The sequence below is a fragment of the Garra rufa genome, chromosome 19 (genome assembly GCF_049309525.1).
Source record: "Garra rufa chromosome 19, GarRuf1.0, whole genome shotgun sequence".
NCBI lineage: Eukaryota > Metazoa > Chordata > Actinopteri > Cypriniformes > Cyprinidae > Garra > Garra rufa.
This window is the reverse complement of record NC_133379.1, coordinates 24,332,085-24,453,108: the sequence shown is the minus strand read 5'-3', so window position 1 is coordinate 24,453,108 and position 121,024 is coordinate 24,332,085. Positions and strand designations below refer to the sequence as shown.

At 37.2% G+C, this 121,024-nt stretch overlaps 8 protein-coding genes across 9 annotated transcripts; 4 read left to right on the top strand and 4 right to left on the bottom strand.

Annotated features, from left to right (window-relative positions):
- Positions 1-12,780: 12,780 nt before the first annotated feature.
- Positions 12,781-21,755, bottom strand: chrdl2 (chordin-like 2). Its single transcript, XM_073824778.1, has 11 exons — positions 21,604-21,755; positions 20,824-20,930; positions 20,544-20,637; positions 20,298-20,443; positions 19,688-19,781; positions 19,468-19,532; positions 16,178-16,346; positions 15,899-16,087; positions 15,639-15,815; positions 14,958-15,050; positions 12,781-13,655 (listed from the first exon to the last, which is right to left on the bottom strand). The coding sequence occupies exons 1-11, from the start codon at positions 21,719-21,721 to the stop codon at positions 13,522-13,524; spliced, it is 1,386 nt and encodes a 461-aa protein (XP_073680879.1). The 5' UTR covers positions 21,722-21,755; the 3' UTR covers positions 12,781-13,521.
- A 1,549-nt stretch (positions 21,756-23,304) lies between these two features.
- On the bottom strand, positions 23,305-31,576 carry xrra1 (X-ray radiation resistance associated 1). The gene is made up of 17 exons (XM_073824262.1): positions 31,442-31,576; positions 31,110-31,264; positions 30,913-30,984; positions 29,596-29,668; positions 29,368-29,465; positions 29,121-29,269; positions 28,182-28,286; positions 27,136-27,281; positions 27,002-27,048; positions 26,171-26,302; positions 25,970-26,063; positions 25,758-25,876; positions 25,410-25,667; positions 24,398-24,551; positions 24,198-24,313; positions 24,024-24,129; positions 23,305-23,570 (listed from the first exon to the last, which is right to left on the bottom strand). Exons 1-17 carry the CDS (start codon positions 31,533-31,535, stop codon positions 23,413-23,415), a joined length of 2,076 nt encoding a protein of 691 aa, XP_073680363.1. The 5' UTR covers positions 31,536-31,576; the 3' UTR covers positions 23,305-23,412.
- Positions 31,577-31,966: 390 nt separating this feature from the next.
- Positions 31,967-36,849, top strand: neu3.1 (sialidase 3 (membrane sialidase), tandem duplicate 1). Of its 2 annotated transcripts, none has more exons than XM_073824263.1 (3): positions 31,967-32,062; positions 32,378-32,610; positions 34,819-36,849. In XM_073824263.1, the coding sequence occupies exons 2-3, from the start codon at positions 32,380-32,382 to the stop codon at positions 35,782-35,784; spliced, it is 1,197 nt and encodes a 398-aa protein (XP_073680364.1). In that variant the 5' UTR covers positions 31,967-32,062; positions 32,378-32,379; the 3' UTR covers positions 35,785-36,849. The 2 variants fall into 2 exon arrangements, with proteins under 2 accessions (XP_073680364.1, XP_073680365.1); XM_073824264.1 differs by lacking the exon at positions 31,967-32,062 and adding an exon at positions 32,074-32,282.
- Positions 36,850-37,279: 430 nt separating this feature from the next.
- Positions 37,280-42,393, top strand: LOC141292252 (sialidase-3-like). Its single transcript, XM_073824253.1, has 3 exons — positions 37,280-37,394; positions 37,914-38,159; positions 39,932-42,393. Exons 2-3 carry the CDS (start codon positions 37,929-37,931, stop codon positions 40,838-40,840), a joined length of 1,140 nt encoding a protein of 379 aa, XP_073680354.1. The 5' UTR covers positions 37,280-37,394; positions 37,914-37,928; the 3' UTR covers positions 40,841-42,393.
- Positions 42,394-44,886: 2,493 nt separating this feature from the next.
- neu3.3 (sialidase 3 (membrane sialidase), tandem duplicate 3) lies at positions 44,887-49,693 on the top strand. Its single transcript, XM_073824486.1, has 3 exons — positions 44,887-45,004; positions 48,032-48,313; positions 48,415-49,693. The coding sequence occupies exons 2-3, from the start codon at positions 48,047-48,049 to the stop codon at positions 49,354-49,356; spliced, it is 1,209 nt and encodes a 402-aa protein (XP_073680587.1). The 5' UTR covers positions 44,887-45,004; positions 48,032-48,046; the 3' UTR covers positions 49,357-49,693.
- A 5,234-nt stretch (positions 49,694-54,927) lies between these two features.
- On the top strand, positions 54,928-59,733 carry LOC141292404 (sialidase-2-like). Its single transcript, XM_073824419.1, has 3 exons — positions 54,928-54,972; positions 56,290-56,634; positions 56,744-59,733. The coding sequence occupies exons 2-3, from the start codon at positions 56,305-56,307 to the stop codon at positions 57,650-57,652; spliced, it is 1,239 nt and encodes a 412-aa protein (XP_073680520.1). The 5' UTR covers positions 54,928-54,972; positions 56,290-56,304; the 3' UTR covers positions 57,653-59,733.
- Positions 59,734-64,576: 4,843 nt separating this feature from the next.
- Positions 64,577-66,800, bottom strand: wdr73 (WD repeat domain 73). The gene is made up of 8 exons (XM_073825082.1): positions 66,656-66,800; positions 66,437-66,504; positions 66,263-66,348; positions 66,102-66,190; positions 65,869-65,936; positions 65,616-65,777; positions 65,157-65,525; positions 64,577-65,060 (listed from the first exon to the last, which is right to left on the bottom strand). The coding sequence occupies exons 1-8, from the start codon at positions 66,706-66,708 to the stop codon at positions 64,822-64,824; spliced, it is 1,134 nt and encodes a 377-aa protein (XP_073681183.1). The 5' UTR covers positions 66,709-66,800; the 3' UTR covers positions 64,577-64,821.
- A 3,099-nt stretch (positions 66,801-69,899) lies between these two features.
- defbl2 (defensin, beta-like 2) lies at positions 69,900-73,720 on the bottom strand. Its single transcript, XM_073823993.1, has 2 exons — positions 73,672-73,720; positions 69,900-70,060 (listed from the first exon to the last, which is right to left on the bottom strand). Exons 1-2 carry the CDS (start codon positions 73,718-73,720, stop codon positions 69,900-69,902), a joined length of 210 nt encoding a protein of 69 aa, XP_073680094.1.
- Positions 73,721-121,024: the final 47,304 nt, after the last annotated feature.

Below are 121,024 nucleotides of genomic sequence, written 5' to 3'. Positions count from 1 at the left end.
TGCATATTACTAATCAAAAATTACGTTTCAATGTATTTACAGTAGGAAATTTACATAATATCTCCATGGGACATGATCTTTACTTAATATCCTAATGATTTTTGGCATAAAAGAAAAATCGATAATTTTGACCCATACAATTGTATTTTTGGCTATTGCTACAAATATACCCCGTACTACTTAAGACTGATTTTGTGGTCCAGGGTCACATTTATGTTGTGATTTACTTATCCTTATGTCATTCCAAACTATTTACTTAAATATTACATTTTTTAAGTAGTGTAGATAATATTTTGAAGAACTTTTTGTCCAGTCAATGCATATCAACACTGGCTCCCATTGACTATATTTGATTTGTCAAATGATCTGTTATGCTCCACAGAAGAAAGAAAGTCGTACAGCTTTGGAACATCCGGAGGGCGAGTAAATGATGACAGGCATTTTGGTGCCCTTTCCCCTTAAGAGTGCCATCGTCTGGTGAGATAAGATATTATACAATGAAAATAATGTGAGGGAAAAAACGTAACTGGGACTCTTTATCTCACAGTTTTGACTCCTTTCCTGCAATTCTGGGAATCAAATTCTTTCAGACTGAAAAGTCTCGCAATTGCAAGAAAGAATGTCAGAAGTTTATGGGCCATTCTACAGAATTGGTTTAAAGTCAGAGTTTGAAACATCTTTAAAACAGTCAACTTTTTTCCACATATTTTGTATGTATGCAAATTGTATAATAGTCAATGTACACATTTCTAGAAATTGTGCACTTAATTCTTATATTGTATTTTCAGAAAGTTTTGGAATATTTGTGCTCTCCCCAAAATCTGTCAGTACAGAAACACCGCAATATTTAATTTAATAAGAAGATTTTGCTTACTTCTTAACTGTAAATATATATTTTTTTCTATTTTATTAAAAAGTTTTCTGAGGTAAATGAATAACAATTACAATTTAACAATATTTCAAGTGTGAATTATTATATATTGTTTTTTAAATACAACTTTTCTTTGTAAAAGGCAAAAAGTTGATCATACTGATTTCATACTGATTTATTAGTTTGAGTATATATTGAACCAAACACTATCATAACATCTTAGTTGATAATTCAGTATACTTTATTTTTGACAAAACATCCCAGATTTCAGTTGTGATAGCACATTTTTGGTAGTGACACAATTTTAACCCACATACTAAAATACAAATAATTTGCATAACTGGAGTAAAATTTGTGTTTATTTCCCCCCAAATGAAGGATAATGTGTTCTCTTTTGTCAGTACCGAAACAAGAAAGACATTTCGGTTGTGACTGTTAAAGTAGTGACAATTTTATGGGATAACACCCCCCCCCCAAAAAACAAAGACGTCTCTAAATGTTTTGGTCGTGACTGTTTCGTTAGATACAATTTTAGATACTTTTGAACCTAGCTCAAAGATGCTAATCAGCATATGGTTAGCTAGCACAGTTCTGAACAGTTGTACACATATAATAACTACATTTTGTGGAATAACTCCCACATAAGTGTTTAATCATAGAAAAATGGTGTTCAGTAGTGACAAATTACAGATTTTACATACTTTTAAACACGTTTACCTCAAAATGATGGGGCCTATGTACTCACCATGTAGCTATGAGAGAGAGTGACACGCAAACATTTCCTGATCATAAACATAGGGGTGTAGTTCCAATCAGTTTTAGCCAAAGTTTCATAATTTACAAAGAAAATATATATATTTTTTTTCAATCCAAAAGATATTTTTAAAAACAGCAATGGAATAAAATGCAAAAATGTTTCAATATAATTTTTGAATACCTAAATGCTTTTTAAATGTGTTTTTTGTTTGTAGGACAGCAGTTTGGACCAATTCTGTAAAATGGCCCTCAAAATTCAGATTTTTTTCTTAGAATTCTGACTTTTTCTCTCAGAATCCTGAGTGTATCGCAATTCTTTGTTTATATCTCTCAATCCTAAGAAAAAAAAGTCAAAATTGTGGCAAGATCCACCATTTTTTTAAGATTTACCACATTCATTTGTGTAACACTTCAGCTTTTCACTTCTCCCTATCTTGTTCTGTCCATCCTTGTGATTTAACGCTTTTGGCTACCGTACGATTTCAATTAGATTGCTCTTGCATGGCCGCTCAGAGGTGGAATGCATTTTTCAGCCCAGGTGGAATAAATCAATAGGCATTTTCAAAATATATCAAGTGAACCCACATTATTAAATTCAAACTTGCCTCGGGCACTCAGCAAAGCCATTAAATATTGTTTGAGTGCTTTATATTTTGCTCCACTGTCTTTTCTGCTGTAAAAATACACATCTGACAAAATCAGAAGGGCCTATCCTGTTATTCCTAACGCACACGTGTGACGAACACCATCCGCTCATTACTGAATATTCACATTTTAATTAGTTACACATTGAACCATGTGATTCCTCCCGCTTCCTTTTTGCACATCGACCGTTTGTGGTTAAAACAATCCATTAAGCAAGTACTCCCACTCAAGATGTTTGTAAGTTCCTTTTGAAATTTTTTACAGACCCTCATAAAAGTTCATTAAGTGTAAAACAATTAATACAGAGAATCTGCATCTCCGAAGATGCCTTTTAAGTCTGGGCAGCGCTTGCGGGCATGAGAGAGTCTCGCTTTGTAGATCGACGCCAACAAAATACATCAAACAGCAATAACTCAAACTTTGAGCAGTGATTTATTTTTCTAATCCCCCTCGCTGTTCTCATGCAGAGCTCTTAAAGAATAAATCATTGTGTATTAATTGAAAGCAGATTTTTACACACGCTCGTCTGACGGGATGATATAACCGCGTTTGGCTGAAGGACCACTGTTCTTTGTCAAAACAGGAAAATATGCAGAACATGATTGGAAAAGGCAGAGCACACATCACCTTTCTGGGATTTGATGTCTTTGGGGTTGTTTTTAAGGTGTGGGGTGCCTCACATCTGGATTTGTCTTGTTGAAATCAAGCTAAAATTTGTATTTTTCTGACTCTGATTACCAAATCGAGCCTGGGATCTCTTTACAAATGTCACTGGATAAGGTGAAACACTACACGTGTGCGAAACCTGGCATGAATGCAAGTCCTGATTATCTCTAAAACACTTCACATCATCATTCATCATTCTGTCATATTAGTTAACTGGCCATATGACACCCATCCATCATGGCATAATTACTGTTTTCCTATGCAAAGGCTATGTAGTCTGTTCTCACTTAAATTACTGTCGTTTAGAAGTACATTTTTGTTATTCATAACACTTTAATTTTAGCATTTACTGTGCAGTATTTAGTATTTTGTTGTGTTTCAGCCTTTTGTTAAACTGCTTTAAACATAATGACAAATGCGAATGTCATTTTTTTAAAAATAAAACACTGAAATAAGTACATTGCATAAGTATTCATACCCTTAATTCAGTACTTAGCTGAAGCACCTTTACAGCTTCAAATCTTTTTGTGTATGACGCGAAAAGCTTTGCACATCTGCATTTGGCAATTATCTGCCATTCTTCGCCTCACCTCTTCACCTCTCAAGCTCTGTCAGCTTGGATGGGGTCTGGCAGACATTTTGATTGCGTTCAAGCCAAGGTCCTGGCTGGGCTACTCAAGGACATTCACAGAGTTGTCTATAAACCACTCTTGCTGTGTGCTTAGAGTAATTGTCCTGTTGGAAGGTAAACCTTCTGCCCAGTCTGAGTTTCTGAATGCTCTCAACTGGGTTTTCATTAAGGCTATCTCAATATTTTGGTGCACTGAGCTTTTCTTCTACTCTGGCGAGTCCCTCAGTCCCTGCCACTGAAAAATAGCCCCACAGCATGAGGCTGCTACCAGCACACTTTACTTTTAAGATGGTACTCTACAGGTGATGAGCAGTGCTTGGTTTCCTTTAAACATGATGCTTGGAATTGAGTATCATCAGATCAGAGAATCTTATTTCTCACAGTCTGAGAGTCCTTTAGGTTTTCTAGTTTTCATGTGACTTCAATGAGGAGAGGATTGAGTTTGGCCACACCGCCATAAAGACCGGATTGCTGGAGTGTTGCAGTGATGTTTGTCCCTCTGTAAGTTTCTTCCATCTGCATATATGATCATGGAGCTCAACTAGAGTGACCATCAGCTTCTTGTTCACCAGTATAACCAAGCCCCTTCTCCATCACTTGCTCAGTTTGGCCAGGAGGCCAGTTCTAGGAAGAGTCCTACTTGTTACAAACTTCTTCCATTATGGATAATGGAGGCTACATGCTTCTGTGAACCTTCAATGCAGTAGATTTTTTTTCTGAACTTCTCCAGATCTGTGCCTTGACGCAAGCCTGTTTCTGAGCTCTACAGACAGTCATGTTGACCTCAGGGCTTGGTTTGGTTTGCTCTGATATGCATTTTCAGCTGTTAGACCTTTTCAGGGAGGTGTGTGCCTTTCCAAATCATACTCATTCAAATATATTTGCCACAGTTTAACTTCACTCAAAATGTAGTAACATCTACAAGCGATATGAATGCTCCTGAGCTAAATTTCAAGGGTATGAATACTTATGCAGTGGAATCCTTTCAGTTTTTTCTTTCTAATAAATTTGTTACAAACCTGTTTTGTGCTTTGTCATTATGGTGTATGAAGTGTAGATTGATGTAGGGAAAAAAGTCATATAAAGCAGTTTAACATAAGGCAGAAACATAAACTTTTTTTTTTTTTTTAATTAAGGGGTATGAATACTTTCGCAAGGTACTGTATAATCCTTACAGAGTTTCAATAAAGCGATAATCGTAATGGGATAGTTCACCCAAAATTCTGTCATCACGTACTCACTCATGTTTTTTTAAAACAAATATGACTTCCTTTCTTCTGTCAAGCATGAAAGGAGTTATTTACAGTATAGCAGGATCCCAGATGCTCTTTTCCATACGATGAAAGTGAATTGTGACCACGAGCAAGCAAGATTTACAAGGCCAAAACCCTTTTAGTGATTACAATCTGCTCCTCACACAAAATATTATGGTTAATTATGGTTGACTTTTTAGAGCTGGAGTCCCCATCCGCTTACATTATATGGAGCAGAGCAGTACATTCTTCAAAAGATTTCCTTTCCTATTCTATGAAAGAAAGTAAACATACATGGAATGACACAAAGGTGAGTAAATTATTACGATCACAGTCATAAATAATGGTGTCCTTATGATTCCTAGTAGGGACCAGGGAAGGCAGATTCATGATTGGATTGTTCATGACAGGCTGTTCAGTGCTTGCTTAGTGTGATTCAAATCACTGGCTGAAATGATCAGGACCAACTCAAGTAAGCTGAGAGAGAAAGTGGGTACAAAAAAAAACTGCAGATTTCAGAAGTATTTGGATGGCACATTAATTCACAGGTTACATGAACACCTTAATCACCTACAAAAGCTAACCAATCCATCAGAGTTAATTAGCTTAACCCAGTTTAGCTCCCTTTGAATCTTGTTTCAGTTGCTTAGAGACTGTGACTCTGCAGGCGCCACGCAGAGCAGCAGTCCGGAGGCAGAAACATTATATATTCGCAGTGGTGGACAGTATTTTTACATTAGTACTTAAGAACTATTCACTTCATCAGAGTATTTTTATTTTGGGAAATTTTTATTTCACTACATTATACTTTCTACCATTCCTCATTATTTTGAACAGCGGAAATCACCACACATTCTAAAACAAGATAGCAATGTCTAATTAATGAACAAATTGATTCCTTTTAATTAACCTGTTGAATTAGCACTGAACAATTCATTTAGACAGATCCGATCACAGCTGTGCTCCAGTCAACAACTCTAAGATTTCATGATCCGGTCAGAGTAAGTATCCAGTAATAATTTATTTCTTTATGACTGAGTCAAAATGTGTAAGCACAGGTAAAAACTATAAATAACTTTAAAATAACACAAATTAAGTTTCAATTTAACATCTTCATCCACTAATCTTCCTCTTTGTAGGATGGAGTGTATAAATATGCGCAACGCAACTGACACATTCAAGGCCCAGAAAGGTAGCAAGGATATCATTAAAATAGTCAATGTGACATCAATGGGTCAACCTTAATTTTATGAAGCTACAAGAATACTTTTTGTGCACAAAGCAGGATTGTAACGATATTATCAATATTGCAACATCGTGATAGAAAAAATGTCTTGATATTATTGTGGTGACATGACGATATGAAATGACAGATCTTATGTTTGCCTTGTGCTTTTGTGTGATGGAACTGAATTAAAAAAGAAAGAAACTATAGTTTTTTCGGGGCAAAAAGTGTAGTTTTTTAAATATTCTAACATAAAAGGTCTGCTTTGACACAGTATCTGTCAAACAAACTAAAACTGAAAGCACAATATGGTATAAACCTTTCATCAAGCCTGTTTTCGCTGCACACTTCGTCCAGACGATCAGCTCGTGATCCAGTGTTTTTCGTGCCTCAGAACGGCTCAGTTCACTGTGAATAAATGCAGTGAACTAGTTTATTGCACATGCTGTAAGTTTAGCCCGCATTAGGGAAAGCAGTGGCCACCAGTTAAGCTTTATTTTCACGGCAGATGATTACAGCATTTCGCTAGATTTGTAGCGAGATACGTTTTTGTAAAGCCTGTTTTCACTGAAGCTGGAGTTTTCCTTCAAAATAAAAGCTTAAAAGTGCAGTATGAATTGTTGAAAGCAAGCGGTTTAAATAGGTAATATAACTGCAGTCCAAATTTAAAATATCTCTTTAAAGGTTGTATCAGCGATTTCTAGCCTAAAACATAAAGTGTCGATTTCAGCTTACCTTTCATCACGATCCGCTCGCTGCCTGCCCCATAAATTGTCTGTGAAAAAACCGCGTCTCTCTGGTCAGCCTAGGGTCCGAGATATGCCAAAAAAAACAATCGGCGCTATCAACACACCACAAATAACCAAACAGTGTTCCAACCAATCAGCGTCAGGGGTTTGGTGTTGTGGACTTTCCTACTGGTGCAGGGATGTGAGGGAGGCGGAGCGAAATCCCTGACGCTGATTGGTTGGAACACTGTTTGTTTTTGTGTGGAAAGGTTGGTAGTGCCGATTGTTTTTTTGGCATATCTCGGACCCTAGGCTGACCAGAGAGACGCGGTTTTTTCACAGACAATTTATGGGGCAGGCAGCGAGCGGATCCTGAAGAAAGGTAAGCTGAAATTGACACTTATGTTTTAGGCTAGAAATCGCTGATACAACCTTTAAATTAGGAAAGAAGTATTGTAATTTCCCTACTGTAGTGTAAAGCAAAAATAATATAGCCTACTTATTAAATATTAATTTTCATTTATGTTACAGTACAGTTGTTTTACAATATATGGCTATTACTATCATAGTTGTTATTATTATTCTAATTAGTTTGGCTTCCTAAAACACCAGTGTGAATGTAATTTAGACTGAGACAGTATCACTAAAAACTAAACTAAAATTAAAAAGAAGGTTAAGTCAAGCCAATTCACTGACTTTTTTTTCTGACTTAAGTTTTCGTAGTTAAGAACATGGGTTGGAGCGCTGAATTCTGAACTCTCAAAATGCAGTAGATAGAATAATTTATCTTTGAAATGTATTTTTTTTTACTTTTTTAATATATTGCATTACTTATACAATAATATCAAAATCTCTTAATATCACAATCTCACGATACGATAATATTGTGATATGGTTACTTTCGAAGCGCAAAGAAAACAAAAATAATGACTTTATTCAACAACTTCTTATTTTCTGTGTCAGTCTTCGATGCACATTCACAGCAGTACCAGTGTTTTCTTTTTTGCACAAAAAGCGTTCTCGTAGCTTCACAGAATTAAGGTGGAACCACTGATGTTACATGGACTATTTTAATGATATCCTTACTACCTTTCTGGGCCTTGAACATGTCAGTTGCATTGCTGTCTGCAGCACTAGAGGGCTATTGGATTTCATAAAAAATATAATTTGTTACAGTTTTGGAACAACATGAGGGTGAGTAATTAATTACAGATTTTTTTTGGGGGGGGGGTGAACTATCCTTTTAAAACTTGAGTATTATTTTTCTTGAGCAATGTTTTATTAGGGTATCTACTTTTAGTCAAGTTTAGTTTATCACCTGCCTTCACATAGGATGTTCTAAGAGTAATAAATCCAAGAAAAATAAGGCAAATAGCACTAGCTGGCTCTCAAATAGCTGCTGAACATCACAGTGGTATAAACGTAAGTCCATTTACACTTTTACATGCAACAAAGGGGAGAAAAGCTGAGCAGGAAAACTCACACAGAGAACTGACCCATTCACCTGATTTATACCCAGTGACTGCCCCCAGCTGTTCACACTGCCAAAGCCAAGACTAAGCATGCATAGTTGAATCCTATTTATTGGGAATTCAAAACCTTAAGCCAAAAGCGAAGGTGCCAATAGAGCTATGTTTAAAATCAAATTCACAAGTGTCGAACCCCACCGAGCTGAAACCATTTCAGACTCCATCAAATCAACACGGACATAATAAATCGAAAGGTACTCAATATTACAAAGGGCTCTTTTTGTGAAACGATGGCCTGCGTACGGATCAAACGGGATGTCCGACCATCCTCTTAAACTAACATACACAAAGAGAGAAAATGAAATAGGAGCGCACAGTAAAATCCCTTTTGTCTCCCTCCAAAGCCGTTCAAAGAGAACAAATTGCCAGAAACTGTTAGATCCAACAGCCAGCGGAAATAATTCACAGCTTCATTGTGTGACTATTAAGGTCTGCAACTGAGGGGCTTCTGTTTCAAAATATTTTGTCAGGCCTTCAGTGAGAGATGAACAGCACCGTCTGGCACTTTGTGTGCGGCCAGCACAATGACTCATTGTGATAGAAGAGGAAAGTGGGCTTTTGGGATCTGGAGAGAGGAGATATTAGTCACAACTCCCTGAACTGCCCCAATCTGGGTTCGGCGGCCCGTCTCGGTTCATTGTGATTAACACGACTGAAGAACAAACAATGTCACGATGACGGGCCGCAACAGGTTTCTTCTAATTTATGCCGCAACGGATTGCTCCTTTCAGCTCAAAGTAAACATCCCATCATGTCTGCTTCTCATTTACAACATTATGAAAAGTTTCTCATCGGTATCGATGATCATGTTAAACGAATGACCTGCCTTAGTATATGGATGTTTGATACCTACACTGTAAAAAGTGTTCACCAGATTCAACTTAAGTTTTTAAGTTAAATCAGCTTAAAACTACAAGTCATTTTAACTTATTATAATAAAAATGCGTTGATATAACTTGTGAGTTTAAATGACTTAAGTTGATATAACTTACAATCTTAAGGCAGCTGCTAAACTTAAGTTTTTAAGTTGAAACTGGTGAAAACTTTTTACAGTGTAAAAACCTGAAAAAAAACAAAAACTAAATTATATAAATTTATGGCAAAAAAAAAATCTAATATATGGAAGCCTATTTCTGCCAAGGAATAAAAAAATTCAAAAAGTAATAGCAACTTTATATTTTACAATTCAGACTTTTTGTTTTCTCAGAAACGCAGAGATATACGCAGTTGCGTAGCTTTTAAATTACAAACACTAAATAAAAGTTAGAACTGTGAGATAAAAAGTCACAATCAGCATTTTATTTTTTAATCTGTGGTGGAAAAAAACTGATTTGCGAGACGTAATCTCAGAATTCAGACAAAATCAAGTTTTTGTACCATATAGCAGTGGCGAGCGGTGACTTTTTTATGCTGAGTGCTATAATATCTTTAGAATATTGCCAAGTAACATTGCAAACAACAATAAAATCAAAGAAGAAATCAGATTTTATACCCGTTTAAAAAAATTATAAACGTTTTTATATACTATTTTATTTTAATTTACCACTTAGGCATGTTGACAATAACATCTTCAACACTGTCTATGATATGTTTTCAGTGGACTTTCCAATTTGAATTGCTTGAGAAATTATGAAAATATTCAATTGGGATGTTTTTTTTTCCATATGATTTAGTCGAGTTAGTTGTGCATCAAACACAATGTGATTTTCGGCAATTGAGATCTGGCAGCAACAGCGTATTTTTCCACTTGGGCGAGAGCTTAGCGAACAGCTTACCTCACGAATACCTTGGTGACATAGATTTTCAGAAAATTATTGTTGTTTGGCAAATAAATAATTTGACGTACTTATTCCCAACTCTTTATTAATCTCAAATGACAAGGGATCAATTTATAATCGTTTATATTGTTTAACCTGTTAACGCATTCTCTCAGACGGCCTGGGTATGCGGAGCATTAGAAGCTTATATTGGAACATCACTGGGTAACGATTCCTCAATTCTATTTGAGTATTCGATTTAAAAAAAATCAAGTTTTCGAGTTATCAGCAAAATACCAGAAATGGTGCATTCCACATATTAAACCCATTTAAAAATCATAAGAAAACATAACGCTATTGAGAATTCACAAACGCTATGATTAAATTAAATATGTATATTATATATACGATGCAGGTTTAATATATGCGCTACAATAATTTACAAGTGTGTAGGTTATGTACGTGCATCTCAGATAAGCTCTGTTCACTGTAAATGCTGCTACACAAGAACTGTTATCACTTACATGTGTGGAGCGTCTCAAACTCTATCTCTGTTGTTGTTGTGAGTTTGGATTTATAATAACGTTCATCTGGGAACCCAAATGTGTGCTGTTTCATCAGATTTGTACGGTAAATCATTTATAAACCTACGCAAACACAGAAGATTACATCACTATGTTTCTCAGTATGCTTACTGTTCATCGCGATTTCAAAATTAAAAGTTTAAACCCTAACTCTGAGTTTACATGTTTTGATGTCCACATTTTCCACAAATAGGTTGTTTGCGCATGACGTCATTGCTCAAATCGGTCAAACCGAGAAACCACAAGGAGCATTTATCATGTATGAAAAATCTGCTGTTCATAAGGGGGAATGGCAAGAAATTGACTGAAAAGCGCAGGAAAAAGTGGTCAGGAGGAGAGCTGGATAATGCTTGTGTGTGCAAATGGTTAAGAAAAGATAATATGTTAAGATATTAATGAGAGTGAGAATTCACTCAATGCTAAACGCAAACATAGACAATGTAAGATATTATATTGGTAGTTTCGAAATTGAAGTGAGTGACAGCTTTTTAGTGACTATATGGAAGAGCTATTTGCTTACTTTCTACACTATAATCAGTTCGGAAATTGAATAAAAGTTGCGCTTTATGTGCGTGACTAAAAAAAGCAGAATGGATGAGATGGAAGAAAGTCTGTACTGTACTGGTTTAGACACTATTACAAGAGATAAACAGAAAATCACAACATATGTTGGATGTGATCCTTATGTTATGAAGAGGATTTTTCAACCAAATTGAAATAGTTGCCATTGAGGCTGTGAAATATAAGATAAGTAACTAATAATCTCACGTAGCCAGACCTTCAGACCGACGGCTGAAGGTCTGGAATCCATGGCAGCTTTCATTGGCCAAGGTCCGCCCATAAGGCCGTTTGACCGACATGTCAAACAACCAATCACAGTTCGTTTCGTTCAGCATCACGTTTCGGGGCTTAGAAATGTCCCCAAAACAACAGACTAGCGTGCAACAAGTCAGTCATTGAAATAACCAGCATTGAAAGTTAACGAAGAAGAGGGAGAACAAGCAGTAAGTCAGTAATTTGTTTGCGAATGTTGCAAAAGTGTATAACAACAATGGCTTCTGCATAAGCACCTTTTAGCAAAACACAGAGTAAATCAGTCTGCGCTTTGTTTCCCAGCGGACCGAAAATGAACGCGGCACTCGCGTCTCCCAGAAATCCAATCAAATTCAACTAATCAGATGACGACTTCGAAATTCCTGAAGTGTTTTCAGTTAAGTGTACCATATGCATCAGACGTTTAGCCAACGTTTCGTGGGCGTGAGGTCTGAGGCTGAGACTAAGCAACTAAGCCTGATTGCAAACAAACTATTTCGAAAGTGATTCCCACATTTATATAAAGGATGCAGGATATATGATATATGATTTATATCACAAGCACTATCCGACTCCCCTCCTGACCGCAGATGCAGGTTTAAAAGCCACTTTTCCCTGCATTTTTCAATAGATTTTTGCGTTTTCCTTCTTATGAACAACAAATTTTCATACACGATACAAACTGACATTTCTAGGTTTGACCAATTTTCATAAACAACTCAAAACATAGGCATTTTGAGTTTCTGCTAGTAATTCCTATTGAGAAAAATCACTTCCTGCCCTCCAGCTGCATTTTGCACATCGTCTGAACCACGTGACTGCAAACAACCTATTACAGTGGCTGCAGCATTTCTGTTGTAAAGAAAAGGCCAGATATTAAAGATTAAGTGGACATTTGAATGAAATGTTGTCGAGTCAATTTTAAACAAGGATTAAACAAAGATTAAAGTGTAAAAACAATCGCCAGGCTGTTGGCGCCCTTTGCAGGCGTTTGTTATAATGCATAATGTACATTAGCTCTACTGTTTATAATACATTACGTATTTTAACAGTTCTGTTCAATAAAACTGTATGACGACATACTTTTGATACTTTATTTGAACTAATTACGATTGACTCATTGCTATATATGTGTTTTAAGTAATTTCAAAGCCTATTGTTAACTTAGTTCAATTTTATTATTATAAAAAATATAATTATAATTATCCGATTACTCGATTAATCGTCAGAATAATCGTCAGATTACTCGATTACCAAATAATTGTTAGTGACAGTCCTAGTACCATAGTAACTTTTGAAAACAAGAACATAAAAACAGTAAGTAAGATTTCATATTGGTTAGGACATCAGCCCAATATATTTTTCATCATTTTAAGTGCATACGAGTTATACATAACCAGATCAATACACACGCTACATACATTACAATGCATACAAATATTCTCTGCATAGAAGATGTGCAGAAAAATATTCTATTGAAGTAAAGATGTTGGCTGCTTTGACTTAAATAAATAGTGTATTTTTAGTTTATTCATATTACATATATGAGTAGCGTACTGTATAACTAAAAACAGTGAAAGAAAAATGTGGCCTACGTCAACTTTATAAAAGCATCCCGGCCAATAACCTGTCTACATCATCCTTTGTTTTTCCTCTTATGTACATACAGTGGATGCTTGCTAAAATTACATACATCATTTCATTTAATGATGATGATGATTGCTTTAAACTCTTTCTTCCTTATAATTCCAGCTGAATAGCATATATTCACTCACTCTTCTCATCAAATGTGCATTTTTTAACAATGCAAGAAAAATGACTGACCTCAAGGCCTCTGGAAAAAAAAATAACAAGGTCTCAGAAAGAATTCTGGGATGTCAAACTCATAAAGACTTGCGCTAAACTGACTCAGAGTAATAAACGAGATCTTTAGACTACCTGCTGCCAGCATCTGGTTTTGTACTATATGCACATTGTGTGAGTGTGGGTGTGGGTGTGGGTGTTCTTCTGCTAATAAAATGAGTGTCAGACTGGGATGGCACAGTGTTAGAGTGGGGAGGAGACTAAGAAGTGCAAAGACTGTCCAGCTGTTCAGGGTTTAAGTACTTCACCACTTCCTTGATCCCGTCTTCACAGCTCCTAATCTTACTCAAGTCTTTCTGCTTGTCCTCTTCTTCTTTGAACTTTCTCCAAGTGTCTGTGCAAACAGAAAAAGGAAAGGACAATTCAAACTGGGAAACATTAAGTTGCGTACAGATGTTTCACAGCAAAGGCCTGTTTCATAGCGAAGCAATGGTGTAAATGCATTATGTTTTCTGAGTTCACACTAAAAGTTGTATCTGAATTGCATGGAAGCTTGTTTCAAATTTTTTCATAATTCTGAGCTTTTATCTCACAATTCTGAGAAAATTGTGAGACACAAATTCGTAATTGTGAGAAAATAGTTGGAATAGTTGAGTCACAATAACACTTTTAGCTTTTTTATATCTCACAATTCAGATTTTTTGTTGCATGATCTCAGAAAATGACAGAACTTAGAGATATAACACAGTTTTATTTATCTTTATAATTTTTTTATCTTGGGTTGGTAACGTGCTTTCATAGCATTGCATCTCTATACCTAAAAAAGTCATTTCTTTGAATACTGTAATAATTCATATGACAAAAACCATACGGATTGCTTTAGCGCGCAGTGTTAAAGTCGGTGTGGCAGTTCAGCATTTAAGCTGAAAGACAGCCAATGCACACAAAATGCATTAGGAGTGTCTTGCTGAAATAGTTAGAAAATTTGTAAAAAGGAAATCAAAAACCTTTCTTTAATTTTCATGTTAGACATCTTCAATTTCCTTTGGTCTCCTTCACCTTCTCATATTTCCTGGCAGCTGTAAATACTCAAATATTTAGTGTCGTTCCTAGACTCTCTGTTTTCAGGGCTGTTTAAAACAGTCTCTTTTGCTCACCAAGCCTGCATTTATTTGATCCAAAGTACAGCAAAAACAGTAAGATTTTTACTATTTAAAAAAACAGTTTTCTATTTAAATATATATTAAAATGTAATTTATTCTTGTGATTTTAAAGCTGAATTTTTAGCATAATTTCTTCAGTCACATGGTCCTTTAGAAATCATTCTAATATTCTGATTTGCTGCTCAAAAACATTAATTATTATTATTATTATGTTGAAAACAGCTGAGTAGAATTTTTTCAGGTTTCTTTGATGAATAAAAAGTTCAGCAAAACAGCATTTATCTATTTAAAAAAACATTAAAAATCTTAGTTCAAAAACTTTTGACTGGTAGTGTATAAGGAGAGGAAAACTTTTACCTTTTACTCACAAAAAATGTATTAAAAACTCAGTTTTAACTATCAAATACACAGTTGAATGTTTGAATGTGCAATACTGTGTATTGTATGACTTTCAGTTTCATAAAGCAATAATTTCAAAATAATGCGAAACTAATTAAAAAATTAAAAGGTGAAATTAAAAGAATTAAACATACCCTCATCTAATGTGGTCAGCAAAATATAATTTTCCGGATGCTCTATGAGGTCTTTCTTCTGAACGTCACCTGTCTCCATCAGATGCAAAACACCTGTAAAAATTACAGTTTTGAGGTAAAAAAAAAAAAAGGGTAATACTACAATAAGGTCACATTAGTTCATGTTACTTGACTAGCATTAACACGAGCATTACAGTATTTGTTAATCTTTGTTCATATCAGTTAATAAAAATGCAGCTGTTTATTCATTGTTAGTTCATGTTAGCTCAGGTCCGTTCAGTAATATAAACAGATGCAACTTTTGATTTTAATAATCGATTAAGAAATTCTGACGATTAATAAACACTTTAGAAGTATTTTTCATTGTTATATGTTAATTTACGTAGTTAACTAATGACAAAGACAATCGTATTGTTACCTTAGTGTTGCAAAAAAACATTCCAGTGCCATACAGCAAAAAATACACAACCTTATCTTGCAGCTGAGAACCTGGCAAAGATTTATTAAATTGCCTATCTAGGTCAGTGACTAAGAATTTGGAAGAAATCTGGTACGAAAGAATCTTTTCCTCTGATTTCAGCCTAAACAATAGGTTGTCCCAGGACTGATAGAAATGATGTGTTTAACACTAGGACTCCACAAAAGTAACATTTGTTTATACTTCTAACTTGTTTAAATCACCTTCAACAGTTTTCCAGACTTGCACCTCCACTTCCGTGGCTCCTTGTCTCTCGATGGCAATCATACGTACTTTATCTTCTGTCTGAGCAGCTGAAGGGGGTTCAACTTTATACACCAGGAGACTGTTATTGTCTTGAGCAAGGTAGCACTCCGTCCTGTTGTTCTCTGCTTTGAGCTCTGCAAACCAAGTTAAAAAAAATACATACTGATAAACCATGAAATTTAAATCATTGCAAATATAATATCACTCATATGCCTACCTGGACAAATCTTACAGCATTTCCCCTCTATCTTTATGGGATGTTGGCACTGATACTGGTTGGGACACGTGATGCGCCTGCATTCTTGAAAGCCGTCCCTGCAGGTGCACAGGATGCACTCCAAGACCTTCCCCAGCACCGGGTGCCACACGTCGCCATGAGAATAGGTCTTGCCACTGTACACACAAGCTTAGACAAAGTCAGAAACCCTACATTACTTTGTCAGGATTTTGACAAGCAGTTCTTGATATTTGGAAAGAGTGGTGCATTACAGTTTACCTTTCTGATGCTGGCGCTGTAGAAGAATTTTAACAGTTGTTTCTGCAGCTCCTTTGAGGTGTAGGGTCTGTAGGTTGAGGCCTCTAGGAGACCCCCGCAGTGTCGACGGTGTGGCCCTAACTGAGCGACCCCTGACCTGCTCCGCAGCACACTGATCCACAGAATGCCTCTTGTGTTTCGGGACACATAAAAACAAATGTTGTGACTCTGGACTAACATACAGTAGCATGAATAAAACAATAAAACACATTTTAAAGGATTGTTCACCCAAAAATGAAAATTCTGTCTTTAATTACTCACCCTCATGCCGATCCAAACCTGTAAGATCTTTGTTCATCTTCAGAACACAAATGAAGATATTTTTGATGAAATCTGAGCGCTTTCTGACCCTTCATAGACAGCAATGCAACTACCACGTTGAAGACCCAGAAAGGTAGTAAGGACATTGTTCAAAATCAGTGGTTATGAAGCTACATTTTTGCGCCGTTCTAACGTTTAATTAAGAAAGGCTGGGCAAAAAATTGCAAGTCATCCTCTTTGTCAAATCTAAAGACATTTTTACAGAGACGTTAGTCTCAGCCTCAGACGTCACGCCCACGGAACGTTGGCTAAACGTCTGATGCATATGGTTCACTTAACTGGAAACACTTCAGGAATGTCGAAGTCGTCATCTGATTAGTTGAATTTGATCGGATTTCCGGAACAAGCGAGAGTCGCGTTATTTTCGGTCCGCAGGGAAACAAAGCGCAGACTGATTTACTCGCGTTTTGCTAAAAGCTGCTTATGCATACGCTGTTGTTTATTTTACACATTTGCGACATTCGCAAACAAATTACTGACTCACTGCTTGTTCTCCCTCTTCTTCGTTAACTTTCAATGCTGGTTATATCAATGTCTGACTTGTTGCATGCCAGTCTGTTGTTGTGGGGGCATTTCTACGCCCCGAAACGTGACGCTGAACGAAATGAACTGTGATTGGTTGTTTGACATGTCTGTCAAACGGCCTTTTGGGCGGGCCTTGACCAATCAAAGCTGCCATGAATACCAGACCTTCAGCCGTCAGACTGAAGGTCTGGCTACGCGAGACTACAGAGACGTGGTACTCTTGTGAAAGCACATCGAAGACTGACACAGAAGAGAAGAGGTTATACAGGGTTTGCACTTGTGTCATGATTTGGTCAGGCTATATTGGCGATACCTGGATGTAAACAACAGCATGGATTACATGGTTAATGTACTGAAAAAATCCACTGAAAATATGTGTGGAAGCTGTTAAAGGAACACTCCACTTTTTTTGGAAATAGGCTCATTCTCCAACTCCCCCCGAGTTAATAAGTTGAGTTTTACCGTTTTGAAATCCATTCAGCCGTTCTCCTGTTCTGGCGATATCACTTTTAGCATAGCTTAGCATAGATCATTGAATCCTATTAGACCAATAGCATCACGTTCAAAAATGACCAACGAGTTTCCATATTTGTTGTATTTAAAACTTGACTCTTCTGTAGATATATCGTGTACTAAGACCAGCGGAAATGCAAAGCTTCAATTTTCTAGGCTGATAAGATTAGGAACTACACTCCCATTCCGGCGTAATAGTCAAGGAAGTTTGCTGCCGTAATAAGGCTGAAGCAGGAGCAGTAATACCACGCAGCACATGTGCAAATGCTAAACTAGCTGGGAACTCATTTCTGATAATACTCCGCCTGCTTCGGCCATATTACGGCAGCAAACTTCCTTGACTATTACGCCGGAATGGAAGTGCAGTTCCTAATCTTATCAGCCTAGAAACTCGCAGCTTTGCATTTCCACCGGTCTTAGTACACGATATAACTACAGAAGAGTCAAGTTTTAAATACAACAAATATGGAAACTTGTTGGTCATTTTTGAACGCAATGCTATTGGTCTAATAGGATTCAATGATCTATGCTAAGCTATGCTAAAAGTGATATCGCCAGAGCAGGAGAACGGCTGAATGGATTTCAAAACGGTAAAAAATAAACGTATTAACTCGAGAGGTGTTGGAGAATGAGCCTATTTCCAAAAAAAGTGGAGTGTTCCTTTAAATCATAAAGAGAAGGACTTAGTACTAAAGTTAGAACTAAAGTTAATAGGTGGTAAAGATACGTACAAGCAGTATTAATTAGGATATTAGCCTAATATTTCACCTACCTGTTTGAAAATGATAAGAACAAACACAAATGTTGTCAAGATTCTTGCTCTGGAAACCCTGGTTCAGTTTGGCCTACCACAAATGCCTGTTCCTCAGACAGTTTTTTGCACTCTTCTCCTTGATTTGTTATAACTTTTGGAAGTCTATAGTACTCTAAATGTTTTTCCTGGTCCAACCAAATAGTACAGCCCAAAACATGACAATAAAACATGCATTTTCAGCATATAATAATCAGCAAATATGTGAGTTTTGTTCGGTTCAGTGGCATTGTTTACGTTCAGTGCCGCCAATACGGCCGATTGATGATGCATCGTGTAAACAGTCTTTAAAATACATTATTTTTTTTTTATTTTTTTTTTTGCACACAAAAAGCATTCTCGTAGTGCTCAAAATTTCATCAAAAATATCTTAATTTGTGTTCCAAAAATGAACGAAGGTCTTACATGTTTGGAATGACATGCATAATTAATGACTGAATTTTCATTTTTTTGTGAATTTACCCTTTGACCCCATTAAACCTGACATACTAAACAGCAGTCAGACAATAAAAAAATGATATACTTACATTCAAAAAGTAATTAAAAATACCTAAATTTTATTCAGACGCCTAAATAATAATAAAAAAACTGCAATTTGTTGCAGCTGATGATATTTACATGGTAAATGGTCAAAAAGTAAGAATGATAAAAATCTACATTTCCCAATTATGTCTTATTAGGGTGCTATTTGAATGCATAGTTTTATGAACAAAGCTCTGTAGCTGTTATTGTGGGGGGCAAAACATAATGCAATGCGATACAAAAATGACTGAGTGATTGTACAAATAAACGTTCCTCAAAAGCCTGATGTATTATATTTGATATTCACCATATGATTTATGGTTAATAAGTAAAGCTGCTACAGTCTAGTAAGTGTTCCTCTTTATATATTACAAACAATATAACTACATTTACGTAATAAAAATCTTTTAAAAACCTTTTCATTCTTAAAAAAAAAAAATAACTAAAAACTATCAGTCAGATCACAGAAGTATGTAGTAGTTTTAATCATATTGATAGTTTTTTTTATATTTGATAAAGTAGGTTCTATAGGGTTAAAGAGTACAAAGAAAATACATACAACTCCTCTGTTCAGTTGTTGTCCTCCGTCTTCAAATGACGCAGAATTGATATCAGTTGCACTTTCTGTTTATTCAAAGGAAACAATTGTTATTTAATCACCATAAGAAGGGGTAGAATTAAAACGTTAATACAGCTTCCAACATCCAGTTTCAGCCTAAAATCAATATATCTCAGAAGTATTACACCTACAATACTCTAAATAACACATATATTCTCACCTTTGCAAACTAAGCAGCAAGTATCTGGAACTGACACCGGTGAGGAGCATGTAATGGGCTGACAGGTTTTCAATGCACAGAATATATTTCCATTCTTTAATGGAATAAGAAATATTAAAATTCAGAAATTGACAAAATGATAAAAATCAGTATCTCAACATTAGTGCCTGAAATCTTGGGTGAAAGCAAGGATAATTTACTCTTTTATATTGATATCAAATCTCAATAACAAATTTGATCCTGGGCCACAACCTGTCAATTTCTTACTTTCTAAAGCTGAATAAATAGATGTATAGCTTTCTATAGATGTATGTATAGATTCAGTTGTTCAAATCAAGTTCTTAGCAATGCATATTATTAATCAAAAATTAAGTTTTGATATATTTACAGTAAGAAATTTACAAAATATCTTCATGGAACATGATCTTTACTTAATAACCTAATGATTTTTGGCATAAAAGAAAAATCAATCATTTTGAACCATACAATTTATTGTTGGCTATTGTTACAAATATACCCATGCTACTTAAGACTGGTTTTGTGGTCTAAGGTCACATATGACGCTGTCTATACTATGACTATTACAGTGATTACAAACAAAAATACTTACAGAGCAAGTGCACATGACGCACTGGTTCGACTGACGGGACGGGAAGAGCTCATGATTAGCAAATGTTTCTCCTGTTTGATAAGTGCTTCCATTATACCTACAGGTTTTAATGGGTGCCCGCAGACCAGCAGGAGTTCTGTGCTCATCTGCGATTATAAGAATAGAAGAGACACGGTTCAAATAAAAATGTATTAGAATCATGCATATCAATTCATAAACAATGGGATCAGGAAAAGCATGTTTTACCTGCACAACGAGGGCAACACTGCTGTGAGTTAGTCACTGGATTTTCACATCGCAGAACAGGGCATTTGATGCTGTTGCATTTCACATGACCAGACTATGTACACCCACATGAAAGTAGACAGGAACATTGACATATTACTCATAGTATGTGGATCTGACATGTACATGCACATACATGCATGCATGGGAAAACTGCAACATCAAAACTTGAGAATTCATGTATACTGTAAGTAAAAAAACAATGCATATGAAAACTTAGACTTGGAAGTTGGATACGTACTTCTGTGCAAGTACAGCGCATGCAGAACATGAATCCAAAGGGCTCCAAATAGGGATGCCAGCTATCTCCTGGCCTGTACATCTTCTCTTTAAAAGTGCAGAAAACACCTGACCATGCATGCAACACAAACATATGATTTGATTTTCAAGAAAAGCATTCAATTGTATGTATAAAGCAGGGTTAACATGCTATGACACTAAACTGTTGTTTATTACAATAAACAGGGTCTCTTATTAACAAACCTGACAAATTATAAGTTATAAGGCGTTAAAAATACTCATAGAATGACAGGTTATATACATATTAAATTGCATATAATTTGAAGGGGCAGTTATAATTGTAACAGATTTGACGAATAACCTAAAGAGACATTTTAAAGAATTTTTAATAAATGTTATGTTCACTAAAACCAACAAATATAGTGAGGGAGACTAATTACAACATTATTAGCAAATATAGTTGGGAAGACCAAAACTCATTCTTATTGAGAAAAAGGACGAAATAAATATATAAAATACAGTTACTGGATTTTGTTGTTGTCACAGTTAAATAATAATAATAATATCGTTGTTTACATATAAAAGAAGGACAGAAAAGTCCTTTACACGAAATGACACTCAATATAATGACTTTGAAACACTAAAAGCTTTGTTATTAATGAACTTCTATTATATAACTTCATCACACAGCATTTTCAATACAGTCGTATCGCTGGCAGAATGATGCATCGAAGATTGATGCCCATTTCCCAATAAAAATTTCTTTGATGGAGTCACTTACTTTTTCCTGGTCGTATAGCCTCGGTTTCACCCTGAACGAAGCATCGCATTGTGACCAAAATGAAAAGATGTTTCAAGTAGGTCATTCTTTTCTTCATATTCCAGGAAAGTGTGGACATGCAGGATTTTGTCTTCTCAAACTTCTCCGCACTTTATAACTACGACGGTCTGTGGGAGTTTCTGTAGCGCTTCTAGGTTTTTTATCTAAAGCGCCTCCTACAGGAAAACCAACTTGAGAGTTGTGTTGTACAAACATTATTTTAGAAACATTACACGAAAAAAAAAAAAGAATAATCAGTTAAGAAAAAATGTGAACTGCTTTAAGCGCATATTAAATCTGATATGTGACCCTGGACCACAAAACCAGTCTTAAGTAGCACGGGTAGCCTATATTTGTAGCAAAAGCCATAAATGTATGGGTCAAAATTATCAATTTTTCTTTTATGCGAAAAATCAATAGGATATTAAGTAACGATCGTGTTCCATGAGGATATTTTGTAAATTTCTTACCGTAAATATATCAAAACTTAATTTTTGATTAATAATATGAATTGCTAAGAACTTCATTTGGACAACTTTAAAGGCGATTTTCTCAGTATTTAGATTTTTTTGCACCCTCAGATTCCAGATTTTCAAATAGTTGTATCTCGGCCAAACATTGTCCTATCCTAACAAACCATACATCACTGAAAAGCTTATTTATTGGTGTATAAATCTTTTTTTGAATTGACCCTTATGACTGGTTTTGAGGTCCAGGGTCATATATATGTTTATTTAGTAAAATATGTTATATAATAAATAATAAAATATCTTTAATATTGACAGTAGTCAATATTCATTGAGTTCTTGCTCAGTTTTTAATAAAATGGGAACTGCTACACAGTATCAGCATATGGATATGGATTTAAAAAGAGCTATTTTATGTAATTCATAACATCTTTATGTAATAAAATTGATAATGTAAAGATTATGTAATCAATTCTCACACATTGTTATAGTCTTGTTGTAAATATATTAAAATGTAAATTAACATTGGAGTTTAAATACCTTTTTTGTAAACTTTAAATGAAAACTTTAACTTTAATTTCAAATGTTTTTTTAAAGAACTTTTTTTCTAGAATGCAATATATATATATATATATATATATATATATATATATATATATATATATATATATATATATATGTATATACAATTTTTAATTATACGTTTTATCTCAAGCTGACCAAAAACATCATATATTTAATTGTCAAATCACTCAAAAGTTGACCTAAGAGCCTGTTGTCATATAAAAAAAAATATATATAAAATGATTTGTTAAATAAATAATGACCAAATTTGGATGTGAAAGAACTTTGAGGCAATCCCTTGAAGAATATACTGTTGATTTCAAAGAAGAATGGGAGGTAAACATTTGTCAATTTTATGGGTCTGGCTGTCCGTCTTAGCTGTACAAAACAGCTAATTACGCAGCTTGATATTGCAAATTAGTGTGTCTTACCATATAATTTTAATGTATTAATCTTAATTATGAACACACTGGTTTGTAGTGCAAACAGTTTAAGTCTCGCCTATAGGCCTACATCTGCGTTGATGAATAAGGTGGATAGAAATGTAAGAAATGTAATGTTCTCAGCACATGATGAGAATACATTTATTGCAAACTAAATATATCTGACAGCAATGACATATACTGTTTATTTGCAATCAATACAAAGATCACACAATTTGTTGCCATCTCTCTAATATCTGAATAGTGTTTTATTGAAAACTAAAACTCATTCATGAAAAAAGAGAAATTAAAGCACCTTAGTTAAAATTACATGCCATCTCAGTCTCAATCTGTGCTGCCTCTTCCACTCTTTTCAGATGGGCCGTCCTGTATTTTCTTTTCATGTCCTTCAGTAGCATCAGTGCTTCCTCGTATTCTCTGTTATAAATTCCATTCCCTCCTTCAAGTACATCACCTGGATAGAGAACATATAATGTTGCACTGAATACAATTCTATGAGCATTCATGTGTTTAATATCTAGCTTGGAGATTTTCCTAGATGGCATTTCCACAATCAGTCCATTGAAGTTCATGCATGCAGTGCAGTTCAACACACTAGCAATCTGTTAAGTGATGAAATAATAGAGGAACAGCTGCAGAGCCAAATAGAGCATTTCAAAGTAAACAGTGCTGAACAATCGCTATAACATCTCTGCAGTGTGCTTGTTAGTTGACCTGTAAAACATGCTAGTTTGTGATGAAATTTATTTGCTGCTCATTTGGAAAACATTTCCTGCTGGAATAGCATCACTAGGCTCGACTTGCTTAATTACACTGGATTCCATCTCAGTTTTCAATCATTTTAATAAATAAGCGAATATGGATATTTCAAAGCCTGCTGTAAAATGACAAAAGAAGTATCTGTTACCTAAGGGAACTTTGCTTATTGTTTTCGCCTTCTTTATTTGGATGAGAAGTTCCTCAAGTTTTTCTCCCTTTGATTTCTTTGGTCCCAGAGGTGGCAGATTTTTAATCTGTGAAAAGAATGTTTCTGTCAGGTGTTGGGTTTACATGCTGAATGCACTGATGAAAGACCTCTGACCTTTTTCTCTCTTTCGGTGTACGGCTTCTGTGGATGGTCCAGATTTGCTTTAGAATCTCTATACACAAGCAGGTTCTTGAGCATGTGCTCCAAAACACTAACGGCTTGTTGAATTCCTGCGTTGAGAGAAATCAATGACAACACGAACAAACAAACGGCACTGATTTAAACAAAGCAGCAGAGTTCAGGAAAATTCCTACCAGAAAACTCAGGCATTTCTGGCTCAGATGTGTCGTCAAGTAAGATTTCATAACCAATCAGTTTATCTGGACATGTTTTGCTGGCTTTTTTCAGTTTGGTTTCATTTGCATCATCTGGATCTTCTTGGTATTCAGAATCATTTAAGCCACTAACCTGGAAAATTAAATAAAACAAAGTTTTTTGACATACACTACCAGTCAAAAGTTTTTGAACAGTAAGATTTTTAATGTTTTATAAAGAAGTGTCTTCTGCTTAACAAACCTGCAAAGTGCAGCAAAAGCAGTACAATTTTGAAATATTTTTACTATTTAAAATAACTGTTTTCTAGTTGAATATATTTTAAATTGTAATTTATTCCTGTGATCAAAGCTAAATTTTCAGCATCATTACTCTAGTCTTCAGTGTCACATGATCCTTCATAAATTATTCTAATATGCTGATTTGCTGTTCAAGAAACATTTATAATATTTTTTTTCAGGATTTGATGGATAGAAACATCCAAAGATCAGCATTTATCTGAAATCTTTTGTAACATTATACACTATACCATTTCTTTTAACTAATCAAATGAGATAATAAAGACATTTATAATGTTAAAAAAGATTTCTATTTCAGATAAATGCTGTTTTTCTGAACTTTCTATTCATCAAAGAAACCTGAAAAAATTCTACCCAGCTATTTTCAACATAATAATATTAATAATAATAATAAATGTTTCTGAGCAGCAAATCAGAATATTAGAATGATTTCTGAAGGAAATTATGACGCTAAAATTCAGTTTTGAAATCACTGAATAAATTACATTTTAAAATAGATTCAAATAGAAAACAGTTATTTTAAATAGTAAAAATATTTCCAAATTTTACTGCTTTTGCTGTACTTTAGATGAAATAAATGCAGCTTCTTGGTGAGCAGAAGAGACTTCTTTAAAAAACATTAAAAATCTGGTAGCGTACATAGTATACAAGTCTTGATATGTAGACTTCTAAGTTCTGCGTGCAATAAACGTACCTCTGTCACAAAGAATGGCTCTGAATTTTGATTTGTCTCAAAGAATATGTCTGCACTTGTCAAGTCAAAATGCTCCTGGCCTATGGCAATGTCTTCCTCGTCGTCAATGCTTGTTTGAGACGAAAAGCCAAATGCATGCGTTAACCCATGCTCGAAGGATAGAGGATTATCTTGTCCAGTACATTCCTTGGAGCAGAGCGTTTCTGTAGCATTTGCCTTGATCGTAGGAAATTTGGGTATGTTTGGAAGCGTTTTCACCTGAAAGTTAAAGTAGAAGGTAAATTGTTTCTGAAAGGCTTTGCTTTTAAAATATGAAGTGTTAAATCCAAACTTGTGCATTTGTGACACCTTTCTTTTAGGACTGACAGGGAGTGTAATATGTCGCTTAATGAGGTTTGTTGTTTTTTTGCGTGTTATCTTAATACCCAGCTTGTCTTGCAGAAAACCGGTCAGCATTGGTGGATCGCCTGTATTGAAAAACACACAAAAAAGCATTTTTTGTCAGATTTAGTTGATTTGATCCACTAACAATAAGCCTGCCTGAGGATGTGTGAGCTTACCACTTCTTTGTGTTGTCAAGGGGTTTGAGTGAATAACAAGCTCATTGAGCTTTGGAAACAATGCCACAGGCAACAATGCCTCTTCCTCAGCTATCTAGAGGAAAAAAGTGGCAAATAGCTCTGCTGTCAATGACTTCATTCGGCTGTCTATGTTTGTAGCAAATCAAATGCTTTTTAACTGCCAGCAGGCAATAAACAGACCTCATTGTTGGACAAATTCAGATGACGAAGTTCTGGAAAAGGTAGACAGAGACCCGAAGAGCATCCATCCTCATTTCTCTGATGACAGTATTCTGAGGCACCAGAATGCATTTCGAGACATGCTTTGTCCTCCTGTTTGAAAGGCAAGTTAGATTGTAAAATGCTGCTTGATCTCTGATATGGAAAAGAAAAAGGATATGACTTACACTGCCGCTCAAAAGTTTAGGAGTAAGATTTTAAATGGTTTTTAAAGACGTTTGTTTTGCTCATCAAGGCTGCATTTATTTGATTAAAAATACAGAAAAAACTGTAATATTGTGAAATATTATTTCAGTTTAAAATAACTGTTTTCTATGTGAATATATTTTAAAATTTAATTTATTCCTGTGATACAAAGCTAAATTTTCTGCATCATTACTCCAGTCTTCAGTGTCACATGATCATTCAGATATCATTCTAATATGCTGATTTATTATCAGTATGGAAAACAGTTGTGCTGCTAAATATTTTTTGGAACCTGTGATACTTTTTCAGGGTTCTTTGATGAATCAAAGGTTAAAAAGAACAGCATCGATTTACATTGTTTGAAAAGATTTATATTTTGAATAAATTACATTCGTTTTAACCAGAAGAATCCAGAAAAAAAAGAATCACAGGTTCCAAAAAATATTTGGCAGCACAACTGTTTCTAACATTAATAATTCTAATAATAAATCAGCATATTAGAATGATTTCTGAAGGATCATGTGAGATTTAAGACTGGAGTAACATCCTTGATGAGCATACTGTAAGAGCAAACAAGAGAATAACAAATAAGAGAGCAGATCCTACTTTCAACGTTTTCTCTGATTTTTGCTGGCTCATCGTGTTTTCAGAGTCTATCTGGCAGAGAAAGTAAATAAATTAACACATAAACCATTTGTTTTCTATCTAAAACTGTTCTTTTTTTTATTAAACATACTAACACTTTATCTTCTGGTCATCCACTGTGTCCACATTCTGTCCAATGCTCTGTGGTATAATGTCTGTCTGGTCATCTGGTAATGTTGCCATCTGTTCTAAGAAAGGGACTCCTGAGATGTAATTTCCTTGTAAATTTAGATGACGAAGTCTAAATCCACAATAAAGTGAGGGAAAAAAAGACAAAATAAATAACAAATCACACAGTTTCTTAAAAATTAAATTTCAAATGTGAGCTTACATTGCCCATTTGGCTTTCTAATCTTTACACATTAGTGTTTACAAAACTGCAAATTCTCTTATGCTACAGTAGGGTTGCCAGGTTTTCACGACAAACCCCCCAATCCCTACTCACAACTAGCTCAAAACTAACCATGTTAAAAATCACATTCGGGGGTCAAAAATAAATGTTTTTCCGCAGGGTTCCTCTGGTAAAATCTGTATTCCAGTGGCTAAATATCATGTAATTGGGGACATAAAAAACAACCAGCGGCAACAGTGTTAAAGTAGCCCGATTATGTGTGGGGGGGAAACAGACTTGGCAACACTGGGCTACAGCATTGTGTTGTTTAAAATTCTAAAAGAACATTTTGTGTCTGTGCCACAAGAGGGCAGTCTATACCAAGAAGAATAAAGAAAGAAAAGACTTGATAGACTACATTTTGTGCAGAAATTTTGGATTATTAAAACATTTTCTATTCTTGTATTTTTAAGACCTTTGTGATTGGTTAAGAATGAAATATGCAGCACCTCTCTTGGATTAAAAAGGTATCAAATGTTGTGCTATGGCTTGAACCCCAGAGTTGATTTTGTGTTAAATAATATTATTATTATAATACAGAAATATAACTTATTAAAAAAAATTACATACATACACACATAAGATGTTTATGATAAAGATTCCCTTTAAGCATCTGTAAGCCACATGTAATGCAGGACTAATGAGATCATCTATCTTGTTAAATGTGACTTTTATGTTATATGACGGTAATTCATTTAAACATTCCACAAACGCCCGAGAGAACTGTTCCTCTATAAAAAGCTTACTAACCTCTGCAAGTTAGCGAGGCTCATAAACACTCCCGGAGAAGATAATTTGTTGTCATCAAGCATCAACACCTCCAGACTTTGAAATAGCAAGACATCTTGTTCTGAGCTGTTGAAAAAGAGATATTTATATATATAGTATATATGATAGAGACACTGAAAACGACAGAGAACTACACTGAAAACTATGGATATCTTGGATATAAATTTATCTTGTGACTTAATAGTCAATGCTTTTAAATAAAAACTAATCACTGCATTTCTAAAAAAAAAAAAAAAAACATACTACCAGTCAAGATTTTTAAAGTTTTTAAAGAAATCTTATATATTTAAAGAAATATCTTATGTAATTTATTCCTGTGATCAAAGCAAAATTTTCAGCATCATTACTCCAGTTAGAAATCATTCTAATATGCTGATTTGCTGTTCAAGAAACATTTTTAATGTTATTTTTATTATTATTATCAATTATTAAAACAGTTGACTACATTTTTTCAGATTCTTTGATTAATAGAAAGATCCAAAGATCAGTATTTATTTGAAATAAAAAGCTTTTGTAACATTATACACTATAGCATGATTTAAATTGGTCAAAAGTGATGATAAAGATGTATAATGTTAAAAAAAAGAGTTAAATTTCAGATAAATGCTGTTCTTCTGAACATTCTATTCATCAAAGAAACCCTGAAAAAAATTTAGCTTTAAAATCACAGGAATAAATTACATTTTAAAATATATTCAAATAAAAAACATTCACTTTAAATAATAAAAATATTTTTTTAAATAATGTTTTTATGTACTTTGGATCAAATAAATGCATGCTTGGTAAGCAGAAGAGACTTCTTTAAAAACATTAAAAAATCTTACTGTTCAAAAACATTTGACTGGTAGTGTATTCTACCTAGATAAAGTCTTTAAAGGAACTATAGTAGCAAACATTTACTTTTCTCCAGGGCAGGTACAAAGCCCAGCCATATTGAGTGGAAGCATCTGCAGCTGGTTTCCAGTCAGATGGAGCACCTTCAGATGCGGTAACAGGCCTAGATTTAATATGCTTTCTCCTGTTAAGTTATTGAAGGATAAATCCAACACCTGAAACAAATTAATAATGTCAAGCTTCTATGACCATCACAATATTCTCAGTGACATCTGCGAAATATGATCACAGATCAGTATTCAAGAAAACTCACCTCCAGTTTCTGGAAGTCTTCAGCATGAATCTCCAAATTATGGAGACTGTTTAGTGACAGCTCCAACTCCCTCAGTGCAGGAAACCTGGCGAAGGGTTCTATAAACAAAATGTATATATGAATATCTTTTGTATGCAAACAATTTCAATCAGACTAGAAATGTCAAAAATATATATCCATATATATAAAATGTAAACAATTTAAAACATACAAAATACTTTTTTTTACCTAAAGTTAAATGGTTATCAGAAGCATTTATGTATGCAACGTTATCAAACTGCTCCAAACCTTCAAGTGTGACCTGTTTAAAAAAAAAGAAAATCCTTTTGTGATTTAACGGCAGATGTGTTTTAAACCAGTGCTTCTCAACGTTTAGATTCCAAAGCCCTTTTCCTTTTTTTTTTAATTACAGAAATAGATAAAAATAAGGAATTACATTTTAGAAATCCATAAGTTTGGGTGTTGAAATCAAGTCAAATATAGTTACATTGAAAATACAGTTGAGGTCAAAAGTTTACATACACCTTGCAGAATCTGAAAAACATTAATTATTTTGGCAAAATAAGAGGGATCATACAAAATGCATGTTATTTTTATTTAGTACTGACCTGAATAAGATATTTCACTTAAAAGACTCAACTGGCAGTTGAACAGTTCAACTGCCCGCTGCTCTTAAGAAAAATCCTTCAGGTCCCACAAATTGTTTGGTTTTTCCATATTTTTGTGTATTTGAACCCTTTCCAACAATGACTGTTTGATTTTGAGATTTATCTTTTCACACTTTGGACAACTATTACAGAAGGTTCAAACGTTCAATTCAATTCAATTCAATTCAAGTTTATTTGTATAGCGCTTTTCACGATACAAATCGTTGCAATGCAGCTGTACAAAAATGTAGGCTACTACAATATATTTAGTAGCTTGTTAGTGGTGACTACTGTATGTCAAGTCGATGTACATATGGTATAAATGTTAAAATCAGTAATGGTGTAATCAAACAGATGATGAACACTAATAGTAATGATTATGTGTTGCAATCAAACTTGTAGAAAAAAAAACGTTCACTGATGCTTTAGAATAAAAAAACTATACATTAAGGGGTGGAAACTTTTTGAAATTGCAGATCAGGATAAATTTAACTTATTTTGTCGTCTGGGGAACATGTAAGTATCTTCTGTAGCTTCTGAAGGGTAGCACTAAATGAAAAAAAAAAAGATATTTAGGCAAAGTAAGAAAAATTTACATATCTTTATAATGTCCAAAAGTTTACACCCCTGGCTCTTAATTTTTCTGAAGAACAGTGGGCAGTTTAACTGTTCAGGACAAACAAGAGACTCATGAACAACTACCACTGAACAAACAAACATGCATTTTGTATGATCCCTCTTATTTTGGTAAAAATTGCAGTTTGCAGATTATGTAAGGTGTATGTAAACTTTTGACCTTAACTGTATAGTTACACTGAGCTTGCTGAAGCCCTCTGCTTGAGAACCATTGGCCTAATCTAACAAAGTAAATTTAAACAATGTTTTATACAGGGCTTACCGTCCACAAACGCTGGCCACTAATGTTAACAGAGCAAAGGTCGGAGGGCTTATCCACACAATGCAGTGTAAGCTGAAGTATTGAAGTGTTTGTGTGTATTTTTCATAGAGAAAATTAAAAGAGAATTTCAAAAATATCAATGTCAATGAATGAATTAATAGCAGATAAATTTATTAATAATGTGAAAACATTCTTACAAAAAGTTGTGCATCTAAAGTGTTGCTAGCACTCTCTGGTCGTCTTTTTTCATGTTTCCCAGAGTGCAGTTCAAAACTTGATCCTGAAGTGTTTTTTCTTTTCGACGTCCTCTCTTCCAAAGTATTTCTGTTTGCTACAAGCCAGTGCCCAGCCCCTTTAAAAAGAATAATATCACACTTAACTGTTAAATAATTACATATTTCATTTACATATCCAGAGTTCCAAGCATGCTTTTACTCAGCAAGGATGCATTAAATACTGAAAAACATTTTGAGCACCAAATTAACATTAGAAGGATTTTTAAGGATCATGTGACTGGAGTAATAATCACCTTCATTTCTTGGATGAAAAGGTGATCTTATTGGGAAACAGTTTGAAGGGTAACTTTGTCCATTGTCCAATTTGTAAATACCCAGTCCTGTCATTTCTTTCAGGGAGCCGTTACCTCCTAAACAACATGAAGCTGCATGTACTACAACACACAGAAACAAACAGTTAACCACAAACGTTAAGATTAAGTACTTTAGAAACACTATAAAAGTGACTTACATTAACTTGGAACCACTGAGCCTCTTTTACTATGTGCGCTGTCTCGAATATTTTTACAAACAAGACATCAATGTCTTTCCTGGTATCCTAGCAACCGTAGTTAAGCGATATGGGAAATATAGTTTTACCACCTTTACTGACTCTGTTGAGATTTCAACTCTGCAAGCGCAATTTGAAAATGATAAATTAATTTTAAAAAGTTAGAGCTCAATTGATACAAGTGAATTAAATAAGTTTACACCGTCCTTGTTAGTTCTGAACTACATTTCCCACAATGCACTGAATTGGTTTCCGCTTTCGTCTTTCTCAGCTGTCTACTCTGCAGTGGAGGAAGCTCGAGACGGAGAGCTGCATCACACAATGCTGTACATTTAAACGGGTTGTTACTGACATGTAATATATGGTAGGTGAACAGATGTATCGTCAGTTTTCGCCTTTATATCTGTAATTAAAAAGGATATTATTAAGGTCGTATCATTTGTTTATGCATGTCAAAGTCTCTGTGTATGTCTATACCGTGTGGGATGTTTAAGTCTTTTTAATAAGTTGTATGATTTATATTGATTATTCATATTAATAATTAAATAACAGCAGGACCATTATTTTCTGAGGACGCCTCAAAGGTAATAAGTGACTAGATACATGGCATTAAAACGCCTCAAGTTCAAAGTCTACTGCATTCCATGTCATATACCTACATACCTACTTGTTTATCTAGGAATGGTTGACAGCATGGCCTCCAAAAGCCACCCAGAAGCCCAGCACGCCCTTCCTGCACGAACAGCATTATTCCAACAGACGGATAGTAAAACATACAGGATTCCTGCTCTAATCTACATAAGTGATGGTCAGACTTATCTTGCCTTTGCTGAAGAGCGCAGCACTCCACGTGACAGTGATGCAAAAGTGTTGGTCATGAGGAGAGGGTCACTGCAAAATGGATCCCTTCAAGTAATTTCCTTTTTGTCCACATATATATACATGTTTCTTTTTTTTAAGAAATGAATTCAGCAAGAATGCATTAAATTGATCCAAATTGACAGTAAAGACTTTTTTTTTTTTCAAATAATTGTTATTTTTATTCATTCTGAAAACAAATATATTTCCATACAACCATTGTTTCCATAAAAAAAAAAAATTAAAGAACTAGTTCACTTATATATATATATATATATATATATATATATATATATATATATATATATATATATGTATATATATATATATATATATATATGTATATATATATATATATGTGTGTGTGTGTGTGTGTGTGTGTGTGTGTATATGTATATATATATATATATATATATATATATATATATATATATATGTCATCCAAAATTGTATGTCTTTCTTTTTTCAGTCGAAAAGAAATTAAGGTTTTTAAGGAAAACATTTCAGGATTTTTCTTCATATAGTGGACTTCAATGGGAGCCAATGGGTTGAAGGTTCAAATTTCAAATAGAAGTTTCAATGTTCAACGTTCAATATGAGTCTTATCTAGCAAAACAATCTTTAATTTTTTTACCAAAAATTTTTATATTTATATACTTTTTAACCACAAATGACCTCACGCATTATGTAGTCAGGTTAGAAAAGTCACGCATGTTTAGTTCTTCATCTGTGTACTTTGGTTCAAAAAGGTAGGGTAGGGCAAAAATCTAATTTTCTCCAACTTTAAAATCATCCAGCCTCATTGGTTTACCTTTTTGTGTAAAGGCTGTTTGACTTTCTTTGCACATTCGCTTTAGAAACACTGGGTTGGTACTCCTGCCTATGTCACGCATGGCCTTTCCAATGTGATTACAAAATGTGTGAGGTTGAGCTAGTGCAAGACCAGCATTTGTCGTTAAAAACTATAGAAATTAGTATTTTTTAGAAAATGACCGATAGTTTAACTGGATAGATGCTTATTCCTCAGCGTGGGATTGTGTAGAGCCCTTTTGAAGCTGCATTGAAGCTGCAATTTGGACCTTCAACCCATTGTATACCGTTGAAGTTCACTATATGAAGAAAAATCCTGCAATGTTTTCCTTCAAAACCTTAATTCCTTTTCGACTGAAGAAACAAAGACATGAACATCTTGGATGACATAGGGTCCTAATCCTTTAAAGGAGAAGTTCACAAAAATGTACAGATAATTTACTCACCCCCTTGTCATCCAAGATGTTGATGCCTTTTTTTTCAGTCGTAAAGAAATTATGTTTCTTGAGGAAAACATTTCAGGAATGTTCTCCTTATAGTGGACTTCTATGGTGCCCATGAGTTTTAACTTCCAAAATGCAGTTTAAATGCAGCTTCAAAGGGCTCTAAACGATCTCTGGAAGAAGGGTCTTCTAGTGAAACGAACGGCTATTTTCTTAAAAAAAAAAAAAATTACAATTTATATAATTTTTAACATCAAAATCATACTACATTGCTGTTTTACCTTTTTTGTAAATGTTGACATTTTTTTGACAATTTTGAAGTTAGAGGAGAAAATGAGATAGGAGTTTTTTGACATATCCTTACTGTATTGAACCTGAGTACATAGAGTACGCATGCACATCACAGAGCTAGACAAGACGAGCATTTGAGGTTAAAAAGTATATAAATTGCAAATTTCTTAAAAAATAACCAATCGTTTCTCTAGACAAGACCCTTTTTTCTCGGCTGGAATCGTTTAGAGCCCTTTGAAGCTGCATTTAAACTGCATTTTGGAAGTTCAAACTTGCGGGCACCATAGAAGTCCACTATATAGAGAACATTCCTGAAATGTTTTCCTCAAGAAACATATTTTTTTTACGACTGAAGAAAGAAAGATATGAACAGCTTAGATGACAAGGGGGTGGGTAAATTGTCAGGAAACTTTTATTCTGGAAGTGAACTAATCCTTTAACAGCACAACTGTTTTCAACATAATAAAATGATTTTTGAATGATCATGTGACACTAAAGACTGAAGTAATGGCTGCTGAAAATTCAGCTTTGCATCACAGGAATGACCAGCATTTTAAAATCTATTAAAATTAATTAACTGTATTTTTAAGGAAAAAATGCAGTCTTGGTGAGCATAGAAACTTTAAAAACATTTGTAAAAATCGTATTGATTGATGATGATGATTGATTTTATAATTCAACATTTATAAACAATTGAATTAATTGTCTTTTTTCACAGTGGTCTCCTGCTCAAACACTCTCTTCTGCATGTTTGCCGGATCATCGCACCATGAATCCTTGTCCAGTCTATGAGAGGAAATCCAAAACCATCTATCTGTTCTTTGTCTGCATATTGGGCAATACCACAGAGTATCACCAGATCTGTACAGGTAAAAACCAAGCACGGCTGTGTTACGTCACTAGTACAGACTATGGCCAGAACTGGAGCAAGTTAACAGATTTAACAAATAGTGTCATTGGAGATGAGATTTGCAACTGGGCTACTTTTGCAGTTGGACCAGGACATGGGATTCAGATGAAAAGTGGAAGACTAATCATTCCAGCTTATGTTTATTACATACATTATAGGTGTTTCCCCTTTAATTTTCCACTCATAGTCAGGCCTCATGCTTTATCATTCTATAGTGATGACTGTGGTGTCACCTGGCAGATGGGAGGAAAAATCCCAATGACATCCTGCGAATGTGAGATGGCTGAAATCATAGACCACACTGATCAGAGTCATTTGTACTGCAACGCCCGTAGTGCATGTGGCCACAGAGTGGAGGCTTTAAGTGAGAGCAGTGGGGCAGCTTTTGATAAGCCTTATGTTGCTCAGAAACTCGTGGAGCCCCATCATGGCTGCCAGGGTAGCGTGTTGAGCTTTTCTGTGCCTGAGCCATCGGATGAAGAGGCGAAGAGCCCAAATGATTGCTTGACACAGTCAGAAACAAAAACATGGTTGCTCTATTCCCATCCAACTAATAAAAAGAAAAGGAAGGATCTTGGGGTTTACTTGAATAAATCACCCTTGAAAACGTCTGGTTGGGGACGACCGTGGATCATCCATCAGGGTCCCAGTGGATATTCAGATTTGACACAGTGTGGGGAAGGATTTGCCTGCCTCGTGGAGTGTGGAGAAAAAAGTGAGCTTGAGGAAATAGCCTTTGTGGAATTTAAACTCAGTGATTTAATGTGTACTTGAAATGATGAAAGAATATTTACTGTGGGACCTTTTAAAGAAATAGTTTACCTCAAAATGAAAATTTGAAAATTACTACTATTATCAACATTTAAAAATCAACAGTACATCAGCTGATAAAAACATCACAGTAATCCAAAAGTATTCCACACAATTTAACGACTTAACTCTAAAGTCTTGTTGACTGAATCAGAAGAGAAATGTGCAAAAATTAAGCACAATTTACAAACAAGAACAGTTCTAAATAAAAAAATATATATATGTTTTAACAGCTGTTTGGACTCTCATTCTGACGGCACCCATTCACTGCAGAGGATGCGTTGGTGAAAAATTAATGTAATGTTAAAATTCTCCAAATCTGTTGCAGTGAAGAAACATCCTGTGGGCGAGGGTGAGTATATTTTCTGCAAATTTATATTTTGGGGTAAACTATTCCTTTAACATTTGCTTCTGGGTTAGATGTGCATCTTTCTACTGGATTAAAAAAAAAACAGGTGAGAAAATATCTGCATTTTGAATTCAGATACATTTATCTGAGGTGAACCCCCAGTATCGCTTGAAATCATGAAACTGTTATGACATAAAAATGAAGCAGTTACTGTGATATTAAAATTATGACTGTATTGGTAATTGCTTGATACATGTAAGGTATGCTTTACCATGTATTTATGTATTTATTGTAAGAAAATGCCTATTATATGCTTGTTGACCTTAATTGTATATACTGTATGATGGTCACTACATTTTTTTTTTTCACTGTAAAAATGTTGCACATTATTAAATATTTTAAGATTTTAAGATATTTCTCTATATTGCCTTCTGGTTCCGGGTGCAAAAGTTACTTTAGCACGACATTTGTGCATGTACTATTTTCAGTATAGTGTTTCACACTATTTATGTCATTTTATTATGAATAGCTGTGTTGCATCTGTAATTACCACAGATTCTTTTGGACAGTCTAGTTTAGTTCTAAAATTTTTTTTAATGTTTTCATTTAAAGTAGTTCAAGAGAGCACTAACAATATTGCACTGTTACAGACTGGTCATTAAAATTTATGGTATGATTAAGTTTAGTCTGGTCATGCTTTGAATCGAAATTGACTGATTGTGTTACATTGATATAATTGGTAGCCAATAATACTATTGTCATATTATTCTCCATAAGTGTGCCTTTTGGTGACAAACTCATAGTAGACAGAATTAATGAAGACTTTTCATTGATAAACAAAGAGTAGGCCTAGTATTTTTATATAATCTTTGCATTTTAATTGCATATATCTATAAGGTCGTAGTAGATATAATATTGTACTAATATAGGCTATAATATTAAAACTATTTTAAGTTATTTCTGAGCTTGTGCATAATTGATCATAATTTCAGGATGTGAATACTAAAAGGAATTGTTCCATTTGTATAATTGTATCTTATTTTGTTAAGTGTGTCAGTAGGGGGCGATCTTAAATTGTCAGTCCTGTAACCATGACTTTGAAAAAGTGATCATTCAAAAAACCCAAGAACCGGATTTTTTCTGGTTAAGAGTCCGTTGTGAAGTAACCTTAGTCTATAGCGCACTTTAACTTTTGAAGCAGAGAAAAAGAACAGTGTGTGAGTATGTTGTACATTCTCTTGGTGTCATATTAACTTGCGTTGGACTTGGCTAAGGTATTTAGGACAGGCTGCTAAGGCACATAATACAACTTTTAATGCAACGTAAATAACGCTTTTAAGATGCAGCTATAGCTAGTCTCTTTAGTTTAAAACAACGCGAACAGCTTATGTTTTGCTAAAAGTTAACAAGGCGGCAGACATAGAACCGTCACTTTAGCTTTCATGTTGTTATCTTGTATCTGCTGAGCATGTGCTTCGTGTTATGGTTTGCATTACGCTTGTAATTTGGTAAAAGTAAGGGAAATACACACTCTTCAACGCCAACAAACGCACACATTGTACAATTCAATCTACCTGTTGTTGATACGGAGAGAATAGCCAAAAGAAGGAACTACGGTACAACAAAAATACTCGTTCAAGTGTTCCTTCATAAGTAACCTATAACCAATTCCTATGTAAGACTTCACCACTTGATTTAACTTATATTGCTTAATCTTGCTAATATAAATCTGCTATGTTTTTAGGATTTAACTTTAACAATGGACAAAACACAAGGAGGCAAATCAAGACCCTTTCCTGTAACAACATTATTTAAACAGGAGTCTCCGAAATCTGAAAGAATGCAGGTGACATACAGAATTCCAGCTCTCCTCTATATCAGTGACAATCAAACATTTCTGGCCTTTGCTGAAAAGCGGAAAACCGCCGATGACACTGATGCAGATGTCCTTGTGATGCGAAAAGGAATATGGAAGGATGGAGGAGTTAAGGTGAGTCTTGAGACATTAGCATTTTAGTCATTATTGTACATTGTTAGACAGTTGTCTGGAACTTACGTTTTAAAGGAATAGTTCACCCAAAAACGAAATTTCACTCAGGCCCGGCTATGAACATCTACAGTGCTTTGCAAAAGTATTCATACCCCTTCATTTTTTTCACATTTTGTTTTGTTGCAGCATTATGTTAAACTGCTTTAAATTCGTTTTTCCCCACATAAATTTACACTCCATACACCATAATAATGACAAAGCAAAAACCAGATTTGCAAATTTTACTAATTTATTAAAATTAAACACTGAAATATGTACATTGCATAAGTATTCAGAAGCAATATGAATGCTCCTGAGCTAAATTTCGAGTGTCCCAGAAACCGGATCTTTTCAGTTTTTTTATTTCTAATAAATTTGCAAAGTTGTTACAAACCTGTTTTGTGCTTTGTCGTTATGGTGTATGAGATGTGAATTGATGTGGGGAAAAAGTAATTTAAAGCAGTTTAACATAATGCTGCAACAAAACAAAATGTGAAAAAAAAAAAACTGTTAGACGTAGATGAGTTTGTTTCTTCATCAAAGATTCACTTGCTGATCAATGCATGGATCCTTTGCAGTAAATGGGTGCCGTCAGATTGAGAGTCCAAAAAGCTGTGTGTTTGTAATGGTGCGTTCACACCAGACGCGAATAAAGCGTTCAATACAGAGACACGATAGACCTCCCTGCGGTGTGTTTCAGGCGCTTTAAGCACATGGTGCGTTCACACCAGATGTGACTTGCGCGAATAAATCGCACTTTACTCAATTTGAGATATATATACATATCGAGACTACAAGCTAGCTAAAGCCAGCAAATTGAGCTTATTCGCCATATTTTACAATTACTTTCCTGCTGACAAGTGGCAGAAGCCCCTTCCATGGCGTGAATTTCACTCGCAAATGAAGCGAGTAAACTCAAAATTTTCAAGCGTCCAACTACACGTGAATAGTATGATTTATTTGCGAAAATCGCATCTGGTGTGAACGCACCATTAGAAACATCCATCTCACATACATATTTGTTTAAAAAAGGATTTGAACTCTTTTTGCTTGTAACTTGTTACTACACAAGACATTAATTGATAGACAGGAGTTGTGTTGATTACTTGTGGTTTACTGTGTTGTATTTATCAGCTGTTTGAGCTGTCATTCTGACGGCACCCATTCACTGCAAGTCCTTTTCTGATGAGAAACAAACTCATCTACATCTTGGATGGCCTGAGGGTGAGCACATTTGTGACCCTAGACCACAAAACCAGTCTTAAGTAGGCTAGCACAGGTATATTTGTAGCTATAGACAAAAATGCATTGTATGGGTCAAAATTATCGATTTTTCTTTTATGCCAAAAATCATTAGGATATTAAGAAAAGATCATGTTCCATGAAGATATTTTGTAAATTTTCTACCATAAACATATAAAAACTTTATTTTTGATTAGTAATATGCATTGCCAAGAACTTCATTTGGACAACTTTAAAGGTGATTTTCTCAATATTTAGATTTTTTTCCACTCTCAGATTCCAGGTTTTCAAATAGTTGTATTTCAGACAAACATTGTCCTATTTTAACAAACAATATATCAATGGAGAGCTTATTTACTCAGCTTTCAGATGACGTAAGAATCTCAATTTCGACAAATTTACACTTATGACTGGTTTTGTGGTCCAGGGTCACATTTCAGCAAATTTTCATTGTAAATATTAATATTCATATTTTTCTTTTTTTTTATTAGTGGGATAGTAGTCATGAGAGGATCACTACAGCATGTCAACCAAACCGTCGCAGCATGAATCCATGTCCGGTCTTTGAGAGAGAATCCAAGACCCTCTTTCTGTTTTTCATCACTGTTCCTGTTGGTGTCTCTGAACACAAACAAATACATAAGAATAAGAATCAGGCACGACTTTGTTACATAACCAGTAAGGACATTGGCAAAACCTGGAGTGATATTACAGACCTGACAGTGGATGTAATCGGTGAGCAGGAGAAGGACTGGGCCACCTTTGCTGTTGGACCAGGACATGGTGTTCAATTGAAGAGCGGAAGACTGATTATCCCAGCGTATGTGTATCCTTGCAACTCACTCAACTGTAAACCCACATCACGTGCATTCACATTGTACAGTGATGATAAAGGAAGTACTTGGCGTTTAGGAAAACGTGTGGATGGTGAGTCTAACGAGTGTCAGATGGCTGAGATCATTGATGACAAAGGTAACAGTAAGCTTTACTGCAATGCTCGAAGTATTTCAGGCCACAGAGTCGAGGCTCTAAGTGAGTGTAATGGAGATGCTTTTGCCAAGCCTTCATCTGCACATAAGCTGACAGAAACCGGACATGGCTGTCAAGGAAGTGTGTTGAGTTTTACCCCTGAGCGAGCAACTGAAAAAACATGGTTGCTCTATTGCCATCCAACCAATCCAAGCAAGAGAGCAAGCCTTGGCGTCTACCTGAATAAATCTCCGTGGGATTTCTCTAAATGGGAAGATCGTAAATTGATCATCTACGATGGTCCAAGTGGATACTCAGATCTGGCTCACTGTGGAGATGGAAAACACTTTGCCTGTCTAATGGAATGTGGAGAGATAAATGAGGTCGAAGGAATAGCTTTTGTCCTTTTTAAACTCAGTGACGTCATTTAGGCTAAGAGTGATAAGTGAGACAGCAAAAATCAGCACTTTATTGTAGTGTGCAAATTGTTAAAATTGATGCTAATAGATAAGTACTCACCAAATTGTCCTTAATTATCATTAACTGTCATTAATTACTCACCCTCTTGTCATGTCAAACCTGTAAGACCTTCGTTCATCATCAGAACACAAATTAAGATATTTTTGATGAAATCCGAGAGCTTTCTGATCCTGCATAGACAGCAACGCAACTGACACATTCAAGACTAGAAAGGTAGTAAGGACATTGTTAAAATAGTCCATGTGACATCAGTGGTTCAACCGTAACTTTATGAAGCTACGAGAATACTTTTTTTGCACAAGGAAAACAAAAAAAGACTTTATTCAACAATCTTTATTCAACTCTTGTGAATGCACAGCGAAGAGTCACAGAAGAAAATAAATTGTTGAATAAAGTAGTTATTTTCGTTTTCTTTGTGCACTAAGTACGTCAGTCACAGGCTGAAGTGTCTTATGTAATTGGAATCCTTGGCTCACGTCGGACCTCAGATTTGATTGTGAGCCTTTTCTAAATTGTTGGGTATTTTGGATTTTTTGCAAAGTAGTCTTAGGTTTTTTATGGACGCCTGTTTCTGACACTGAATAAATAATTTTAAAAATATTATTGCGACTTATCTCACAATTCTGACTTTTTCCTCAGAAGTGCTTGATTCAAACTTGCAATTCTTTTTTTTTTTTCAGCTTGTGGGTGAGATATAAACCCACAATGGCAAGTTATAAAGTCAGATTTGTGTGATTAAAAAACTCAAAATTGTGAGAAAAAAGTCAGAATTGTGAGATAAAAAGTCAGAATTGCGAGTTATAAAGTCAGAATTGCATGATATGAACTCGCAATTCTGAGAAATGAAGTCAGAATTGTGATACATAAACTCGCAATTCGTTAAACATATCAGTCTTTTTTTTTCTCCTCAGAAATGGACTATAACTCCCAATTGCAGGTTTATATCCCACAATGTTGAGCAAAAAAACTCTGAGATACAAACTCGCAATTGCAAGAAAAAAGGCAGAATTAGGAGAAAAAGGCAGAATTGCAAGATACAAATTCGCAATTGCGAGAAAAAAAGTATATATCTCGCAATTCTGGAGAGAATTGTCAAAAAAAGTCAAACTTTCTTCTCACCATTGCAAAGGGACGCCAAAACATTTGAAATGGTCAGGGCCACTTTCGGTAAAATGCCTATAACTCCTGAACAGAATGAGATATCTTCGCCAAACTCAGAACACATACGTAAGACAAAAATCGCGGTGCTTGGCCACCTGTAAGAGTGGAAAAAAACATAAAAAGGGCTATTCCTACGCAAGCATTTGTCCTATCAATATAAAAATCGATGTGCATGGTCTTGGTACAAAGTGCCACAATTGTCTATAAGGAAATTTGCGTATATCCAAAAAACATGTCCGCAGTTGCCGATAAATTTTGAGCACCTATTAGACGTAGTTAACGGAGGCCGATCGGAACGAAACTCTGCAGTACAATTCTCTGGACTCTCTAGGTCAATAATTATATTTTTAAAAAAAAATTATTAAATGTACCCTTTGGAAGGTTATAATGGGGTTGTTTAGAAAAGGGGCCTGTCTGAATTTACCCAAGATTTTATAAAGCCTAAAGGAAAACTTAAACCTCACGAAACTCAGTGAGCACATGCGACAGGTGATACTTAGTTATAAGGAGATCGGACCACAGCTGGCACTTTAACAGTCATAAACATTACAAAACATAATATTTCTATGGTAAATTACCTTTATTTGCAAAAAAAAAAAAAAAGTCTTGCTACATAATGTATTTTTTCATTTGTGCCTAAAAGCGCTTGAACCCCGGTAATCGCTGCTTGCAGCTATATTATTAATTTGTGTTCCAATGATGAACAAAGTTCTTTGAAACAACATGAGGTTGAGTAACTAATGACATAATTTTTTTTGTTTGTTTTTTTTTTATTTTTGGGTGAACTATCCCTTTAAATCATTAAAATATGAAGATCATAAACACTGCCATTCAGAGATTCTGACATTTTTTAAGAAATGAATGCCTTTATTCAGCAAGCATTCATTAAATTAAAGAAACTCAAGTTTTACTTTGCAAATAAATGCTGTTCTTAAGAACTTTTCTGTTAATAAAATAATGCTGAAAATTAAGCTTTGCCTCACAGATAAATCACATTTAAAAAAAATATAAACTATAAAACACTATTCTAATTTTTTTAATGTTTAATGCCATAACATTACTGTTTTTACTGCATTATTGATCAAATAAAAACAGCCTTGGCAAGCATAAGACACTTTTTTCAAAAACATAAATTTTACCAACTCAACTTCTGAACAGCAGGTTATCAAAATATATAAAAATATACTTTGAAAAAATTGTTTTTTGCTGTTATTTCTGTTACACATGCTTTGTTTTATGTCTTTGTTTTGTTTTTTTGTGACCTAGTTTCTTAGTACTGACCTAGTTGTCTGATAAGTTATCAAGTTCACTTGGCATCTTGTTATTTTACTCTTTAGTTCCTGTTGTTTGCCCTATAAACACCTCTAAAAATCATATTTCCACTGTTTGTCCTTGTTAGTAGTAGATTTTGGTTGAATAGATGTTTGTTCTGCTGTGAGTTTACCATTTTTTGTTCTAGAATTCCCTTTCATCGTCCACTTTGTTTGACTGCCATATCTGTAACGACTTCCATTTTTATTGTTCATTTCAGTTTTTCTTTTGCAAAAGTATATAGCAGCTGCCTTACCTTGACAGTTCTTTCTCCAACCCTCTGTCGCCTCATCATATGCTTTATTTCTTAACATTTGTTACAAACTTATTTTAAGTACTCCTTTAGCCCTTGAGTTGCCAAATGTGTTTGATCAATGTGCAAACTTGTGAAATAAAAAATGAAGGCAACTATGCCATGTCTCTGGTTGGTATCTGTCATAGTTGAGCATCCATAAGGTTTCCAAAGAACACTCACAACTGATACTGTGTTGGGTTTTTGGTTCTTTTTGGCAGCAGTAAAATGTGCAAACTGTAGTTTTATTATTTTAGATGTGTTTCACTGATGTTACAAATCATTAAGCACTTTTAGAAAAAAAATAACCATAAAAAATGATCTGTATCACACATTTTCACATCTTTTCAGTATTTGAGTGTTGAGTAAAGATAAGATGTGTGTCTTTAAACATTTGTGGAGGGCTGTGCAAGATTAGGGGTGGAGACCATAATTCATTTTTGACATTAGAGATAAAGTTATCCCAGTTTATAATTCATGCACGTCATTCGGCTCATAAATCTATTTATGAGATTAAATAGAAATTACATTTAATAATCATTCTCTAATTGTCCCAGATACTCCAATGTCACCACCATTTGCTCATTGCACAGTCCTCAACACCTTTTGTACTTGGTGATAAAAAAATAGTGAATACATCATTAATGGTTTCCCAACCCAGTCCAGTAAATATGATGGATCTGTCTGCATCTACAGTGAAAATCAGCGGTAACTTGGAAAAAAGTTCCCCGGACTTTTGCCAGACAATAGCCATGTGGCGTGCCAGATAAAACAAACGAATTGGAATGTAATAAATAACAGTTAGATGAACACAAAAAAGCAAGTTAACCATTTGTAATCCAACACATCCCTTCAAAATTGTGTCAAACAAAAGAAAGAATGACTGTCCCTTTTAAAATTGTAGTTAATTGGAGTGGCAAACAAGAATTAAAAAAGAAAATTTTTATTCACCCTACAGAATACAAATATGCAAACATTATTTATTGGTATTTAACATTTAATTCACACACATACACACACATATATAAAGAAAAACTCTATGCTATCTTTTGATTTACGTACTTTTAATTATGGACCACAGTAAATAGAACAGATAAACGATGTTTTTCACCCTGCAGGCAGTTTAAAATTTTTTATTTTTTTTTACGACCGCATATTAACTCTTGCTTATCATCCTGCTCTTTGACTTGGTAAATGTTTAACTTAGTCTTAGAAATGTCCTGTATTCATATAGGATATTATAAATAAGGGTTGCTCAGTATGTTTTGGTTACACCTGATGAAAGGCTTGAGAAGTGGTGACGAACCTGCTGTAAGAATCATTTGTTGCTGCTGCAAGAAAGATAATTGCTGTGAGTATTGCTTCTAATGGGGATAATTGTTGACAAGGACAAAACAATTTAAAATGTAATTCATTGAATTTTAAGAATAAATTAGGTAGGCTGAGTGTTCTTGTGATGTCAGTGTCACCTTAAAAATGACTAAAAATATATCAAGCAGCAATTAAGGGGCCAGGCACAACAGAAGCAAAATGAAGAGCCGAGGAGCTGTCGACCAGGGTTTTCCAATCCTGCTCCTGGAGAGCTACCTTCCTGTAGACTTAAGTTCCAACCCTGCTTCAACATGCCTGTCTGTAATTAAGTAGCCCTCAACACCTTAATTAGCTGGTCTGGGTGTGTTTGACTAGTGTTTAAGCTGAATTCTGCAGTATGGTAGCTCTCAAGGAGCAGGGTTGCAGATCCCTGTTAAAGACATTGTTGATGCAGAATTTTACTACAAAGCTCAAAATGGCTGATGCCCAAAAAGGCAGACATAGGAAAATTAGGTATTGTTTAGTTCAGTGTGCTGTTCCGAATCTAACAAGACCAATCTTATGATATTTGGACTAACTGGTTAGAAGTTATAAGCTTGATTTTTCATATCTTTTGACCAGTAGGTGGCGCTGTGCCGAAACTATGAAAGTTCCGTCTGGTCATGCTTGTTACAACACATACCAAGTTTAGTCAGAAACTGCTAAAACTAAACGCAGTGGAGACTATAGCTTCATGTACATTTTTGCGCAAACTTCAAATTCGTTAATGTGCTTTCTGAAAACACTTTGGTATATCAAAAAGCTTTTAATCATTTTTTGCCAGAATGCTCTGAAAATGATCCGAGCTTTTTTTTTTTACAACTTTTTTAAAGTTTTAAAGTTAAAAAATCTTGGCAGTAGAAATATAATTTTATTTTTGGTATGCATTCGAGGGAAAAAGAATTTTGCTTGTAGACTTCAAAAGTTATTAGCAGAAACATGAGTGCAAATTTGACCTATTGGTGGCCTTAGAGAGCTTGAGATAGAGACTCCAAATTTGCAGTGGTTAATATTGAGACTGTCCTCTATCCATGTGCCAAATTTCATAACTATATACTTAAGAAGAAGAAAATAAGAGATATGAGTGCAAATTTGGCCTATTAGTGGTGTTAGAGAGTTTAAAATAGAGACTTTAAATTTGTAGTGGTTAATATTTAGACTGTCCTCTATCCATGTGCCAAATTTCATAACTTTCCCGCAAGCAGTTCTATTGGCTGCAATGGACTTAAGAAGACGGAAAATAACAGATATGAATGCAAATTTGGCCTATTGGTGGTGGTAGAGAGCTTGAGATAGAGACTTCAAAATTGCAGTGGTCAAAACTGAGACTCTCCTCTATCCATACGCCAAATTTTATAATTTTCCCGCAAGCAGTTCTATGGGCTACCATAGACCTTAAAAGAAGAAAATAACAGATATGAGTGCAAATTTGGCCTATTGGTAGCGTTACAGAGTCAGAGATAGAGACTTCAAATTTGCAGTGGTCAATATTGAAACTGTCCTCTATCAATGTGCCAAATTTCATAACTTTCCCGCAAGCAGTTATATGGGCTGCCATGGACTTAAGAAGAAAATAACAGATATAATTGCAAATTTGGCCTATTGGTGGCGTTACAGAGTTCGAGATAGAGACTTCAAATTTGCAATGGTCAATCTTGAGACTGTCCTCAATCAATGTGCCTAATTTCCTAACTTTCCTGCAAGCAGTTCTATGGGCTGCCATGGACTTAAGAAGAAAATAACAGATATAATTGCAAATTTGGCCTATTGGTGGCATCAAAGAGTTTAAGATAGAAACTTCAAATTTGCAGTTGTCAGTATTGAGACTGTCTACTATCCATGTGCCAAATTTCATAACTTTCCCGCAAGGAGTTCTATGGGCTGCCATAGACCTAAGAAGAAGAAAATAACGGTTATGAGCACAAATTTGGCTTATTAGTGGCATTGCGGTGTTTGAGATAGTCTTCAAATCTGAAGTGGTTAATATTCAGGCTGTCCTCTATCTATGTGCCAAATTTCATAACTTTCCCATAACTTAAGAACAAAAGAACTAACAGATACAATATGTGCCTAAATGTATAACCTAGTCTGTCAGAACTTACAAAAAATGACTTTATGGATGCTTATTTGTAGCACAACCTCTGAATGAAGGGGGTTGCCCAGCTATGGCTTCTGAGGCTGCACAAAATTATGTACTTAATTCTGTGCCGCTCACAGTTTTTCCAATAAAGTACAATGTATAACACTGATGTACTGTTTTTTTGTTTTTTTCACCCAGCAAGCATACTAAATTGGAGGCAATAAATTTGCAGGTTGAAGTGCAAAAACCTTCTTGTATAACTTATGTCTGTACAGTGATTATATTTATGGTTCTGTTTTGGGCGTGAGACCAAGTAATTCCAGTACTTTGTCCTACCTGTGCGAGCGTTGCTTCTCAGCTGGGGTGTGTGCCCCTCTGACTCTTTTATTCTAACAATACTGTGCTATTTGTCAAGATTTTAAAATTTTTGTAACCTTCAGATTTTGCATGCAGAAGTTGTGCAACAAAAAAAAAATTATACGTTACTTGGTAAAATTTGTATTGGTCAGTAAACTGGGAGGGGTTGTATAATCCCTTATAGGCCTAACATTCTCATCAGCTGACAGTAGAAGTTGTAAGTCTCAGTGTAGGTAGCAGTCTCAATTTTGAGGTATAAAAATATTTGTATTATTACTTTACAACATTTATTACTATTTTATATTATTGTTAAGAAAAGAAACCATGAAGATTCCCCACTATGGTATGCTAAACCAAAAATGATTGTCTTTCACTGATTTTTAAGAATTAATTAGATTTTTAAAAAAAACTAATAATAAATCACCTCTTTTTCAGTGTTCTTGTGATTTCAAGGTAATTTAAAAATGACTGACTTAAAATTATAAAATACAATTGTGATAACTTGGCAAATTGGGGAGAAAAAAAGAATTACATTGCATACTACTACTATGTGTATTTTCTTGTTACTGATACTGTTTATTTTATTTACAGGGCTAAAATATAAGAATGGGTAACGCAACACCTTCAAAAAGCTATTCAAGATGTCCGAATGAAATGAACAAAACAACAATATTCAAACAGGAACAACCTCAAACCTGGTGTTGCTGTTGTAAGAAACAGGTATCATACAGAATTCCAGCTCTTGTCTATCTCAGTGACCACCGAACCTTCCTTGCCTTTGCTGAAAAGAGAAAAACATTAAGTGACACAAAGGCAGAATTGCTTGTGATGAGAAGAGGAACATGGAAGGATGCCAAGAATCAAGTTGTTGAGGTACAAAATCAAGAAATATTATTCATGAGAGTTTTCTTGACAGCTTCATTTCAGAGATGCTTTAAACTACCTTGTTTTTTTTTTTGTTTTTGTTTTTTTAGTGGGACAGTGGTCAGCAGCTGCTCTCTTCAGCTTGTCTTCCAAACCACCGGAGCATGAATCCATGTCCGGTCTATGAGAGAGAATCCAAGACCCTCTTTCTATTTTTTGTCTGTGTTCCCAATGGGGTCTCTGAATATGAACAAATACGAACAAAAAAGTGCCAGGGACGACTTTGTTATGTAACCAGTAAGGATGCTGGCAAAACCTGGAGCCATACTATAGACTTGACAGCAGATGTAATCGGTGAGCAGATGAAAGAATGGGCCCCCTTTGCCGTTGGTCCAGGACATGGTATTCAAATGAAGAGCGGAAGGCTGATTATCCCAGCATATGCTTATCGTTACACAGGCAACCCTGAGTGCACATCATGTTGCTGCTTATCGTTTTGCTGCTTCACGTCTTATGCTTTAGCATTCTACAGTGATGATCAAGGAATCACATGGAAGGTGGGGAACCAAATGGATGTTGAGTCATGTGAGTGTCAGATGGCTGAGATCATTGATGAGAAAGGTATGAGTACTTTGTACTGCAATGCCAGAACCACCCTTGGCTACAGAACGGAGGCTCTAAGCTACAACTCTGGTCAGGATTTTTCCACAGTTTTATTCCCAAACAAGCTGATAGAGACCGGAAATGGATGCCAAGGGAGTGTGTTGAGTTTTCCACAACAGAGTGATCCTCCAAATACATGGTTGCTCTATTCCCATCCATCCAATCCAAAAAGTAGAGTAGATGTTGGTCTCTACTTGAATAAAACCCCACTGGATTCCTCAGGATGGTCGGATGCACCTATACTGATATTGCATCATGGTCCCAGTGCGTACGCAGATCTAATAGAGCATGAGCCTGGACGCTTTGCTTGTCTCATTGAGTGTGGAATCGAACATGAGAATGAAGAAATAGCTTTTTTGCTGTTTGAACTCCCTGCGAAAATGCTGTAAAAGTGTTCATGTTCTTTTAGTGTTAGTAGCTGCAAATGAATACATCTAATCATGACAGTTCTAAATTTTCTCAGTTTTTGTTGCTGAAAACTGTTTCTATTAATACTGATTTGGAAACTATGATATGGAAACATTGTAGATAATTACCATAATAATCATTATCAGCAAAATAGACGGTTTGTTTTATATATAATTATATATGGATATGTAACGGATATAACGATTACATATTAAATTCATATAACAGATGAGTTGATGAATATATCTGATTAAAGCTAAATGTAACTGATTTTGATGCATTTGTGGCAGAGATATTTGAATAAACTTTCAAATTACATGAACATGGTGTTTCCTTATTGTAAAATGTTGTAAATATCATATACTGATCACTTGTCATTAAAGTCCACTGCCAACAACACAACATGATCACAATCTCCATTCACCATGTCATTGCCCTATGTAAGCAAGCACCAAATATTCATGTTTTTTCTGGTCTCATTGCTGCTAGGACTGTTATATCGTCTTTGCCTGTAAGAACAACTGGCCAACATTGCTGAGTTCAACCTGTTGGGTCATTTTTAGTATTTTTACCCATATGATTGGTCATTTTTCAGCACTCTAAAAAATGTTGGGTTATCTTTTTAACCCCAAATGATGGGTTCAGCATGTTGGGTTAATTTTTAAGTTTTTCTGTAACTTCTGTATATTTGTCAGTGGTCATTTTGTGTTTTGTCCTGAGAGAACGAGAAACTGCCTATGTAAAATTAAGGTATTATGTTGTATTCCTAAAGTATTATAATGTTAAATGTACATTGCAGCTAACATCTGCTTGGAGTGCCAGCTATCTACAAATCCAGCATTCATCAGATCTACAATCAAAGTGAACATCACGCTGGCGCCCCATGAAAGTTCATGGGACCAGGGCTGAAACACGACACAAATTAGCTATTATATGTAAATTATATGTATTATATGTCAATATTGCTAATTTTGCCCTTCCTGTCAACTGTGAGGGGGTGAATTTATTTTTATAACGCATCCGTTTAAGTTATATTAAGCCTTAAAGTTCTGCATAATTAAGGGTGTGGTCACTTGAGTTCCATTCTTCTTCCATTCTAAAAGTACACTCTGGGTTGCCAGGTTTTCACAACAAAATCCACCCAATAGCTACTCAATACTAGCCCAAAGTAGCCCAACCACATTTTGAGGGGGGTTCCCCATTAAAAATCATGTTCCGAGGCATAAAATAAAATTTTTTTTAGCGGGTTCCCCTGGTAAAATTAGCATTCCAGGGGCTAAATCTTACCTTATTGGAGTCGCTTTAACCCGCAGACAAACGCTAGCTATCTACAAACGCAGCATTCATCGGATCTACAATCAAAGCGAATGACACGGTGGCACCCCCATAGAAGTTCATGGACCTCTCGCCAAACGAATGCGCGACCAGGGCTGAAACATGATGCAAATTAGCTATTATATGAAAATTATATGTATTATATGTCTACAGTGCCTTGCGAAATTATTCATACCCCTTCATCTTTTTCACATTTTGTTATGTTGCTGCCGTATGTTAAACTACTTTAAATTACTTTTTTCCCACATCAATCTACACTCCCTACTCCATAATGGCAAAGCAAAAAATAGTTTTTTAACATTTGTGCAAATTTATTAAAAATAAAAAACTGAAAAGATCCCATTGCATAAGTACTCATACCCTTTTCTGGGACACTCAAAATTTAGCTCAGGAGCATTTATATTGCTTCTAGATGTTACTACACTTCGAGTGGAGTTAAACTGTGGCAAATTCATTTAAATGAGTATGATTTAGAAAGGCACACACCTCTCAAATGCATATCAGAGCAAAAACCAAGTCCTGAGGTCAAGATAACTGCCTGTAGAGCTCAGTGACAGACTTGCGTTAAGGCAAAGAATGGCAGATAATTGCCAAATGCAGATGTGCATAGCTTGTCACATCATACCCAAAAAGACTTGAGGCTGTAAAGGTGCTTCAACTATGTACTGAGTTAAGGGTATGAATACTTGTGCAATGTACTTATTTCAGTGTTTTATTTTTAATAAATTTGTACAATTTACACTCCATACACCATTATAATGACAAAGCAAAAACCAGATTTGCAAATTTTACAAATTTATTCAAAATAAAACACTGAAATAAGTACTCATACTTTGCACATCTGCATTTGGCAATTATCTGCCATTCTTTGTGTCACCTTTTCACCTCTCAAGCTCTGTCGGCTTTCTAGAGTCCTAGTTGTTCCAGTCGTCTTCCATTATGGATAATGGAGGCTACATGCTTCTGTGAACCTTCAATGCAGCAGATTTTTTTCTGATCTCTTCCCTAGATCATTGCCTTAACGCAAGTCTGTCACTGAGCTCTACAGGCAGTTATCTTGACCTCAGGACTTGGTTTTTGCTCTGATATGCATTTTCAGCTATTAGACCTTTTCTGAGAGGTGTGTGCCTTTCTAAATCATACTCATTCAAATGAATTTGCCACAGTTTAACACCACTCGAAGTGTAGTAACATCTACAAGCAATATGAATGCTCCTGAGCTAAATTTCGAGTGTCCCAGAAAAGGGTATGAGTACTTATGCAATGGGATATTTTCAGTTTTTTATTTTTAAGAAATTTGCACAAATGTGCCTATTTTTTGCTTTGCCATTATGGAGTAAGGATTGTAGATTGATGTGGGAAAAAAAGTCATTTAAAGTAGTTTAACATACGGCAACAACATAACAAAATGTGAAAAAAATGAAGGGGTATGAATAATTTCGAAAGGCACTGTATATAGCTAATTTTGCCCTTCCTGTCAACTGTAAGGGGGGGTGATTTTTTTTATAACTCATCCATTTAAGTTATATGAAGCCTTAAAATTCTGCATAATTAAGGGTGTGGTCACTTGAGTGGTAGGTGGATTGCCGCTGCTGTCACCACTGTCGTGATAGGCGGACGTGGTTTTTGCAAGCAGCTCCACCCACGTCCCGCCTCTTTGCCCATTTTCGATTATCCGGGAGTGACGCACGATGACGTGATTCCAAGATAACGACGGCCGACTCCCGTCCACTATGAGCTTCAAAAACACTCTTTGGGTGACACTACGTCCATATTTTTTACAGTCTATGGACTTAAATGTCTAGCACACTCTGGGTTGCCAGGTTTTCACAACAAAATCCACCCAATAGCTACTCAATACTAGCCCAAAAGTAGCCCAATTACATTTTGAGGGGGGTTCCCCATTAAAAAAATACAAATTATTTTGGTGGGTTCCCCTGGTAAAATTAGCATTCCAGGGGCCAAATCTTACCTTATTGGAGTCGCTTTAACCCGCGGATGTGAAAAACAACCCGCGGCAACAAGCCCAATTCCGCGGGAAAACCACGGAATTGGCAACACTGAGTACACTTGACCTCACAGTTGTTTTGTTCAAGATTTTGTTAAAGTGCCCCTATTATGCCTTTTCAAATATGATATTTCATGTAGTGTGTCATGTAGCTGTATGTGAACATAAACTATCTGCAAAGTTGTGACGCGGACAGTGCACTATAAATGAAGTTTTTGTCTAACAAAAAAAAGAGTCGGCTCACATTCGCCTAAACGAGTCGTCAGCAATTCGAATCTTTTTTCTGTAACGGCCACACGTCACGAGCTACACATTTGCGTAATGTCCGCCCACGTTCAATTTCGCGAACAACTTGCCCGCCCACAAACAGTAGGCCTACCATTTTCACGTGGATTAACGTTACATCATGTCAAGAAGACGCCCTGCGCTGTGAGAGTGAATTTGTTTTATATGCCCTTCCGAAAGATGAAACTACCAAGAATGAGTGGTTAACATTAATTTTTTCAACACCTCAGCAGTCCAATGCCAATCTTGTGTTGTGTTCGCGTCATTTTACTGATGACTGTTTTTCCAATCTTGGGGAGTAACGTTACAACGCGGGATTCACCAAACGCTTGGTTTTAAAAAATGGATCAGTGCCCAGTTTATTTGGACCGGCTTGCTCCTCTGAACTTCTACCTGTAAGTATGATTAATAATTGATGATTGTATTTTCTAGCGATCGTTCAAAATACGTCTTTGTGTACGTTATGGTGTGTAACAACCCCGCACATGTCTTGGTAAGCGGCTAACTTGCGTTTCTGTAGTTCTGTTGTTCAGCTGTGAGTGCAATGTAGTCTAAAAATTGTGATTGATGCAGCTTGACTGTCTGTCTGCCTTATTAGTTTAAGTAATGATAATGATAAACGATGGCTTAACGCAGTGTTATGGGTTGTACGTTACAGTGTTGAAGTTCATAACGTAGAGGTGTGCCCGGTTCGCTTACAAAAGCAAATTGCAAGCACTTTCCACAGTTATAATATGACACCCACTGAGAAACGTCCTGCTCCAGTCGTGCTTGCAAAACAGTTTCTTGTCGATGTGCCACTTCAACCGTTTCATCGTCAGACTCCGGCTCGAATTGATAGGGTAAAATCGAGGCTATCTTTTCTATGCATTAACAGGTCTCCACAGCTGTCATTCAGTTATGCCAATGGGCGTTTCGTTTTGCGCTGAAGCGGTAGACCAATCCAAAATGACTGCACCATCTGACCAATCACAGCGGTGAGGGCTCACTGAAAGGAGGGGTTTAGAGAGACTGATTCTTCGAACTGCTTCACACGAGTCGTTTACGAATCATTTAGAAACGGAGTAAAATTAAATCTAATTTTTGAGAAAACTAAAGTGTTTTTTGAACTTGCATACATGTAAACCTGTTTTAAGAGACTATTACAACAATATTAACTACCTTTAACATGGCATAATAGGGGCACTTTAAAAAAGATTAGAGTTTTGCTGTTCAGAAATCTAGATATAAATCTAGCATTTTAAACTATATGCATGTGTGGAAAACACTAATGTTCAAAAATTCCCCAGTTTCTCATGAGACATGTGTTGTAGCTGACCATATCCAAAGGTCAGTGAAAAACCCTTTCCCACCCAAAGAAAGTATCTGATGATAACAAACCTTGGAGTCTTGCCTGAGGTACAGGAATGCAGAGGCTTCACCCTTCTTCCTCTTCAAAATTAGTATTGTGTGTAGAACTTTCTCTAAACATGTATTCTTACATATTAAGTTTTATGTCTTTTTATAGTGTTTTTAATGTGATTTACTGTATATTAAGAATTATTTAGGTGCTCCTTCACATCCAGACTTTGTTGTTTTTTCCTGATAGCAATTCATCAAATCATGTTAAATTTTCCCAAAACAATACTGCAGGCACAAAGTTAAAATATCCTTTATAGCTGGTTTTGGTTTCACTGAAAGCCATTTGAAGGAAATTTTAAATTATTAAAAGAAAGTGTTGAATAATGTGTTTGAGTTTGATTACAAACTAAATTAAATGTCATATAGTTTGTATTTTCACAGTAATTTTGTGATTGCTTTATTAAACAAAAGAATTTGGAAAAGCTGAGATGACCAAATTTGGAAAATTTCCTGTGTCGCTATATATAATACTATAAAAAGGGGAGCACTATGAGGAGCTTGTGTAGTGCCAGTGGTGAAGGAATTTCTAAGAGACTCGGCTATTGCTGCTGCATTAAAGATAATTTCTGTGAGTATTGCTTTTGTACTTTACTGGAGAATTATCAATGGAAGATAGAAATTTACATACATAAGATCTTTATTTGTATTGTATGTTACCCTATATGTGCTGTCATGTTGTCCAGTCAAAAGCAAAAATTATTTAACAAGGCAAAATTGTAAAAGCAAAAGCTTTTATAGTTAATATTGGTGGTCAACAGTTCCTGACAAATAATAATAGAGGGACATGTTGTCGAAACATTAACTGTATAGTTAAACCTTGCCTAATTATAGTGTGGTATTATTGTGCTATTACCAAACATCTACAACAAAAGTGTTGTGTTTAATAAAACTTATATTTTTAGATATTGTTTTAAAACAATTTTAATAAGAACAAACATAAAATATATAGCCTAGCGCAAGGAGTTTCCACAGCCTTTCAATCTATATATATATATACTGTATATATATGACAATAAAAAAGTAGTAAGTAACAATATTAATAATATTAATAATTAATAATAATAATATTAAACAGATATAGATGTCTTATCCAATGGATTGATTTAGGGAGTGGAGGGAAAGAAAAAAATTCTGAGGCATGTAGAGACAAAAACAGGATGCTTTATATGTAATTTGAAACTACTACTACGAATGATTATTGTTGTTGCTACTATTAGTCATAATCACTGCAACTGCTATAATTGCAATCATACAATAATAATAAGAAAACTATTAAAAGACAAGGGATCTTGTAAGGGAGAAATAATAGTAATTGTAATAATAAAGGAAAAAGTAAAGTAGAAATAAAGAGGGGGAAGAGAGAAAGAGAAACTGTACGTTCATACCGATGACTGATGAATTCCAGCTGTACATGAACTCATTTCCTGTGTGTGATGTGTTTTTGGAAGAATCCTTTTCAGGCTTTTTAATATGGCTTCAACTTTGTACATAATCACTGTTAGCAGAAATATGATGATAAATTTATTTGTCTTCGTGACAACTTCCTCATGTGACAACCAGCCCCAGTCTCCCATATAGTTCTACAAAAGAGAAGCAGAAGATAACAAAAAAATGAATGTGATGAACTGCACATGTGTGAAATTTAGAAGAACCAAACTTCATACATCCTCTAATAATCCCTTTTTGAAAAATGTTGGTAACTGACTAAAGTTACCAGTTAAATAATTTTAAGTAAAGGACTAAAATCATTTGTTGGAAAATTCCATTTAACTTTTTTCTTTTTCTTTTTTTTACATTTTGTGACCTTTTTTTTTTTTTCATTTATAATTTTATATAAAAAAAGTATAATTTGTCTCATAGCTGATACTGTTTATTCTATATCTAGGTCTTGTATTTAACAATGGATAACAAACCTTCAACTGAGCTTACAGGCCCCAAAACAACAATATTCAAACAGGAAGAGTTTCAAAGTTTGTGCTGTTGGTTATGTTGGTGTTCCTGGCCAAGTTGGTGTTGTTGTTTAGCTCAGTGGTGCTGGCCAAGTTGGCGCTGTTGGCCTTTTAGAAGTTGCAAACGACAGGTGACATACAGAATTCCAGCTCTCATCTATATTAGTGATGATGAAACCTACCTTGCCTTCGCTGAGAAACGGAATACACCAGCTGACACAGATGCAGATGTGCTTGTGATGAGAAGAGGAACGTGGAAGGGTGACAAAAGTAAAGTTGAGGTACTAGACATGCTTAACCAAAAGCATAATACCTAACTGATTTCTATTTCATATATCCCTTACCAATCTAGTTGGTAACACTGTCATGATGTTATGATTTTTATTTCAGTGGGATAGTAGTCCTATGGAGTTCACCTCAATTTCTCTAGAAAACCACCGCTGCATGAATCCATGTCCGGTCTATGACAGAAAATCCAAGACCCTCTTTCTGTTTTTTATTTGTGTTCCCATTGGGGTATCTGAACACCAACAAAAAGAGGCAAAAAAGAACCAGGCACGACTTTGTTACATAACCAGTCAGGACACTGGTAAAACCTGGAACTCAACTATAGACTTGACAGCGGAGGTAATCGGTGAGAAGGAGAAAAACTGGGCCACCTTTGCGGTTGGACCAGGTCATGGTGTTCAAATGGAGAGTGGAAGACTGATTATCCCAGCATGTGCATTTTATTTTGACTCCACAATTGTTGACCCCACATCACATGCATTCACATTCTACCGTGAAGAGACACATAATACTTGGCATGTAGGAGAATTTATAGAAGACCAGTCTAATGAATGTCAGATGGCTGAGATCATTGATGACAAAGGTAAAAGTAAACTTTACTGCAATGCTCGAAGTAAATCAGGCCACAGAGTAGAGGCTCTAAGTGAGAGTAATGGAGATGCTTTTGCCAAGCCTTCATCTGCACATAAGCTGACAGAAACCGGACAGGGCTGTCAAGGAAGTGTGTTGAGTTTTACCCCTGAGCGAGCAACTGAAAAAACATGGTTGCTCTATTGCCATCCAACCAATCCAAGCAAGAGAGCAAGCCTTGGCGTCTACCTGAATAAATCTCCATGGGATTTCTCTAAATGGGAAGATCGTAAATTGATCATCTACGATGGTCCAAGTGGATACTCAGATCTGGCTCACTGTGGAGATGGAAAACACTTTGCCTGTCTAATGGAATGTGGAGAGATAAATGAGGTCGAAGGAATAGCTTTTGTCCTTTTTAAACTCAGTGATGCCATTTAGGCTAAGAGTGATAAGTGAGACAGCAAAAATCAGCACTTTATTGTAGTGTGCAAATTATTAAAATGAGGCTAATAGATAAGTACTCACAAAATTGTCATTAATTATCATTAACTGTCATTAATTACTCACCCTCTTGTAATTTTTAAACCTGTAAGACCTTCGTTCATCATCAGAACACAAATTAAGATATTTTTGATGAAATCTGAGAGCTTTCTGATCCTGCATAGACAGCAACGCAACTGCCACGTTCAAGAAAGGTTAGACTAGAAAGGTAGTAAGGACATTGTCAAAATAGTCCATGTGACATCAGTGGTTCAACCATAACTTTATGAAGCTACGAGAATACTTTTTTTGCACAAGGAAAACAAAAAAAGGCTTTATTAAACAATGTATTCAACAATCTTTATTCAACTCTTGTGAATGCACAGCGAAGAGTGACAGAGGAAAATAAATTGTTGAATAAAGTAGTTCTTTTTGTTTTCTTTGTGCACATAGAATGTCAGTCGCAGGCTAAAGCGTCTAATGTCGTTGAAATCCTTGGCTCACGTCGGACATCAGATTTGATTATGAGCCTTTTCTAAATTGTTGGGTAGTTTGGATTTTTTGCAAAATCTAAGTGCTTGACACAAACTCGTGATTCTGACTTTTTTTCTCAGAATTTTGAGATGAAAAGTCACAGTTTTGAGTTATAAAGTCAGAATCACATGATATACACAGAATTGTGATACATAAACTCGCAATTCTGTGAACATATCAGTCTTTTTTTTCTCCTCAGAAATGGACTTTATAACTCGCAGTTGCAGGTTTATATCTCACAATTTTGAGCAAAAAGTTTGAATTGCGAGATACAAACTCGCAATTGCAAGGAAAAATCAGAATTAGGAGAAAAAAGGCAGAATTGCATGATATAAACTGGCCATTCTGAGAAAAAAAGTCCGAATTTTGAGATAAAAAGTCAGAATTGCGAGTTTTAAAGTCAGCATTGCATGATATAAACTCGCAATTCTGAGAAATGAAGTCAGAATTGTGAGACAAACTTGCAATTCTGTGAACATATCAGTCTTTTTTTTCTCCTCAGAAAATGGAATTTATAACTCACAATTGCAGGTTTATATCAAAATTTTGAGCAAAAAAGTCTGAATTGAGAAATACAAACTCGCAATTGTGAGAAAAAAATTATCTCGGATTGCAAGTTCATTTCTCGCAATTCTGGAGAGAACTGTCTCTACTTTCTACTCACCGTCACAAAGGGACAGCAAAACATTAGAAAGGGTCAGGGCCACTTTCAGTAAAATGCCTATAAGTCGAAATGAGATATCTTTGCCAAACTCAGAACACATCATTAACATTACAAAACAGAATAATTCTATGGTAAATTACCTTTATTTGCAAACAACATGAGGTTGAGTAATTAATGACAGAACTTTCATTTTTGGGTTTAAATCATTAAAATATGAAGATCATAAACACTGGCATTCAAAGATTCTGCAATTCAAATAAATGCAGCTTTGGCAAGCATAAGAGATTTTTTTACAAAAACATACATTTTACCATCTCAAAACTTCTGAAACTTCTGTTATTTCTGTTACACATATGCTTTGTTTCTGTCTTTGTTTGTTTTTTTGTGACCTAGTTCCTTAGTAATAACCTAGTTGTCTGATAAGTTATCAAGTTCACCAGGCATCTTATTTCATTTTTTAGTTCCTGTTGTTTGCCCTATAAAACCTCACTAAAAATCCTATTTCCTCTGTTTGTCCTTGTTAGAAGAAGACTGTGGTTGAATAGATGTTTGTTCTGCTGTGAGTTTACCCTTTTTATTTCTAGTATTATTTCATTGTCCACTTTGTTTGACTGCCACATTGTGTAACGATTTCCATTTTTATTGTTAATTTCAGTTTTTCTTTTGCAAAAGTATATAGCAGCTGCCTGGACAGTTCTTTCTCCAACCCTCTGTCACCTCATCATTTGCTTTATTTCTTTTAATTTGTTACAAACTTATTTTAAGTAGTCCTTTAGCCATTGAATTGCCAAATGTGTTTAATCAACATGCAAACTTGTGAAATAAAAAATGAAGGCAACTATGGCATGTCTCTGGTTGGTATCTGTCATAGTTGAGCATCTATAAGGTTTCCAAGGAACACTCACAAGTGATACTGTGTTGGGTTTTTGTTTCTTTTTGGCAGCAGTAAAATGTGCAAACTGTAGTTTTATTATTTCAAATGTGTTTAACTGATGTTACATTTCTTCTTAAAATCAATAAGCACTTTTAGAAAAAAAAAATAACCATAAAAATAATCTGTATCACACCTTTTCAGTATTTGAGTGTTGAGTAAAGATAAGATGTGTGTTTTTAAACATTTGTGGAGGGCTGTGCAAGATTAGGGAAGGAGACCATAATTTATTTTTGACATTAGAGATAAAGTTATCCCAGTGTTTATAATTCATGCACGTCAATCGGCTCATAAATCATTTAATAATCATTCTCTAATTGTCCCAGATACTCCAATGTCACCACCATTTGCTCATTGCACAGTCCTCAACACCTTTTGGACTTGGTGATAATAAAAAAATAGTGAATACATCTGTTAATGGTTTCCCGACCCAGTCCAGTAAACATGATGGATCTGTCTGCATCTCCAGTGAAAATCAGCGGTAACTTGGACTAAAGTCCCCCGGACTTTTGCCAGACAATAGCCATGTGGCGTGCCAGATAAAACAAACGAATTGGAATGCAATAAATAACAGTTAGATACACACACACACACACAAAAAAGCAAGTTAACCATTTGTAATCCAACACAGCCCTTCAAAATTGTGTCAAAAAAAGAATGAATGCCTGTCCCTTTTAAAATTGTAGATGATTGGAGTGGCAAACAAGAATTAAAAAAGAAAATGCATTTGTATAATTTGCTTAAAGGGATAGTTCACCCAAAAATGAAAATTTGATGTTTATCTGCTTACCCCCAATGCATCCAAGATGTAGGTGACTTTGTTTCCTCAGAAAAACACAAACGAAGATTTTTAATGAAAACCGGTGCAGTCTGCCAGCCTTATCATGGACGTGGATGGGCACCAAACCTTTAAAAGTAAACAAAAACATGCACAGACAAATCCAAATTACACCCTGCGGCTCGTGACGATACATTGATGTCCTAAGACACGAAACGATCGGTTTTTGTGAGAAACTGAACAGTATTCATATCCTTTTTTACCTTTGATACACAGCCACGTCCATCTCTCCTGAGCACGAGTTTGGCATCAGTCACGTCACATGTGCACGCGCTCTATCGTAGAATACGCAAACGCCGGAAGCGATCTGTCGCATGAATACGACACTCATTGTTTCCACAGTGCACAGAGATTGTGGGTATAGCGGCTATTCAAAATGGTAATTACTTGCGCGTATCCTGATTGTTTAAACCGATTTAAAGCTAAAAGATTAAGTTTGCTTGCACAAACTCATCCGGGACTTTTCACTGATTTCCCCTTACGGCGTTTGCGGAGCGCGTGCACATGTGACGTGACTGACGCCAAACTCGTGCTCAGGACAGATGGACGTGGCAGTGTATAAAAGGTAAAAAATTATATAAATACTGTTCAGTTTCTCGCAAAAACCGATCGTTTCGTGTCTTAGGACATCAATGTATCGCCACGAGCCGCAGGGTGTAATTTGGATTTGTCTGTGCATGTTTTTGTTTACTTTTAAAGGTTTGGTGCCCATCCACGTTCATGATAAGGCTGGCAGACTGCACCGGTTTTCATTAAAAATCTTCGTTTGTGTTTTTCTGAGGAAACAAAGTCACCTACATCTTGGATGCCCTGGGGGTAAGCAGATAAACATCAAATTTTCATTTTTGGGTGAACTATCCCTTTAATATTCTATATTCGATAAATTGGATGCTCAAGCTTAATTTTAATACAATACTGGTGCTTATAAAACTGGTGCTATATATGTCTATTAAATTATTAATGTGTTAAGACAAATTAGCACATAATTTAGATTAAAATATGTAAATATGACAAACATTTTTTTCTTAAAATATTATAAAAGACATATTTTTAATTTAAGTAGCATGTATAATAAAATATACTAAATATTCACAATATAACTAGTTTTATTGGTGTTAAAGTGTTTTGTTCCCATTACGTCCCAGGAAATCTCTTTGATGCATGGTGGGAATATGCAATTTTGTTAAAAATTAAATCTCTCATACTCTTTTTTTTTTTTTTTAAACAAAAATGTAACCTAAAACACTGCATACATTTTTATTCACCCTACAGAATACAAATATGCAAACATTATTTATTGGTATTTAAGGTTTAATTCACACACATACACACACATATAAAGAAAAAAAAACTTTATGCTATATTTTGATTTGCTTACTTTTAATTATGGACCACAGTAAATAGAACAGATAAACAATGTTTTTCACCCAGTTTAAAAAATGATTTATTTACGACCGCATATTAACTCTTGCTTATCATCCTGCTCTTTGACTTAGTAAATGTTTAACTTGGTCTTAGAAATTTTCTGTATTCATATAGGATACTATAAATAAGGGTTGCTCAGTCAGTATGTTTTGGTTACACCTGATAAAAGGCTTGAGAGGTGGTGACGAACCTGCTGTAAGAATCATTTGTTGCTGCTGCAAGAAAGATAATTGCTGTGAGTATTGCTTCTTATGGGGAGAATTGTTGACAAGGACAAAACAATTTAAAATGTAATTCATTGAATTTTAAGAATAAATTAGGTAGGCTGAGTGTTCTTGTGATGTCAGTGTCACCTTAAAAATGACTAAATATACATCAAGCGGGGGCCCACCCATAAGACAGTTTGATCGACATGTCAAACAACCAATCACAGTTCGTTTCGTTCAGCGTCACGTTTCTGTGCATGGAAAGCCCCACAACAACAGACTGGCGTGCAACAAGTTGAAATAACTGAAATTAGATTGAAATATTGAAATAACCAGCATTGAAAGATAACGAAGAAGAGGGAGAACAAGTAGTAAGTCAGTAATTTGTTCGCGAACGTCGCAAATGTGTATAACAACAATGGCATCTGTATAAGCACATTTTAGCAAAACGATGAGATAGCCTCATCAACATTCAAGTTCGTCAACATGCTGTAGATTCTCCACAGGTGGACTCTACAACATAGCAATGTTCAAGTATTTTTTCCACTAATGAAAATTGCTGATTGTTAAAAATTCAAGTTAGAAATGCATGAGTTTATTAAAGGGTTGGTTTACCCAAAAATGAAAATAAGCCCATAATTTACTCACCTTCCAGGTATCCTAGGTGTATATGAGTTCCTTCTTTCAGACAAATTCAATCGGAGTTATATTAAAAATTGTCCTGGCATTTCCAAGCTTTAGAATTGCATGGATGGGTGTTTCTCTTCATCAATCTAAAACAAATCCAATAAAGTGCATCCATTCATAATAAAAATTGCCTTACACAGCTCTGGGGGGTGAATAAAGGCCTCCTGTAGTGAATACGATAAATATTCATATTTAAAATGTAATAATCACTTTAATCTAGCTTGCGCTCACTCTTGTACACAGAACCAACTCTGGCAGATGTAGGACATCGGCGGTGTGCGAACACGCCGGGGAGTGATAAAAAAAAAAAAAAACAACGGTCACGAATTAGATGTACAAAATGAGAATTTGTAAAGAAAAATGGCGGATAAAGTAGGATATGTCCTACTTCATCCGCCAGGAAGAACTCCTGTGTAAGACCAGTTGGTGCAAGCTAGATGAAGGTGATTATTACGTTTTAAATATGGATATTTTTCTTACAAAAATACATCAATCCACTACAGGAGGCCTTTATTTGTCGCCATCCAGCATCAGTAATAATAATGTGCTTGCTTTGTTTTTGTCCGTCACACCGTCCGCGTCCAGTGTAGTAATGGTGTTATGCTCCCATATTAATTTTTATGATGATTATTACACAGCTACTCACCATAAATTGATATATGGACATGAAATACTGATTTAAAATGCGTGGCCATATTGGAGATACTCGGATGTAAACAGCAGCATTGATTGCATGGTTGATATTCTACTGAATAAATTTTTTCTGCTAATTATTGCTCTTTAAACTACGGAAAAAACATGTGGAAGCTTCTAAATCATATAGAGAAGGACTTGGTAAAGGACAAACTAAAGCTAATGCCTTGGAAATCCTGGTTCAGTTTGGCCTACCACAAACGCCTTTCATTCCTCAGACAGTTTTTTGCACTCTTCTCCTTGATTTGTTAAAAGTTTTGGCAGTCTATAGCAGCGGTTCCCAATTCCAGTCTTCGCGCCCCACCGCTCTGCACATTTTGCATGTATCTCTTAGTTAACACACCTGATTCAGAAAACCAGCTCATTAGAAGTGAGGTCCGTGCAGGAACTGCGATCCGATTGACATGGTCCCTGCAAAGTGTTCATTGCTCCCTGCTCCCTAAGCGGGGGAAATCTGTTTACTCTACTTCGAAACATTCATTCACATATTTGCGCTACGTCACCGCATGTAGCGTCTTCACACACAGATGAAACTTACTAGAGAAGTGTGACATAAGTGCATCTGTAAATAAATGCATTTTAAATTTACGTCTCGCACGCTTTAATGACCTTCAAATGGAACACATACGCTCGCTTCGAACTAATGAATAATGGCGGAATATCCTGTGATGTCCACTTCAAAGGGCAGTAGCGTTGGAATAGAACAAACGTTGGAAGCGATGCGTGAAACACAAAATGTGCAGAGCGGTGGGTTGCGAGGACTGGAATTGGGAACCGCTGGTCTGTAGTACTCCTAATGTTTTTCCCGCCAACCGATTAGTACAGCCCAAAACATGACAATAATTGACCATTTTTTAGCAGCAATCATCAGCAAAATTTGGGATTTCCGTTCGGTTTAGTGGCATTGTTTACGCTCAGTGCCGCCAATATGGCCAATTGATGTCGCATTGTGAAAACACTCTATAGTTTGCTAAAGGTCACTGTCAAAATTCAAAGACAATATTATCTATATTTTTCGACAGTTTAATATTACTCAATGAGTTCACAAACTGCAAATTATTATGCACATCTGTTAAAAATGAATAAGTGATTAAGCTTGTATTATTACACAATCCATTTTGTCTATTTATTGTCTAATGAACATCAACATCATCTGTCAGTGATTTTATCCACCCAGTCCCATACATGTAAAGATCCGTCCGTAGCTGCTGAGAGAAGAGTTTTTGCTCGTGACTGATGCCAGGAATGGGTGGTAACCACAGGCGGGGTACCGCTGTGTTTTGCTTCATCTGACATTTCATGACCTCGGTGTGTAAAAACTGGCTGGGGGCTCTGTCCCTCTGTACTCCAATTCCTTGTGTTGTAAATGTGCACTGTTCCATCAAACCCTTCCAAATTTAAGAAAAAAAGTATTTAACAACCTTACAAAGCTCAACATTTGTTCTTCATTTGACACAGGAAAAATGAAAGCATTGTTTACTTACCCGACACAGACACACATCTGTCGAGAACAGGAGCCCAAGAAATGTTCAGAAAGTCATTGTTTGATGCGCTGCGCTGGACATTTAGTTGGGTTTGACAAAACGGACTCTGTAAATCTCTTAGATCAGACAGCATAATGTGACCGGAGGACGAGAGTCTGGCTACAGTACAACAGGAAGCTTCTGACTGAGAGCTGTCACTTCTCAACCCAAATGACCAGTGCAAACCACTCTTGCTCTCTTGCAGAGGATATTGACATGTCGAAGATTCTCTTGTGTCACCCCTGAGCAGAGTGCCATCGCTCGTACAAATGAGAAACACACAAGCATTCACAAACTGTAAGCCACTCACTGAATCAGAGGACTCTTTTGCTGTAAAACAAAATAGATAAGTAATATGAAATGAACTGTACTAATAAAGCAGTTTAAAATAAAAAAAAAATGAACACGTTTTGATATTACCTACTGTATACAGAACCCGTCCTGTTGCTATCTCTGTCAGCTGAACGTCACTTATACAAGAACCATGAAGGACTGCTGGTTCGACTTTCAATCCAGGTGCTATCTTACTGCCTTTTGCTGATGTGCTCTTGTGGTTTATGACTCCAGTCCTTTTTATAACATCTGTGTTGAAAAAATAAATATTTGTGGGTTATTAGTTTCATTTCTCATTGCTATTTCTATTTGTAATGAACTACACCGATATTAACCCTACCACTATCATCGCCTCCAATATCCCAAATCTGCAACGTCGAACTAGAACGTCCACTAGTCACCACACACCTGTAAAGAACCATGTATTATCAAATAATCATGCAAATAGGCTTCGAAACTTTTCAAACTGAGTATTTCTCAATATCTTGCTGTTGTTATTGCTTTGTTACAATAAAAAAATGCATTGTATTATTAAAAATCCAACTTCTGAACATATCAAGATCTAGTTTTTACCTGGTTCCAGGGATATGTATCAAACTTTCAACAGGTTCCTCGGAAAACCCACCATGCTGTACTTTAAAGTCTCTTTCTGCACAAAGACCCTAAAGTTGAAATCAATAAGCAGTTAATTAAATAAATTGCTGTTTAAAACACATATTAGTTACTTAATTCACCTGGTTTTCTCCTGCATATAACTTCAGAGGCAGAAGTAACTCTAAGATTTCACTTCTTGCTCCAGTGTATCCTGCAACACAAATATCTGGAATACAGAAGAAAAAACAGCCTTTTTAGAATTTAATGCATTCTTTAGTGGATTCAAATTTTTCGGAAATTCAGAGAAGATTTACTTTTGTCACCCGTCCACTCTATTACTTTTGTCGGATGCTCGAGTTGAAATACATGCAGGTCTTTGTATCTGAAATTATCAAAAAGGCGCAGATTTAATGGATAACGAAACACATCCCTCGTACTCAAGAAAATGCTGTCTAGGTAGGCAACACAGTAAGTGTTAAGACACAACCACTGTTACAGGCGATCAAATGCAACTCTACTGCCGTCAGACTCACGCGTTTAGAGACTCCATAAACCAGTCATCAGATTCATCAGAGGATATGTCCATTGCGAATAACAGTTCACTTGCTTAATAAATATATACAAAATATCACTTCTCCATAGGTTTATTCATCAGCAGATGTTTAAAATCCGTTAATGTTTCCGGAATTTGTTCTTCTCTACTCCTGAAGTGTTTTTAAAAGTACTAAGTTTCGTTGTCGCCATCTGGTGGGACAATAGATAATACTCAAAAACACACTGTATTTTGTTGTGCAAATATTTGTACTATTCACTGCACTAGTAACTTATCCTTACAAGAGCTAATGAATCAGAGGCATCAAACCATATAGAAAAGGACTTAGTAAGCAGGAAATGGCTCAGGATTTTGACAAAATAAAGTTAATAGGTGGTTAAGATGCAAGCAGTATTAATTAAAATATAATATTACACCTAGCGGACCAGAAATGATAAGAACAAACACAAATGTTGTCAAGATTCTTGCCCTGGAAATCCTGGTTCATTTTGGCCAACCACAAACGCCTTTTGTTCCTGCACTCTTCTTTTTTTATAACTTCTATAGAACTCCAAATGTTTTGACCGGTCCGGCCAATTAGTACAGCCCAAAACATGACTATAACTGACCATTTTCAACAGCAATAATCAGCAAAATTTGCGAGTTTCTCAAAACATCTGTAACATTAAAAACATTTGTTTAGTCTTATCTCATTTTTATAATGGTAGCACAATTATTTATTTATACAAAAAGCACTTTAGTTGGACATTCATCTCACATTTGTTCAAATGTAGCTACACTGCCCATCAAAATTTTGGGAGTCGGTATATTTTTTGTTTTTAAAGACGCCTTTTCTGCTCGTCAAGGCTGTGTTTATTTGATTAAAAATACAGAAAAAAACTGTAATATTGTAAAATATTATTGCAATTTAAAATATTGATTTTCTATTTTAATCTACTTCAAAATATAATTTATTCCTGTGGTGAAAAGCTGAATTTTTAACATCATTGACCCTGTGTTCAGTGTCACTGTCAATGTCTAATTTGCTGATTATTATCAATGTTGGAAACAGCTGTGCTGCTCAATTTATTTATTTTATTTATTTAGTTATTTATTTTGTGTGTGTGTGTGTGTGTGTGTGTGTGTGTGTGTGTGTGTGTGTGTGTGTGTGTGTGTGTGTGTGTGTACCTGGTATTCATCACGTTGTGGGGACCAAATGTCCCCACAAGGATAGGAATACCAGTAGATTTTGACCTTGTGGGGACATTTCTCAGGTCCCCATGAGGAAACAGGCTTATAAATCATGCACAATGAGTTTTTTTGATGAAGTAAAAGTATGCACAATCTCCTGTGAGGGCTAGGTTTAGGTGTAGGGTAGGTGTAGGGCCATAGAAAATACGGATTGTACAGTATAAAAACCATTACGCCTATGGAATGTCCCCATAAAACATGTAAACCCAACATGTGTGTGTGTGTGTGTGTGTGTGTGTGTGTGTGTGTGTGTGTGTGTGTGTGTGTGTTATACTTTCTTCAGGATTCTTTGATGAATAAAACATTAAAAAGAACAGCATTTATTTAAAATAGAAATATTTTGTAACAGTATACACTACCATTCAAAGTCTGCGGTCAGTAAAAACTTTTGTTTTTTAAGAAATTAATATTTTTATTCAGCAAAGATGGGCAAAGATAAAATGATAAGTACAAACACAAATGTTATCAAGATTCTTGCCCTGGAAATCCTGGCTCATTCTAGCCAACCACAAACGCCATTTGTTCCTCAGACAGTTTTTTGCACTCTTCTCCTTGATTTTTTTATAACTTCTATAGTACTCTATAACGTTAAATGTTTTTACCGGTCCGGCCGATTAGTACAGCCCAAAACATGATTATAACTGACCATTTTCCACAGCAATAATCAGCAAAATTTGCGTGATTTGCTCAGTTCAGTGGTACTGTTTACATTCAGTGCCGCCAATATAGCCAACTGATGACATGTCGTGAAAACACTATAGAAACCATCACACAAATTCGAATGGTTTGGAACCTTTAACCATTAAAACCATTAAAAATTGGTTTCTGTGTCTTGTGACATATTCCATTAGGATTTGGGCTTTATCCGAAATCGCCCCATACCCTAAAATAGGGCACTATTTGAGGGGACAACCATTTGAAGTGGTGTTCGAAACCATAGTGGACGTTCTTGAGTGCACTCATTCAATCCCACAATGCACCGCAAAAACGAGTGTACAGCCGATGTACACTCAAGAGCTAGATAACCAATAATGTGACAAATTGACAATAATGTAATCCCCGATTGAATTCCCGCGTCTCTCACCAGAAGATGGCGCCCGCAGCTGAATCATCCTTCCATTCATTTTACAACGCTTGTCCACGGCGTGATACAGCGTGCAACACAGGTACAAATTCGTTGTGAATTGATTATTAAGTTGTTTAACTAGGGTTTCTACATAATTTTTGTGACAGAGTTAAAGATAAATCCTTTAATTTTATTACTGGAACTATCCGTTTCAAATTATTATTAAACAGCAAGCAAACTAAGCAAAAGCGGCAGTCCTTCCAGTGCACTTAGTGTCCAAATATATAGTATAGTAAATGAGTAAAAAACAATTGGCTAAATTTCATTTACAAAAGCAGCATTCCACAACAGCTATTTGGGTCAGAGCCTTCATTGGATGTGTTATTGTCCAGTGGCAGAGCAAATGGCTCCACTTAAACAAGACCATCCTTTAACTTTCATAAACACAGTGTGTATGGAGGTAAATGTTGGAAATGTGTGGCATGCCTCTCTTGAAAAAAAAGCATGTATTAATTGTAATCCAGGATTTGTGGTGGTGACATGCTTTAGCGCTCCCATCCGCTTTACTCAGTTTGTGATCTGCCTCCCTTATGTTGTATGCTAAAATACCATCCCCATGTGTAATTGCAATGCTCTACAGCTCATTACTTCAGCTGCTTTTTATTTCGAGATTCTCACACACTTCAGAAAAAACACACTTTTTTTTTGTTAAACAGGAACATTATTTTCACCTCTTGAAAACCATATCACACTATTTTCACCTGTAGAAAATTCATATCAGCACTGAAATCAAAATAAAGATGTCATTCTTCTGAGGATGTAGTTTGTAAATCAATCAGCAGACAAGGCCTGCTTAGATTGTGACACTTTTTCTGCTAAACCCTCATAGCACAGCATCTGAAAATAATGAACAAAGCATTGTTAAGAGTTAGTGTTTAATAAATCGTATATACCACTTTATATCAACACACCTGTATCTGCGTGGACAACCATGGTGACCAACAATGTATTCTTGATCAAAACAGAAGCGACGGCAGAGTCCTTCATAACCACATGTCCAATTCTGAATCTGCACTTCAGCATTATGCACTAAGAAAAATAATATCCAAAATTATCTGCATACTATTGTGCATGTGTATGTTGAATCGAAATGTTAGGGGAGGAGTCCAGGGGACTGTTTGAATTACAGCTACACACTTTCTAGAAGAGGTGTCTTAAAATGAGAAAAATAGATCCTGTACTGTAAAGCAGCTCACCTGAAGATTTAACAGGGAGTCATTTTAATCTGAGGTTTATAGCATCTAAAAATACATTTTTAAAAAGCAACGTCATTTCACAACCTTTTTAATGTATTCCAACCTAATAGAGAACATTCTCAGAACATCAGAAAAAAAAAACATTTGTTTAGTGTTATTTCGTCTTTAATAATGGTAATATAATTATTTATATATTTCTGAAGCACTTTAGTTGGACATTCATCTCACATTTTTTCAAATGTTGCTACACTGCTGTTCAAAAGTTTGGGATCAGTAAGATTTTTTATGTTTTTTTTTTAAAGAAGCTTTTTCTGCTCATCAAGGCTGTGTTTATTTTAGTAAAAATACAGAAAAAAAATGTAATATTGTGACATATTAATGCAATTTAAAGTAGTGATTTTCAGTGTCACATGAACTTTCTACAAAGCTTTCTAATATGCTGATTTATTATCAGTGTTGTGCTGCTTATTTTTTTATTTTTTTGGAACCTGTGATACTTTCTTTATGATTCCTTGATGAATAAAACATTAAAAAGAACAGCATTTACTTAAAATAGAAATCTTTTGTAACAGTATACACTTTACCATTCAACGTTTGGGGTCAGTAAAAAATATTATTTTTTAAAGAAATTAATATTTTTATTCAGCAAAGATGTGTTCAATTGATAAAAATATTATGCTGTAGAAAAGATTTCTGTTTTGAACAAATTATGTTCTTTTTAACTTTTTATTCATAAAAGTTCTAAAAAAGCATCACAGGTTCAAAAAAAAAAAAATATTAAGCAGCACAACTGTTTGCAACATTAATAATATTAGAATGATTTCTGAAGGACTGTGTGACACTGAAGACTGGAGTAATGGCTGATAAAAATTTTGCCTTGCATCACAAAAATAAATTATACTTTAAAGTATATTAAAATAGAAAACTGTTATTTTAAAATTGAAATAATATTTCAGAATATTAGGTTTTTCTGTATTTTTGATCAAATAATGATAAGCATAAGACACTTTGATAGGCATCACTTTGATAAGCATAAGAGACTTCTTAATAATAAAATAAACATTAAAAATCGTACTGATCCCAAACATGAAACAGATACAGAACATTCAGAGAACATATGTTAATGTTTGCAAAATTATGAAATGCAACGTTCCCTTGCATAACCAAAAAACTTATTTTTAAAATTTTTATTACTTAACTGGAATGTTACGTTCTTAACCATGTTTTTGTTAGCTGGGTGAGGAAAATTATTCACAAATCTTAGTGAATAGAAGATTTATGCAACTGCAATCTGATTGCCTTTCTAATTGTTCTGATGTACAATATTTTGCGACCATATTCATTCTACCAGCAGAACTTGTTCTTATATGATTGATCTAATATAAGGATAAATCTTAAAACAAAGTGTACAAACTATTTTCACTGAAATTTGGAGAAAGTAGAAAAACTGAAACAGTACTACAGTAATCTTTGTTTTATTTACATCTTCGAAAATATTTTTACAGTGCACTGAACTATTAGTATAACTTATACTGGATAAGCCTTCGATTTTTATTCCTCCATTTTATCCCCAAAAATCAGAATCATGAATGAACCAGCAGATGTCGCTGTAGCATTAAAAGCCATAGAGCAAATATCCCTCAATGTCACTAAATTATGAATACGGCTAAATTAATTTTCTTTCTCTAAATTCACTTTATGTCTCAGTATGTTTCATAAAATCACTCTTTCTTGGAATACAAATTGCTTGAGTACAAAATACGTTCCTTAATAAAGCTGTATTGATATATTTTAAATCTAATCTTAGCACACCTTCCATTTCTTTTTCGTGCAGGAATTTTAGTTAGCTTCCTTGAAGTGTTCACGATAGCAATCGAACAGTCTTATCTGTTATTAAAGCAGATTATTCACGGTTCTCACATTGTTCAGTGGAATGAGGGTAAAACCACATATTCTTTAGAAGACAGAGTGCAGTTTATGGGGGGAATGGTACAAAGCGAGTTAAGCTGGTAAAAACGTGTGAAAATGGGTCAAGGCATTATTAGCCTTTTTCTAATGTGCGTCATCTAATGTATCACAAGGCCATTATGGATAGGCCGAATACAAAAACATTCACCCTGGAAACAGATGGAACATTAGAGAGATTTCACATTAAACTCAGTGTATCTAGTTTTGGCCCGAAATCTAAATTCAGGTACTGGTAAAACTTCTCTACAGTGCACATACATGGTTACGGTGGTTTCTGACTAAGCCTTATTGCTCTGGAAAATTATACATAATACAGGGAATTATGCTATGTGACAGGCTTTTAAGCTGTCTGTTTCTGCAAATGGTCACATTTCCCTGTGTTTTAGTCCACCTTTATTTCAGAAAGGAGAAACCATGGCGACTAGATTTCCCACATTCTGCCTGGGCCTGACATAAAAGAAACCAAAAAAAAAAAAAAAAAATGGAGCCAGTGGCTCCCTGATATACCGTGGTGAAGGTTGAAGTGCCTCGTGACAATGAGAGCACGACTGACCTTGCTTTTAAACTTGAAATCCCCCTCTAATCTGTGGGTAGATGCTGAGAACGTTATCAAATGCAAATGAGGACATTTAAATGACATGGTAATTCATAAAACCCAAAATAACGTAAGAGAGCTTTTCTGCAAATGTCACAAGGATAGCCTACCATAAAGTGAAAAGAAACCATGATGGATTTGAAAAGGATCGTTGTCACTGAGTACTTACACAAGATGTTGATGAACCCATATAGAGACGTGTCTGAGCGACTGTTTGTTCACACACACACACACACACACACACACACACACACACACACACACACACACATGTTGGGTTTACATGTTTTATGGGGACATTCCATAGGCGTAATGGTTTTCATACTGTACAAACTGTACTTTCTATCACCCTACACCTACCCTACACCTAAACCTAGCCCTCACAGGAGATTGTGCACACTTTTACTTCCTCAAAAAAACTCATTGTGCATGATTTATAAGCCTGTTTCCTCATGGGGACCTAAGAAATGTCCCCACAAGGTCAAAATCTACTGGTATTCCTATCCTTGTGGGGACATTTGGTCCCCATAACGTGATGAATACCAGGTACACACACACACACACACACACACACACACACACACACACACACACAAAGCCACATTTGAAAAGTTCGCTCCTGTCAGTCAAGCTGTAATTATGACTGTATAAAATGTAACAGAATTGTTTGTCATATATTGTAGTTTTGGCTCTGCGGCAGTTGTTTAATGTCAAAACAATAATGAATGGGTTACAGTTCTCACAAAACATACTTTTATGCAACACACAATAACAAAATTGCTCTGAGGTGTCCATCTCTGTTGCTCATTTTCATGTAATAATTCATCAAATATTCAATGATCATTTCAGACTAAAATTATGCTTAGCTCAGAACCGCATACTAGTCTTATAGGCAGGAAAATCAGCTGCATCTTTAACATTGTCAGTCATTTTGAGTCGTAAAAATAATCTATTATTAGCCGTCATTTTAATTTTCATATTTTAATCAACACATTTAATTGCTTTTATTTTTGTTCACATTTTTGTTTTTCATTATGAAACTACAGGACGATATAGGCTTTTGCATTTATTTTGAAGAGAACAGATGAACAGCGATTTTAAAATAAAATTTTTATGAAACAATATCGATTTGTAAATCCCAATCAATCTTTTGGTTTATGCTGTTTTCAGTTGATGAATAAACAGGACATAGTGTGCCTCCCATTCATTAAATCACAATAGGCTAAGCTTTGTGTAACTTTGGATATGAAAGTTTTAGATTTCAAATTCTGTCCATTTCATTAGGAAATTGAAGCAATGAATACCGTTTTGGCACTCTTTAATGTGGTGTAATAGATCACAGTGTAGCTTAGCTTCTGGGTACTTGCCTGTGCATAGCAAAAGATTTGTGGCAGTTTAATTTTTGTTCTGAATCTCTTGCTCTGCTGCCACACTGGACCGCACTCGCCACCAACTGGACAGGGGTGGGAATTACACGAAGAAGTTACAATTGATCAAGCTCAGTGTAATCTGTCAAAGTGACGGACGACCTATTGATCTATCTGTCACAGATAAAAAAAATTCTGTCAATGACGGACAATTTTCGGTTAACACGACCTACTGTCTCCAGATGAGCAATAACCATGACGTACGATTCATTTGACGCACACGCACTACGACTGTTTTGTAATACTTTACCTTAGCTGCAGTTCTAAACGTGATTACCTCTGACCTCTTTGCATATCCATTTTTGTTATTTTAACAGTCGTGTTGTATTTAGTACAGTTTTATACATTTTTTTCCTAGGGTAGGTTTTAAAAGCACTGATGAGGTTCTGTGTGCATTGATATCCGCTTCCACACACATGCGCTGACTGCAAACGTGCAAATGTTTTGATGCTAGGATGCTGGTCCTTTGCTGGTTTATGCTGGTCCTTGACCAGCAACATGACCAGCATAACCCAGCATAAACCAGCAAAGTACCAGCTAAAGAACAGCAAAGACCATCCCAGCATCAAAACATACCTAACCAGCATATGCTGTTTTTTTCAACAGGGATATGCTGGGTAGTTTTTCTGTAACTAAACTGCTGGATTATTTTTTTCTACCCAACTGCTGGGTTGAGCCTGTCTTTGACAAAACAACCCAGCTGCTGAGTAGCCAGAGAGCGGGCTTTGTGCATCCTCTACACTACAGGAATACTCAATCAACACCACCGTGCACTTCTTCAGCAAAATAAAGCTTGGTATACATTGTATTTCATTTTGTAAGTCTTTACTGTGCTGTAAATTATATTACTTCTTTACACAACGTAAAGACTAGATGTCAGTCAGCTGGTTCAGCAGTGGCCGAATTTAATTTAATTTGATGTTAAAATATGTTCTCTAATCTCAGTACTGTTTGTTCATGGGCAGGTTATGGAGTCAGTCACGGCATTTTTCAGCTACGAGTGAAACACGAGGTGACGGTCTCAGTTTCATAGCTTCCCCGGCAAATAGCAGCTCATCACCAGCTCAGATTTCGGCGACACACAGGAGAAAAGTACAGTGGCCGAGAGAGGCCAACGCGCTGCAAACAAGAAAACACATGCAAACAGAAAAAAACGACAACAAATTAAGAGAACATCTTCATCAGTTTGACAACACAGGCGCTGCAAATCCTCGCAACGCAAACACAAATACGAAAACGCGCTGCATATTCTCACAACACAACAAAACTCAGAAACGCGCTGCGAACACACGAGGGCGCTGCAAACTAACAAACGCGCTGCATATAGCACGGTCCACAACGGAAATGTTTCAGGGGGACCTCAAAAAGTGACGAACTCATCTGGGACCTGATTATTTATATCACTATATTACCTGATTTTTTTTTTATCACTATCACCTTTAAGTGATACTATACTATCACTAAAAGGCGATAGTTCACCGATAACACCTCTGCTCTGACCAACAGCCACTGAAAAAATAATCAGGTCCCAGATGGGTTCGTCACTTTTTGAGGTCCCCCTGAAACATTTCCGTTGTGGACCGAGCTATATGCAGCGCGTTCGTGTGTTCGCAGCGCCTTCGTGTGTTCGCAGCGTGTTTCTGAGTTTGGTTGTGTTGTGAGAATTTGCAGCGCGTTTCCGTATTTGTGTTTGCGTTGCGAGGATTTGCAGCGCCTGTGTTGTCAAACTGATGAAGATGTTTTCTTAATTTGTTGTCGTTTTTTCTGTTTGCATTTGTTTTCTTGTTTGCAGCGCGTTGGCCTCTCTCGGCCACCATAGAAAAGTGATTACAGAGAATACACTTAAATTAAAATGATATTTTCAAATGTTTTTTTTTACTTTTCTAAAATGATTGTTTAACAATTTCAATGGTATATAATATTGTAAACTATGCTGTATTCGCCCAAATAAATTAAATTTGTCTTATATTTTTGTCCATAGGTGTTTTGGCTTAATAATATGTGTTCATCTTTTGATTATGGCTGTTGTCTCTGTAATTCTGTGTGTGATTTTTGATATCCGGCCCATTTTAAGCCAGCAATATAACAATTTTTAAACCATATTTGACTTAAATAAAACAACCCAGCTTGTTGGGTAAAAACATTTAACCCAACCAGCTGGGTCAAAATAGTATGCAACCCAGCATGTGTTCTGTCCAATATTTACCCAGCGCGGAGTTGCCAAATCACCCAAGTTGGGGTGTTTTTAACCCAGCATTTTTGGGCTTACTCTTTAATGAGGAATCTTAGTATGCGTAAAGTGAAAATATTTTATCAATCCAGGCAGTAAGACAAGACATTATCATCTTATAAATCAGTAGGCATTAACAGACCAAACTTTTTCCTGGTCATCTAATGCACAATGCTAAATTTTCACATTTGAATTTTGCATGGTTGCATCCATCCTTGCTAGGTTATGTAATTTTAAAATGCAATTTTAATTTCAATTTTTGAAGCACAGTCAGATTGGACTGTTTTATAATAGAGTGAAATGACACTTTTGTGATCCGGCACATCGAGGTGTTGTACGCTGTCCATGCCATAAAACTAATTTAGAGAACTAGAACTCAAGGGTCAAACCTATTAAAACTGGTCACATGATTATCTGACTGACTGTCTGAAACCCGTACAGAAAATGTTCTTCATAGAATAAAATGTCAAGTGTCTATCACGCTATAGTGTTTTCACAGGGGTTACAAAGAACTGCATACTGGAGACTTACAAATATGCTCAGGAACATTCCAGCAGTTTCTAAAAGGTCTGTATTTTTGTATTCTTCCAGCAATTATAATTTTAATTTCAGTTAGGGGCTCTTTATAATTCGCACAGAAAAGAATCAAATGCCAAACTAGGACATGGTTGTAGCAGGAATATTAAGGAAACAGTGGAAAAATCAGTTTAGCTCCAGTCCTTTGCACAAGTAATTTGTAAGATTATTACCAAAAGCTGTGACTAAAAATCCCTTCATTAAATATCTAAAATAATATTTTCTAGATTTATCAGTAGCTGAGTAAATGGTATAGAATGAGAAGTGTTCAGCTAAAACTGGATTGCCCGTGTGCAAACTCATTCACAAATCAAAGAGAAGGTCTCTGAAAAAAAAAAAAATATTTCTCTACTTTGATGTCTCTCTCTCTCTTTTCTCTCTCTCTCCCATTAAGAATACGGGTATATTAACAAAGTGAAACTTCCATTCCTTCATCCGTTGAGATTAGCCAGCAAACTAATTCCCTCTCTAACCCTGCTACTTTGAAGTCTTCAAGGGAGCCAAGAGCTTTTGTGCGTGATTTACATAATCTGACAACTGCATCCCATCATAGAGATGTCTATTAACAGGAAAGTGTTCTAATTTCTTACCAAGATAGCATCATCATCACTACTGTTATCATTTTTCAGTTCACTTGTCTGCATCTCCTGCTATTTGCATATGCCAATATTATATTGCATTTAAAGAAAATCTCCTTGGATTTATTGACCTTGGCATCCGTCCATTCATCCATCCTATCTGCCTTTCTGTCTGTTTATGTATTCATCCATTCTTCCATCTATCTACCTACTCACCAACACACCCATCCATCTGTCCATTCAGCTATCCACCTACCTACTGTGTGTCTATCTATCTATCTACCCCCAAATACCCATCTATCTGTCCATCCATCCATCCATCCATCCACCACCTACTAATACATCTAGTATCTATCTATCATCCATCCTTCTACCTATTCACCAACACACCCATCGATCTGTCCGTACTTATCTCTCATATATCCATCCATTGATCTGCCAACCACCTACTAACTAATACCCCCATCCAACTGTTCCTCCATCAATCATCCATCAATCCATCTACTCACCAGCACACACATCTGTCTGTCCATCCATCCATCCTTCCATAAATCTGTCCATCCATCTATCCTCCACTCACCACCTACTAACACACCCATCCAACTGATCTAATTGATCTATCATCAATATCTGTCTATCTACTCACCAACACACCCTTTCATCTATCCGTCCATCCGTCAATCCATCCAACTACCTACTGTCTGTCTTTCTGTCTTTATATCTATTTTTTTCTATCATCTATCAATCTATCAATCAGTCTGTCCGTCCATTCATCCACCCACCCATATTTCCACCAACCACCTACTGACTAACACACCCATCCAACTGCCTGTCCATCAGTCATCCATCTACTCACCAACACACCCAACTATCTGTCCATCCATCCATCAGTCTGTCCATCCATCCATCCATCCACCCACACACTATCTACTTACACACCCATCCAACTGCCCGTCCATCAATCATCCATCCACCCACTCACCCACCCACCCACCTACCTACCTGTCTGTCTGTCTATCTATCTATCTATCTGTCTATCTGTCTGTCTGTCTGTCAGTCTGTCTGTCTGTCTTTATATCTATTTATGTATTTGTCTATCATCCATATTATCCATCCACCCATCCTTCCATCCATCTACCTACTCACCAACACAAGCATCCATCTGTCCATCTATCCACCTACCTACTGTCTATCTGTTTTTATATTTATTTATGTATTTATCTATCATCCAACCATCCATCCATCCATCCATCTACCCATCCTTCCATCCGTCTACCTACTCACCAACACACCCATCCATCTGTCTGTCCATCTATTACAGTTTTTCTCCATTGGTTTGGCTCATATCTTGAAACAGAAATTACATTCTCAAAACTCTAAGATCATTTGGCAAAACACTCTTACAGTTTAGCACAACACTATAGCTCACCTGCAAAAGCTCATATCTCTTCCAAAACTGTTCACTCAGGCTTCAATCTAAATCCCTTTCTCATTTAAACAGTCAGTGTCTCCAAAATGGCAAAGATCCTTCTCAATAGCTTTGGCTCATTTCTCGACACAGATCGGACATTCTCATCATTCTTGGTGCTTTTGTCAAAATCAACCTGGATGGTTGATCACAACAACATGGTTCACCTGCAAAAGCTCATATCTCTCCTAAAACAGTTCACTCATATGTCAAAACGTTGTGTTATGCATATAACTACTGTTCCCAGAAGGAGGGAAACGAGGTACAACACATTACTATGGGATATCGCGCTCCTGCGCCGTATGCTGAAGACACTTATAAACACGCCTGAAAGGCAATTGACACATAACGACGTGGGCGGGGCTGCCTGCCCACAGCATATAAATGCGGTCGTATGTGTCATTACCTTTGTTCAGTCCAGCTCTTCACCGAGCCTCCGACTGTGCGGGGCCCAGGTGTGTTGTACCTCGTTTCCAAAACACACAAACAGCTGATCAGCAGAACGCACAGCCCGTGTCTGCTCCACATATGTACGTAGAGCCCGCACAGGGCATAACGCATGAAGTTTCCTGTCCTCCTCGGAATCAATAGAGATGTTTGACAGAGCGGGCAGCTCGAATGGGAGTGCATTAAATTTCCCTGACGAGACTTTAGGTGTATATGCCGCGTTTAGACGCAACACCACCCTAGATCCATCCAACGAAAACTGGATGCATGTGGGATGCACTGACAGCGCATGCAGATCCCCCACGCGTTTCGCTGATGCTAGCGCCAGCAGCAGAGCCGTCTTATACGATAGCATCCTCAGATCTAGGGAATCTAGCGGCTCAAAAGGAGGTTCACACATGGCCTCCAGAACGAGAACCAAATCCCAAGAAGGTACCATTGACTTTGCAACGGGCTTCAGAAGTCGTGCCCCTTTAAGAAATCGAACGGCCAGCGGATGCGCACTTGGCGCTGTACCATTTATGCCCTCATGACAGGCTGATATGGCCGCTAGATATACTTTCAGCGTGGAGTGTGCGCGGCCCCCTTCAAACAACTCCTGCAGAAAAGTCAAAATCTCAGCAATCGGGCACTGATACGGTGATAGGAATTTACGGCCACACCATTCTTCAAAAATGCGCCACTTCAGCGCGTAAAGCCCTCTTGTCGATGGCGCCCTAGCGCTCTGGATCGTGGCTACCACATTGATTGGAAGTCCCGCTGCCATCAGCCTCTCCCTCTCAGCGGGTAAGCCCACAGAGCCCAAAGCCTTGGCTGAGGATGCAGAATCTGTCCCCCTGCTTGCGACAACATGTCGTTCCGCAGGGGGAGGCACCACGGAGTACCCGACAGCAACGTCATGATCCCCGCGTACCACGTCTTTGCTGGCCAGCAAGGTGCGACCAGAATTAGAGACAGACCCTCCTGACGCACCCGATCTAGAGTGGGCTGTATCAGATCCACCGGTGGGAATGCATACAGCAGGGTCCTGGGCCATACATGTGACAGGGCGTCTACACCCAGCGGCGCGCTCCTGTCTGTGATCGAGAAAAACAGCGGGCAGTGCGTGTTTTCTGCTGACGCAAACAAATCCACTGCAGCTCTGCCGAACCGTTCCCAGATCTGTGTTACTATACGTGGGTGCAAGCGCCATTCCCTGGCTTGTGGACCGCCCCTGGACAGCATGTCCGCCCCAGCATTCAGATGGCCTGGGACATGCACTGCCCTGAGCGATGCTAAATATTCGCTGCTCCATATCAGAAGCTTTCGTGCGAGTTGCAACAGGGGAAGAGAGCGGGTACCTCCTTGCCTGTTTATATACGACACTACAGTCGTGTTGTCGGTCCTGATTAGCACATGTCTGCCTCGTAAGCGCTGGGAAAAATGTTCTAGTGCCAGATAAACTGCTTGCAGCTCCAAATAATTTATATGGCGCTGCCTCAGATCCTCTGACCACACCCCTCTCGCCGGGCTCCCCTGGCAGAGGGCTCCCCATCCCTGTAGTGACGCATCTGTCGACACCACTATACGTGACGTAATCCTGCCTAGGGGAATCCCCTTCGACAACAAGGCGGGGTTTCTCCAGGGAGCCAGAGCCTGAAGGCACGTTGGCGTAATTTTCACCTGTTTGTTCAGATGCCATACGGCATTCAGATTCGTGCTTAGTGCCCATCTCTGGAACGCACGCATTAAGAGGAGTCCCAGCCGGATGACTGCTATCATCGAGGCCATGAGCCCCAGCAGTCTCAACACTGGTGCACTGTGAGCATCTTGAATTTGAAGCATCTGAGGTGTTCGTTCAACCTGCGTAGATCCAGTATAGGTCGAACGCCCCCGCCTTTCTTCGGGAGGAGGAAGTAACGGCTGTAAAACCCCTTTTCCCTGTTCTCCCGTGGAACAACTCGAATTGCTCCTTTTCCCAGGAGAGTACGGATTTCCTCCCTTAGGACTGGGGAACCCCTTTCTGACACTGAAGTTGTGATTACTCCGCCGAAACAGGGGGGGCGCGCAAGGAACTGCAGCCTGTAACCCCACTGAATCAAGCGAAGAACCCATGGTGTTGGTGCGCATGCGCGCCACTGTTCGAGGCAGACAGCGAGGATCCCCGTCATTACTCGGGGAATCCCGGCATTCATTCGTTCTTGATGTTGGATATGACAAACCACAGCATCTTCCCTTTCTGTCGGCACATGGGCCGATTGCGAGGTTAGTGTTTCTAACACATTTTGATTTTGCTGACCAATCAACACATGAGGCATTGTATGCTGAACACAAAATCTCTTTATTGAAAACGAACTTAAAGTTGGACCCGCTCTCTTGCAGGTGTTTCTCTGTGACGAGAGAAGAACGTGGCTGCCTCCGTGCCCACATTCTTCCCTCCTCTGCAGGCTAGGGACCGGACTGGCCTTTCTTCCTCGTGGAGGAATGTCCCGCTTTCGCCGGGGGCAGATCTCTCCTCCTCGGCTCCGCCTGCTGTCTAGGCTGCGTGTGCGCCCGCCCTGACTCCCAAGCGCCGGGCCTTGATGCTGTCGCTGCCGCCGGCCTCTTGGCTGGTGGGGGCCGTGAAGACACCCTAGATCCCGGGTGAGAAGCCGACTGTGCCGGTCTGTTGAACCTCCTTGGCATCGAACCTTTTAATGACTCTGCTTGTTTTTTAGAGTCCTCGAACCGTGCCTGAAATGCGCCGAGGCCCTCTCCAAAGAGCCCAGACGGGGAGATCGGCGCGCTGAGAAACGCATTCCGGTCCCGCTCTGGCAGGTTCGCCAAGGTTAGCCAAAGATGCCGCTGCGCAACCACAGTGCCGGCCATGGCATGGCCCAGCGACACCAGCGTGCTACGGGTTGCACGCAGAATGTAATCGGCCGTGGAACGCACTTCTCCCATAAGCGCGTCGCACGGTCTCCCCGCTGACATCGCATCACTCAGCTCTCCCAGGCAGATGGCTTGATATGTCTGTAGTAAAGACATAGAGCTTAGCGCTCTAGCCGCGCAGGCTTGATCGCCGTAGATCCTGCCCAGCTGTTTAAAGGAGAACCTGCAAGGGGCCGTCGGGAGCGTGGGGGTACCCGCGATGCCGCTGTTCTGCGTGGGCGCCAGGTATGTGGCCAGAGAATGCTCCATCGGAGGAGCTGACAACAGCCCCGCTTCTCCCGCCCCCTCGAGGTCTGTGATCCTGCCTGCGCCCGGCAGGCGGGTCCTCACCACTGTCTGCACAGGAGAAAGGTAAAACCCCCCGAAGCGTGAGCTCTTCTGTACTGGAGGCGGGGCCGGCCAATCCACAGACAATTTATCAGCCGCTCTTCGGTAGAGACTCATGAAGGAATCTTCACCGGGTTCGCTACCCCCCGCCCCCTCGGAGAGCGAGGGGGAAGCTGTTATTTGTCCCGCCTGAAAAGCGTCGTCAGAAAACTCTTCGCCCGCTTCCAGCGAGACAGAGTCATCATCCCGACCGCCAAATTCCCGATCGAACTCGTGAGCCATCAGCGGGATACCTCCGATCTCCTCGGCCTCCACACGATCGCCCCAGTTCCCAACGGCCTCCCCGAAGACGGCCAGCGCCGCCTCTGGATCAGCGTCCGAGGATAGAAGCGGACCGTGACTGGCCACTGTCCCTCCAAGTACACTCTCCACAAACGCCACACGCCGATTAAGCGTGGAACGCCGGAGCCGTCGGCAGTGTGCACATGCCCCGGGGTTGGAGAGAGCCATCCTGGCGTGGACAATCCCCAGACATACCGGGCAGTGCTCGTGGGTATCCTTTCCGGACAGTGAGTACCCACATTTCATGGGACAGGTGCGGGAATCTTTATTGTGTTGTGACATACTACTCGAAAAAGAGTTATCTAGCCCGTGTTAGTCGTAGCTAAACGCGAGTTTACTAACTCTCTTCTTCGTTTGTCTGTTTGCTTAGCCTCAACAAGGATCACCACAGTGGGTTTCTTCTTGTGAATGTGGCGTGATGTGTCCTAGCAGCACGGTGAAGAGCTGAAGAACAAAGGTAATGACACATACGACCACATTTATATGCTGTGGGCAGGCAGCCCCGCCCACGTCGTTATGTGTCAATTGCCTTTCAGGCGTGTTTATAAGTGTCTTCAGCATACGGCGCAGGAGCGCGATATCCCATAGTAATGTGTTGTACCGAGTGGACCGACTGAATGGGAACTACATTTCTTTCTAATCTGAATAGTCAGTGCCCCCAAAATGCATCGTCCCTTTGGCATTGTGTGAGTACTGCCATACAAAATGTATAGATGTTTTGTCACTATGGCAGAGGACCAACATTATACAACAGAAAAGAGTAGCCTCCAAGGTTTGACATCACAGATTGCACTCACACTACCAAGGAAATTCTAACCATTTTTTTTATTCATACGCAAAGAAAGTTTCATACATATGTAAAAAGAAAATGTACATTACAGTAATAAGTTGTATAAACACAAAATCAAAAAACAAGGACTTATTCAGTGGTCTCTGTACTCATTCTCCCGCTCTTGTCCACTGTCTTCACCCTCCTGATTATTTACACGCTGTTGTCCGTCTGGCCACAGATTCTCGTCCACATCACAGCGGATACTTTCTCTTGCGATGCAACGAGGGAAGAAACGGCGTGCATGCCGCAACCATCCCCTGCATTGATCTCCTGTAATGTCGTCACACGCTGCGTCCATAGCATGGAGCAGGGACGGCTGATCCTGAGCATGATGCTCATACACTCTCCACCTCCAAGCAGAGAAAAACTCGGATTGAGGAAAGGAGAGTAAGGTGGTAGGAACTCCATGACCATCCTTGGATGCGTTGCAAACCAGCCCCTAATGAGTGGGCTATGGTGGAAATTGACATTGTCCCACACAATTACATAAATGGGTAGGTGAGGCCCTATGAGACGTCTCTTATTTTCAGGGATAAAATCGGCATAAAGGCGATCCAAGAAGATGAGGAGCTTGTGTGTGTTGTATGGGCCAAGACTGGGATGTGAGTGGCCACACCATTTTCAGAAATGGCAGCACACGTAGTTATATTGCCCCCTTGCTGACCTGGGACATCCACTGTGGCCCGGTGGCCAATAATATTACGGCCACGTCTTCGGCCCTTGGCCAGGTTGAAGCCAGCTTCATCCACGGACACCAGGATGTGAGGGGTCTCATGTCCTTCCAATGCCATTATTCTCTAAAATAGAGTAAAGAACATAAAATCAGTCATACAGAAGAGTCATATACTACAGTTAGACAATTACATGTTCTCCCCCACAGGTTCAATATACTACAGGCCACTACTCCAGTGGTTCTAAACTAGTGATAGGCCTATGAGGAAGTACTGCAGGGGTATTTGATAGAAAGGGGAGTGGGAAATACTGATTACTTACTGAGATGTTACAGTACAACCTACAGTATTAGATAGATTTGATTGGGAGACAACAAAATAAGGATTATAATGATAATTGTATAATACACTAAACTGCAGTTTTCTGTTGAAATTGTTGAAGTCAGATGAAGCAAATACTGATTCTGAAAATCAGGTAAAGGAGGTATTGAAACCAAATAAGTGAAGTTCTGCTTACTGTGATTACAGGCAAGGTTATAATGAGAGACAACCAGTAACTGACTTACATTTACATACTGGTACCGCAGCTCCTTCACTCTGTCAGAGTTCCTCTCAAATGGTACCTTGTAGATTTGTTTCATTGTCATCTGATGATTCTTCAAAACCCGGTCTATTGTGGAGATGCTTATTGTGTTTATATTCTGGAATATATGATTGTCCTGAAGGATGGCATCACGGATCTGTCTCAATATGATGGCATTATTTGCCATCACCATGTTACAAATCTCTCTTTCCTGTTGTTCATTGAGCAGTTTTCCTCTGCCACCCACGCGAGGTTGTCGTCCAAGCCTACACAAAAAAAACAGAATACAGTAAGTTACCAGTGTGTTTACTCACAGTAACTTCACAATCCTAATGCAACATTGCACAGTGACTGGAATACTACTCTAAACTGTATAAATAATGTAATTCCATTGTTTACAGTAATTTGTTCAATATAATTCTTGTCATATTTAGTAGCAAAACATTCCACTAGTCCTCTTTACCTGCTAGTATAGACCTTCTACTGTAGGCAGATGCACACAAAATCTCTACAGTAAGTTATACATTTTTGGCCTCACGCACAGTGCCCTGTCCTATACAACATATAATTCCATCATAGATTACATAGAGTACATACCTGTTTTCCCTGCGAAAGGTTTGGATGATGGAGGAGACTGTAGAGCGAGGCACATTAGGCTGCACTCGACGACCTGCCTCTGCCATTGTGAGGCCATGGTTTATGACATGGTCTATAATTGTGGCCCGAATTTCATTCGGGACAGCACAGTGTCTTGCCGCTCCTCGGCCTCTTCCCCCTATTCCTCCACCACGGATTCTCAGTCCTCCTCTTCTTCTTCTTCTTCTTCTTCTTCTTCTTCTTCTTCTTCAAGGAAGAACTTCCCCTTGTCCGTTTGCTTGGCCTTGTCTATCCATGTTCAGAGATCGGACAGCGCTGGTCAAGCTCTATATATCTCTATATATCTGTGTTTGGCAGCACACGATCATGGAAAACACCTGTGTGTGACACTCCCCCTTCGTTAGTCTAGTTTTACCTGACTGTCAATGACTGTCATCAATTTATCAAATATTCAAAGAAATTCATATATGGTATTCATGGTATTATGTTCTTGACCAATTTTGACAATTGAACAGACAGTTGTGCATGCGAGTACTTATACAATGAAATCATGCTGACATGTTTTGGAGAGAATGATCATAAGACTGAGAATCAACTAATCAGTTTAGATCTACAAGATCTATTCATTCACAATTATACGGACTTTAAAGCTGCTCATGTCTCACTCCTCATGCTGGCTGCATTCTGTCACGTTAATTGAGGGGATCTGGGTCCAGGTGCAGGTAAGAGAATTTATTAACAAAAAGTAAACAAACAAAAGGTCAACACGGCACAACACGACTAGAACACAAAGCAAAACAAGAAACACGAGACAGTGAGACATGAGCAGCTTTAAAGTCCGTATAATTGTGAACAGGTGTGAGTTGAGACGAGTGTAACGATCACAAGACAGGTGTATACAATCAAGGAAGTGCAGTGCAAGGGAAAGGGAAACAGCGACCTCAGGTGGCTGAGGGAAACCCCACAGCCCAGATCATGACACCTACTCACCAGCACACCCATCTGTTATTCCATCTATCCATCTACTTACTAACACACCTATCCATCTATCCATCTATCCATCTATTTACCTACCTACCGACTGTCTGTCTGTCTTGCTGTCCATCCATCCGTCCGTCTGTCCGTCCATCTACCGACTCTACATCACACCCATCCATCTGTCAATCCGTCCATCCATCTATCTCCTGTTTGTCTGTCTGTCTGTTTTTCTATCTGTTTATGAATCTGTCTATAATCCATCCATCCACTCATCCATCTGTCCGTCCATCTTATCATTCGATAACCATCCACTCTTGATTTGTAAAGTTATCATTACATTTAAGCTATTAAGCCACTCTCTTCATTAGCAATGTCTTGGTGGCAGGTCAACAGCAAATGACACCCAGTACAAATGAAATCACTTTCACCTTTGTAATCCACTGCTCCATCTAGGCCAGTGATGTTGAGTCAGTAATGTTCAACAAACTTCAATTTATGGCTAATTTGAAATAAACGTTCCGACCATTTTAAGGCTTTAAGCAATTTAAGTATAGAGAAATTAGTTTCTGGTTCTCAGAGGGCAGAAAAGAGCTTTGATGTTTCTTAGTGAGCTGTCTTTCTTCTTCCTCTCTCACAAATTAAGGAGGGAATTTGTAACACACAATATGGAGTTCAAGGTGTCAAGGGGCATTAGTCAGAAGAACGCTGGCTCTTCGGGAGGAAGAGAAAGAGAGAGAGATACTGAAAGAATTAAGCTGTGCTTGGGCTCAGAAACTCGGCCAATAGGGATATTCTCAGAGGTACTTATGGGAAGCTGCTATTAGGCAAAAAATGCAAGTCAGGGCAGAGTACAGGGGATCATTTAAGGGTTTGAATTTTAAAGACATAAATTCTGGTTTGTCATAGTGCCATTTTTTTACAGAACTGAATCATTCTTTAAATAAAGAAGAAAAGAAGTTACTAAAAGAAATTAGCTCCCTTGCAGTTCATGAGTGTGAAATTGAACTGAATTGGCCACACGCATATATATATATATATATATATATATATATATATATATATATATATATATATATAAAGCAGTTCAGATTGGATGGATGTGGATTATATTTTTATACATTTTTTAAATACATTTTTCATTTGGCATTTCCATGTAAAACATGGATGAAAAGTGTTGTGGGAATGATGAATTAAAATTACTATATAACAATATAATATAATATAATATAATATTCACACTAGTCCCTTCTAACCTAACCTTCATAAATAAAAATGCTTTCAAAAATTACACTGTCTGACAAACTGCATCTTTGATTGTTGTTCTGAGGTGAATCTGCTCCGAACAACAAACAACTGAAAAATGCTCATTGTCTCGTGGGCACTAGTAAAGAGCTGTGTTTGTAAAATGGAATTTGGTTTGTAGTGTGTCCAATGCAGAGGGCACAGCTCATCTCTGGCTTCACCAATGGCTGCCTGGTGTTTGATAACCCTCGGATTTGCAGGAAGACATGGTTTGCATTTGTAATCAGGCCTCCGGCACTATGTCCTGATTGCTAATTGTATCCTTTGGGCCCTGCATGCTTTGTGCATGGTTATTACTGTCCTTACTCCCTCCCTCTGCTCTTTCTCTATCTCTCACATGTGTCACTTTTCACTCTTAAAACCCCACATCCCCCACAGCCCCTACTATGCTTTTTTATTCAAGTAATTCTCGCCTATTTAACAAACCACTGTGTGAGCTGCCAGTCACACTGGGCATTCCCCATTCAGTAATCAGAGCCGTTCAGCTGCACATGAGTTTTTACTGATGTGCTGTAATGGTGAGCTCTCAGCAGGAACGGAGTGTTTCGGTAAGGCGCTAAAAGCTTATGTGTCCCCTGGATGTCTCAGCAAAATAAAGGCGGCAGATTATGTCTTAAAGGATGCTGCAGTTTTATTGACGCTGCATTTATTTATTTATTTGCAAGTTAGAAAACCTCCGAAACCTCCAGTTCAGACTTCCTGATTCCATCTCACATCCATCTCCAAATTTAGGGCAGTCCAGAGACATTAGGACAACTTAAGACGCGCATCATTCCGTCAATTCCATCCACAGACCAGGAGACCACGTCTGGTTGACCACCCGGGACTTCCTCCTCCGACTGCCCAGTAAGAAGCTACTCCACTCCGTTCATCCATTTCCTCTTTTTCACGGCGCGAGGTCGCGCCTTTCCGGAAGGTGGGAGTAATGTCACACCCCGTTGGACTGTTTGTGTTGGTTTTACCCGTTGTCTCACCCCGTTGGACTGTTTAGTTTGGTTTCTTCCTCTGGTGCCCATATTTGGTTCTTCCTGTTTCCTGTTCTAGTTAAGTCTTTATTAGTTATCACCCACACATGTCAGTGTATATATGTTAAATCTATATATGTTAAGTTCAGTTCAGTGTTTCCTTGTCTGATCTCAAGGTTGCTTTGGTGTGTGTTACCCTGCCCGTGGATTTACCTGTTGTGATTACCATTAAAAGGAATTATTATTGTATTTCGTTGTTGTACGCTTCCTTTTCTGCACACACCGTGACAGTTAACATACAACGGATTCCACAAAAATATTAAACAGGAAACTGCTGAACTGTTTTTCAAATAATAGTTAATAATTATTAATTAACATAATTAGATAATAACAAGAACCATTATTAATGAATGATAATAATTGAGCACCAAAACAGCTTAGTAGAATGATTTCTGAAAGCTCAATATGACACTGAAGACTGGAATAATGGCTGCTGAAAATCTATTACAGGAATAAATTAAATTTTAAAATAAATAAATAGAAATAGAAAACAGTAACTTTTTAAATAATATTATTTTGTAGTAATATTTTACATTATTACAGTTTTACTGTATTTTTGATCAAATAAATGCTGCCTTGGTGAGAAGAATAATCTTCTTTTGAAAACAAACAAACAATTTTTTTCCCCCAATTTCTTAAAAAAAAAGTTAATTTTAAAAGCACTCAAAACTTTGTATCCTTGTAACCAGAATGCAGCAATATACCTTATATTTTATTGTTTAAATGTAATATGTTTATTATTGTTATTGCGAACATCTATCTAAGTAGCTTTGTAAAGTCTTCCTCCATTTTGTGTGAAAATGCAATGCAACACTGCACAATAATAAAGAAATAAAGAACAAACTATATTACTGTTGTTTAATAAATGAGCAATATCACATGAGACATGAGATATGGCTGTATATCAACACTGCTGTGATTCGGCTGTGGGTAATCACAACATGTCGATATAGTACAGCCATATCTCACATCTATGAGTGTGATATTAAATTTATACAAGAGTTCGACGGCACGAGTGTGTAAATACATAAACAAAATAACAACAGAGTGTCCTTAAAAGCCCTCATTTGTGAAGAACTACTTCCTTCTGCAACAGATTCAAATCCAAAGTTGGCAGTTTAACAGCTGAGCCTAAGCCTCCATTACTGATTCCAAAACATCACATTAAAACTAGTAATGAAGGAATGCTGAGTTGCTTCGTTGATAGCTTATTGTATTACTGTATTAAAAGCTCACTATATTATGTAGAGTATTATGAGAGAGAGATGGACTGGGCGAGTGTGACTACCTGCATCTATCTGATACAGCATTCATTCTTCAGATCAGTCTCATATTTAAAATAAACATTAGTTCGAATATCTGCTGAGGAAAGCCTTATCTTTGTCATAACGTTAATATCCTTTCATCTATTAAGGGTGATTTTGCTGCTCAGTGCATTTGTTCGCTGTGTCAAGCTGTTGTTGAAACTAAAAATAACTTCCGTTTATAGCGTCAACTTTTCAATTTAAAAAGTCTTTGCTGACTCATAAAAACAGTCTCTTGTCGCATCATGACACTCGCTGTAAAAAGTACCACAAGCGAAGTGATACAGTTACAAACTCTGAAACAGCTGTTGGAGTTCTGATATCACTCTAATATCACACTCCTATCAGCCAATCAGATTTGAGGACCAGAAAGAAGTGTTGTATAATATTTAATATACAATATTTATTTTGTAGCCTAATATTCTACAGACCCACTTCATGGATTGTAAAAAGGGTAAAAATCTGCAATCAACGCTATTTTCTGACAAGCAACAATCTTAAAAGACAGAAAAATATACAGTATATTGGTGGGCGATATACTGGTAGACATGAATAATCGGTACAAATTTGTCAACCGGTATTTTCAACTATCAGCTCTATCACGGTTACACACTCACGTGACGTTGATGTGACAGTTCTCATAGAGCAGGGATCCTCAAATCTGGCCCACGAGATCCACTTTCCTGAAAAAATTTGATCTAACCCTAATCAAACACACCTGAGCATGTTAATCAGTGTCTTCAGGATCATTAGAAAATCACAGGTAGGTGAGTTTGATCAGGGTTGGAGCTAAACTCTGAAGCGCATTGGCCCTCCAGGGCAAGATTTGAGGAACCCTGTCATAGAGAATGGGTTATTTTTGCTGCATTTATAGGAATGGTTAAATACATACACTTGCATGTGTCTAAATGCTCGCCTTTGCAAGTATCCTCTAAACAAAGTAATTTAGGTCTTTAGTGAAAGCAAACAGCTGAGAAAGAAAACATATGTGTAACAGTATATTAAATCCAGGCAGCTCTTAAAGTGACAGCAGTCTAATATCCATACTGTCATTCATGTTAAACAAACAACAAATGTGAGAAAATCTTTTCACTGCTCTTGAATCGCTTTTGTAACTTTAATAAGAATAAATATATACAGTCAAGCCTGAAATTATTCACACCGGAATAATACAATAATATATTAATATTTTGACCGGAAATGACACTTCTCCCAAAAGATAAGATGATGTACAAGAGGCATCATTGTGGAAAAAAAATTCTCAGCTTTTTTAGCAGAACAACGACCCAAAACACACAGCAAAAGTGGTGAAGAAATGGTTAGCAGACAAAAACATTAACGTTTTGAGGTAGCCCAGCCAGAGTCCTGACTTAAATTCAATTGAGAATCTGTGGAGGGAGCTAAAGATCAGGGTGATGGCAAGGACAACCTCCAACCTGAAAGAGTTGGAGCTCATCGCTAAAGATGAATGGGCAAAAATACCAGTGGAGACATGCAAAAAGCTGTTTTTTGTCCTATTGCTTTTAATTTATTTTTTATTCTTATTTAATGGCTGACTGTTTACTTGTCTTCAGTGAGCTTGAGTTTTTTTGTTTTAATTTAGGCTAGTAGTTTTTGTGATATTGACACTGCTGACAAGAATTATGAAAATTATATGGTATCAAATATATTGATGTTATAAAGACCTGAATGTTGGAGTTATGCTACAGCACCACTTACAGGCTGTTTTTACATGCACTGTGAAATGGGTCTACATGTTTTACAGTGATTAAAGTTTAAGGAGCTGAATGTGAGACTTAAGGGATCTATTTGGGCTTCAGTAGAAGACGGCTTATGACTGTATGTGCTGATGCCCTGTCTTTTTTATTTACTCCCCTCCTTTAATCAGGAGAACATCCAGAAGAAGCATGACAGGTTAGTAGAAACAGCTCCAGACCGCTCAGGGACTGCGTCAGCGTCTTCAAAAGGGCACACTGTGCATTTTCACCGGCCATGCTGTGAAAGCGTCGCTCAGGCCTCCTCCTTCAAAGTCTTACACGACATTTCCGCAAGACACTGATGCTGTTTGATGGCCCATCAAATCTAACAGAAGCCTTTTTGTCCCTCATTTGAATATCAATGGACTACCTTTTCACCACACCTCCTTCAGGAGAGTGGGGATCATTTAAATGGATTACAAGAACCTTGTGAGGTTGTTTATAGGCCATGAAGAGCTTTTGTGTGGTGACATGGTCATAATGATAAATCAGACTTGCTTCCATAGCCCACCTTTCTTTTTATCGGCATCTAAAAAGAAAAAGTTTTTTTTTTTTTTTTAGATTAAATGTTTTTCACACAAGGAACAAAAAAGATTTTTCTGTTGCATTAATATGATTGTCTTCAAGTCATTAAACCTTGATGTCTTCCATATACTGCTTGCAAATGCCACATTTTTCAGCTTTTGGATGCAACCATTGTGTCACGATGCAGGCAGGAACACACGAACAGCGACGTAAATAACAGACGTATATTTAATAAATCCAACAGAATACAGGCAGACACAGGAACACATCCATATAACATTAAAGACCGACAAGAGTACTGAAAAACACACACCTTAATTAGACAGACTAATTACAAACACAGGTGCAGACAATAAGGGAGAAACCAAAAACGGGGAAAATGGGAAAAACCAACAAGAAAGTCCGGGGGTGTGACATTACCTCCCCCTCCCGGAAGGCACGTCCTTGTGCCGACAAACAGACAAAAGGAAACAGTACAAAGTCTTAGGAGGGGGCTTAGGTGGAGGACGGACTCCCGGGAGGAGGACACAAGATGGAGTCCAGGGTGGTGACGGAGGGAGGAGCCAAGGAGGTGACAGGAAGGGGCTGGAGCAGGAGGAGCCAGGTGGGACCCAGAACTCAGCCATGATGGAGTTCCAAGGTGGAGCCGATGGAGGGAGGAGCCATGGTGGAGGAGAGGCTGACGACTCCATGGGGCCGACCGACGGAGGCGGAGCAGGTGGTGGGAGAGCCCGATGCGGAGACGGAAAGCCGAAGATCTTGGGTGACACCGCGGATCCGGAGGGCCAAGGCGGAACCCAAGGCTCTGGCGACCAAGGCGGAGATGGAGATCCGGAGGTCCGCGGCGGAGCCAGAGCGACAGAGGGCCGAGGCTGTGCCCGCGGGAGGGAGGAGGTCCAACGAGCTGGTGGGACGGAGCGACGAGGCACGGCCGGAGGAGTATAGTCCAGAGGCGAAGGTGGGGCGACGACTGACCAGGGCGGAGCCGGAGGGACGATGGAGCCCGGTGGAGCTGGTGGACCGACGGGCGACAGCGGAGACGAGGGAGCAGAGAGCCGGGGTGGAGCCGCAGGGTCGGAGGGCCGAGGCGGAGTCCAGGACTCTGAGGCTGGAGGCGATGGTGAGGGATCCTCCAGCCATGACACCGATGGAGATTGGCAGACCCGCGGCGAACCCACCGCACAGATGGTGGGCTGAGGGTGAGCAAGGGGACAGACAGCAGACAACGGGGATTCATGAAGGCTGGGCGGAACCAGCGGTGACTCTGGATGGCTGGGCGGAACCAGCGGAGATTCAGGCTAAGGCAGAAGAGGGAGGGTGGGAGGGAAATCCAGGCAGATGGGTATTTCCGTGAAACAGTCAATTAAGTCCCCAGAGTGCTCTTGCTCACCCCCAGTGGCGGTGCAGTGGACGGGGCTCTCTACAGCCCTCTCTTGCTCCACGAAGCACTCCACCGTCGCGGATGTAATGGCCGGCTCACGCACCTGATCAGCAGTTTTGACCATGTCGGCACTCCATACTGCTGTCGCTCCGGGCTCGGGCTTTCCGTCTGTGAAGGGCTCATAATCCGCGGGTCGGGGTGGCTGGCTGGGCTCTGGGTCCGGAGTGGCACTGGCCACTGTCCACAAATGCGGCGAAATCCGCTCGAGGGCCATCCTCGGATGACGGCGCTCTGCACGACGCGTTGAGGCTAGCGTCATAGAACGTACAGAGCGCGTCGTCCGGGTAGCTGGTGGTGTTTGCTACAAGCTGGAACATGAATATGTAACCCTCGAGCGGTAAATGCCCCTGCTTCAGCCGGAGGAGGATGAATTCAGGACGGAGGAAGGAATCCATGGGGGAAAACACTACGGAAACAAAAAGACTGAAAAACTGAATGATAAACAAAACGGGGTGGAATACGCAAAAAAAACTGTTTCGGTCGGTCTTTCTGTCACGATGCAGGCAGGAACACACGAACAACGACGTAAATAAAAGACGTATATTTAATAAATCCAACGGAATACAGGCAGACACAGGAACACCAGGGGAAAACATCCATATAACATTAAAGACCGACAAGAGTACTGAAAAACACACACCTTAAATAGACAGACTAATTACAAACACAGGTGCAGACAATAAGGGAGAAACCAAAAACACTCAGAACTGCGGGGGAAAATGGGAAAAACCAACAAGAAAGTCCGGGGGTGTGACACATTGGAGGCCTTGTGTGATTCTTCCAATAGTTGCATCCAAAAGCTGAATAATGTGGCACAGCTAAACTGAAATGCTCCCATTATAATCAAAGTAGTCTACATTCCAAGTGCACATCTACACTTTGGATAATATGTTACTGTAGTTTGCCTGGTGTAGGATTTTTTAAAATAATCCCATGGATATACCACAGTATAAATGACAGAATTTCCCAGGATGAGGATGCAAAAAAGAGAAAGACAGGAGAAAAATTGCAAAGGTTTAATGTCTCACTCGCAGTATACTGCCAAGAGTCTTATGTGTAATTTATTATCCTCGACTACTGGAATATTTCCTTGATGGTGTTCAGGTTGAATAAAAACAGAAACGTCGGTCATGTCGAACCCCTGTTTTGGCACACATTTGCGCCTCCTCGCAGGCTTCTGATTTCCCTCTACTGGAGCAAACCAGCTTTTGTTGACAAGCTCTTTGCTGAATCACAAACAGACAAGAATACCAGGCTCTTTTGCATACTGATTCTCTTTTCCTTCAAGTTCTGATTCTTTTTTATACTCTGCCTCATGGGGGATCATTATGAGAGAAGAGCACAGAAACAAAGCAGAGAAAGGAGGGTAGTGCTGAAAGGAATGAAAGGGCATAGTGTTTGCCCTCAAAGGCAATTTTACAGTCCTGCAGCTAGAATTGAGCAGTAATATTTTCATTCTGATTTGAGGAAGAAATATTTCACAGAAATTTCATGTATTTTTGAAAAAAGTAGGCATTTTAGCTAGCTACATATCGTCATATAACCTGATTTAACTCTCACAAACCATACGAGTCGATTTGTTCAAGAAGTTCGCTGTAAGTTTGATTCAATAAAAAGAACTGACTCATAATTTGAGAACACTGGACGCACATTTCATGAATTTTTGTACATTTCTCTGTGTATTTTTAACTACACATCGTCAGATAACGAGTCAGCAACAAAACTATGGAGATTTAAAGGAGAAGTTCACTTCCAGAATTTAAAATTTCATGAAACTCACCCCCATGTCATACAAGATCTTCATGTCTTTCTTTCTTCCGTCACAATAAAATTAAGTTGTTGTTGTTGGTTTTTTTTTTTTTTTTTTTTTGAGGAAAACATTCCAGGAATTGGTCCCACTTTACATTAGGTGGCCTTAACTAATATGCACTTACATTTAAATTAATAATTTGTTACAATGTACTTATTGTGTACATACATGTTTTTACATTGTACTTATCTTTTTTAAAAACCTATATGTAATTACATTTGTAATTAATTTCTGTAATTACCACTGTTGACCCAGCCCTTACACCCTAACCCACCCTTAAACCTACCCATACCACCAAACCTGTCCCTAACCTTACCCATATCCCACCTTAATAGAAGCAAAAGTGTTTTGCAAAGCAATATGACCACATTAAGTACATTGTACTTATTTTTTGATGTAAGTACATAATAGTTAAGGCCACCTAATATAAAGTGTGACCCAGGAATTTTTCCATATAGTGGACTTCAATGGTGGCCAACAGGTTAAAGGTCCAAATTTCAGTGCAGCTTCAAAGGGCTCTACATGATCCCAGCCGAGGAATAAGTGTCTTATCTAGCGAAACAATCAGTCATTTTCTTAAAGGGGTCATCGGATGGCCGAAAAAGGAGTACTTTCACTTTTACTGGAGTAATATTTTATTATACATATCTTTACTTTTACTCAAGCACTTGATTTGTGTACTTCGTCCACCACTGGTTGGGTACAACCTACTTTTTCTTCAGAAAATGTGAAAATATTGTTTAGCATCCTACCATACAGTTTGAAAATGGTGTTTCGGCAGTACTGTATTTTAGAAATACTACCTAAGACAAGAGAGACAGATTTGTCAGTGCAGTGTGATAAAATCAACGAAGTGAATATTCGCATATTACCTGCTTACAGAGCAGGATGTTTTGCATGAATTCTGGTTCCCCTCTTTTCCTTAAGATTATTATTAAATCACCTTCTGAATAATGGATCTTATCTCACGCAAATTAAGTGACAGCCAGAATCCCCTCAGTTCAGTCGTGATGAATGTTTAAGTGAATCCACGAATGTACTAAGAGACTGGGTAGAAAAGGAACAGATAAAGAAGCAAGCCTGCAGCAAATTAGAAGTAGCCATGTTTAATTTAAAATGTGTGCTAGCATGAAATCGGTTCAGTTGCGGTGGTGGGCAAGCTTAGAAACCAGCATAAATCCAGCCAGAGTTGGTGCGCCTTGCCAGCCATAGTGTTCCACAGCAGCTGGAACCTGGTGCAAGCAACTGATAAGGTCACAAAAAAGCTGATAATAATTTCAAGCGAATCAGTGAGTAATCAGTGTTGCTGGCTAGAATTAAATGCCACTGCAATTTCACAATTTTAAACATTTTGAAAGGTTACATATCACATTTCTCATGAATCTCGCTGGTCGTGTGACTCAGAGTAAGATCATTGGATGCTTTGGTGACACTCATAAAAGAAATAAATTCTCACTACATTAGGTGACAATGAAACCATCCAGGTGGTTTGAGTCCAAGAGGTAATGTGCATTGAAATTGGTCTTGTCACAATAACAGATTTAAACAAATCATGCAATATGTTCTCTCCAAAACAATTTCCATGCTCTCTTATTATAATGAACTAATCCTTCCAGCCACTGGCTTATAGAGGGATCTGACTTGGCATTATAACATCTGGCTGTTAGACCAAGAATCAATCCATTTTAGCTGGATAGAGTCAGTGGTGCCAACAGCAAACCTCACCGCCATCACAAAAACAAGCCAGTGATAGATTCCAGAAAAAAATAAATGTGCAAAATTCATTTTGTCTCACATTTATACATGGAAACATTTTGAAATATTTTTAAATACATACAGTGGTGTGAAAAAGTGTTGGCCCCCTTTCTGACTTTTTATTTTTTTGCATGTTTGTCACACTTTAATGTTTCAGATCATCAAACCAATTTAAAAATTAATCAAAGATAACACAAGTAAACAAAACATGCAGTGAAGTAAGTTTTTTTATTATGAAGGGAAAACAAAATCCAAACCCACATGACCCAGTGTGAAAAAGTGTTTGCCCCCTAAACTTAACTGGATGGGCCACCCTTAGCAGCAACAACTGCAATCAAGCATTTGCAATAACTTGCAATGAGTCTGTTACAGCTCTGTGCAGGAATTTTGGCTCACTCATATTGGCAGAATTGTTGTAATTCAGCCACATTGGAGGGTTTTCGAGCATGAACCGCCTTTTTAAGGTCATGCCACAGCACCTCAACAGGATTCAGGTCAGAACTTTAACTAGGCCACTCCAAAGTCTTTGTTTTTCTTCAGCCATTCAGAGGTGGATTTGCTGGTGTGTTTTGGATCATTGTCCTGCTGCAGAACCCAAGTTCGCTTCAGCTTGAGGTCACGAACAGATGGCCAGACATTATTTTTTGGCAGACAGCAGAATTCATGGTTCCATTTATCACAGCAAGTCTTCCAGGTCCAGAAGCAGCAAAACAGCCCCAGACCATCACACTACCACCACCATATTTTACTGTTGGTATGATGCTCTTTTACTGAAATGCTGTGTTACTTTTACGCCAGATGTAATGGGATACACACCTTCCAAAAAGTTCAACTTTTGTCTCGTCAGTCCACAGAGTATTTTCCCAAAAGTCTTGGGGATCATCAAGATGTGTTCTGGGAAAACTGAGACAAGCCTTTATGTTCTTTTTGCTCAGCAGCAGTTTTCGCCTTGGAACTCTTTCCCAGTCTCTTTCTTATGGTGGAGTCATGAACACCACAGTACATAACATCATTACACACACACACACACACACACACACATACACCTACCCTACACCTAAACCTAGCCCTCACAGGAGATTGTGCACACTTTTACTTCCTCAAAAAAACTCATTGCATGATTTATAAGCCTGTTTCCTCATGGGGACCTAAGAAATGTCCCCACAAGGTCAAAATTTACTGGTATTACTATCCTTGTGGGGACATTTGGTCCCCATAATGTGATAAATACCAGGTACACACATACACACACACAAACATAGAACAACCATCTCTCTTAGTTTATCGTCTGTATAATCTGGTTCAAATAAGTAAGGCTGGGCAGAAAATTGCAAGTCATCCTCTCTGTCGAAAACTTCAGACATGTTTACGAATGTTTACGCAGTGCATCCTAGTTCGACATCAGAACACCGGCTTCTGCGTTAAACTGACACTGAAGAGAAGAAACTGTTGAATAAAGTCGTTATTTTTGTTTTCTTTGCACACAAAAAGTATTGTCCTAACTTCATTACATTATGGTTAAACCACTGATGTCATGGATTATTTTAATGATGTCCTTACTACCTTTCTGGGCCTTGAATGTTTCAGTTGTGTTGCTGTCTATGCAGGGTCAGAAAGCTCTTGGATTTCATCACAAATAACTTAATTTGTGTTCTGAAGATGAACGAAGGTCTTACAGGTTTGGAATGACATGAGGGTAATTAATAAATTTTTTGGTGAACTGTCACTAGGGCTGCACGCGTCTCACAACATCGTGCGATTAATCGCGCAGCCCTAACTGTCACTTTAACGTTGTTTTAGAAAGAAACCACTCCTAATCTTTGTCAGAAATGTCTTATTTGATAGAATTCGTTATCTGTTTTCAAATGATTATTCATGTGTTTTCGTTTTAGGTATTTGGGTTCGGCCACATGCCTAGTTTCGATAAATAATTGAGGATCTTTTGGTTTTACAGTAGGTCAAGTATTAAAGTAATGCATTATTGATTAAGGTACTTGAGTATATATTCTAGAAACTATGTCTTCATAAATAAAGGTCAAACGCTTTGTGGTGTAACTCACAGCTGTGGTTGCATTCCTGACCTTGGCGTTCATACTAAATGTATTGCTTTTAAATATAAAATATTTATTAAACTTGAAACATCAGTGGAGTACAACGAAGGACTACTAAGAAAATAGTCACTTTTTTCCTCACATCGTGCATTAACATACAGAGCAAGTTTGCTTACAATTCTTATTCATATTTCTTAATGAACTTCACAGCTGTGCAGTGAGTTCAGCTCAACCTGCGTGCATATCTGCAGACCGTGGAAGTGATGATTTCTCCAGGCTACAGTTACTCAATCATTACCCATACTGCCACGGTTTTAACGAGGTTGGGATTGTCGTTTTCTCAGAAGTGTACATCCCCTTGAGGCAGTATAAACCTTTCCAGCAGTTTTGTTGTCTCGGGAGACACAGAGGCACAGCTGTTTTATCTCAACAACATGAGCAGAGCGGCAAGTGCAACTAAGCTCAGAATAATCAAGGTCTGACTTACACGGTGGGTCTGGTGCCTCCCCCAGAGAGAGACAGCCATTTTTAACTATTACTGATCTTTCGGCGGGACAGTTCACACCTCCCTGTAGAGATTTAATTCTGGGCTGTAAGTCGTGATGGCTTACCTGTTCTGTCGGTTCCCCCTTTGTGAGCACTGCCGGTTTGTAATTGGTCCATCTGCTCGTGTTTGAGGTATTGCCTCACCTGGCAGGAGACTCAAAGTTAGTTCTTCCCCACGCTCTGTTAGGCCTATTTGACTGACAGTAATGGGAACATTTTGCGACAGTTTAGCACTGTAATCACACTGTGTTTGAAAGTTACCTATATTTAGAGATCACAGAAAATAGGTATTACTTCTTTAAATGTTTATTTATATGCACTTAATGGTTAATTTTTGAAAGCAATCAAATCAAATTTTTAGGCAAATATGTCCCAGTCACATTTTCTTGGTTAAATAAACATTACGTACACTACCAGAATAAAAATCTATATGTATGTTGGCTACCTGGTCTCATGACAAAAACGTACCTGGGGGCACTTTTTTGTGAGACGCGAAATAGGTACCAATAAGTACATTTTCACTGCACTTTCCAAAAAAAAAAGGCAGTAAAACTTCAACACATCTTATTCTTTTTCACTCAAGTATGCTTTAAAGAGTTTGATAAAGCATAATTTTCGCACAGTTACTTGAAGAATATTATATTATGTCTTAAAAACTATTTTAATATATTGGGAGATTTGAAAACTGATGCTTTTGAATGTTAGCATGACATATCCAGCTTCATATCTATGAGTTTTCATAGACGGTAGGTTTGTTTGGTTGCTCACACAGTATGGAGATGTACTTGTTGCTGCTGTGTTCACACTGCACGATGGATCAGGGACAGGGGGTTTCACATTGCATGAATCGCCGACAACTTTGTCCCGGTCTGCAAACTACGTCTGCCCTTAGTGGGGTAGAAAATGTCCTTTTTTTGCTCACCTGGCTCTTAAACAGACATGGGTGCTCCTGCTAAATTTCCACAAATTTTTCTTCCATTTCTTGGGTCCAAATAGACCAAAAAGAAACCCTTTTCTGAACCAAAGCCATGCTTGTAGATATTGTGGTCTATACCTTCGTAACTCCTCCCCCAACTTCCCGCTGGCCTGGATGTTACTCTCTCATTGGCTGTAGGTAATCACCAATGTTATTTTCAGTCAGAACACATTTCACGGCATGATTTTGAATCACCGACAGGTCCAGATAATAAGCATGCCAAATATCTCACGGGTGTCAGCGACTCATCGGCGATCCTTTCAGATCGTATCTTTGATAGTTCACACTGTGCGATTGTAGAACGAGCACCGATTTGCCTGTGATTTCGGGCATTTGTTGGCGATTTCTCAAAACCTGTAGGCGAGTCAAAATCGAGGATAAAATCATGCAGTCTGAACTCAGCATAACTTTTAGCAACAGTCCCCGGATATTTGAACTCTGAACCGCCACAATACATACCTGAAACAATGTAATAAAAACACGGCAATATGTACCTATATCAACGTAATAAATGCATGCCAGGGTTCATGTATTGAACCTGTGTTTTAGCGCCACTCAGTCGACAACATGCCACGAAACATGCAGTAAGATAGGTAAAAACAGTGCTGCTAAAAAGTACCCAGAGATAAGTAGTTTTATGAGACTGGGTTGGCATTTTTACATTTATAGTGTAATTAATAGGCCAAGGGTTTTCAAACCTGTCCTGGAACCTCCCCTGCCCTGCATATTTTGCATGTCTCCCTCATATAATACACCTGATTCAAATCATCACCTCATTTGTAGAGACTGAACAGGTTTGAAAACCCCTGTAATAGGCTATTCTATTTATTAAAACCAAGTATAAATCTCACCAGTAATACATTATACACTCACTGATGCTTCAGAAGGAAACACAATGCATTAAGGGGGTGTAAACTTTTGAAATTTGAAGATCAGGGTAAATTTGACTTCTGGAAAACATGTAAGTATCTTCTGTAGCTTCTGAAGTGCAGTATTAAATTTGATATTTAGGCAAAATAGGAAAAATACACAACTTCATTCTGTTCAAAAGTTTTCACCCCTGGCTCTTAATGCATTGTGTTTCCTTCTGAAGCATCAGTGAGTATTTGATCCTTCTGTATAGTTGCATATGAGTCCCTCGGTTGTCCTTAGTGTGAAAAGATGGATCTCAAAATCATACAGTCATTGTTAAAAAGGGTTAAAATACACAAAAATGCTGAAAAACCAAAGAATTTGTGGGACCTGAAGGATTTTTCTGAAGAACAGCGGGCAGTTTAACTGTTCAGGACAAAGAAGGGACTCATGAACGACTATCACTAAAAAACAAACAAAGCTGTGGATCATTCAGGTAACAACACAGTATTAAGAATCAAGCATATGCAAACTTTCAAATGGGGTTATTTTATAAATTATAAATATAAAATGTAAATATTATTTTCTCTTGTTCACTGAAATATCTTTTTCAGGTCAGTACTAAATCAAAAATAACATGAATTTTGTATGATCCTTCTTATTTTGGTAAAATAATGTAACATTTTGCAGATTCTGCAAGGTGTATGTAAACTTTTGACTTCAACTGTATATCTGTGTATGTGTGCATATAATTCTCTGGGATTTAGGTAATAATAACTAAGTAATATCAACCTCTACCATCACTGACAAGAGAACACTACAGGAAACCTCAGGAGGCAGATCGATCGTGCCTTTGCTGTTTTTTCCAAGGTCTCTGTTGCTGCACCGTCATAAAATGCTGGCAGTTTTGTTATACTGTCATTCATAAAAGATCTTCGCTGTCAGTGTCACGTTTTCTCCACAGGCATTGTGATGTCTGAAAGCAACATGCCACTTTGATAACCGGGTGTCGCTGTCTTCATTTAGTGGAAAGATGAAATTTCAGATGAAATAGAATGTAGACTACAGTATTTTGCCCCTTCATTCCTTTCCTATCACTGTTGCCTCTCTGAAATGTCCATCTGTTCTAAGTGCAGGTTTTTCTCGAGATGCGAGCCAGGGAGAGCATCATACCAGCAGTCAGAGCTGCTCGTTCATTGCTGATTATACAAACGCAGGGCTCGGACCCCCTCCGCAGAGCTGTGTGTCTGCTCATCAAACTGCAACATCTGCTTGCTGTTGTTCCAATCATGCTGGGATTGAATGAAAGCTCAGTATGCGCAAAAGGAAAACAACTTCATTTTTGTTTAATCTAGCTTTTTATACAGTTGTTTTACAAAGCGGTTTTACGGGCATAATAAATCTCGCAGGTCATATCATTTGCAGCACTCAAAAGTATTTTAAGCTGAATTCGCCTCTACTCAATAATTGCATGACCAAGACTGCAGTTTTAGCTATTTTTGATTAAACGATTTAAATTAATCTCTTTGTAATCACACAGTAATGTTCTGAATAAAGCATTTGAAAGTGAGATTTATTGGAAGATGAAAGTTAAATAACCTTTCAGTCATGCTTAGATTAATCAGATGCAAGCCCTGAATTACATAGAAAGTTTACATTAGCATTAAGTCAGCACCTCTCTTATCTGATTCTAGAGAGTCTGGTTTGAAAGGCTTTCTCGGCTGTGTTGCCATTACCCAGGGCCAACTGCAGTCACAGCTCTATTTAAAGAGCGGCACAGTGCCCTGGCAGTGACTATTGATTTATGCCCTTGAAAACCAGTGCACTCGCAAGGAATTACTGCATGTGACAAGTGAGCAGGATTAGTGTTATGAGTCATCTTGGGAATGTGCAGTTTTAATAAAATAATAGCAAGCACACTCCATGTGACAAAATCAGCTGGGGGATCATCAAAAGAACTGTCTAAATGGTTACAATGGTTAAACACCCAAAATTAGTAGCTCCTTTTGAATAATTACTGAACGGACTCAAAGAACCTTTTACACCCATCAATTACTCACCTTCATGACATTTGAAACCTGTATGAATTTATTTCTTCTGTCTGAGCTGAGCTGAAAAATTGTTGCTGTATTCTGTGCTGTATTTCTAGCCTTTTAAAACTTAAAGAGATAGTTCACCCAAAACTGAAAATTTTGTCATCAACTACTACCTGATGATTATTTTGTATAATGAGCAGATTTAATTTTGGCCATTATTCAGACATAAATAACGCTCAATGCACATCAAATATGGCAAACAAGAGCTCAAACATCTTAGCGTCTGTTTTCGCAAGAACCAATAAGACTTGTTCTTCAATGTGCGAATACAGGTGTGATTGAGCTTACATTTTTAATTTATTTTTATCCATTTACGTGCCCTATGTGTGTTAATAAATGTTTATATGTGAAAGACAAACATATGTAATGATGAAAAGCAAAATATTACATGTCACAGATGTATTTTCACTGAGTAGTCCTTTAATTTGTAGAGGGAGAGCAAAAGTACAGTTTTGTCCTAAAATTTGGAGCCAATTTACAGGGGTGTAAAAGGACTTTAGAAAGTTGCTAGCATCATTATTTTATTTTTACACAGAGATTGGTAGCTCTATTAGTCAAATCTAATGACTTTAGTCATTTTTGTTTCATTATATTCCAATGGTGACAGTTTGAAAATGGCAAAAATCACTTTTTTTGTGTTTGTGCCTCAAGTTTGCATGCCTGTAACTCAAGAAGTATTAAAGATATCTTTATATTCTGGTTCTTAAAAAAAAAAACATTCCTTTTGATATCTTTATTTTAAAGGCCCATGATGATTTAATCCCAAAGATATGGAGATCTTAATGCAGCTCCATGAGTAAATTGGTAAATTGTTCACATTTTCAGTGTTTTCAAAAACCATATGTGGGTCATTTTGCATACAGCTGATACTTTTTTCTTTTAAAGAGAAATGTCTGAAGAACAAATAATGTTAAATAGAAATGTATCTCTTTTTTTCTATGAGCTCAGTTGAGAACATACCTGTCTAAATGCCATAACTATTCTTTTGTGATGTCTGTAACTCTAAAAGTATTCAAGATATCTTAATATACTTCTAGATTCTCATTCTTAATGAACTCTTCTTTTGGAATCTTAAGAACTTAAAGGATTTCTCTACTTCCAAAACAAAAATTTCCTGATAATTTTACCCCCATTTCATCCAAGATGTTCATGTCTTTCTTTTTTCAGTCACAAAGAAGTTAAGTTTTTTGAGGAAAACATTTCAGGATTTTTCTCCCTAGTGGACTTCAATGGTGTTCAATCGATTGAAGGTTAAAAATGCAGTTTCAGTTCAGCTTCAAAGGGCTCTACACGATCCCAGCTGAGGAATAAGGGTCTTATCTAGCAAAATGATCAGTTATTTTCTTACTTTTTAACCTCAAATGCTCATCTTGTCTAGCTCTGCAATGCGCATGCATACTCCAGTTCAGTTCCAGCTCCAGTTCAATACAGTTAGGGTATGTTGACAAACTCCCATCTCAGGGGCCGTTTACATGACAATGTATTCAGCCAAAAATGTGTATAAATATTAATAAGTGTATAAATATTAATTTATTTAAGAACAGGACATTGTTTTATAGATAAGATCCTTATTCTTTGGCTGGTATCCTTTAGAGCCTTTTGAGGCTGCATTGAAACTGCATTTTTAACCTTCACCATTACAGTCCACTATATAGAAAAAAGTCCTGGAATTATCAGGAAACTTTTATTCTGGAAGTGGAGTAATCCATTAAGATCTAAAAAATCTCTGGAATTAAATTATCCATATCTCTGGGATTCAACCATCGAGGGCCTTTAAATTGAAGATACCAAAAGGAAAGTTTGTTAAGAACCAAAATCTATTAAGATATCTTTAATACTTCTTGAGTTACAGGCATGCAAACTTGAAAGATAAAAAGTGCTTTTTGCCATTTTTGAACTGTCATCATTGGCATATAATGAAACAAAAATGGCTAAAGTGAACAGATTTTACAAATAGACCTACGAATCTCTGTGTCTACGTTTTGGTTACATTAAAAAACTCTCCATTGGAGTTGTGCCTAAAGCCTGTTGAAATAAGGTGAATTCAAGTATCTTTTTCTGCCACGTGGCATTTCTTTATGTTACGACAGCTTTGTATAGCCTTGCATCATGCCAGAATATCCAGAGGCAGTGATAATCAATCTTTCTAAGCTTAGAATAGAATGGCTAGGCGGCTCTTAAGATCCGTGGGAAGAATCTGTTCTTGTGGCTTAAACTGTGAAATGAATGGCTTAAATGGTTACTGTCTCAAGGGATGATTACAATAGACCTGGAGGATGTGTAAGTGAAAAGAAGAGAGGGCTCTTGTATAGTGTTACGAGCAGACTCTAAAATGTGATGTTGTGTCTGCCTGTCTTTCTGAGCTTTAGGAACTGCACTGTTCATAGCTGTCAACATCTCTCTGTTTAAATCCTTCCCTCCTCTCGGTACAAAAACTTGGAGGGTAAACAGAAGCGAGAGCAACAGCAAAGGCACCAAAGTCCCCTGACAGGCTGAAATTGGTCCTTAGAATGGGCTGGCACTAGGCACAGAGCCGTTAGCTTATTAGAAGCGTTTGATTCGGTTAGAAGATTGTCGTAACTGGAGAAAGTTAGCAGCTTTTCATTACACTCTGCCACTCTTAAACACTCTTGATGGCACAACTGTTATTGACTTAAGTTGTGGCCTCTGGAAAAGGTGGAAAGCAGGCTCTTAAAACTCTTAAAAAGAAAGGCTCTTTATTGGCATCTGCTTCCATGAAGAACCTTTATCATCCATGGAACCTTTTCACAAAAGGTTCTTTAGATCATTTATTCACCCCCTTGTCATCCAAAATGTGCATGTGTTTCTTTCTTCAGTCGTATAGAAATTATGTTTTTTGAGGAAAACATTTCAGGATTTCTCTCCATATAGTGGACTTCTATGGTGCCCCCGAGTTTGAACTTCCAAAATGCAGTTTGAATGCAGCTTCAAAGGGCTCTAAACGATCCCAACCGAGGAAGAAAGGTCTTATCTAGCATAACGATTGGTTATTTTCTAAAAACAACTTTCTCCTCCAACTTCAAAATCATCCTACATCGCTGCAGAAGTAACAACCCAGTGTTTACAAAGTGAACGTGCAAAGAAGATTAAACGCCCTTTACAAAAAAAGTCAATTTTGAAGTTGGAGAAGAAAATGATATGGGAGTTTTTCGACATACCCTAACTGTCATGAACTGGAATACACTAGACAAGCATTTGAGGTTAAAAAGTATATAAATTGTCAATTTTTTAAAAATATAACCAATCGTTTTGGTAGATAAGACCCTTTTTCCTTGGCTGGAATTGTTTAGAGCCCTTTGAAGCTGCATTTATACTGCATTTTGGAAGTTCAAACTTGGGGGCACCATAGAAGTCCACTATATGGACAGAAATCCTGAAATGTTTTCCTCAAAAAACATAATTTCTTTACGACTAAAGAAAGACAGACATGAACATCTTGGATGACAAGGGGGTGAGTAAATTATCTGTAAATGTTTGGTCCGTAAGTGAACTTCTCCTTTAAGAATCTAAAGAACCTTTTGTGAAAAGGTTCCATGAATGATAACATTTCTACATGGAAGCAGATAACAATAAAGAGCCTTTATTTTTAAGAGTTTTAAGAGTTTAGAAAGCTTTCCACCTTTTCCAGAGGCCTCAACTTAAGTCAATAACAGTTGTGCCATCAACTGCTTAAGGATGAAGTGTTCAAGAGTGGCAAAGTGTAATGAAAAGCTGCTAACTTTCTCCAGTTAGGACAATCTTCTATGGAAAAATGGTTCTGCTAAGAACTGTTCACTGAAAGGTTCTTCATTGGCATTGTTAAGAAACCCCCCTGCTTTTTTATTTTGAGAGGAGAAGAATGTGCAATTTTATGTGTTTGTTATGTCACAGATTGTGCGATGTAACCAATGAACAAGCTTTTGCTCCTTAAGGCACATGTTCAGACAGTCATCGTGAAACTGAATGAGTTCAACAAAGGACACAGACATATCCTTTTGTACTGTGACAAAAATGTGTTTCATTATGAAATGCAGCATAACCGTGTATTATGTTTTGGTTTATGTATTTTAATGTCGTACATAACACACTGTGATTTTCTCAAGAGTGTATGCTAATGGAAACTTAGTCTGTTATCACAGCAAAATAGGCCTGGGTCTTGTTTTTTTCTTTGTATTTTTTTATATACTACCATTAAAAGTTTGGGGTTGATAAGATTTTTAGAAGAAGTCTCTTATGCTCACCAAGGCTGCATTTATTATAGTCAAAAAATACAGTACTTTCTGGAGATAATTATCTTGTTAACAAGCTTACTTGGTAGATCACATAGACTGTAAAAAAAGATGGACAATGCGTCTCCGTTTCATTCCACTATAGAAAAGTGAAGCCAAAGCGTCTCAATATTGCCGCTGCCTTTGGGGGAAATTACATAATTTCGAGCCACATTTTGTGCACTAGAGATTAGTTTGGAGCCAGAGTCTGTGCAGTAGAGATTCATTTGGAGCCAGAGTCTGCGCAGTAGAGATTCGTTTGGAGCCAGAGTCTGTGCAGTAGAGATTCATTTGGAGCCAGAGTCTGCGCAGTAGAGATTCGTTTGGAGCCAGAGTCTGTGCAGTAGAGATTCGTTTGGAGCCAGAGTCTGTGCAGTAGAGATTCGTTTGGAGCCAGAGTCTGCGCAGTAGAGATTCATTTGGAGCCAGAGTCTGCGCAGTAGAGATTCTTTGGAGCCAGAGTCTGCGCAGTAGAGATTCGTTTGGAGCCAGAGTCTGCGCAGTAGAGATTCGTTTGGAGCCAGAGTCTGCGCAGTAGAGATTCATTTGGAGCCAGAGTCTGCGCAGTAGAGATTCGTTTGGAGCCAGAGTCTGCGCAGTAGAGATTCATTTGGAGCCAGAGTCTGCGCAGTAGAGATTCATTTGGAGCCAGAGTCTGTGCAGTAGAGATTCATTTGGAGCCAGAGTCTGCGCAGTAGAGATTCGTTTGGAGCCAGAGTCTGCGCAGTAGAGATTCGTTTGGAGCCAGAGTCTACCATTAAAAGTTTGGGGTTGATAAGATTTTTAGAAGAAGTCTCTTATGCTCACCAAGGCTGCATTTATTATAGTCAAAAATACAGTACAAACAATAATGTTGTAAACTATTATTACTATTTATAATAATTGTTATATTATTTTAATATATTTTATCATGTAACTGAATTTTCAGCAGCCATTACTTCCGTCTTCATTATCACATCCTTCAGTAATCATTCTAATATGTTGTTTTTGCTGTACTTTGGATCAAATAATAATATTTTGAAGAGACACTGCCTCCTTTGCCTCTTCAGAGGAAACGCCCCTGATATTGCAGTTTAAATGATAACTTCTAGACGACTAATATGTCTCGACTATGAACCCCTAAGTTGATATGTCTGTTGTTATGTCTCAGTTAATCATGTCTTTTCTTGCCTGGGGCACAAAGTGTGCTAGGACTGCCATTAGTGCCCTCTCAAAACATAGGTGCATGACACCCCTGTGCATGATGTATTATTAAAGGAGGCCAATGTACTGCAACTCTAAGATTGTTGTTTGTAAAGGCTTTTAAAAAGGCTAGTGAGTCATCTGGCATGAGCTATAGTTCGTGGGTTCAACCTACGGAATGGCTTTAAAACAGACTTGATGATTCAGATTTAAAATGACAACATTTAAAAGAACAGATATTCAGAGGAAGTTTATTCACTGACTCCAACCTTGGCCAAGTGACACCAAGTGCAATGCACAAAATAAAGTTTAACTTTGAAAAAGCTTTGATAGAAATAATTGGTTTTAACTTGGATGCTATTGCAAGTTTTCAGTCACCTGTTCAGGATTGATTTGATTCCAAAGTGGTTACATACAGAATATAATAAAGTATATTATACCATCCAAAGCAAACCAATGGAAAACCAGATGTTTCTCACACTTGTAACTGAGATTTTGTTGATAGAAAGCCTACAATTCTATGTTTACTAACATCATAAAGCTGATCTTATGACGAAAACGTACCTGTAAGTAGGCTACATATCCCTGCAGTTTCCAACAGAAATAACACTAGAGGTAAAATAGATTGACCATACGTCCTCTTTTTCCAGGAAATGTCCTCTTTTTGGACTTAAAAAATGTGTCCAGCCGGGATTCCTAAATCGCCCAAAATGTCCGGGATTCGGCTTTTACTTTCTACAGTCGCCATTCATTGTATGCAGTTTTGTATTAAAGTCTTGCACGGGACTGGATCAATATGAAGAGTATTTAAATCGCTTTGGATGAAGCTCGTGTTGGATATAGGGTTGCCAAATCTAAAAAAATTTTTTCACGGAATTGGGCTGATTGTTGCGGTGGGTTGATTTTCTCCTGTGGGTTAAAAGTTTGAAATATTGCATAAATTACATTTGATTGAAATGCTTGTATTGAAACATTTTGCATTCTACCTGTGATAAAACTGTGGTAGATATTAGTTTTGTGAAGGATGGCCACTGTGGTAGGAAGCCTTTTAGCTGTTTTTGTGATCAATGCATGACTTATCAATGGTGACTGTAAAATATGTAGTTTTGGTATGGAAAGAATATATTTTGATACCAAAACTAGGACCCCAATTAGTTTTTAAATTTTAGTTTTTAAAACTAAAATATTGTCACCCTAGGTAAAACATGGAGTAATAGTTGTTTTAGTACACAGTTATGATTACAGCTTCATATGTTTCACTTTCTGGAGATAATTATCTTGTTAACAAGCTTACTTGGTAGATCACATAGACTGTAAAAAAAGATGGACAATGCGTCTCCGTTTCATTCCACTATAGAAAAGTGAAGCCAAAGCGTCTCAATATTGCCGCTGCCTTTGGGGGAAATGACATAATTTCGAGCCACATTTTGTGCACTAGAGATTAGTTTGGAGCCAGAGTCTGCGCAGTAGAGATTCGTTTGGAGCCAGAGTCTGCGCAGTAGAGATTAGTTTGGAGCCAGAGTCTGCGCAGTAGAGATTCGTTTGGAGCCAGAGTCTGCGCAGTAGAGATTCATTTGGAGCCAGAGTCTGCGCAGTAGAGATTCGTTTGGAGCCAGAGTCTGCGCAGTAGAGATTCGTTTGGAGCCAGAGTCTGCGCAGTAGAGATTCGTTTGGAGCCAGAGTCTGCGCAGTAGAGATTCGTTTGGAGCCAGAGTCTGCGCAGTAGAGATTCGTTTGGAGCCAGAGTCTGCGCAGTAGAGATTCGTTTGGAGCCAGAGTCTGCGCAGTAGAGATTCGTTTGGAGCCAGAGTCTGCGCAGTAGAGATTTGTTTGGAGCCAGAGTCTGCGCAGTAGAGATTAGTTTGGAGCCAGAGTCTGAGCAGTAGAAATTCGTTTGGAGCCAGAGTCTGCGCAGTAGAGATTAGTTTGGAGCCAGAGTCTGCGCAGTAGAGATTCGTTTGGAGCCAGAGTCTGCGCAGTAGAGATTCGTTTGGAGCCAGAGTCTGCACAGTAGAGATTAGTTTGGAGCCAGAGTCTGCGCAGTAGAGATTCATTTGGAGCCAGAGTCTGCGCAGTAGAGATTAGTTTGGAGCCAGAGTCTGAGCAGTAGAGATTCGTTTTGAGCCAGAGTCTGCGCAGTAGAGATTAATTTGGAGCCAGAGTCTGCGCAGTAGAGATTCGTTTGAATCGCACGATCACAATCATGACACACACCCCTAAAATGAACCTATTCGAAAAACGAACACTTGAACATGAATCTGCATTATAAGAATTACCTCACACGATGGAAACCATCTTTGGAAAAAAATTATTTGCAGTGTAATTTGATTATTTAGTTTGGCTCACGTCCCATTAGATTACATGGAGAGGGCGGGGTTTATGACCTATACTGCAGCCAGCCACCGGGGGATGATCAAAAACTTTTGGCTTCACTTTTTGGGACTCGTGAGGCACACTTGGTAGATCAGCAAGCACGGAATTGGACTTAGGATGTGGAATCCTTGGGTATGAATCCTGTGAAAAACATGATTAAAGAGATGAAAGATGAGAGATCGAAAAACAAGCTAAAACAGCATGGTTGCGATTGCATTTTTTTGTCACATTTCGCTTTTGTTCATAGTGCAGATGGTAGGTTATTCTAAAATATCAAGGAGTATTAGAGTTATAGCGCCACTCAACGGACATTTCAAGTCAGAATTGGTGACACATACAAAACCAACCAACATCACAGAAATGAAAAATATTTTAGCGCCACTTGGTGGACATTTCACATCAAATATGTCACGAAAAGTACATGTCGGTACGTATTTCGCGTCTTGTGGAAATGTTCCCACAGGTACGTTTTCGTCAGGAGATCAGGTTTAAAATAGGCTAATAACAATTAACATCTGTCTGAAATGTAAGCTATTGACAGGTTATTGTGGTTCACAGTCATAGCCAACTGGCAGCAGAAAGTGTGACACTTTGAAATTGTCCCTTAAATGCATTATTATTTTTTAATTATTTAATTATAATAATTATTATTATTATTGTGCAGTCATATGGAATGACTGAGACAGGTTTTCCTTCTTCTTTTTTTCTTAACTGATCACATTGCTGAGTAAAAAGAATTGACAATAAGACATCAAAAGACCTGAACCGATATTCTCCACTAAACAAGATTTCCCTGTTTCTATAACTTGTGAGAATGTATCACATCTTATGAAACTACTGCACTGTTTTTATAATCTTATTACGATCAATAAGGTCTTTGGGGACAGCTGTTTGGGACAACAGAAAACAGTTTTGTTCATTTAATGAGGCATCGCTCTCATCATTTCACCTTCCCCAGAGGATTTTATAAAGCAGATCTCCAGAACAATTACAACAACAGTGCAGAGACAAAAACAGAAAAATAAATCATGTTATCGCCGCTCTAATAGCACATCGATTTTGAGTAATGATGCACTTCTGCATGTTTGTACTTGAGTTTTTAAGCAACAGACAATTATTCGACTACTCTTGCCAAGCTCTAATCCCAGTGCACTGCAGATTTACTGATTTACTTCTTCCAAAGCAACAGAAGAATACCTTGAACCGCACTGATTTTGTTTGAAAGCCATTTGACGAGTGCACAAGAATAAACGACGTGGAAAAATAATGTCGCGTTCAGGATTTTAACAGTTTCATTATATTAAAATTTTTCTCCCTATTTATAGGAAGCTGTAGCACATTAAGATGTAACACCTCAGCAGATCTGGGCCCTGTTTATTCTGCCGGAGGCTCCGATGGAGAGAGCTGAGGTTTGTCTCTCTCTGTTGTTGTTCTCTCTAAGGACATGGCTTAGGGGTTTTTATCCATTTTAAGGGCAAAAAAATGAGGGGTATAAAGTCTTGCATTTTAGCTGCAAGAGGGGAATATCTTGTGGGGGAAAGCAATTTAAGTGACAATGAAATATTAAACAATACGCATTTAGCTTTCCCACTTTAATACTTTGTCTTATTAATTAAGAGCGTTCCCAGGCTTCTTAACTGCACATTCTTAATTACCTCCAGCTACATTAAAAAGACCTGGTACAAGAGCCAGCTGGTATAACAAGTCATCTTCCATCAGAATGAAGATGTCCAAAAAGCACTAAATTTAAACTCATTACTTACGCTCGATAACACATTGTGTCTCACTGAGCTGGTTTACGTGCAGATATTTTAACAAACACACAAGACACCAAACGTTTCACTAAAACTAAAAATGGGACAACGTCTGCCAACAGAAATCGGGTGGTGGAAACCACAACAATAAAACCTACCCCAAAAAAATGTATAACCCCATGATTTAGCCATCCTCAGTTCTCGGTAAAATGCTTTTCTAATCTTGGCGTTTATCTTCTTTGGCATCTAATCTTCTTTGTTTAGGCCAACAAGCATTTCTGAACCACAACCTGTAAGTACAATTGATACGTTATGTGTACATTTTCAAGTGAGTGCTTAAAATATCAAGGGTTTTAAGCTAATATGTGATGTACTGTATACCTAGTGCAGCTTTAGGTTTCCAAGTAAACCACGATATTACTGTCGTACTGAGATAGTTCTGATAATTCACTAACCCACTATATCCTAAGAATCTGTCGATTAATGTAGACTGTTGTTCTAATAAAGAATGACATATTTTGGTTTACAAACTGTGTTGTTTTATCAGTTAGTCACGTTAGCATTTGGCTAACATATCCACTATTATAATTGTTTGTGAAGGGTTTACAGTTTAGCAGCTAAACTTGAGCTGTGGGCATGATTTGCTTGCATAAGTGTTAAACAAAATGTTTTATGTCATTATTTTAAGAATGGATTGGAGCACTATATTATTGTTTTATGTAAATATGCTCAGGGTTGCCTGGTTTTCACACCCAAAACCCACCCAATTGCTACTCAAAACAAGCTCAATCGTGTTTCGGGGGGAGGGGGGGTCGTTTCAAAACGCAGGTTCCCTTGCTAAATTTGCATTCCAGGGGCTAAGTATGATGTTATTTGGGCCGCTTCAACCTGCAGACGTCAAAAACAACCACGGACTTGGCAACACAGATGGTAGCGCTCGCTAACTTGCTCAAATAGTCCTCTCTGTGCCAATCACAAAAGGCTTGGCCAGCTGACCAGTCAGAGCGTAGTAGACTTGTCGAAGGGAGGGGTTTACAGACATTGCACTCAAAGCTGATTCGAACAAACTGTTTTAAATTCATTAACAAATGACTCTATGTATAAATGTACTGTATATTCTGAGAAAATTCCAATGTTTTCTGACCATAGATGCATTTAAATCTGTTGTAGGGGACTCTAACACAATATTAGGACACTTTAAAAAAAAACAAATGACCTGCTCTTTAAAAAAAAAAGTTCTGTCTCCTCCAAGTTTTATAATGGTAGTGAATGGCTGTTGAGATTTTGAAGTCCAATAAAGTGCATCCATCCATCATAAAAAGTACTCCACATGGATCCGAAGGGCTAATATAGGCCTTCTAAAATGAATCGATGCATTTGTGTTAGAAAAATATCCATATTTAAAACTTTATGTACCGTAATCTCTACCTTCCACTAACGTCGTGTGTGTGTACGTAGGATGTAGGCGAACGCAGTTATGAATGTGGAAGCGCAGTGGAGAGAGCAAAACAAAACACTGGTCATGAATTAGAAGTACAAAACGAGGATTTGTAATGAAAATGTCAAAGGATTTCAGTATAAGCCAAGAGGAAACTGGTTTTCCTTTGCTGTAAACAAAACTTGGTTCTCACGAGACTAGCATATTCTCACCAGAGCTTACGCTGGAACGCCACTCTCTCGTGAACAACCGTACAACAGTTAGCATATATATAAATATGGAGATTTTTCTTACACAAGCACGTCAATTCACTTTAGAAGACCTTTATTATCCCCTGGAGCCATGTGGAGTACTTTTTATGATAGATCAATTCACTTCATTGGACTTCAAAATCTCAACAGCCATTCAGTGCCATTATAAAGCTTGAAAAGCCAGGATACTTTTTAATATAACTTTATTGTATTTGGTTCATCTGACCTAGGATAGCTTGAGGGTGAGTAAATCATGGGGTAATTTTTATTTTTTTTCATCTATCCCTTTAACGACAGGACTTGTGACCAAAATTGGCTCACTATGCTTTTGGAAAACAAACCCCAGATCAGTTTTGGACACTGCAGTAACCTAAAGGGCAGTAACCCAACAGCAATGAAATGAGATAAACCATGCCCAGTTTTTTCTTAAAAGTTATCCCTGAAAATGAGAAAATAAAACTTAATAACAGTCCAAACTAGTCAAGCAAATCCCCGAAGCAGAACAGGCTCCATTAAATCCCTAATAAATGATTCTGTGGAACAGCGAAACTCCTCCCCGCATGCTGGGAACGCACATCAGCATAGAGAAAGTAAACAATATTCTCATTTCTTATTCTCGGAGAAATGTGAACTGCTTTAAGGTCAGCGGATTTAGGATTTATAGTATCAAGAGATAGCTTAGGTTTTATTAAGTTAGAGCTATGTAAATCATAGTCAAAACATATTGTGAATGATTAATAAAAATTTTATTCCGCTACCCGTCGTTAACAAGTAAAATGCTTTTTTCCTCCTCCGCATAAGCTCTAATCTCGCTGTTCTTGTTGCGGAAGTGCAGGGAACTTTATAAAGAGGTCATGCAGGTCAATAATATTTCCTGCCATGGCCAAGAGATACTTCATTTTATTGGCTTTTCCTTCACTGTTTGTCCAGCTCCATATGTCTGGCTCGTGGGTTCTCCTCTCTCTGCTCCATCCATCATTTTACTCAGTGTAGTCAATTTTCCCGACCCCATCCAATTCACCCATACTAGATGCTTTCTCACACAAGCAAAAAGCAGAGATTTTATTCCTTACCTTCACAGATATTCACAAAGTGATTGTGCATTTAATCCTTTTATATATATATAGTTTGAATTAGATGGCTCGGCCTTCTTGATGAAGCCTGAGCTTTTCAACACGAATCAAACTGTGTTGTGATCTTTTTATGTTTTTTATGTTTATTGCTATGAATGCCATGTAACTAATTGCTATTCAGATTCAGACTCGCTTTTTTTTTTCTCGGAAGGCCTCTTTGCTTTTATGTGAATGTGAAATGTGTACTTGATATGGATATCTATAGTATGAATAGGTTGTTTTTTCTTTCTATGCAAACATGAAGTGTAAATACCCAGGGGAGAAAACCTAAAGAAAATTTTGTTTGTGACTTACAAAGACTGTCAATCCACAAAATCCACGCTATACATATTTATCTTCAGTGTTGCATTTAGAATGCATTGAGAGTGAACAATTCTATTTCAATGCAAATTGAAGCTGCTCTTAAAGATGGGTTTATGGAAAATTACAAATGGACACTCTATGCTTTAGCGACACTGCGTCGAACAAATGTCTAGGGATGTTTGCATATTTTAAACCAGTGTTATTGTTGGGGTGAAATAGGTATTTTAATACAGAAAGGAGAGGAACACAAACGCAAACTGAAAAAGAGGCTCTCGTGTGTTGTGAAGCAGTTATCTAAAATGGATGGCGGCTTCATTTTTGCTGTGGTACTCCTCTATAGATCAGCAAGACTCAATTTTGTCCCCTCAGCTTCGTCCCCGACGCAGACCCACAAATAAAGCTCTGCAGTGTCTGACAGCTTCCATATTTTGCAGCCAAGGTGACCCAAAATGGTCATCAATGTATGACTCAAAACAATTTAACCATATTTAGTGAATTGAATTGAAAACTGACTCTCTGCCGCCTCAATATGAGTACATGAACACATAAACATAAACTGCTCTGGGAGTCACTTCTTGAGCATTTTACCGTTTCTTTTGAGAAATACTATCTTCATATTATATACAAACAGAAGCTTAAAGGTTTTCACAGCAACCCGTCAAAATTAAAGTTCGGTTTTACTTGAAGAAATGATGACAGAAAAAATATTACTAAATGTAATGATAGTACTACTAATAATGAATAGCGTTGGGCAACGATTAATCATGATTAATTGCATCCAAAGTAAAAGTTTTGTGTACATAATATATGTGTGTGTACTGTGTATATTTATTAGGTACATATAAATACACACACATGCATGTATTTATTTAAGAAAAATATGTTATATGTTAAATATATTTATGTATAATATAAAATAAGTATAAATACAATACAAATATAAATGTTTATATGTATATATATATAAAATAAATATACACAGTACACACCAGGGGCGGAGTGGGGCACTAAAATCCACCAGGAAAATTCTGACCGCACCGGCCCACCTATCTATCTATCTGATAGATAGATACTTTATTGATCCCCAAGGGGAATTCAAGAACAAACAAACAAATCAATTTTTTTTTAATTTGTGACCATGAATGTTCTGCAGGATACTTTTTACCGGTATAACTGATGGAAATGTCTTATCGATAAAATTTCTCATGTGTCGACATAAACTTTTTCCATTTAACTTTAGCGCATAAATTCTAAATCCATACTTCAAATGTCGCAAAAATCTGTTTGGAAACACTTTTTTGTAGAGAAAAGGGGCTTTGCTACATTGCAAGTTAAAATTTATTCATTTTGTTCTGAAGATCTTGTTTTACATGGATATTGGAATAAGTACAACATTTTAAATTAACTTGTTTTGGCTTGTTAGTAGCTTTTTATATTTTTGTTCTTCTTGTGTTATGAGTATTGTTCCATTAAATTTAAAGGATTTGTTCTGAAATAAAAGGGGGAAAATAGCATGTTTTTCAATATGTTTGGCTGACTGTATTTTATTATGACAATGAAGCTGCGTTGTTGAGTTAGTAATGCTTAACTGCGCGCAGGAGGCGCCGAAACAACGTGGAAACAACTTACAATAGCCTACTCCTTCGTTTGTGGTCATATAAGAGTAAGACATTGTTCCAAACTATTCTAAATATTTATTTTATTAATGCACATTCACAATAAAAACAAACAGCGTACTTTTGTAAAAAGAAAACAAACACAGGATGCCTCAAGAAAAAAAGCGCATCAGAAAAATGAAACTAAATTCTGCATAGGTTGATATAGGCTGCTAATTGTTTAACATTTTTTTCTTTTGTTTTGTTAATTCATAATTTATTTAGAAAATACATTTATTTATTTTATATATAGCTGAATCCTCACACTCTGTTGTTTATGCTGCTTTTTGAGTGTATAAAATTAATCCATGGAAAACAAATTTAGGTATTTTTAATGGGTCACAGCCGCGTATTAATTAAAATTTCCTTTAATTGTAATTTAACAATCCTGTAAGTTAACGTTAAAAATGTCTTAACGACCGTCGGTTGTCAGGAGAAATAAAATAACCGAAATTAACATTCCCATTTCTAAATAAAAGTTCATCAGAAAAATTATAATAATACAACTGCTCCTGTTTATTATTATTGTTGATGATCAAGTAAATAGTCTATAACAAAGTAAAAAAAAAAAAAAAAACTCATGACATAAAAATTAGCTAACATACAATTTAATATTAGGTTTTGTTTCAAATGGATAAAGAACAGGCTACTACGCAATATAGGTGAAATTATGTACGGAAACAGCTCAAGGGCAGTTTTTTTTTTTTTTTGCGATACACCAAAACTTATGCGACAGTTCGTTTTTTTAGGGATGAGGTCATTATGCACACCATTTTATCGGTAAAAGGCCGGTTGGAAGGAAAACAGGCTGTAGACAGCAAATCTTGCAGTTTTTTTTTTTTTTTACACATATTCTCTTTGTCGATAACAAAACAGTGCAAAAACTGGATGGAAACTTGGCTACTGACAGCCACGCGCTTTGCAACGTAATGACTCGGACCACTAGTGGGGGCCCCCTAGTGGCGGCAGGGCCCTAAGCAGCAGCTTAGTTTGCCTATAGGGAGGGCCGGCACTGATAGAGAGTGAGCAACTGAATTAAATATTGGTTGGACGTTTAGGGGGGAGTATGTGGGAGTATTTGGCCGCTATTCGCGGAGAATTTAGTAACGTCAATGATTCTAATATGCTCAGGCCGGTCGCGTTCGCCTCGCGCCCGCTCAATTTGTGATCCGCTGTGTAAATCCTTCGGCCGGCCGACCGGGAAAAGTCACGGTCGTCCCGATTGCCACTCCGCCCCTGGTACACACACATATATTATATAAACAAAAAAAATATTTTGGATGCGATTAATCGCAATTAATCATTGGCCAGCACTTTATATATAATATTAGATATATGAATATAAATATATATATGTAAATATTTTAAATATATACTGTATGTGTCTTTATATATACATAATAAATATACACATTACACACACAAACTTTTTTTTTAATTTTGAATGTGATTAATCGCGAATAATCGTTGCCCATCACTAAAAAATGTTTTAAGGAATATTTAAAATAAGAACAATCAGATGATTTACCAGAAAAATGGTATTTATGAAAAAAAAAAAATATATATATATATATATATATATATATAATATAATATATATATATATAATTTAGGGCCGGGACTCGATTAAAAAAATTAATCTAATTAATTAGAGGCTTTGTAATTAATTAATCGAAATTAATCGCATTTTAATCGCATATAAATATTTGACATGAGAACAGTGAGAAGTAAGTTTTTTCATATGGATTTTTAGTATACCATTGAATAATGACTGAATACATAAGCTTAAACAACAAAATATTGTTTATTTTTGTTCAACCAAGTCCAACTGACCAGTGCAATATTGTCATTAAGTGTAGCAATAGGATACAGTGTTTCCCCTAGGTTTCCATACTTTTTTTCTCGGTACTTTACCCTACTTTGTGTAATAACGAAAACATTTATCTCAGTGAAAAAATAAATCCAAAACTTTCTATTTTAACATTTTGAACAATAGGGCTTTACAATCTTTTGCTATTTTTTTTTCTAAAGAAATTCTTGTGTTTTAATTTTTCTCATAATCAACTGAAAGCATAAACATTTATTTATTTTTAATCAAATGAAAATAAAACTTTTTAAATTTTGGCAAACAAACAGAGGTTTGCTGTTAAAAACAATAAATAATAATAATTTAATATTTAAATAAAAATCGTAGTATTTTTTTCTACAATTAAGTGGTTAATCTTGTTGTTATATTTATTTTTTACCATATATATTGTTTTTTGTCAATTATTTAATAGAGTCTGGGAACGTGACGTCAGCAACGCAATGCATGTTGGGAATTTAGGTAACGGAGCTGCGGTGAACACTGTGTTTGATTGTGATCGTGAAGTTTTAGTCTACTTTATTCTGCATAAATAATAATTTTTGGTGAACTATTGTTGTGTTGTTAATTGCCACAGTCTCACCGATTACCAGCATGTACGCCGACT

What these genes read in the sequence shown, in the direction of transcription:
- chrdl2 (XM_073824778.1), bottom strand. Translation starts at nt 21,721, where the DNA reads ATGTCCACACTTTCCTGGAATATGAAGAAAAGAATGACCTACTTGAAA. An exon ending in GTGTTGCCCTCGTTGTGCAG is followed by an intron (nt 20,444 to 20,543) that starts GTAAAACATGCT and finishes TTATAATCGCAG; the next exon opens with ATGAGCACAGAACTCCTGCT. An exon ending in GCGTCATGTGCACTTGCTCT is followed by an intron (nt 19,782 to 20,297) that starts GTAAGTATTTTT and finishes ATTCCATTAAAG; the next exon opens with AATGGAAATATATTCTGTGC.
- xrra1 (XM_073824262.1), bottom strand. Translation starts at nt 31,535, where the DNA reads ATGACAGGACTGGGTATTTACAAATTGGACAATGGACAAAGTTACCCT. An exon ending in CTTTAGATGCACAACTTTTT is followed by an intron (nt 30,985 to 31,109) that starts GTAAGAATGTTT and finishes TCAATACTTCAG; the next exon opens with CTTACACTGCATTGTGTGGA. An exon ending in AGAAATGCCTGAGTTTTCTG is followed by an intron (nt 24,314 to 24,397) that starts GTAGGAATTTTC and finishes CTCTCAACGCAG; the next exon opens with GAATTCAACAAGCCGTTAGT.
- neu3.1 (XM_073824263.1), top strand. Translation starts at nt 32,380, where the DNA reads ATGGTTGACAGCATGGCCTCCAAAAGCCACCCAGAAGCCCAGCACGCC. An exon ending in TGCAAAATGGATCCCTTCAA is followed by an intron (nt 32,611 to 34,818) that starts GTAATTTCCTTT and finishes CTTTTTTCACAG; the next exon opens with TGGTCTCCTGCTCAAACACT.
- LOC141292252 (XM_073824253.1), top strand. Translation starts at nt 37,929, where the DNA reads ATGGACAAAACACAAGGAGGCAAATCAAGACCCTTTCCTGTAACAACA. An exon ending in GGAAGGATGGAGGAGTTAAG is followed by an intron (nt 38,160 to 39,931) that starts GTGAGTCTTGAG and finishes TTTTTTTATTAG; the next exon opens with TGGGATAGTAGTCATGAGAG.
- neu3.3 (XM_073824486.1), top strand. Translation starts at nt 48,047, where the DNA reads ATGGGTAACGCAACACCTTCAAAAAGCTATTCAAGATGTCCGAATGAA. An exon ending in CCAAGAATCAAGTTGTTGAG is followed by an intron (nt 48,314 to 48,414) that starts GTACAAAATCAA and finishes TTGTTTTTTTAG; the next exon opens with TGGGACAGTGGTCAGCAGCT.
- LOC141292404 (XM_073824419.1), top strand. Translation starts at nt 56,305, where the DNA reads ATGGATAACAAACCTTCAACTGAGCTTACAGGCCCCAAAACAACAATA. An exon ending in GTGACAAAAGTAAAGTTGAG is followed by an intron (nt 56,635 to 56,743) that starts GTACTAGACATG and finishes TTTTTATTTCAG; the next exon opens with TGGGATAGTAGTCCTATGGA.
- wdr73 (XM_073825082.1), bottom strand. Translation starts at nt 66,708, where the DNA reads ATGGACATATCCTCTGATGAATCTGATGACTGGTTTATGGAGTCTCTA. An exon ending in AGAGTGGACGGGTGACAAAA is followed by an intron (nt 66,349 to 66,436) that starts GTAAATCTTCTC and finishes TCTGTATTCCAG; the next exon opens with ATATTTGTGTTGCAGGATAC. An exon ending in TATTGGAGGCGATGATAGTG is followed by an intron (nt 65,778 to 65,868) that starts GTAGGGTTAATA and finishes TTTTCAACACAG; the next exon opens with ATGTTATAAAAAGGACTGGA.
- defbl2 (XM_073823993.1), bottom strand. Translation starts at nt 73,720, where the DNA reads ATGACTGACAATGTTAAAGATGCAGCTGATTTTCCTGCCTATAAGACT. An exon ending in TTTTCCTGCCTATAAGACTA is followed by an intron (nt 70,061 to 73,671) that starts GTATGCGGTTCT and finishes TATTTTTCTTAG; the next exon opens with TGCATAATGCTGAAGTGCAG.